Consider the following 144,179-nt stretch of genomic DNA (forward strand, 5'->3'; position numbering starts at 1 on the left):
TTTTATACTCGTATATACTGTGAGATTAGATAATTTTATACTCGTATATACTGTAAGATGAGATACTTTAATACTCGTAATTACTGTAAGATGAGATACTTTTATACTCGTATATACTGTAAGGTGAGATACTTTTATACTCGTATATACTGTGAGATGAGATACTTTTATACTCGTATATACTGTGAGATGAGATACTTTTATACTCGTATATACTGTAAGATGAGATACTTTTATACTCGTATATACTGTAAGATTAGATACTTTTATACTCGTAATTACTGTAAGATGAGATACTTTTATACTCGTAATTACTGTAAGATGAGATATTTTTATACTCGTATATACTGTAAGATGAGATACTTTTATACTCGTATATACTGTAAGATGAGATACTTTTATACTCGTAATTACTGTAAGATGAGATACTTTTATACTCGTATATACTGTAAGATGAGATACTTTTATACTCGTGTATACTGTAAGATGAGATACTTTTATACTCGTAATTACTGTAAGATGAGATACTTTTATACTCGTATATACTGTGAGATGAGATACTTTTATACTCGTAATTACTGTAAGATGAGATACTTTTATACTCGTATATACTGTGAGATGAGATACTGTTATACTCGTATATACTGTAAGATGAGATACTTTTATACTCGTATATACTGTAAGATGAGATACTTTTATACTCGTAATTACTGTAAGATGAGATACTTTTATACTCGTATATACTGTAAGATGAGATACTTTTATACTCGTATATACTGTAAGATTAGATACTTTTATACTCGTAATTACTGTAAGATGAGATACTTTTATACTCGTATATACTGTGAGATGAGATACTTTTATACTCGTATATACTGTAAGATGAGATACTTTTATACTCGTATATACTGTAAGATGAGATACTTTTATACTCGTATATACTGTAAGATGAGATACTTTTATACTCGTAATTACTGTAAGATGAGATACTTTTATACTCGTATATACTGTAAGATGAGATACTGTTATACTCGTATATACTGTAAGATGAGATACTTTTATACTCGTAATTACTGTAAGATGAGATACTTTTATACTGGTATATACTGTAAGAGATCAGATACTGTTATACTCGTATATACTGTAAGATGAGATACTGTTATACTTGTATATACTGTAAGGTGAGATACTTTTATACTCGTATATACTGTAAGATGAGATACTTTTATACTCGTATATACTGTAAGATGAGATACTTTTATACTCGTAATTACTGTAAGATGAGATACTTTTATACTCGTATATACTGTAAGGTGAGATACTTTTATACTCGTATATACTGTAAGATGAGATACTTTTATACTCGTAATTACTGTAAGATGAGATACTTTTATACTCGTATTTATTGTAAGATGAGATACTTTTATACTCGTGTATACTCTAAGATGAGATACTTTTATACTCGTATATACTGTAAGATGAGATACTTTTATACTCGTATTTATTGTAAGATGAGATACTTTTATACTCGTGTATACTCTAAGATGAGATACTTTTATACTCGTATATACTGTAAGATGAGATACTGTTATACTCGTATTTACTGTAAGATGAGATACTTTTATACTCGTATATACTGTAAGGTGAGATACTTTTATACTTGTATATAATGTAAGAGATGAGATACTTTTATACTCGTATATACTGTGAGATTAGATAATTTTATACTCGTATATACTGTAAGATGAGATACTTTAATACTCGTAATTACTGTAAGATGAGATACTTTTATACTCGTATATACTGTAAGGTGAGATACTTTTATACTCGTATATACTGTGAGATGAGATACTTTTATACTCGTATATACTGTGAGATGAGATACTTTTATACTCGTATATACTGTAAGATGAGATACTTTTATACTCGTATATACTGTAAGATTAGATACTTTTATACTCGTAATTACTGTAAGATGAGATACTTTTATACTCGTAATTACTGTAAGATGAGATATTTTTATACTCGTATATACTGTAAGATGAGATACTTTTATACTCGTATATACTGTAAGATGAGATACTTTTATACTCGTAATTACTGTAAGATGAGATACTTTTATACTCGTATATACTGTAAGATGAGATACTTTTATACTCGTGTATACTGTAAGATGAGATACTTTTATACTCGTAATTACTGTAAGATGAGATACTTTTATACTCGTATATACTGTGAGATGAGATACTTTTATACTCGTAATTACTGTAAGATGAGATACTTTTATACTCGTATATACTGTGAGATGAGATACTGTTATACTCGTATATACTGTAAGATGAGATACTTTTATACTCGTATATACTGTAAGATGAGATACTTTTATACTCGTAATTACTGTAAGATGAGATACTTTTATACTCGTATATACTGTGAGATGAGATACTGTTATACTCGTATATACTGTAAGATGAGATACTTTTATACTCGTATATACTGTAAGATGAGATACTTTTATACTCGTAATTACTGTAAGATGAGATACTTTTATACTTGTATATACTGTAAGGTGAGATACTTTTATACTCGTATATACTGTAAGATGAGATACTTTTATACTCGTAATTACTGTAAGATGAGATACTTTTATACTTGTATATACTGTAAGGTGAGATACTTTTATACTCGTAATTACTGTAAGATGAGATACTTTTATACTCGTAATTACTGTAAGATGAGATACTTTTATACTCGTATATACTGTAAGATGAGATACTTTTATACTCGTAATTACTGTAAGATGAGATACTTTTATACTCGTATATACTGTGAGATGAGATACTTTTATACTCGTATATACTGTAAGATGAGATACTTTTATACTCGTATATACTGTAAGATGAGATACTTTTATACTCATAATTACTGTAAGATGAGATACTTTTATACTCGTATATACTGTAAGATGAGATACTTTTATACTCGTATATACTGTAAGGTGAGATACTTTTATACTCGTATATACTGTAAGGTGAGATACTTTTATACTCGTATATACTGTAAGATGAGATACTTTTATACTCGTATATACTGTAAGATGAGATACTTTTATACTCGTATATACTGTAAGATGAGATACTTTTATACTCATAATTACTGTAAGATGAGATACTTTTATACTCGTATATACTGTAAGATGAGATACTTTTATACTCATAATTACTGTAAGATGAGATACTTTTATACTCGTATATACTGTAAGATGAGATACTTTTATACTCGTATATACTGTAAGGTGAGATACTTTTATACTCGTATATACTGTAAGATGAGATACTTTTATACTCATATATACTGTAAGATGAGATACTTTTATACTCGTATATACTGTAAGATGAGATACTTTTATACTCGTGTATACTGTAAGATGAGATACTTTTATACTCGTAATTACTGTAAGATGAGATACTTTTATACTCGTATATACTGTGAGATGAGATACTTTTATACTCGTAATTACTGTAAGATGAGATACTTTTATACTCGTATATACTGTGAGATGAGATACTGTTATACTCGTATATACTGTAAGATGAGATACTTTTATACTCGTATATACTGTAAGATGAGATACTTTTATACTCGTAATTACTGTAAGATGAGATACTTTTATACTCGTATATACTGTAAGATGAGATACTTTTATACTCGTATATACTGTAAGATTAGATACTTTTATACTCGTAATTACTGTAAGATGAGATACTTTTATACTCGTATATACTGTGAGATGAGATACTTTTATACTCGTATATACTGTAAGATGAGATACTTTTATACTCGTATATACTGTAAGATGAGATACTTTTATACTCGTATATACTGTAAGATGAGATACTTTTATACTCGTAATTACTGTAAGATGAGATACTTTTATACTCGTATATACTGTAAGATGAGATACTGTTATACTCGTATATACTGTAAGATGAGATACTTTTATACTCGTAATTACTGTAAGATGAGATACTTTTATACTGGTATATACTGTAAGAGATGAGATACTGTTATACTCGTATATACTGTAAGATGAGATACTTTTATACTCGTATATACTGTAAGATGAGATACTTTTATACTCGTAATTACTGTAAGATGAGATACTTTTATACTTGTATATACTGTAAGGTGAGATACTTTTATACTCGTATATACTGTAAGATGAGATACTTTTATACTCGTAATTACTGTAAGATGAGATACTTTTATACTTGTATATACTGTAAGGTGAGATACTTTTATACTCGTAATTACTGTAAGATGAGATACTTTTATACTCGTAATTACTGTAAGATGAGATACTTTTATACTCGTATATACTGTAAGATGAGATACTTTTATACTCGTAATTACTGTAAGATGAGATACTTTTATACTCGTATATACTGTGAGATGAGATACTTTTATACTCGTATATACTGTAAGATGAGATACTTTTATACTCGTATATACTGTAAGATGAGATACTTTTATACTCGTATATACTGTAAGGTGAGATACTTTTATACTCGTATATACTGTAAGGTGAGATACTTTTATACTCGTATATACTGTAAGATGAGATACTTTTATACTCGTATATACTGTAAGATGAGATACTTTTATACTCGTATATACTGTAAGATGAGATACTTTTATACTCATAATTACTGTAAGATGAGATACTTTTATACTCGTATATACTGTAAGATGAGATACTTTTATACTCATAATTACTGTAAGATGAGATACTTTTATACTCGTATATACTGTAAGATGAGATACTTTTATACTCGTATATACTGTAAGGTGAGATACTTTTATACTCGTATATACTGTAAGATGAGATACTTTTATACTCGTATATACTGTAAGATGAGATACTTTTATACTCGTATATACTGTAAGATGAGATACTTTTATACTCATAATTACTGTAAGATGAGATACTTTTATACTCGTATATACTGTAAGATGAGATACTTTTATACTCGTAATTACTGTAAGATGAGATACTTTTATACTCGTAATTACTGTAAGATGAGATACTTTTATACTCGTATATACTGTAAGATGAGATACTTTTATACTGGTATATACTGTATATACTATACTGTACTTTTATACTCGTTTCTCATGTTTGGTGTTTTGCATTAATGCTGAACAACGATTGAAGTTTAAAACTAATTGATTAAAAAGTTTAAGTTTTACCCTTTTAGGTCAACAAGTTACGTAAAAACGACCCGAATTCGGACAAATAAGATAAAAAAAACAATGATTCTTAACTTTACTGTAACTTTTAATTTGCTTTCAGGTCGTTTTAACTCGATATTTCACTTTTTTTTTTTCATCATCCCCTTCATTAACTTGTTAATATTCATCAGTTTTTCACATTTCAGAACAGGTGGGACGGAGAATCTTTTCCCGCTTTCTCACGTTTCCTTCCTTCCTCCCAACACTTAAAGACGTTCTGACATTAGATAAGAGGCCTTTATGCTCACTAAATATAAAATAAATAAAAAGTACACTAAATAAAGCGCTTTTTAAGCATTTGAGGTGCAACCCAAACTAATGATGAAGAAATTAAACAGAAAGGCAAGGCATCTTTATTTATACAGCACATTTCATACCACAGGCAACTCTGCACATAAAGACAAGGCATTTAGAAGAACAGCATAAAGCAGCATAAAAACAAGCAATTTAAAGAGAATAAAAAATAGAATAAAAATTAAAACACAGTTAAAAGCAATCAAAGAAGAGAGGAAAAAGAAAAATTTAAACTCAACCATAAGCACACGGAAAGAGAAACGTTTTTAACCTTGATTTAAAAGTGAGATAAAAATAAAATTAGCAATAAAATATCAATAACAGTAACAATAAAAGGAGCAAGCCAAGGTAATTAAACTCAACAACATCAAATTAAGATGAGTTATTTGGCTTTATGTTGGAAAAGCACATGTTTTGGTAAAAAGTTTGAGCCGAGAGGAGCCGAGCACCTCCTCACACTCAGAGTTTTAACGTTTTCACTTCAAATCTGACAGAAAAGTGGAAGAATTATAGCTTATTTTGGTCATAATCATTAGAAAACACGTCAAATCAGATAAAATAATGTTATATTTCCAATCCGTAATGCCCTCATGTGCAAAAATACATCTAAAAAAGTCAAACTTTTTAACTTACCATGTGCTCTTCCAACATAAAGCCAAATAATTCATCTCAATTTGATGTTGTTGAGTTTAATTCAGGATGTAGGTTCAACCATAGCAACAAAAACACCTCCCCACACTCAGAGTTTTAAGGTTTTCACTTTAAATCTGACAGAAAAGAGGAAGAATTATAACTTATTTTGGTGATAATCATCAGAAAACAGTTCAGATGAGAATAAATTACACAGTATTACATCATATTTCCAATCCAAAATGCGATTTATTTTTAAAAAAACATTCTAAAATAGACTGTGTCTCATCATTTGAACTGTAACGTGTTCTTCTAACCCAAAGCCAAAGAAATAATCTTTATTAATGTCCCATTCTTGACTTAAAAAGTCAAAAGTTTGGCTTTGTGTCGTCGCCTTGAGTTAACTTTGGCTTGTGTTGGGCAGCGTGCGCCTGAGATAAATCGTGTTTTCTCTCTTTATCTTCATTAAATCTGTTAATAAAAACCTCCAACTTTCACATTTCATGCTGCAGCTCGCTCCCAAACCAGCCGGGACAGAGCTGTGCAGCTCCTCTCTCCTCCTCAGACCTTATCTCGGACCCTCCTGGTCCCTGGTCCCGTCTCCCGGCCGCAGGTCGGCAGGTCAGCAGGTTCCCTCCGTCGGCCGACCCCAGGTTGCCGCTGCAGCTGATTGGCTGCCGGCTCAGTTCCTCCTGAGGAAATCACTCCTTTTATAGTTAACGGAGCCTCGCGCGGCCGCTTTTCCGGGTTCACGCGCACCCAGCATGTAGAGGAGGCGGCCCGCCGGGAGACACCTGGACCACCGCGGACACACCGGAGCGCGTGCACACGCCATCGATCCACCCACTTATCGATCAGCGATCAGCGAAGGTGAGGAGCCGGGGGAAGGGGGTTGTGTTCCGGGGAGCGGGGGCCGCTGGGCCCCGCAGGGCACCGCGGGGAGGAGTGGGTGAGCTCCGGGGTGGATCCGCTCAGATCGGACATGTCGGGTCCTGCAGCCTCAGGAAAACTTCAGGGTTCTGCTCTCAGGTCGCTTTGTTCAGACCTTTGGTGCCGGGCCTGAGCAGCACCGGAGCCGCCGGCAGCACCGGAGCCGCCGGCAGCACCGGAGCCGCCGGCAGGCCACTTCCGCTCAGCAGGCGTCAGCAGCCGGGGAGCTGGTTCCTGAGCAGCGTTCATTTTGGGAGGCGCTCCGCTGCGCTTCTGTGTTGATACCCCGGGAGGAGGGGGTCCACAAACCGATGCCCCGGCCCAGATAGGGACGAGTGTCCGGACCGCATCTGGCCCACATCTGGCCCTCAGGGACGTTGATCAGCACGATTCTTTCTGCCTGAAAACAGCCGCGGATCCTCCAGATGTGGCGCACATCTGACCCGCACAAACATCTGTCGGAACCGAGCCAGGTGTGCGCGCGCCATCTGGCACCACTCGCCTGGTTTTAATATAGTGGCTGATCGGTGTTCCTCATTAACTGGTGATAAAATGTTTCAGTTTTATGATGAAATTCCGACTTTAAAACACGATACGAGACACTAAATGTTGTTTTTTTACTGGACTTTATGTCTATGAGAGTCAAACCAGACTTTTTAAGTCATATTTAAGAAGATAAATAACATTAAAAGAAGATGAAAAGTGAAGATTATCTGATATAACTGAGATTTTATGACTTTTAACTGACTTTTAAGATGAAATTCTGACTTTAAAACACGATACGAGAGACTAAATGTTGTTTTTAACTGGACTTTATGTCCAAGAGAGTCAAACTAGACTTTTTGAGTCATATTTAAGAAGATAAATAACATTAAAAGAAGATGAAAAGTGAAGATTATCTGATAAAAATGAGATTTATAAGAACTTTTAATTGACTTTTAAGTTGAAATGATGAATCAAATGTTTGGTTTTAAGCCAAAAATGATTAAATATTGACACATTAAGGCTGAATTATAACTTTCATTTCAAATTTATAAGATAGTAATGACAATCAGTGGCATCAGTGTTAGAGAAAATGATCTTTTTATGTCACTTTTAAGAAGCTTTAACTGTAAATTTGAGAAGTTATTTGAGTTTTTAGGTCGATAGCAGGAGTTTAAATAAGAACTTTGAATGAGCTGAATGACGTGTGAAGTGATGGATTTAAGATCAGGAGCTTTAAAGCAAAGCATCATTACTTTAGAATCTAAATTCTTTTTTTTTTTAAGTATTGTTTGGGGCTTTTTATGCCTTTAATGATAGGACAGTTGGAGAGAGACAGGAAGCGGGGGGCAGAGAGAGGGGGAAGACATGCAGCAAAGGGCCGCTCGGTGCGGGAGTCGACCCGGGGCCAGCTGCAGCGAGGACTGTAGCCTCTGTACATGGGGCGCCTGCTCAGCCCACTACGCCACCGACCGCCCCCAGAATCTAAATTCTTAGCTGAAATCTGGGATTAAAGTCAGCATTAATGGGAGTTTGGGACTTTCAGAGTGACTTTAAACAGACTTTAAGCTGGAGACGGTTGGATTTTCTGTGGAATCCCACTGAATCTGTGAGCTGGATGCAGAGCAGCATTAAACCTGCTTCCCAGGCAGAGAGCAGAGCAAAGTTTGTGAAGAGAAACTGCTGAAGGATGAAAGTTAAGATTCAGCTCGAGCTGTCGGTTCTTTGGGTTCAGCAACCAGAACCAGAACCGGGATCTGAAGCATCAGCACTCAGTGAAAGCTGTTCCTGCTGAATCCCAGAGAGACAGATGAAGTTAATAAAAGTTTCTCTGAATTAAATGAGAAACCGAATCATAAAAATATTTAAAATGTAAATTAAATGAATATTTCTGCTTTAATTTTCAGCTTTATTCTTTAAACTTTGTGTTAATACACCAAATGATTTACTTTATGATTTAATTTATGATTTAATTGATTTATTTCTACGTTTATTCTTTTGTTTCTTTATTTAAACACAAAAACATGAAATAACACATTAAAATCATGAAAAAAGTTTTACAAAAACTTAAATCTGTAATTTATTCATTAGTTTGAACCTTTTTTTAACAGATATGAGCCCAAAAAAAATTATTTTTACCGACCGAAGTTCTTTAGTCTGACTCTGAGAAACATTTGAGCATTTCCTGATCTTTTCCTGATCTCTTCCTGATCTCTTCCTGATCTTTTCCTGATCTCTTCCTGATCTTTTCCTGATTTTTCCTGATCTTTTCCTAAACTTTTCCAAAACTTTCCTGATCTTTTCCTGATCTTTTCCTGATTTGCTGAACTTGTCGATGATTCTCTGAAGGAGTTTGGCCCAAAGCGGTGAGCCCCGACCCATCCTTGTTGGAGAGGCTGAACCTTTGGTGGATGTTGCTGTTATACCCAATCCTGTCAGCAGGTAACCTGCTAACGTAAGGTAACCAGGCAACCAGGTAACCTGCTAACGTAAGGTAACCAGGTAACCAGGTAACCTGCTGGTTGGAGAAGCTTCCAGAACGCTGTTCCTTTAGATTCTGGAAACTTTCTGTCTCTCTGGGACTCCAGAACAACTTTCACTGAGTGCTGCTGCAGCAGGTTCTCCGTTTGTTTCTACATACGTTTGGTTCTACGTTTGGTTCTCCGTTTGTTTCTACATACGTTTGGTTCTACGTACGTTTGGTTCTACGTACGTTTGGTTCTACGTACGTTTGGTTCTACGTACGTTTGGTTCTACATTTGGTTCTACGTACGTTTGGTTCTACGTACGTTTGGTTCTACGTTTGGTTCTACGTACGTTTGGTTCTACATACGTTTGGTTCTACGTACGTTTGGTTCTACGTTTGGTTCCACGTTTGGTTCTATGTTTGGTTCTGCGTTTGGTTCTACGTATGTTTGGTTCTACGTACGTTTGGTTCTACGTACGTTTGGTTCTACGTACGTTTGGTTCTACGTTTGGTTCCACGTTTGGTTCTATGTTTGGTTCTGCGTTTGGTTCTACGTACGTTTGGTTCTACGTACATTTGGTTCTACGTACATTTGGTTCTACGTTTGGTTCTGCGTTTGGTTCTACGTACGTTTGGTTCTACGTACGTTTGGTTCTACGTTTGGTTCTACGTACGTTTGGTTCTACGTACGTTTGGTTCTACGTACGTTTGGTTCTACGTACGTTTGGTTCTACGTATGTTTGGTTCTACGTTTGGTTCTGCGTTTGGTTCTACGTACGTTTGGTTCTACGTTTGGTTCTACGTACGTTTGGTTCTACGTATGTTTGGTTCTACGTTTGGTTCTACGTATGTTTGGTTCTACGTTTGGTTCTACGTTTGGTTCTACGTACGTTTGGTTCTACGTTTGGTTGTACGTACGTTTGGTTCTACGTTTGGTTCTACGTACGTTTGGTTCTACGTACGTTTGGTTCTATGTACGTTTGGTTCTACGTACGTTTGGTTCTACATTTGGTTCTATGTTTGGTTCTGCGTACGTTTGGTTCTACGTACGTTTGGTTCTACGTACGTTTGGTTCTACATTTGGTTCTACGTACGTTTGGTTCTACGTTTGGTTCTGCGTACGTTTGGTTCTACGTTTGGTTCTACGTACGTTTGGTTCTACGTTTGGTTCTACGTACATTTGGTTCTACGTTTGGTTCTGCGTTTGGTTCTACGTACGTTTGGTTCTACGTACGTTTGGTTCTACGTACGTTTGGTTCTACGTTTGGTTCTACGTACGTTTGGTTCTACGTACGTTTGGTTCTACGTATGTTTGGTTCTACGTTTGGTTCTACGTATGTTTGGTTCTACGTTTGGTTCTACGTTTGGTTCTACGTTTGGTTCTATGTTTGGTTCTACGTTTGGTTCTACGTACGTTTGGTTCTACGTTTGGTTCTATGTTTGGTTCTACGTACGTTTGGTTCTACGTTTGGTTCTACGTACGTTTGGTTCTACGTTTGGTTCTGCGTACGTTTGGTTCTACGTTTGGTTCTACTTTTGGTACTACGTACGTTTGGTTCTACGTACGTTTGGTTCTACGTACGTTTGGTTCTACGTACGTTTGGTTCTACGTTTGGTTCTACGTTTGGTTCCACGTTTGGTTCTACGTACATTTGGTTCTACGTACATTTGGTTCTACGTTTGGTTCTGCGTTTGGTTCTACGTACGTTTGGTTCTACGTTTGGTTCTACGTACGTTTGGTTCTACGTTTGGTTCTGCGTTTGGTTCTACGTACGTTTGGTTCTACGTTTGGTTCTACGTACGTTTGGTTCTACGTTTGGTTCTACGTTTGGTTCTACGTACGTTTGGTTCTACGTTTGGTTCTACGTACGTTTGGTTCTACGTTTGGTTCTACGTCTGGTTCTACGTACGTTTGGTTCTACGTTTGGTTCTACGTTTGGTTCTACGTACGTTTGGTTCTACGTTTGGTTCTACGTCTGGTTCTACGTACGTTTGGTTCTACGTTTGGTTCTATGTTTGGTTCTACTTTTGGTTCTACGTACGTTTGGTTCTACGTACGTTTGGTTCTACGTACGTTTGGTTCTACGTTTGGTTCTGCGTTTGGTTCTACGTACGTTTGGTTCTACTTTTGGTTCTACGTACGTTTGGCTCTACGTTTGGTTCTACGTCTGGTTCTACGTACGTTTGGTTCTACGTTTGGTTCTACGTTTGGTTCTACGTTTGGTTCCACGTTTGGTTCTATGTTTGGTTCTGCGTTTGGTTCTACGTACGTTTGGTTCTACGTACATTTGGTTCTACGTTTGGTTCTGCGTTTGGTTCTACGTACGTTTGGTTCTACGTACGTTTGGTTCTACGTACATTTGGTTCTACGTACGTTTGATTCTACGTTTGGTTCTACGTTTGGTTCTACGTACATTTGGTTCTACGTTTGGTTCTGCGTTTGGTTCTACGTACGTTTGGTTCTACGTACGTTTGGTTCTACGTACGTTTGGTTCTACGTACGTTTGGTTCTACGTTTGGTTCTACGTACGTTTGGTTCTACGTACGTTTGGTTCTACGTATGTTTGGTTCTACGTTTGGTTCTACGTATGTTTGGTTCTACGTTTGGTTCTACGTTTGGTTCTACGTTTGGTTCTATGTTTGGTTCTACGTTTGGTTCTACGTACGTTTGGTTCTACGTTTGGTTCTATGTTTGGTTCTACGTACGTTTGGTTCTACGTTTGGTTCTACGTACGTTTGGTTCTACGTACGTTTGGTTCTACGTTTGGTTCTACGTTTGGTTCTGCGTTTGGTTCTACGTACGTTTGGTTCTACGTACGTTTGGTTCTACGTTTGGTTCTACGTACGTTTGGTTCTACGTTTGGTTCTGCGTACGTTTGGTTCTACGTTTGGTTCTACTTTTGGTACTACGTACGTTTGGTTCTACGTACGTTTGGTTCTACGTACGTTTGGTTCTACGTACGTTTGGTTCTACGTTTGGTTCTACGTTTGGTTCCACGTTTGGTTCTACGTACATTTGGTTCTACGTACATTTGGTTCTACGTTTGGTTCTGCGTTTGGTTCTACGTACGTTTGGTTCTACGTTTGGTTCTACGTTTGGTTCTGCGTTTGGTTCTACGTACGTTTGGTTCTACGTTTGGTTCTACGTACGTTTGGTTCTACGTTTGGTTCTACGTACGTTTGGTTCTACGTTTGGTTCTACGTACGTTTGGTTCTACGTTTGGTTCTACGTCTGGTTCTACGTACGTTTGGTTCTACGTTTGGTTCTACGTTTGGTTCTACGTACGTTTGGTTCTACGTTTGGTTCTACGTCTGGTTCTACGTACGTTTGGTTCTACGTTTGGTTCTACGTTTGGTTCTACTTTTGGTTCTACGTACGTTTGGTTCTACGTACGTTTGGTTCTACGTTTGGTTCTGCGTTTGGTTCTACGTACGTTTGGTTCTACTTTTGGTTCTACGTACGTTTGGTTCTACGTTTGGTTCTGCGTTTAGTTCTAAGCAGAGATGTATAGTAACGAAGTAGAACTACTTCACTACTCTACTTAAGTACTAAAATGCTGTATCTACTCTACTGGAGTATTATTTTTTCTCCTACTTCCACTTTTACTTCAGTACATATTTTCAATGAGTTTAGTACTTTTACTCCGATACATTTTTTATGTGCTGCATCGTTACTCGTTATTATAAACGTGTTAGGAATCATTCCAAACCCCACAGTCGCTCTAGTTCAAGTCTAACGTCCCTTTTGGAGTTTATGGTTGCTATAACAACCGTTGCATCCAATTTTACTGTGGCGCGAAGTTATACATGACGTAGATCTAATGTGTGCAAACTGAAGGGTGAGAAGACCGCTCGTGCTGCTCTCTGCTCAGCCTCTTTCGCTCTGCTGCCTGCCTGCTTTGTTTGAACCAAAGAAGGAAGAACCAGAAACACCTTCAACTTCGAGTGATCGTGGTGGTGGCGGTGAGGAAGAAGAACACCCCTGGCCCTACTTACTAGTCTCTGTTTTCATTCGCCGGAGTGAAAGACAAATCATACAAAATACTTTTACTTTTACTTTCAGTACTTGAGTAGTAATTTTAAAAATAAACTACTTGCAATACTTAAGTACAAAACATGTTTAATACTTTAGTACTTCCACTTAAGTACGGTGCTTAAAGAGCACTTCTACTTCTACTCAAGTCTGAAGTCGCTAGTACTTTATACATGTAGGTTTCTAAGTTTGGTTCTACGTACGTTTGGTTTTACGTACGTTTGGTTCTACGATTCGGTTCAGATTCGCCAACGTTAGTCCGGAGCAGATCGAAAACGCGACATTCATTCATAGTTATTGCATGTTGGTAGTATTTCCTCCCTTTGGTGAAATATTCACTTTGCAAGTTGCCCTGTTGTCGTCTTTTTTAGGGATGTGGAACCAAACTTTCGAGCGTTTGTACCGCTTGGGCGCCATGTTTACTGTTGGCTGCTGGCTGTGCCGGACGGTGAAAGTGAACTGAACAAAGCGTACTTTAAACGACGGGCCCTGTTTCTGAGGTGCTGGCTGACGTTTAAAGTGCATTAAAAGCGTTTGGTTCTACGTACGTTTGGTTCTACGTACGTTTGGTTCTACGTATGTTTGGTTCTACGTTTGGTTCTGCGTTTGGTTCTACGTACGTTTGGTTCTACGTTTGGTTCTACGTACGTTTGGTTCTACGTATGTTTGGTTCTACGTTTGGTTCTACGTATGTTTGGTTCTACGTTTGGTTCTACGTTTGGTTCTACGTACGTTTGGTTCTACGTTTGGTTCTACGTACGTTTGGTTCTACGTTTGGTTCTACGTACGTTTGGTTCTACGTACGTTTGGTTCTATGTACGTTTGGTTCTACGTACGTTTGGTTCTACATTTGGTTCTATGTACGTTTGGTTCTACGTACGTTTGGTTCTACGTACGTTTGGTTCTACATTTGGTTCTACGTACGTTTGGTTCTACGTTTGGTTCTACGTTTGGTTCTACGTTTGGTTCTGCGTACGTTTGGTTCTACGTACGTTTGGTTCTACGTACGTTTGGTTCTACATTTGGTTCTACGTACGTTTGGTTCTACGTTTGGTTCTGCGTACGTTTGGTTCTACGTTTGGTTCTACGTACGTTTGGTTCTACGTACGTTTGGTTCTACGTTTGGTTCTACGTACGTTTGGTTCTACGTACGTTTGGTTCTACGTACGTTTGGTTCTACGTACGTTTGGTTCTACGTTTGGTTCCACGTTTGGTTCTATGTTTGGTTCTGCGTTTGGTTCTACGTACGTTTGGTTCTACGTACATTTGGTTCTACGTTTGGTTCTGCGTTTGGTTCTACGTGCGTTTGGTTCTACGTACGTTTGGTTCTACGTACGTTTGATTCTACGTTTGGTTCTACGTTTGGTTCTACGTACATTTGGTTCTACGTTTGGTTCTGCGTTTGGTTCTACGTACGTTTGGTTCTACGTACGTTTGGTTCTACGTACGTTTAGTTCTACGTACGTTTGGTTCTACGTTTGGTTCTACGTACGTTTGGTTCTACGTACGTTTGGTTCTACGTATGTTTGGTTCTACGTTTGGTTCTACGTATGTTTGGTTCTACGTTTGGTTCTACGTTTGGTTCTACGTACGTTTGGTTCTACGTTTGGTTCTACGTACGTTTGGTTCTACGTTTGGTTCTACGTACGTTTGGTTCTACGTACGTTTGGTTCTACGTTTGGTTCTACGTTTGGTTCTGCGTTTGGTTCTACGTACGTTTGGTTCTACGTACGTTTGGTTCTACGTTTGGTTCTACGTTTGGTTCTACGTACGTTTGGTTCTACGTACGTTTGGTTCTACGTTTGGTTCTACGTACGTTTGGTTCTACGTTTGGTTCTGCGTACGTTTGGTTCTACGTTTGGTTCTACTTTTGGTACTACGTACGTTTGGTTCTACGTACGTTTGGTTCTACGTACGTTTGGTTCTACGTACGTTTGGTTCTACGTTTGGTTCTACGTTTGGTTCCACGTTTGGTTCTACGTACATTTGGTTCTACGTACATTTGGTTCTACGTTTGGTTCTGCGTTTGGTTCTACGTACGTTTGGTTCTACGTTTGGTTCTACGTACGTTTGGTTCTACGTTTGGTTCTGCGTTTGGTTCTACGTACGTTTGGTTCTACGTTTGGTTCTACGTACGTTTGGTTCTACGTTTGGTTCTACGTTTGGTTCTACGTACGTTTGGTTCTACGTTTGGTTCTACGTACGTTTGGTTCTACGTTTGGTTCTACGTCTGGTTCTACGTACGTTTGGTTCTACGTTTGGTTCTACGTTTGGTTCTACGTACGTTTGGTTCTACGTTTGGTTCTACGTCTGGTTCTACGTACGTTTGGTTCTACGTTTGGTTCTATGTTTGGTTCTACTTTTGGTTCTACGTACGTTTGGTTCTACGTACGTTTGGTTCTACGTACGTTTGGTTCTACGTTTGGTTCTGCGTTTGGTTCTACGTACGTTTGGTTCTACTTTTGGTTCTACGTACGTTTGGCTCTACGTTTGGTTCTACGTCTGGTTCTACGTACGTTTGGTTCTACGTTTGGTTCTACGTTTGGTTCTACGTTTGGTTCCACGTTTGGTTCTATGTTTGGTTCTGCGTTTGGTTCTACGTACGTTTGGTTCTACGTACATTTGGTTCTACGTTTGGTTCTGCGTTTGGTTCTACGTACGTTTGGTTCTACGTACGTTTGGTTCTACGTACATTTGGTTCTACGTACGTTTGATTCTACGTTTGGTTCTACGTTTGGTTCTACGTACATTTGGTTCTACGTTTGGTTCTGCGTTTGGTTCTACGTACGTTTGGTTCTACGTACGTTTGGTTCTACGTACGTTTGGTTCTACGTACGTTTGGTTCTACGTTTGGTTCTACGTACGTTTGGTTCTACGTACGTTTGGTTCTACGTATGTTTGGTTCTACGTTTGGTTCTACGTATGTTTGGTTCTACGTTTGGTTCTACGTTTGGTTCTACGTTTGGTTCTATGTTTGGTTCTACGTTTGGTTCTACGTACGTTTGGTTCTACGTTTGGTTCTATGTTTGGTTCTACGTACGTTTGGTTCTACGTTTGGTTCTACGTACGTTTGGTTCTACGTACGTTTGGTTCTACGTTTGGTTCTACGTTTGGTTCTGCGTTTGGTTCTACGTACGTTTGGTTCTACGTACGTTTGGTTCTACGTTTGGTTCTACGTACGTTTGGTTCTACGTTTGGTTCTGCGTACGTTTGGTTCTACGTTTGGTTCTACTTTTGGTACTACGTACGTTTGGTTCTACGTACGTTTGGTTCTACGTACGTTTGGTTCTACGTACGTTTGGTTCTACGTTTGGTTCTACGTTTGGTTCCACGTTTGGTTCTACGTACATTTGGTTCTACGTACATTTGGTTCTACGTTTGGTTCTGCGTTTGGTTCTACGTACGTTTGGTTCTACGTTTGGTTCTACGTTTGGTTCTGCGTTTGGTTCTACGTACGTTTGGTTCTACGTTTGGTTCTACGTACGTTTGGTTCTACGTTTGGTTCTACGTACGTTTGGTTCTACGTTTGGTTCTACGTACGTTTGGTTCTACGTTTGGTTCTACGTCTGGTTCTACGTACGTTTGGTTCTACGTTTGGTTCTACGTTTGGTTCTACGTACGTTTGGTTCTACGTTTGGTTCTACGTCTGGTTCTACGTACGTTTGGTTCTACGTTTGGTTCTACGTTTGGTTCTACTTTTGGTTCTACGTACGTTTGGTTCTACGTACGTTTGGTTCTACGTTTGGTTCTGCGTTTGGTTCTACGTACGTTTGGTTCTACTTTTGGTTCTACGTACGTTTGGTTCTACGTTTGGTTCTGCGTTTAGTTCTAAGCAGAGATGTATAGTAACGAAGTAGAACTACTTCACTACTCTACTTAAGTACTAAAATGCTGTATCTACTCTACTGGAGTATTATTTTTTCTCCTACTTCCACTTTTACTTCAGTACATATTTTCAATGAGTTTAGTACTTTTACTCCGATACATTTTTTATGTGCTGCATCGTTACTCGTTATTATAAACGTGTTAGGAATCATTCCAAACCCCACAGTCGCTCTAGTTCAAGTCTAACGTCCCTTTTGGAGTTTATGGTTGCTATAACAACCGTTGCATCCAATTTTACTGTGGCGCGAAGTTATACATGACGTAGATCTAATGTGTGCAAACTGAAGGGTGAGAAGACCGCTCGTGCTGCTCTCTGCTCAGCCTCTTTCGCTCTGCTGCCTGCCTGCTTTGTTTGAACCAAAGAAGGAAGAACCAGAAACACCTTCAACTTCGAGTGATCGTGGTGGTGGCGGTGAGGAAGAAGAACACCCCTGGCCCTACTTACTAGTCTCTGTTTTCATTCGCCGGAGTGAAAGACAAATCATACAAAATACTTTTACTTTTACTTTCAGTACTTGAGTAGTAATTTTAAAAATAAACTACTTGCAATACTTAAGTACAAAACATGTTTAATACTTTAGTACTTCCACTTAAGTACGGTGCTTAAAGAGCACTTCTACTTCTACTCAAGTCTGAAGTCGCTAGTACTTTATACATGTAGGTTTCTAAGTTTGGTTCTACGTACGTTTGGTTTTACGTACGTTTGGTTCTACGATTCGGTTCAGATTCGCCAACGTTAGTCCGGAGCAGATCGAAAACGCGACATTCATTCATAGTTATTGCATGTTGGTAGTATTTCCTCCCTTTGGTGAAATATTCACTTTGCAAGTTGCCCTGTTGTCGTCTTTTTTAGGGATGTGGAACCAAACTTTCGAGCGTTTGTACCGCTTGGGCGCCATGTTTACTGTTGGCTGCTGGCTGTGCCGGACGGTGAAAGTGAACTGAACAAAGCGTACTTTAAACGACGGGCCCTGTTTCTGAGGTGCTGGCTGACGTTTAAAGTGCATTAAAAGCGTTTGGTTCTACGTACGTTTGGTTCTACGTACGTTTGGTTCTACGTACGTTTGGTTCTACGTACGTTTGGTTCTACGTACGTTTGGTTCTACGTTTGGTTCTGTGTACGTTTGGTTCTACGTTTGGTTCTACGTACGTTTGGTTCTACGTACGTTTGGTTCTACATTTGGTTCTACGTACGTTTGGTTCTACGTACGTTTGGTTCTACGTTTTGTTCTACGTACGTTTGGTTCTACGTACGTTTGGTTCTACGTACGTTTGGTTCTACGTACGTTTGGTTCTACGTTTGGTTCCACGTTTGGTTCTATGTTTGGTTCTGCGTTTGGTTCTACGTACGTTTGGTTCTACGTACGTTTGGTTCTACGTACGTTTGGTTCTACGTACGTTTGGTTCTACGTTTGGTTCCACGTTTGGTTCTATGTTTGGTTCTGCGTTTGGTTCTACGTACGTTTGGTTCTACGTACATTTGGTTCTACGTACATTTGGTTCTACGTTTGGTTCTGCGTTTGGTTCTACGTACGTTTGGTTCTACGTACGTTTGGTTCTACGTTTGGTTGTACGTACGTTTGGTTGTACGTACGTTTGGTTCTACGTTTGGTTCTACGTACGTTTGGTTCTACGTACGTTTGGTTCTACGTACGTTTGGTTCTACGTATGTTTGGTTCTACGTTTGGTTCTGCGTTTGGTTCTACGTACGTTTGGTTCTACGTTTGGTTCTACGTACGTTTGGTTCTACGTATGTTTGGTTCTACGTTTGGTTCTACGTATGTTTGGTTCTACGTTTGGTTCTACGTTTGGTTCTACGTACGTTTGGTTCTACGTTTGGTTCTACGTACGTTTGGTTCTACGTTTGGTTCTACGTACGTTTGGTTCTACGTACGTTTGGTTCTATGTACGTTTGGTTCTACGTACGTTTGGTTCTACATTTGGTTCTATGTACGTTTGGTTCTACGTACGTTTGGTTCTACGTACGTTTGGTTCTACATTTGGTTCTACGTACGTTTGGTTCTACGTTTGGTTCTACGTTTGGTTCTACGTTTGGTTCTGCGTACGTTTGGTTCTACGTACGTTTGGTTCTACGTACGTTTGGTTCTACATTTGGTTCTACGTACGTTTGGTTCTACGTTTGGTTCTGCGTACGTTTGGTTCTACGTTTGGTTCTACGTACGTTTGGTTCTACGTACGTTTGGTTCTACGTTTGGTTCTACGTACGTTTGGTTCTACGTACGTTTGGTTCTACGTACGTTTGGTTCTACGTACGTTTGGTTCTACGTTTGGTTCCACGTTTGGTTCTATGTTTGGTTCTGCGTTTGGTTCTACGTACGTTTGGTTCTACGTACATTTGGTTCTACGTTTGGTTCTGCGTTTGGTTCTACGTACGTTTGGTTCTACGTACGTTTGGTTCTACGTACGTTTGATTCTACGTTTGGTTCTACGTTTGGTTCTACGTACATTTGGTTCTACGTTTGGTTCTGCGTTTGGTTCTACGTACGTTTGGTTCTACGTACGTTTGGTTCTACGTACGTTTAGTTCTACGTACGTTTGGTTCTACGTTTGGTTCTACGTACGTTTGGTTCTACGTACGTTTGGTTCTACGTATGTTTGGTTCTACGTTTGGTTCTACGTATGTTTGGTTCTACGTTTGGTTCTACGTTTGGTTCTACGTACGTTTGGTTCTACGTTTGGTTCTACGTACGTTTGGTTCTACGTTTGGTTCTACGTACGTTTGGTTCTACGTACGTTTGGTTCTACGTTTGGTTCTACGTTTGGTTCTGCGTTTGGTTCTACGTACGTTTGGTTCTACGTACGTTTGGTTCTACGTTTGGTTCTACGTTTGGTTCTACGTACGTTTGGTTCTACGTACGTTTGGTTCTACGTTTGGTTCTACGTACGTTTGGTTCTACGTTTGGTTCTGCGTACGTTTGGTTCTACGTTTGGTTCTACTTTTGGTACTACGTACGTTTGGTTCTACGTACGTTTGGTTCTACGTACGTTTGGTTCTACGTACGTTTGGTTCTACGTTTGGTTCTACGTTTGGTTCCACGTTTGGTTCTACGTACATTTGGTTCTACGTACATTTGGTTCTACGTTTGGTTCTGCGTTTGGTTCTACGTACGTTTGGTTCTACGTTTGGTTCTACGTACGTTTGGTTCTACGTTTGGTTCTGCGTTTGGTTCTACGTACGTTTGGTTCTACGTTTGGTTCTACGTACGTTTGGTTCTACGTTTGGTTCTACGTTTGGTTCTACGTACGTTTGGTTCTACGTTTGGTTCTACGTACGTTTGGTTCTACGTTTGGTTCTACGTCTGGTTCTACGTACGTTTGGTTCTACGTTTGGTTCTACGTTTGGTTCTACGTACGTTTGGTTCTACGTTTGGTTCTACGTCTGGTTCTACGTACGTTTGGTTCTACGTTTGGTTCTATGTTTGGTTCTACTTTTGGTTCTACGTACGTTTGGTTCTACGTACGTTTGGTTCTACGTACGTTTGGTTCTACGTTTGGTTCTGCGTTTGGTTCTACGTACGTTTGGTTCTACTTTTGGTTCTACGTACGTTTGGCTCTACGTTTGGTTCTACGTCTGGTTCTACGTACGTTTGGTTCTACGTTTGGTTCTACGTTTGGTTCTACTTTTGGTTCTACGTACGTTTGGTTCTACGTTTGGTTCTGCGTTTGGTTCTACGTACGTTTGGTTCTACTTTTGGTTCTACGTACGTTTGGTTCTACGTTTGGTTCTACGTACGTTTGGTTCTACGTTTGGTTCTACTTTTGGTACTACGTACGTTTGGTTCTACGTTTGGTTCTACGTACGTTTGGTTCTACGTTTGGTACTACGTACGTTTGGTTCTACGTTTGGTTCTACGTACGTTTGGTTCTGCGTTTGGTTCTAAGCAGAGATGTATAGTAACGAAGTAGAACTACTTCACTACTCTACTTAAGTACTAAAATGCTGTATCTACTCTACTGGAGTATCATTTTTTCTCCTACTTCCACTTTTACTTCAGTACATATTTTCAATGAGTTTAGTACTTTTACTCCGATACATTTTTTATGTGCTGCATCGTTACTCGTTATTATAAACGTGTTAGGAATCATTCCAAACCCCACAGTCGCTCTAGTTCAAGTCTAACGTCCCTTTTGGAGTTTATGGTTGCTATAACAACCGTTGCATCCAATTTTACTGTGGCGCGAAGTTATACATGACGTAGATCTAATGTGTGCAAACTGAAGGGTGAGAAGACCGCTCGTGCTGCTCTCTGCTCGGCCTCTTTCGCTGTGCTGCCTGCCTGCTTTGTTTGAACCAAAGAAGGAAGAACCAGAAACACCTTCAACTTCGAGTGATCGTGGTGGTGGCGGTGAGGAAGAAGAACACCCCTGGCCCTACTTACTAGTCTCTGTTTTCATTCGCCGGAGTGAAAGACAAATCATACAAAATACTTTTACTTTTACTTTCAGTACTTGAGTAGTAATTTTAAAAATAAACTACTTGCAATACTTAAGTACAAAACATGTTTAATACTTTAGTACTTCCACTTAAGTACGGTGCTTAAAGAGCACTTCTACTTCTACTCAAGTCTGAAGTCGCTAGTACTTTATACATGTAGGTTTCTAAGTTTGGTTCTACGTACGTTTGGTTTTACGTACGTTTGGTTCTACGATTCGGTTCAGATTCGCCAACGTTAGTCCGGAGCAGATCGAAAACGCGACATTCATTCATAGTTATTGCATGTTGGTAGTATTTCCTCCCTTTGGTGAAATATTCACTTTGCAAGTTGCCCTGTTGTCGTCTTTTTTAGGGATGTGGAACCAAACTTTCGAGCGTTTGTACCGCTTGGGCGCCATGTTTACTGTTGGCTGCTGGCTGTGCCGGACGGTGAAAGTGAACTGAACAAAGCGTACTTTAAACGACGGGCCCTGTTTCTGAGGTGCTGGCTGACGTTTAAAGTGCATTAAAAGCATGAAATGAAGGGTTTCAGATGGCAGCTCTGCAGCTGGGTTACAGAAGCCATCTGCACCTTAACCTGCTGAAAGCTCGGCTGTTTCTGAGCCGACGAGTCGCAGAACGGGCCGGTTCGGCCTTACTTTCTGCTACCCGATCCAGGCTGAGTCGGCTCTACTTCCTCTCTTTTAAATTTAGGCCAAACTTTCAGAGACTTCATCACTTCCTCTTTCTTCTGCGCTGCTTCCAGCTGGAGCTGCAGCCGGCCGCTCTGCAGAGCAACTCTGGGTTTTCCAGTTTCCTCACAGTGTTCACAGCCAGCAGTGGTCCTGGCTAGATTTACGCGCTGGGCGAACCGCGGTACAAAAAGATACCACATGTAGCTTACAAAATGCCATGTCAGTGTATATTATAAGTTATTTAAGTTATTTAATTTAGCATATAGCTCATAACAATAAAAATAATCCACAGTCAGGACTTCTTGTTGAGTTGCAAACACAAACCAGACCAGGTTGCCTTTGGGTGAAATTAGCTGCATGACATGATGCCTCAATTCTGATTCTAGTTCAGCAAAACTAAAAATCAAATACAGTCGTGGCTAATAGCAACATGTTAGCAAGAGGCTAACAGATAGCCTACGTCACTGATAGAAATCTGCATCCCTTTATCTTCTGCCCGTTTCTCCTCTTCTTCTCTTCTTCTCTTTCTAAACTGGGCACCTGATGGCTTCTTTGGTCTTTCACCATGATGATGATCCATGATGACTCCACATTATTACCTTTGCTTTTCCCATTAACACCTTTCAAAGCCTCCTCTGAACACTGAAGTCACGGTTCAGCCCAGTTAGGGATAAGTACCCGCTGAGCTGCATCTTTATGGGACCAGCAGCTGGTCCAGGTGTGTTCGCAGATACCTTAGCTCAGCTTTAACACAACACGTTCAGTTAAAAACGCTTCTGTCTTTCTGCTGTTCTGGTTCGATATGAAGAGAATTCGTCTTTAAATGTAAAAATAACCAAAGAAAAGCAAAAACGTTTCTAAAAATAGAAAATCTGCTTTAATTTTCAGCCTTATTCTTTAAACTTTGTGTTAATACACCAAATGATTTACTTTATGATTTAATTTATCATTTAATTCATTTATTAATTCATTTATTAATTTATTTATTTCTATGATTATTCTTTTGTTTCTTTATTTAAACACAAAAACACGAGATAACACATTAAAATCATGAAAAAAGTTTAACAAAAGCTTAAATCTGTAATTTATTCATTAGTTCAAACCTTTTTTTTAACAGATATGAGTCCAAATAAATGATTTTTACAGACCAACTTCATTATATTTAGAACCAGAAGTAGAATCTGAAACATCAGCACTCAGTAAAATTCACTCAAATGTAAATTAAATGAATATTTCTGCTTTAATTTTAAACTTTATTCTTTAAACTTTGTGCGAATACCCCAAATAATTTACTTTACGATTTAATTTATCATTAATTAATTTATTAATGAATTTATTTCTACATTTATTCTTTTGTTTCTTTATTTAAACAACATTTATTTAACACAATATGTTTAGTTAAAAACACTTCTTTCTTTCTGCTGTTCTGGTTCGATATGAAGAGAATTCGTCTTTAAATGTAAAAATAACCAAAAAAAAGCAAAAAAGCTTCTAAAAATAGAAAATCTGTTATTTTCAAACATGGAACTCCGACAGAAAACCAGCTGCAACAGGTTTACTTTAAGTAAGAAGGTGAAAGTTCCCTCAGCAACATTTCCCTTTAGCTTTATCTTAAAGCTCCCAGGTGTTACGGCCGTCAGAACCCGGTTAAGCTGCAGTCACAGGAAACACACTTTTTAAAAAACCACAAAAACAAGTGTGAATCCGGCATGTTTCCATAGATGGTTTGAAAGTGAATGAACAGCTGTGTGGGGTCACCAGAGGGGGCGCTGTTTGCTATGTTAGTGACTGTAGTTCAGTAGAAGAAGAAGTTCCAACAGGAACAAACAGCAGCTGTGGTGGACATCTCTGGGAGGTTAAATTATATTTGGGAAGACGCCATCAGACCGCAAGGGGAAGGTCAGTCAGTGGGGTCACATGGCCCTGAAAGGATCGGATTATTGGCTAAATTACAATCAGACTGAGTTATTAAGTGCATGTAAACACCTTAATCTGACTAAGAACTGGATCGGATTGGATTATTGGCTAAATTCCAATCAGACTGAGTTATTAAGTGCATGTAGACACCTTAATCTGACTAAGAACTGGATCGGATTGGATTATTGGCTAAATTACAATCAGACTGAGTTATTAAGTGCATGTAGACACCTTAATCTGACTAAGAACTGGATCGGATCGGATTCAGACCCCGAGATAACTGGGTTGAAAGTCACTCTAAACCTGCTTGTAGACGCTGAAGCACGTGGTGAATCAGACTTTGCGTTCTGCGCATGCTCTAGATGTTTTCCCGGGGTCGTGACCCGGAAGTCAAAGGAGACGATATTCCTGTTGTTGTCGCCGTCAGAAAGAAACAAACAACGCGATGGAGAATGCTCCGTTGGGCATCGAGTTTGTGCAACAAGCAGCTCATCACAGAGCAAATGTAGAGGGACGGGGCCTGCTGGGGTCGGCCAGCTTTAAAGCTCCTTCACTTCCACAGCGAGTGTGGAGCTCTGAGAGTAAAAACAGATGTTTTGTGAAAATGGTTGATTGATTGTTCACCTCATCCTGACTGAAAGCGATTGATAAAAAGTGATCAGAAAGCTACTTTTCCATCAGCCTGTCCTGATGTCGCTCCGTCCAGCGATGAAGCCGACCTCTTATACAATCGCCCGCTCTGTCACTATCTGGACGACATTTCGCGGCGGCGTCCCGCCCCCTAAATGCTTCTTATTGGTTGAAATGAACACGCTGCTTCCTGTTGACAAGCTAGTTAGCAACAGGTCAGCATCACTCAGGGAATAATGGAGGAGGAGAAGCTGATCTTTACCGTGGAACAGCAGCCGATGGTTTATGACCCCAAACACCCATAAAAGATCTGAGCCGAAGGGAGCCGGAGAACTCGGTGTTTCAAGTGAACCAATAGAATCACTCCTGAAAAATTCGTCACGCTGCATGTCAGGACACCCTCGTGAAATTTCGTCGTCGTATCGCGTTACTTTCGCTCGCTTTCAGTCAGGATGGGGTGTCACAGTGAACGATGGCGACCGAGAGAGAAAGACTTGTTGGAGTCGGAGCTTGTTGATGTTGAAATGCAAATAATTTGGACCAAATGTTGACCGGCACACAGAAAACTCCACAGATGGGGACTCGAGTCACTGTGACTTGGACTTGAGTCGCTGTTTTGATGACTTGTGACTTGACTTGACAAAAAATAAAAGACTTGAGACTCGACTCGGACTTGGAAGTTAAAGACTCGGCACTTGACTTGACTTGAGACACGATGACTTGAATGACTTGAGTGTTTTTCAGTTCATGTTTTCAGTTTGAATATAAAATTTATAAATTAATTTAAATAATAACATCGATTACCCGGTAGGAGCGCAGGCCAATCAGCCATGCCCTCTCTACATACCTTAGTGTTTATTGGAGAGAATAAACTCATAAAAGCACAGTGCAAGACATGCGGCATCAACATCTCAGACAGCCAGACGACAACTTTCAACTTTGTTCGTCATTTGAAGATCCATTCTGACCAGTAAGTGCTGTCAAATTAGCTAATATTATCCTGTTAGCCTAGTCGGTAGTTAGCTAACGTTAGCTTGATATGATACGGGGTGGACAGGTTGGACACATTGGTCAATGATGTTTACTGACAGTTACTTATATCTTTGTGTTTTCACTTTATTAAGATCAGATTCTGCAGGTAAAACTGCAATAATAAGGTGAGTCGCCCAAGAAAAAATTACTTGGGACTTGCACATGTGTGACTTGGTCCCATCTTTGGTTAACTGTTTCAGAAATGGCGGTGTTGTTGTTCTGAGAGGAAGGAGCTAAACCGGAAAAGTGATTCCTGGAAATGATGTTGTTAGCCGACCAATCACAGCCCTTGCGGTCTCCGCGAGTCTCCATCTCCTCGACGGATAGATGGATAGGAATGTTGGCCGACGAACGCAAGAGACGGAGAGCATCCGTTGACGGAGAGGGCTCTCCGTAGGCGACCATAAATCAGGCTTTAGATGACTGGTTAAACAGCCTTTTAAAGCACAAAGCCTCCCTGTTCGAAGAGAGAAATCACAGCAGCACTTGTTCTAAAAGGAAAGTGGTTGAAATAAACCTTCAGCTTCAGTCACAAGCCCTACCTCTGTGACGGTTTCCATTTGAATTCCATTTAAATGGTCTTTTTCCCATTTGTCTCGGTACCTAACTTACCGCACTTACTCTAGCACTAGTTCTGCTCTTAGCTGTTTGGTTTTGGAAGGAAATGCACTTATGATTTCTTCCCACCGATGTGGAACACACGTATTCTAAGTCGCTTTGGATAAAAGCGTCTGAAGAAAGACCGTAATGTAATGAATTCATAGAAACATCAAGTTGCACCATCTCTGAACCATAATGCAGAAATAATTCGGCTATTAAAGGATAAGACCGTTTTTTTGACATTGGGCCCTTGATTTCACATTATAACATGATGTTCTACTCACCCCTGCTTGTTGTTGGTCATTTGGAGCTGTTCCGAAGATATTCGAGAGGCGTCTGGCTGCTCTTGAGATATTCGGCCATGAAACGGTTTCCTATGGGCAACGTTATACAGGCACAAACTATGCTGTTTATAATTTATTAATTACTGTACACTAGCACTGATAACGTGGAGGTGCGTCGCTTACTTAAAAAAATCCGGGTTACTAATTTTGAATTTTAGCCGAATGAATAAATAGGCAGCAGGTCTGTGGGCTGCCTGTGGCAGTAGCACGATGAGGACGTCAGTAACACCCACTTTACGACAAAAATTCAAAATTACAGTAACCCGGATTTTTTTAAGTAAGCGACGCACCTCCACGTTATCAGTGCTAGTGTAGAGTAATTAATAAATTATAAACAGCATAGTTTGTGCCTGTATAACGTTGCCTATAGGAAACCGTTTCATGGCCGAATATCTCAAGAGAGCAGCCAGACGCCTCTCGAATATCTTCGGAACAGCTCCAAATTACCAACAACAAGCAGGGGTGAGTGGAACATCATGTTATAATGTGAAATCAAGGGCCCAATGTCAAAAAAACGGTCTTATCCTTTAAAGGCTCTTCTCTTTAAAACTCTCTTTCACTTCCTGAATCTATAAATGGCCGACGGTATCTTAGTTTTCACAGCTCAGAGCTGTGAAAACTAAAGCTGGGCATACACTGTGCGATTTTTGGCCCGATGTCGACAAGATTTTCACTCGTGCGACTATTTTGGAGATCGGGCCGAGTTTTGGCTCAATCGTGCGTCTCGCATCGTGTAGTATACACAAGCCCTCCCGACCACCTCCCGATCGATCGGATGAAAATCAAACTTGTTTGAAATCCTGGTCGCCCCTCATCAGGCTCTCGCACAGTTGAAGCAGTTGCACGAGCCGATTGACCTCATCCTGTCACACTACGCATGCGCAAACATAGGTACGGAAGAGAAAATTGTCAACAGAAGAAGAAGAAGACAACAGAACAGCATGGCAGCGACCGGCGACCGAGTCCGACGTGTCGTGTAGTGTGAGCAGCCAGATCGCATCAGACCGTCGGGTCGTACAGTGTGAGAACAGGAATCGTGAGCTGTGACGTTTTAACCCCTGTGATTCACTCGTACAGTATGAGCAGCAGCTGAATACCGCGATTGAAAAAATCGCACAGTGTATGCCCAGCTTAACCGTGTGTAAACTTTGTGTAAACTGTGTGAAAACTGTGTGTTAACTGTGCGTAAACCGTGTGTTAACTGTGTGTAAACCGTGTGTAAACTTTGTTAAAACTAACTGTGTATAAACTGTGTTGGCAGCATGGGGAACCTGATCAAGGTGTTGACCAGAGACATCGACAACAACGCTGGAAACTTCTTCCTGGACTTTGAGAGTAAGAAACTGACACAGTCTTAAAGCTTCTGCAGAAAGTTCTGTCCACGTAGAAATGGCTGCATTATGTCACATTATACACACGAATGATGACCAGAGGTGGGTAGAGCAGCCAAAAAGTTACTTCAGAATAATATGACTCAAGTAAAAGTAAAAAGTATTCATCCAAATAATTACTTAAAGAGTAAAAAAGTGCTTGATAAAAAAAACTACTCGAGTACTGAGTAACTGTTGAGTAACGTCTGATTTATTTGTTAACACAAGCATTCAATCAGACAGACAAAAATACTAAATAATCATCTTTAGGCAAATTAGAGTTCATCAAATTGATAAAATAAATTAAAATGAATTAATTAATTACAAAATAGCTTAAATTAAAATAATCCAGGTAAATTCAAGAACTTCAATGAAAAATAAAAGAGACTTAGGAAATGTTTAAAACATATGTAACCCATATGTAACCTAAAAAACAAACATTCACCTATCCATGGGGGGCAAAACGAGTTTAGGAAACTTACCGCTACATGTTTCCTCAAGTTAGATGTTGAGTTTCTGCTGAAATGTGCGTTTGTTTTGGTTGACACAGAAGACACATAATGTAGCTGCTGTTTCTCACTCTTTGTAAGGTAAACATGCTTTCAGTATGAGGCCTCGTCTGCGTCTTCATTTCCCACCGTTGGTTCTGACATTTTTCATCTGTTTCTTTGTTTGTTTGCTACGACTGCTAATGCTAAAGCTAACCCGTCCCGCCGCTGAGATCGAGTACGGTCACGTGACCAGACTGCACGGCTGCGTCTGATTGGTGGAACACAGCCAGGTGGTAGAGCCTTTGGCGGAAGTCTCTCTCTCTGTCAGAATAAAACATTAAAATGAGGCGTACGCGGGGGATAAAAATAATGAGGCGTAGAATACCAAAGAGGTAAGAAGAAAAGTAACCAGCTCATTGTAGCCTAATGTAGCGGAGTAAGAGGACAGTTTCTGCTGCACACATCTACTCAAGGAAAAGGAAAAAGTATAGAGATTTAAAACTACTCCTAGAAGTATAATGTTTACCAAAACTTACTCAAGTAAATGTAACTCATTACTACCCACCTCTGACGATGACCCAGCAGAGGTGTGTGGTGCTGCGTTTCTCTGCAGGCTCGTCCTGTAAATGGAAGGATTCCTGCTGAGCATCCATGTTGAGACAAACCAACACGTTTGCTCCTTATCTCTAAAGTTTCCCTTCAGATTGTTTTGTAGTGAAGTCAGCGGCTCTCTGAGGTCGCACCTTCATTATTTTTGGATATTTTCAGGATTTTAAAAGGTTTAAACTAGGGCTGGGCAACGATTAAAATGTTTAATCTAATTAATCACATGATTTCCCTGATTAATCACGATTAATCGCATTTGTACGCAGAATCCAAAAATGAATCCAAAAGTAGCGTATAGCTTTTAGCATTTAGCTTTATTTTAAATGTGCTGCCATATGAATGAAAGTGCCATAACATTTGTTGTGCAAACACACTTTTAACATCAGCATCTTTCTGTAGTTTTTATGTAGAAGCCTCGCTCCACTGTCTGTTTCCTTGAATGACTTGCTGCTATCAGTTGTGTGTTTTGCCTTTAAGTGATATTTTAGACAGGAACTACTACGCTGAGAAGACAATTCAACTTGGCAGTGTTTACAGATGACTTTGGTTCTGTCGACTCCGCCGTCTGGAAGAACTTTAACATGAAAATGGCCGAGTAAAAGTTCCGTACCCTTCTCCATGTTTGGTGGATCCGCCGATTACTTTCTTTTCCTGTTCCACAGCAGCAGACTTTTACAAAATAAAAGCCTGTGAGCAACAGACTTTTACAAAATAAAAGCCTGTGAGCAACAGACTTTAACAAAATAAAAGCCTGTGAGCAACAGACTTTTACAAAATAAAAGCCTGTGAGCAACAGACTTTTACAAAATAAAAGCCTGTGAGCAACAGACTTTTACAAAATAAAAGCCTGTGAGCAACAGACTTTAACAAAATAAAAGCCTGTGAGCAACAGACTTTTACAAAATAATAACTGGATAATAACGAGTTAACTTGATAATAACTGGATGATAACGAGTTAACTCGCCCAGCCCGAGTTGGAACTCATGGCTGGGCGTGAAGCCAGACGAGCTGAAGCTCCTCGGACGCCTGTGATGATGCTGATAACTCCTGCTGACGCAGCAGCTCGGAGCTTCACCCTCGCTCGTTGTGTTTTCAGACGCGCAGCCTTCGCAGTCGGAGACGGCCGTGTGGGAGAAGGTGAACCAGGTGCTGACGGAGGCCCGGGTCATCCTGGACGACCTGCAGGCGTACAGAGGAGCAGGAGAGGAGATACGACAGGTGACGCTGAGCTGAACGCGCAGTTCAAAAGACTTTCCGTCACTGGTGGTAAAACTTAAAGCTGTTTATGATCCGTCCGTCCGGCTTTGAGGAGTCTGTGCGGTTTCCAGGTTTATCCCATCAGGCGTCAGGTCCTCCAGCAGGTGCATTCAAGTGTCCCGAAGCAGCACCAAAGGAGTTAAATCTGTTCTGACCACTTCCACATTTCTGTGGATTCAGGGCAGAGGAAGTCATCCTTTCTGAGAGAAACAACAGAATGATGCTGCGGAGCGTCTGAGGAGGCATTTGTTGATAATCACTGAAAAACAGCAGCCAATGAAAGGAGTTCTGCTCGTTATTTTTCTATATCTCAGCGCAGCTCGCTGAGCGCAGAGAAAGGTTAAACTTCCTGTCTGTTCCCGACTGTCGAGTCCACCTCGACTTTCCCTTTGAACAAAATTTTGCTTCCTTAAGAACTCAAACATTGCAGAAAAAGTCTACAAAAGTGAAAACTTTAGAGGAAAAGTTGCCAAATATGATGTCTAAACATCAGTGAACCTGTTCATCTGTCAGCGAACCATAAATGTGACAGATGTCAGCAGGAAGTTACGGGAACAGCCACAAGAGGGCAGTAAAAGCAGCCGTACTGAACTGCAGTCAGACTGCAGCTGTAATAAATAAAGGTGCAGTTCATGAAGGTTCAAGTGTTTTAAAACCTTTAACTGGATTATTGATCCAGTTACATCCTCTTCTGGCTGTTTTAGTGACAAAGCATCATCCTTTCCAGCGAGGATTTAAACTCTGGCTTCAATATATATATATATATATATATATATATATATATATATATATGTATATGTGTGTGCTTAGGTCCTTTTACTATTATGATGGGGACTGAAACTTATGGGGACTTTCCGTAAACATGACGAAGGCAGTTTTGTCTCCATGGGAACAAAATTTATTTTGAAGGTTCAGACTTAGTTCTAAGGTCAGGGACAGAATTTATTATAGTTAGATTTAGAGGGGGGGTTAGGGAACACACTGTGTCAACGGAGCGATCCCATTGGTCTATAGCCTGACGTGTGTGTGTGTGTGTGTGTGTGTGTGCGCAGGCCATCCAGAGTCCTGGTGAGGAGGGCGTTCAGGAAAAGGCCTGGGCCGCTGTGGTTCCTCTGGTCGGGAAACTCAAAACTTTCTACGAGTTCTCCCAGAAGCTGGGTAAGACTCACTCACTCAGTCCATCAAAAATATTATGAACGAGCTTTTATCAAGTTTACTAATTACTTTGCAGACAGAAAAACAGGAAGCATTAAAGCAGACAGATTGAACTCCAGCATTAGAAAGATGAAAAAGAGTAATCGTATCTATTCTGAATTATAACAGTTTAGCAATGATTCTGAAAGGTTTTTAAAATATAATCATATTATAATAATAATAATAATATTCCCAGCTCATTAATGCACGAGTAACTATGATAATCAAGCAGTCGCTACAAAGAGGGGGATGATACACAGCAGCTACATCCTTAAACCTGCATCCTAATCACTCAGTGGGGTCACATGGCACTGAAAGGATCGGATTATTGGCTAAATTCCAATCAGACTGAGTTATTAAGTGCATGTAGACACCTTAATCTGACTACGAACTGGATCGGATTATTGGCTAAATCACAATCAGACTGAGTTTTTAAGTGCATGTAGACACCTTAATCTGACTAAGAACTGGATCGGATGGGATTCAGACCCCGAGATAACTGGGTTGAAAGTCACTCTAAACCTGCTTGTAGACGCTGAAGCACGTGGTGAATCAGACTTTGCGTTCTGCGCATGCTCCAGATGTTTTCCCGGGGTCGTGACCCGGAAGTCAAAGGAGACGATATTCCTGTTGTTGTCGCCGTCAGAAACAAACAAACAACGCGATGGAGAATGCTCCGTTGGGCATCGAGTTTGTGCAACAAGCAGCTCATCACAGACCAAATGTAGAGGGACGTAGCTTCATCTGGCTCTGCGTTCTCCATCTTTCTCCAATGCCTGAGTTTGTTGTTGTTGTTGGTGGTGAAGAGGTCAACAGGAAGTGGCTCTATTAGCAACAGCTGGAATGGGTACAGCGCCACCTATCATACCGGGGTATGACACGCCTTGTGCCTCTGATCCCATTCATTCACCGCCATATATCCAAGGAGAATTACCCTTTAATAACTCAGTCTGATTGTAATTTAGCCAATAATCTGATCCTTTCAGAGCCATGTGACCCCACTGAGTGTAAATGCTCCAGAGGCTTTGATGCTGTATTAACATGAGGGGGATGCTCTTCCAGCCTCTTACCAGGCGGGTTGATGGGATCTTTTCTGCAGACATTATTGTCCTCACACACAGGCTGAAACTCCTCCAGAACAGTCTTTCTGCATTTCTCAGTTACTGACAGCTGTGTGTGCCCTCAGAGTCCAGCCTGCGCTGCCTGCTGGACATCCTCACCAGCTCCAGCTCCACTCCCACTCAGCACCTGGAGCAGAAGCAGGCGCTGGCTCGCCAGTTCGCCCACATCATGCACTTCACGCTGCGCTTCGACGAGCTCAAGGTCAGCCCACGGTTCCGTCCTCGCTGCTCCTCCACCTCGCTGCTCCATGCTCATCTTTCCTCTGTGATGTCTTTATTCCCCTTCAGATGACCAACCCCGCCATCCAGAACGACTTCAGCTACTACCGCCGGACCATCAGCCGCATGCGGATCAACAACCTGTCTGTAAGGCGCACGCACAAGCTCGAAAAGTGCACGTACACGTGTTTGCAAAGAGGAAAAGTTGTTAGAAGAAAGTAAAAAGCAGCTTTATCCCACAGAGCTCCACCTTTATTCGCTCTGATTCCATAGCAACCGTTTTATTTTCCAGTCCGACTCGGGCAGCGAGGTCAACAACGAGCTGGCCAATCGGATGTCTCTGTTCTACGCCAGCGCCACGCCCATGCTGAAGACGCTGAGCGATGCCACGTCGAAGTTCGTCTCAGATGTGAGTTTTATTTTCCAGTTTGGTGTCGGGGGAAGTTTTCAGATCCTTTACTTCAGCAAAAACACGAAAAACACAGAAAAGTCATGAAGTTTGATCAGGAAATCGTAAGTAAAAGTAAAAAAACTAAAAAACTGTTAGTTTAAAACGTACCTTTATGTTTTCATAGTAAGAAACTATTAGTTTAACACTGAATATATCTGTTTTTTATTATTATTGTTGTTGAAAAAGTAAGAAAGCAGCCTTTTTGCTGCATGTTACAGGTATGTTACATTATGGATGCAGTTAGACTTTCAGACTGTAGGGGGCAGCAGAATCAACGCCTTCTGCATGTCAGACACAGTCGGAGGATGGAAATAACATTTCTTATCTTGTTATAAATATAGACCAGGGTGCTTTGAATGAAACTTTATTGTCCCGGTGTTCAGAACCCAGATGTGCCGATTGAAAACACAACAGACTGTCTGAGCACGATGGCCTGCGTGTGCAAAGTGATGCTGGAAACACCGTGAGTCCCGCAGTGTCCGTGAACACATCACCACCCTCTGTACAGTCAGCTTGTAACCCTCATCATGTTTTTATGTGATCAGGGAGTATCGCAGCCGCTTCACCAGCGAGGAGACGGTGTTGTTCTGCCTCCGTGTGATGGTCGGCGTGATCATCCTCTACGACCACGTTCACCCGGCCGGAGCTTTCGTTAAGACCTCCAACATAGATGTGAGAAAAGCAACAGACACAGAAGCTCACGTTTCATGTCTGGGATGAATTATCTGCATGTTCTTTGTCTCTTTCAGATGAAAGGCTGCATCAGAGTGCTGAAGGAGCAGCCGCCCAGCAGCGTGGAGGGTTTACTCAACGCTCTCAGGTGAGCCGACGCCACAAACCGAGGCCGTTCCTCCGTCACCTGGTGTGGTGCGGCTCGTTTTTTGGTTTTCCTGAGTCGGTAATACAGCGAGGACACAAATTGGACATGGAATTGTCTCAGAGTCCTCCGACCAATACAAGAATTTAAGCCTTAAACACGACCCAGAACCCAGCAAGCCTTACAGGAGAAATCTGACTCATACAGTGCACAGTGAAAATGAGTACACCCCTGTTGAAAAGTAACATTTTGAACAATAATTTAATACACACACAAGTTATTCCCAAAATGTGCATAGAGTAAGTTTAATACAACATCTGTTCAGCTTACAACAGAAAAGAAAGGTCAATAATATAACTTAAATGACATATTTGTCCATTTTTGTGAAATTATGCTGGTGCAAAAGTGAGTACACCCCTATGTTAAAGTCCCTGAGAATGGGCCGTGTTGGCCCGAAATGTCATGAAATGAAAAGGCATTAAAAGGGAGGTCATCGTTGTGCGTTTCATCCTTGCCTTACATTGAAATTTTACATTTTGAGTCTGCACCAGGCTAAAAGAGACGTGTGTGAGATTTGACTGAAATCCTATGGAGAGTATCATGATCTGCTTCAGTAGTCACAGTACATGTTGACAAGCATGTTTCTTTTGGTGAAATTCAGCTTCCTACTGTTGATGGCATCCATACAGCCCCAAACCATGTCACTCCCACTACTATGCTTGACTTTCAGCATGGGGCACTTTTCTTTGTACAAATCACTTTTTACCACCACACAGGCTTGACACCATCGAAGCAAATTTGTTTATCATTGTCTCATCAGAGACAAACAAACTGAGGATATGGATTGCTGGAACCATGTCCTGTGATCTGATGACACCAAGATGAACAAATTTGCTTCGATGGTGTCAAGCCTGTGTGGTGGTAAAAAGTGATTTGTACAAAGAAAAGTGCCCCATGCTTAAAGTCAAGCATAGTAGTGGGAGTGACATGGTTTGGGGCTGTATGGATGCCATCAACAGTAGGAAGCTGAATTTCACCAAAAGAAACATGCTTGTCAACATGTACTGTGACTACTGAAGCAGATCATGATACTCTCCATAGGATTTCAGTCAAATCTCACACACGTCTCTTTTAGCCTGGTGCAGACTCAAAATGTAACATTTCAATGTAAGGCAAGGATGAAACGCACAACGATGACCTCCCTTTTAATGCCTTTTCATTTCATGACATTTCGGGCCAACACGGCCCATTCTCAGGGACTTTAACATAGGGGTGTACTCACCTTTGCACCAGCATCATTTCACAAAAATGGACAAATATGTAATTTAAGTTATATTATTGACCTTTCTTTTCTGTTGTAAGCTGAACAGATGTTGTATTAAACTTACTCTATGCACGTTTTGGGAATAACTTGTGTGTGTATTAAAATATTGTTCAAAATGTTACTTTTCAACAGGGGTGTACTCATTTTCACTGTGCACTGTACGAGTGTTTGCAGATCTGAGGGTTGGATGGGACACCGGGCTTTGGACTATGATGCTCGCAGCTTTTTGGTCACTGCGAGTCGCCATGGTTACTGAGACTCCACATGAGTAGCATCAGGAGTACAGGAAGTACGATATGCACTAAACTAACGTTACGAAACCGTTTCACTGTAACATTTACAGTGTTTGTACCTTCTTGGGCTTTGATAGGCTGTAGAGACTTTCTTTCTGGGAGAGTTTAGACCAAAACGTGGATAAATCAGAACTCCCTCAGTTGGGTTAGAAAGCTACCCTTCTTCCCCTTGAAGCCGGGAATATATTTGCTTTTAATTCTGGATAAGCGTGTTGGTCATGGCTGCTTCACATGTCCCGTGTTTGTTTGGAGCGTCGTTTGTGCACGTATTTGCAGCATGTTGGTGACCGATAGGGGCGGCGAAGAGTCAGATTTAACCAGATGTTGGGGCGGCAGCGGGAAAAATGATGGGAAGTTTGGAAGCCTTTAGAGAAAGTTGCATTTATCCCCATCTTTACGATGGAGTCAGAGTTACATGGAAATATGTGGAGCTGCTGTGTCATCACCAGGACAACCTCAAGAGTTTGAATTTCCTGGTTACGTAGAATAATAAAAACGTGGAAAACAAAATGGCGACCACCAGCCGTAAGCTCGTGGAATGAAGCCTGGAGACAAATAAAAGTCCTCTAACAGTAAACCTGTCCTTGGTCCCCGCAGGTACACGACCAGACATCTGAACGACGAGACTACCTCCAAGCAGATCAAAAACATGCTGCAGCAGAACTGAGAGCTTCTGCAGAACCCAAAGGGAACAATTCAGGGAGACAAAAGTGTTCTGGTCCGAATTTCACGACAACTACTGAACAATCCTTCAGCTTCTTTTTGTGGTTGTTTTTTTATTGTCATTTAGAAAATAAGATGTTTTTTGTTGCTGTTTTAAAGGAGCAGATAAAGGTCGCGCCCCGTTATCAGGATGCTGTCGGATCGATTTTTACAACCTTTGCTTCGTACTTTTTCTTTTTTTTTTGCTCGTTACAAATGTTCAAAATGTGGCACATAGTAGCACCTCTGCAGCTTAAAGGACTCTTTTTATCCCATTAAAGTAGGCGATTTAAAGTGATGGTGTAGGTACCAGATCGGCTCGGGTTCCGTCGTCGTCTGATTACGTCACACAATATGGCTGCACGCTAGCCTGGGAAATCCCATGCTGCTTTGCGCTCGATTTCATTCTCACTGCAAAGTCAGCCTGGAAACCACCGCCCTTATTTTTGCCAGAGTTTGGGAACCAATCACAGAACGGGGGGGCAGCAAGACGATGACGACGTCTATGCGCTACACCGAAGCTTGTAGAGCGTTAATCCAACATGACAGCGGACACAACGTTACCGTTCGATGCAGCCTTAGAAAGTGTTTCGGAGTAGATTCACCCTAGGGTCATTTGAACCGTGACATCCAGCCAAGTAGCCCACCCGAAGTTTTTCCGATATTGGCTGAACATCAGCTGAGTTACAGAGTTATCCCGAATAGCTTCGTACAAGCGCTAACGGACCCTGGCAGTATCTCCAAAATTACCACACTAAAATCACATGTCATGACACCAAACTTCTACAGTAGTACAAATATGGTCTGTACTCACAAAACGATGCATTTGGAAGTTTGATCATAGTCCAGGAGTTTATTATTATTATCAACACAAGCCTGATAGCTTCTCTGCAGCTAAAGCTGCGTCGACGTCACTTCAGAGAGCTGGGAGCTTCAAAGTAAGATGAGGGTTGATCTACTACTGTAGACAACAAAGCAAGGCTGCTCAATTTCTCCATTGATAAAATAAATTCACAACTCTACAACATAAAAATTCATGTAGAATATAGCATTTAGGCCTACTTTGTTGTTAATTTAAGTAGCTTAGAGCGCAAGTTTACTTTTATTTTCCTTTTTTTTCTTCTTCCTCGTCGAATTTCTGTCGTCATCTGGTATAAGTGTTACAATTGGCTATTAATCGCACGCAAAGCAGCATGGGAAGAACCTGACGTCATTTGATAGACATTCGTAGCGCCCAATAAACGGCTCTAGGCATTCGTAAACCACGCCTCAAATACGAGAAAATGCACACCTAGTTCCCAGACCACCATCTCATCGAGATTGTGGACGCGTCAGCCAGGCTAGCTGCACGCTGGAATGGGAGTACATTGTGATTGGCTGTAGTAGCCATAGTAACCGTAACTAGGCGCTGTGCGTCGGAGAGTTTTTTTTCTCGGTCTTTCGGTGATAGGCAGCAGCTATGGAGAGCTTTTATGAAGAAATTAAATATTTCCTCGAAAATAATATATATATAATAATATAATTGTATATATGTATATATATATATATATATATATATATATATTATTTTCGAGGAAATAATATATATGTGTGTGTGTATACATACATAAAGTCTAAGTAAATAAGACGAATACACAAACTGAAAAATTAGCTTAAAGAAATGGCATCTATCTCTCTGTCGAAGTCGAACGCAACGTAGTTTGTCCGAGCCAATCACAATGTACTCCCATTCCAGCGTGCAGCCATATTGTGTGACGACGTAATCAGACGACGACGGAACCCGAGCCGATCTGGTACCTACACCGGCATCGTCTCACCGACCCGGTTTCTGTTGGGAACGATACGAGATGATGAGAAAACGTGTGCAAACGCAGTCCTTTAAATGGAAAGTTCTCATTCCAGTGTCTTTTATCAGAATTGGCTTCAAAGATAAAACGTCTCAGTTCTCCGTGTGCGACGGATTTATGAGACACAAACTGACACGAGTGCAGCCGTCCGATCTTTAAATGCAGAGCTGCTGAGGTTAGTTTGGCTTCCTGAGTTAGAAACTCACCTGTTAGGGAGGAGGGGGGGTAATAAGTTTAGGAGTTTATTAAAGAATAATAATTCAGAGATAATTCAGCAGAACGATGTGCTGAGATACTCTGGATCAGTTCCCTGTAGGCCTGTGAGAATAAAGAGCTGGGACCACCTGTTGGAAATCGGCTGAAACTGACAGGAAACAACCGTTTCTTTAGTTAAAAGGGAACTGGGCTGCCTGGAATGATCTAAAACCTGAAAGATGATCAGAAGAAAAGCGGTCCTGGATGTGAATAATGTGGTACTGATTTAAGGGAACTCTCAGACCTGACTGGAAGCTTTTACGTCTGCTTTGTGTGTAAATGGTGCCGTTTCAGGGATTGTTTGGCATTAATTGTTAAGGTTGATGGACGTGTCCGGCAAATAAAGTTTTTACGTTTTTAATTAAAAAAAAGTATTGAACTCGATTTATTTAGAAAGAAACTCTGGGTTCTTTCTGAAAAGTTTTTCACATTGTTTATTTACACTGTATTAAAGATGTTTTTCATCAAAAGATAACACAATAGATCATGCTGACACACACACACACACACACGTATATATATATATATATATGTATATAACAAGGTATACACACACACACACACACACATATATATTAGGAGAAGTATGTGGTTTCGAACACAGCCATATGCTCAATTTTCCCTCTTTCAACCACGTAAGACAATATCCTATTCTGCCTATTTACTAAACTACCTTAGGCATTATAAATGGGTAAAATGTGGGTAGGCTAGTTTGAAAAGCCTCCCTCAATCAGGGGAATAACTTATCAGACCATATCAGGGACTCTTAATTTAAGATTTTTGACTTTTTATTTTGTAATATTCCCTCTTGCAGAAGTATTTATTGACTGTGCTGCAGTAAGATTAAAACATGTTCAGTACCTGGACTGACATATTGTTCATTATTTTGTTGCATACTGTGGTTTTTAGTAATATTGCCTCTTGTTAAAGGCTGACTTGATTATGTTTGATGAGCTACAGAAGGAGGAATTGAAAAGCTCAATGGCTGAACTCAAAAGTGTTTGTATTTGCTTGGACAGCCTGTAGCTCTGTTAAACCTGTTGAGGTTCGTGCACATGTGAATAAATGTTCTTATACATCCAGTACAGCCTCATTTTCTGTATACAGTAAGGCAGTGTTGGTGGTGGGGTTCTGGCTGGGGGCCTGGGCCCCCATACAGCTGTATGCCCAGCAACGCCCCTGCTTCAATCTCCATCTGAATCAACTGTAAAGGCGGCAGGTGGTGCAGGGTGCAGTGTGCTGTAGCAGCCGCTAGGTGGCAGCAGAGTTCAGGCTGAATCTGCTCTACTTCCAGATCTCTGACGGGCCAACCCAGCTGAGCTTTGGACCAGAAACTCGGTGCAACAGCTGAATTCCCCAAAGCTTCCAGGTGGTCGAGTGAATGAATAAAAATGTAATTATTCAGAAATTCTGGAATAAAATGGGTGCAGAAGATGAATTAACTATTTAATTTCCAGGGTTTTAGAAACCGTGCAGAGCGCTGTACACTCCTGATCTCCGCCCAGATGAGTGACACCCCCTACAAGTTCTGCAGGGCCTGATTCTGCAAAAAGAAGTCCATAAGGTCGTTAGCACTGTCCAGCTCTTGCCAGGAGGTGCTGCTCGGTCCCGAGCGGCGCCAGAAGTCCCCGACCAGCTCCCAGAAGGCTGCATAGTCCGCCGCGTCCATGGTTGGTGAAATCCTTCTAACGGTTATGGGGGTGGCAGGACACGGATGCGGACTCCAGAGGTGTAAAGCAAACTTGGTTTATTCAAAAACAAGGTTAAGAAAAGGCGCGGCTGAGCCGGGTGACAAAACTAAGCTGTGGGACAAAAAACAAAACAAAAGACTTGACATGACATGATTCATGAATGCATTAGCTTAGATGTGGCGTGGCATGAGGGGTGAAAAACAGAGAGGATTTCACAAACCTAATGAGGAAACCTGGAACCTAAACACTGAACTGGGAGTGATTGGTGAAAGAGTGCAGCTGGGGACGATGACTACAGGTGCTGTGAGTGAAACTAATGAGCAGAACATGGGGACTGAGGGAAAAACCAACTAAACATGAACTCAAAAATCAAGACATGAAACAATCTAAAACATAGAACTCAAAACATGACCCCCCCTCAAGGGATGGATCCCAGACAACCCAAAAAGAGGGTGGGAGGGAGGGGCTTAAAGCTGGGGGTCCTTGGGCTGTGGTTCTATGGGTTCTAGTTCTGTGGACGCTATGGGCGCTAGCTCTGTGGGCTCTGGCGTTAGCTTTAGCTCTCTGGGCTTTAGCTCTCTGGGGGCTAGCTCTGTGGGCTCTGGCGTTAGCTTTAGCTCTCTGGGGGCTAGCTCTGGCTCTGGTTCTATAGGCGCTAGCTCTGTGGGCTCTGCCGTTAGCTCTGGCTCTGGCTCTGGCTCTGGCTCTGGCTCTGGCTCTGGCTTTAGCTCTGGCTCTGGCTCTCTGGTCTATAGGCGCTAGCTCTGGCTCTCTGGGGGCTAGCTCTGTGGACGCAATGGGCGGTAGCTCTGTGGACTCATGACACATGAAACAACCTAAAACATAGAACTAAAAACTAGGAAAACCCCATGAACGTGACACCAAGTGCAGACTGAAGTGGGTTTATTCATTCAAACATCTGACCTTTCTATGATGGTGTTAACAGACGGCTGCAGCCTCAACAAGGTGACAAGTTTCAGCTTCAATGGACAAAAACATGTTGTAAACATGTTTTACTGAGTCTAAGTGAAGAAACATGGTTGTTTTAATCCAGCTTTAACAGCCTGAGTTGCTTTAGTCTGCTTGTCAGGAAGAGCCACATTCCAGCCAGGGTGGAGGGACGAAGCAAACTGAAGCTAGTCTGTAAACACACCAAACCACACAGTTTTTAAAACTATCTAACCCATTATCTTTATTTGATTAGCAGTTCTTTCTTCATGTTTTCCCCACGTATGCATGGGTTCTCTCCGGCTTCTTCCCACTAGGGGTGTAACGGTATGAAAATTTAACCTCACGGTTATAGTGACCAAAATTATCACGGTTTTCGGTATTGTCGCGGTATTTTTAAAAGTGTGTTCAATCTGTTCAGAAAGCACTGATAGGCCTACACAAGCTGAAAAAAAGTGCAACAGTGTCCGATAAGCATGCATGTCAGACCAGCTGGCGTCGGATCGCGGGGTTATGGGAATTGATGCAGAAATACGTTCGTTGACATGAGCACGCATTCTGATTCTGATTCAATACCGGCTTTTGAACTATTTCCGAATCTGATATTACTGTGGTCTGCCCCGAGTGGAGTCCTCCGCTATCATGCGTCTGCACAGTTTCAGACTGCGAATGTTGTTGTGTTTATTTTAAAAGAAATGCAGCGTTACAGAGCGAAATACAGGCTAACAGGGTGAAATACAGTCTTACAGGGCAAAACACAGGTGAATTTGGGCGATTTTGAATTATTTTTCCGTCTGAAAGTTACAATTCCGTTTCAAAGGGTACATTCCACGATTTCCATCTGTTTTCCGTTATCGCGGAAAATCGTTGGCTCTACACATGCAAAGAGATACTGTAGCCTACAACTGTATGATAAACGCAACTCAAATGTGCACCCGTCTAGCTCTGAGGCTAACGTTAAAGATGTGTCCCGATTAGCTCCACGCTAACACCACTGAACGAACATGTGCCGTAGGCATCTGTTTAGATTATTGACACGTTATTAAAAAGTTAGACAGACGGATCATTGCATTCTGCTTCAACCCGATGTCCCCACACCATGCATTTATTTATGCATTTGAGCTGAAACGTTAAAGTTAACTTACCTTGCATTGGCTATACAGTTGTGGGTGATGAGCAAGGAGATTTGACGTATTGCCACCTTTAGCGGAAACTTTTTTCCTGCATGTTCTGCAGACAGGATAACCATCTTCTATCAACTGTCCCCCGGCATTCTTATAAAAACCAAAATATGCCCATACTTCGGATCTAGTCCTCTTAGAGGGCTGATAAATGTCCTGACTGAGTGCTGTCATCTACACCTTCGGCCATGATTCCAACTTCAAGAAATGCACGTTGTAGGCTGCGCAGTGAGCATGCGCGACAAATTAAGAACTCGGATGAGGCTGGGAAGGATTAAACTCACGGTTTTCATACCGTGTTATTGACCGTGATATTAATGGTATTTGAAATGAACGCGGCAATTGTTATCGTCAACACTTTTTATCGTGGTTTACCGTCATAACGATAACCGATACAAGTGTTGGGGAAGATGATACTTAGATAAATTGATTGTGCAGTTCAGGATTTCATTTGTAGTTCATTTATATGTATTAAATAATAGAATTATCAATACAAATTTACACAGAGTAATTATTCCGTGAATTCATTTTTTTTTTAAAAAGAAAAACAAACATTTACATTTTCCCCTGGAGCCAAGGTGTGGCAAGGAGTGAGTGTGAGCGTGTGTCTCTGTGAGAGACTGGCAACCTGTCCAGGTGTACTCTGCCTCTCGCCCAATGACGCCTGGGATAGGCTCCACCCCCCCGCGGCCCTGAATGGGATTAAACGGGTTTGGAGGGTATTACTACTCATGTATTATATAAATTAAAGTAAAACAAAAGTTGTGTTCACAGTGATATACTGGGTGGGACAATTAACAGCTGTTGTTGTTGTTGTTGTTGTTGTTGTTGTTGTTGTTGTTGTTGTTGATGTTGTTGTTTTCCAGGTTTGGGAGGAGTCATGTGGTCAGCTGACATTTAAGAGTTAGAAGCAAACTTTGGTTAAAACCTCCAGGTTTGGGGTGGTATGTGGCGTAGTGGGTTAAGCAGGCGCCCCATGTACAGAGGCTATAGTCCTCGCTGCAGCTGGCCCCGGTTCAAGTCCCGCATCGGACGTCCCTGTGCTGCATGTTGCTGCATGTCTCTCCCCCCTGCTTCCTGTCTCTCTCCATTGTCTTACCCAATAAAGGCACAAAAAGCCCCAAAAAATACTTTAAAAATAACAAAACTCCAGGTTTAAGTTCACAGATACTGAGCAGGGTGTGTTTACGGTTTGTTCGTCTAATCTATCATCGCAGCCGCTGGAATTTGATCGGTCTTGTTTTTCCAAACGTCCCACCCTTTATAAGAAACCGTCTGACTGCCTTCTGTACAGCCTTCAGTCGATGAACAGGCGTTTATCTGAGAGAATTAAAAGACTGAAACCGTGTAAAGCCCTCAGAGGATCCCTCAGCTACTGTAAGTAACTCATCATATTTGCTTTATTTTAAGTCTCGGGACAACATATCAGCCGTTCAGATATTTCTATCACTTTTATTTTATTTTATTTTATTTTTCTTAAACTGTCCCCGTAAATGGATCTAAATGATCTTTTAGAAACTTCTCTTTGGAATGGAGGTGGATGATTTCAAAGTTACGACAAAGAAAATGCTCTTCCTGTTCTTCTCATTTTAACAATAACAGGGTTTGCAGGGGTGGAGCAGTGATTTTAAATGTGGGGGGGTGTTCCAGGGGGAGCACATGAGCGCCACATCAAGCTCATAGACACGACGCTGAAATTGGCATCCGATTCGCAAATTAAATGGATGGGCATAAAGGGCCATTTCACTGCATTTTTGCATTTTGTTCGCCCTAAACTGGGTCCTGTATGGAAGCTACAATAGTTAGACTGCTCAAATCTGGGTGGAATTATTCTAAAGAGGGTTCAGAGTCTTTAAAACACATTGTATGTTGGTGCACTATGACGGAGGGCAAACCGTTAATATAATACATCCATGGGGCAAACGGGTTTACCTTTGGAAAATGTGGGGGGGATGAAATCATCTTGCTGTAAAAGTGAGGGTGTCGAAACACCCCCATCCCCCACGGGTGCGACGCCCATGAGGGTTTGTATTATCCGTACACAGACTTTAAGGAATACCCTGCTGTATTCACATTTTAATGCAAACAATACTGTGTTTAAATTTAACACCATTTAGAATTAGCAAGATATGTATAATATAATAATATGTATCTGTTAGATCAAGGAGCAGATTTAATAAAGTTTCAGGGAGAAAGATATTATTAATATTTAGGTTGTAATCCATGAAAGATGCGTATTTGTAACAAACTCCAGAAGAAATATGAGCTAAGTCTGCTGTAGTGAGGAAACTAAACCAAATTTATTTGCTTTAACTCGGTTAGGAGCAGCAGATCCTGTAAGTTTATGCAACTTGTGTTTGCATGTGTTGTTATTTGTTAGTCTGTCAGGTCAAACAACATGCAGAATCATTTTCTGAGAGAGTCTTTAGTTACTTTATAAGAAAGAGAGATACTGCTGTGAAGGGAAAGAATGGCATTCATGATGTGCGTGTCAGGTTGTAAATGATCCGAGTCACTTCCTGGTTGTCTCAATGTCTTGTGTTGGCAAGTAACCAACTTTAAAAAAGTGTTGTAAGATGATGTATTTCAGATCAAACCGTGACAGGATGCTCTTTAAACCAAGTTAAACTACATTTCTTTTTGATTGTTGGGCTTGTCCAGTTCAGACTGAGTGATGGACCCTGGTGGTACGATGGAGATAGCGACGCTCGGCCGGCCTTTCGCCCTTGGCATGCTGTACGACTGCCGCAAAGACTCACTCGTCCCTGGTAAGAAGTCCCACACAAATTCAATCGGTGCATCAGAACCATTTATGTCTGAGAGGAAGTCCTTAAGTTTTACAGTTGCATTTGAAAGTTTGCAAATAATTAAAAAAATTCGATATTACTGTATTACTGTCTTTAATGTCGGGTGTGTTTCCAGAGCCACTAAAAACAGCTGTGATCAAACCTCTGCTGAAAAAGGACAATCTTGACAAGACACAAATGAACAACTACAGGCCTATCTCAAATCTCCCATTTTTAAGTAAGATCATTGAAAAAGCGGTTTTTCAACAGCTTAATTAATTTTTAAAACAAAATAACTGCTATGACACCTTCCAGTCAGGTTTTAGACGGCACCACAGCACTGAGACTGCTCTGACCAAACTGTTTAATTACATATGTCTGAATACAGATGCTGGAAAAATGTCAGTCTTAGTTTTACTGGATCTCAGTGCTGCATTTGATTGACCATATTCAGCAATATGTTACTCAAACGACTGGAGAACTGGGCGGGTCTTTCCGGAACTGTACTAAATTGGTTCAAAACATACTTAGAGAACAGGAAGTACTTTGTGTCAAAAGGTAACTTTACATCTGAGCACACAAGAGTCACATGTGGAGTTCCCCAAGCTTCCATCCTGGGACCTCTTCTGTTTAACATCTACATGCTCCCACTGGCACAGATTATAAAAAACAACAGAATAAATTACCATAGCTATGCAGATGACACGCAGATATATATTTCTATGCCACCAGGAGACCGAGGCCCTGTACAGGCTCGTGGTAAATGCATTGAGGAGATTAATGACTGGATGTGCCACAACTTTCTCCAGCTAAACAAAAACAAAACAAACAAAAAAAAAGAGGTAATTGTCTTTGGAGCCAAAGAGAAACGATTACAGGTCACCACAGAACTTCAATCTATACACCTAGAAACTACCAACCAGGCCAGAAATCTGGGTGTAGTGATGGACTCAGACCTAAATTTGGAAAAACACATTAAGGCAGTAACAAAGTCAGCCTACTATCACCTTAAGAATATATCAAGGTTAAAGGATCTGATGTGTCAGCAGGACCTGGAAAAACTAGTCCATGCATTCATCTTCAGTAGGCTTGATTACTGTAACAGCATCTTTACAGGTCTACCTAAAAAGTCCGTTAGACACCTGCAGCTTATTCAGAACTCTGCTGCTCGAGTCCTCACTGAGACCAAAGAACTGGACCCCATCAGTCCAGCTCTGAGGTCTTTACACCGGCTGCCTGTCCATCAGAGGATAGACTTTAAAGTTCTGATGCTGTTCTATAAAGCTCTGAATGGTCCAGGACCAGAATGCATCAGTGACCTCCTGACCCAGTATGAACCCTCCAGAACCCTCAGCTCATCTGGATCCGGTCTTCTATCAGTTCCCAGAGTCAGAACCAGACATGGAGAAGCTGCATTCAGCTTCTATGCTCCACATGTCTGGAACAAACTCCCAGAAAGCCTCAGATCAGCTGGAACACTCAGTGTGTTTAAGTCCAGGTTGAAGACACACCTATTTTCAGCTGCGTTTGAATAAAGCTCAAAACTTAATCACATTTTAACTCCTGATTTTATCTATTGTTCTTATTTCTTTCTTTTTTGTTTAAATTTTAAATCATGCTTTTTATTTCTCTGTAAAGCACTTTGAATTGCCTTGTAGTTGAATTGTGCTGTACAAATAAACTTGCCTTGCCTATGGATATGAGTTTTTTTGAGATCCTCAGCAAATGGGAAGTCGATGTTTATCAAGCTGGAAGAGATTCTGATACCATCTCTAAAAAGTTGGACAAAAATCCAGTCATCATCAACTTTATTTCCAGACTCAGGGTCCATTTTCAAAAATCAAAACACAGTACATAGACAATACATAAAGACAAACAGAAACACACTTATAAAAGACACTTGTAACAGTGTTTCCACATGTATGACTGGTATCGCACCGCACTAAGCGCAGGATTTGACAGTAGCATAATAATTTGATTCCATGAACCATCCAATCTACAGATGAAACTATACATTAAAATCCTCAACAATGCATGGAATGTGTTGACCCCTACACCACAAAACAATTCGCTTGCACTGCTCCACCTGGGCTTCTTAAGCAGAATGCGCAGCCCATCATTATATGCGACTTGAAGTTTCTGCAGGCTACCCTTTTTATACTTAGCCCACAGGGGGGCAGTATACAGGGGGGTGCAGTATGCCTTGAACAGGCTAATTTTAACACTATCAGTGCACCAGTGAAACTTTCTTACCAGCATGTTAGCTTGTGCATATAACATGCGGCGCTGCCTGAAGATGTCATCATCATCACACATTTTATCAGTAATTATATGTCCCAAATACTTTGTTTTGTTATTTCCAGGTAAAGCCTGCCCCGCCAAATAAAAAGAAGGAAAAGTGAGATCCTTGTCCCCCTTACTTTTACATATAAGCACAACACTTTTCTTGCAGTTGTATTTAACATCAAAAGTCAATCCATAATTGGAACAAACATGTAGCATTTCTTGCAGCCCAGTACTGCTGGGGGAGAAGATGACTAGATCATCGGCATACATGAGATGGTTTAGCAGTGCATTCCCAACCATGCATCCTGTCCTACAGGGCCTCAGTTGCTCAGACAGGTCATTCATATAAATATCAAAAAGAGCGGGAGAGAGTAATCCACCCTGTCTGACCCCATTTCCCACCTCAAATGGTGTAGAGAGCACCTCCCCCCATTTGACCTGCATGGTCTGGTTGGCATACCAGTATGACAGGATCCTAATTATACTGTTGGGGACACCCCTCTGTCTGAGTTTTAAAAAGAATTTACAATGATTTATTCTGTCAAATGCCTCAGACGCATCAATAAAACAAATTAAAATGGAGGAATTCTGTGTTCTGTACATCTCCACCATCTCCTTAAGAGCAAAAATACATTGATCAGTGCCATGCTTCGGCTTAAAGCCAAACTGATTATCTGTAGTGCTAATAGAGCTATCAAGTCTATCAACCAAAATTATTTCCAGGACCTTGGATAACACACTGGCTAGTGCAATAGGCCTATAGTTATCCAAGCTCCCCACCTTGCCCGCCTTGTCCTTAATAACAGGCACCAGTGTAACAGACAACATAGTATGAGGCAAAATACCATGAATCATAAGCCCTGTAAAGCATATTGCTAGAAGAGTTGCAGCTCTTGGGCTAGCAAGCTTGAGGTGCTCAACAGTGATCATATCCTGACCACTAGCTTTGTTATCAGCTAGCTGTGTGATAGCGTGCTGGACCTCCCTACATGTAATTCCCACAGTGTCACTATTAGCAATATTGTCAACCATGTATACATCACTTTTAACACAGTTAAACAGTTCAGAGTAGTGTTGCTTCCACAACTCCACTATATTGCTGGCCCCAGACACCCCTTCAATGGAACATGGCAGTGGTGTATTGACCCGGTTTATATTCTTCACCTCCTTCCAGAAACCATTGACGTCTTTACCAAGAAGTTTCTCAGCCATAGCGTCTGCTCTCATTGCTTGCTCATGCTTACTGATATATCGAATTGCATATTTATACCTCGCATTAGTATACTTTTTGTGGTCCAAGGGCGGCCCGTGTCTGGGCCTACCTGCCAGAACCCAGGCCTTGTATGCATTTTTGGCTTCTGCATGAAATGCACTCACATACTTATTCCACCCTGGCTTACTGTTCTGTCTTTTATTAGAACAAGTAAAGAAAGGCCTACTGGCTTCATACAGTGCTCTAGTAATGGAATTATACATACTACACAAGTCTTCTCTATGTGAGCTATCATTACAGTTTACATTATAACACAGGATTGCTACTCCCAAGAGGTAATTAGTGACCCCAATGGCTGGTACATTATTGTTGTTGGACGGCTCTTTGCCAACCCGGTAATTCTGGTGAACTTGTATGCACCAAACTGCAGTACGACAGTAACTTTTTCGAAAAACTATTCCTGACAATACCAAAAATTGATAATGGATATCTCATAATAGGAGGAGACTTTAACCTCGTACTGGATGTCAACCTTGACAGGTCATCAACCAACCCCCACAATCTTACCAGGTCAGCAGGAGTTGTGAAAGACTTTATGGGTCAGTGTGGCCTTTCAGATATCTGGAGGTTTAATTTTCCCCACGCCAGAGCTTATTCCTTCTTTTCAAACGCGCATCACACTTACACCCGTATAGATTATTTTTTACTTGACAACAGGCTGTTACCCAAGGTTAGAATGTGTTCAAATACTAGTATTGTAATATCAGATAATGGCGCCATCTCCTTTGATTTGGACCTCCCAAACCGCCCTCCCTCCAATAGGATTTGGAGGCTCAACCCCCTACTGCTATCAGATGAGAAATTTGTAGAATTCATTTCATCCCAAATTGACTTTTTTTCTGGAGACAAATACGTCCCCAGAGATTACACATGCGACACTATGGGAGACTCTTAAAGTATACATTCGAGGACAAATCATAAGCCCTTTTTCCATCAGATTCTGTAGCGAATTAAAAGTTATATCGCATTACTTTGTTGCGATATAAGATGCGTTCGGTTGGTTTTCCATCAAACAGGACGATTCTAGCGAAATAAAATGACATCACCGGAACGTGCTGATGCGCATTATTCTGACTCGACCAGATGATTTTCCATTACAAAAGTGGCGAATTGTAGCGAATTAGAATGCTCGGTAGCGGGAGTTTAATTGCTCGCGCTGTTATTGTCAGCCTCCTGTTATAACAGTTGCTATAACTTTCAAGGCTACGTACCTTTTCACCACCGGCTTTCGTTTTATTTATTAGGCTAGTTACTTATTTAGAGTTATGGACCGTAGGATAGGACTAAACATGCTGCTAGTGCTGCTATGTCAGCTTATAATAGCCGTCAGAAATTTAAGAAGGAGGATGAGAGCGAGGCGTGAATTAATTATGCTGCTTCAGGACCTCCCGAATTGTGTTTAAAAAAAGCAGAGTCTCTGCTCTCGACCAGTTGTTTCTTTTATCATCGGACATTGTTGTTACTAGTTGTTGCTGCTGTTTTGATACCGACAGGATAGGTGAAATGGGGCGGCTGAGCGGCTCAACAACAACATTCGAATCCTCGCGCTTTACCAATACCATCTGCGCATGCGTGGCTAGTCTGAATCGCATTAACCTTTTCCATCACTTCTGTAGCGATACAACTCAGCCCTGAACCACCTATTTCGAGCGAATTGATTTAATGCGACAAAACAGGCGTTCTAGCGATTTAACCATTTTTCCATCACATGTATCGCACTAACTTCTTGATGCGCATCAAATTAAAGCGAATCATGTCGTTGATGGAAAAAGGGCTATAGCCTTCGCCTCCACACGTATAAAAGAAAAAAAATCCAGATTACAAAATATCTCTCAACAAATATCAGATATTGACTTAAAATATGCTCAAAGCCCCACCCCAGACCTTTATAAAGACCACCTAAGATTAAAAACTGAACTTGACCTGTTAACCACTGATGAAGCAACACGTCTCATTATGAAGGCTCGGCACAACACTTACGAGTTCGGGGACAAAGCGAGTAGACTACTAGCTATGCAAGCTCGTCAGGCAGCTGCCTCTCGCTCAATTACAAAGATTCAGTCAAATACGGGTGAGATACTGACAGACCATGGTGACATAATTAACACGTTCTTGCAATTCTACTCCGACCTTTACACCTCGGAATGCAGTAGTGACTACGATCTCCCTCGTAATTTCTTTGAAAATCTGACTCTCCCTGCTGTGTCTGAGGACCAAAATTCCAAACTGGGTGCGGACATCCCAATTTCCGAAATTGTTACGGCTATAAAATCCATGCAAAATGACAAATCACCTGGCCCTGACGGGTTTACATGTGAATTTTATAAAAAGTTTTCCCTGCAATTAGCACCAACACTCCAAGCAATGTTTAAAGAAGCATTCTCACTAGGGACTCTCCCTATGACGCTTAGACAAGCCTCAATCTCCCTACTTGCAAAAAAAGATAAAGATCCGCTTTTATGTTCATCATATCGACCAATCTCATTGCTAAATGTCGACTTTAAAGTATTATCTAAGGTCTTAGCTAGGCGCCTTGAGAGTGCAATTCCCAATATTATCTCGCCCGATCAAACAGGATTTATCCAGGGCCGACACTCATATTCTAATTTGAGAAAGCTATTTAATATAATCCACTCGGCTCGGTCAAAATTCAATTCAATTCAATTCAATTAAAAAATACTTTATTTATCCCAGAGGGAAATTAAATGTTGATGTAGCTCAATTAAATCAAGGAGTTATTATAGATGCTGATGGCTGTGGGCAGGAAAGATTTCCTGTAGCGGTCCGTTTTGCATCCAAACTGAAGAAGCCTTTGACTGAAGAGACTCTGTTTTCTGATAACAGTCTCATGGAGAGGATGTTCAGGGTTGTCCATAATTCTCTTGATTTTATGCAAAATCCTTCTTTGCATTATTGTCTCCAGAGGTTCCACAGTCGTCCCCAGAACAGAACCAGCCTTCCTTATCAGGTTGTTGAGTCTTTTTAGGTCCCTGGTTCTGATGCTGCTGCCTGTAGCGTTGACACGTTATTAATTAATATTTACCTCGAAAATAGCTGGGCACCACCTCTTTTACTTTAATTTGTTACGTTACAGTCCAAAGAGGAAGACTGTTTAAAATCTTGCAATCCTAGTATGTTATTTTAAGAATCAGTCTCATTCTGAGTCGTGCGTCCTATTTGGATTGGTAACCGGCTTTAGTAACTGTCTGTGCCACTTAAAAAAGGTAAATACAAACATTTATTCAACATTGCACAGGTATATAGGGGTATAAACAATTGATAAAGAGACAGAAATTAGAATTATTGGGGAAACCAAAAAAGGGTAATAGGGGAGAAAGGAGCAGGCCATTAACAGGGTTACCTATCAAAAATGTGACTAAATCTGGTTCATAACACGGATATTGTGCCAACAGTCTTCTGCCCGCGCAGGTCTGTTCATTCGTCGCTTCCAGAGAAAGTTTTCACTTTATCCACGGTTTCAAAAGATCTCAAACCAGCACCTTACTTTGTCGTAGAGTATCGTGGTTATTTACAAGGTGAGCGTCAGTCCTTGGAGGCCACGTTTCCTTGGTTACCAGCGGCTGGGCGTCGTTGTTGGAGACCACGTTTCCTTGGTTACCAGCGGCTGGGCGTCGTTGTTGGAGACCACGTTTCCTTGGTGACCGGCTGGGTGACGTTTAGTCGGCTGTTCTTCTTGGGCCGGGCGGTGTGATTTAGCAAACACTCGCGTGTATCGGACCAGACTTTATATAAAAAAAGGAAGTCTAAAAAAAATGGGAATTAATAGTTACGGAGTAAAATAGAGAGAGGACAGAAGAGTTGAGCTAAGAGCAAGCGATAAGACAAGAGAGAGCTCAAAAATTGTAAGCATAAGCTTAGGGGACAAAGGGAGTGGTCAAGGCTTGGAGGACCACAGGGAGGTCCCAGAGTTGCGGATTTTGAGAGTAAGCAGTAAGAGCGAGCTAAGAGGGGGAAGATGGTAGATATGAGAGAGAGAATCTCTGGTGCGCTCGGGTTTTAAACTCGAGGTCACATGTCAGCTTTCGTCCAATCAGAGTTCAGCTGGCTTTTGACCCAAGGGAAAAAGGGGGGTTGACCATGCTGAATTCATGAGACAAAAAGGGGGATTCTGCTCCTTTCTTATACCGTATTTAACCCATATGACAGTGATTTTAGACAATATAATGTTCTTAACAGACAATAATGTCACATAAAAGCAGGCATAAACACAAATATGAGCATGAAACACTTATTAGCATACAATACTTCATATTATCATGACAAAAATGGTAATGACAACTTTGCTTGCTGTTAATTTAGAATGATCTGCAGCTGTTTGAGTAATACCTGTGGAATTAAACCCTTTAGGTTTTGCATTCACATAATGAGAACATTAAACATCCGTAGTTAAAATTGTCCATGGTTGTTTAGGCTGACATATTGAAAAGTGTCCGTTTTCTGTGTCCACTGGGGGGCGCTGTGGCTCCACAAAAGGGATTGTTATTAAATCCAAATCTTCATAGTTTGGAAAATACTCCATGTAAGAGAATGGCGAATGTTTCAAAATGATCTGTAGATTTATGCAGTTCCGATTTTAACAGTTTTATTCCAGGAGAAAGTGAGGATTATGGTGAAAGTTCTACTTTCTAGAAAATAGAGAGTTGAACATTCCTTTGTAACAGCAGGACATTTGAGGCTACATCTGCTCTCTTATCAGGAGGTGTCCTACATAATTTATTATTCGTAGCTGGTCTGGGGGAGAGAAGACTCGGAAACAAAGAACCCCATTTAGTTGGTCTCACATCTGGCTCCGTTATCTCCTTTGAGCTGATCCGTTGAGAGGGTCGTAAAGAGGGTACGTTTCTTGATGTCAAGAAAGGTTGGATCTTTATGTAAACATCTCTGTGCTCTGTCTTTCCTGAGAGCACGCTACATATCCCCCACTTGATTTGGAGGTGTCCTGGGGAGATCTCGGAATCACGGAGGAGTAATCCCAGTGGTCTCAGGTCCAAGAGGCTAAGGTGTTCTCTGAGGTGGTTGTGTTGGCTTTTCCTATCTTGTAGTACTATTTTACTGTAAGACTTATGGAATTAGAAAAACATATAAAAAGATATAACGAATTTAACTACGGTTTCTTAAGGGACTATAGTCGTAGCCTGAAACTAATGTCTAACCTATCTTCTAGCTAATTCTTTATAAAAGGGTAAATGGACTAAGTAACAAAGAAAAAAATCCAAAAGGGGCAGAGGTGACAGAAAAGTTGGCTTAGAGTTATACTTCATTCGCTAGTTCGTGGACTGCAGGGGAATATATGACTCGGGGTTCTTCCGATTCTGTCTCCTCATCAAAAGTCACTAGATCGGTGGTGTTTTTGTCCTGATCTGGCTTCTTACGTTTGTTACGTCTCGTGGTCCATTTGAGTAGGTTAATTTGGCCCTGGAGGGCGTTAGCGCGTCGAGAATATAGGTACGCGATTCCGAAGGTGAGGAGGTAGCCTAGGGCAACCATAGTCGCGGTTACTGTGTCGGGGCCTGACCATGAGTAGGATATAGTTGGTCGGGGAGGTTTGTTGCTGGAGGCTATTTCTTTCAGCACGTTCTCTATGGGACTGACGTCAATGGTTTTAAAACCTTCAAATTGGAGTTGAGTGACCGTGTCTGCCTCAAGCTCCAGGGATTGCTTTGAGTAGAAATCGGAGATTTCTATTTCCCCGTCGTATTGGTCAGGATTAAGGTGGTAAAGGGCCAGGTCTCCTATGTGAAGGATTGCGCCTTCAGGAACTGTGACCCACAATGTGCGGTTTGGTAGTTCCATTTTGGTAGACGTGTCGTGTTGATCGTAACTAATAGTGGCGGTCTTCGCTGGAGTGTTAACCAACCAGCGACTTCCCACAGTTTCTGCTTGGGTGTTAGTTACTTGGTATTTTGGTGTGAGAGTTGTTTGGCACTGGGAGTCTTCGGTGAGAAGTTTAAGTCCACAGAGGCCCCCAGTGTCGTCTCTAACGAATGGTTTGCTGGGGCAGAGATAATGAATGTCTCTGGTAAGGGTGCACATTTTTAAATTGGGCGCGAGGTAGAGATCTGGAGAACTATCGTGGTACGCTACCACTGTTGGTGTGTGCACTTTAACGTGGGTTTCACCTTTCCAGATTCCTACGTTGATGACGTCTTTTAGTCGGTAGATGTTGTCGAGGGTAACTATGGGAAGATTAATGAGGAAGGCTATTTCGCGTCCTTCGGGATTTACGTGAATGGGGACTGCGCTGCCTAGTGTATAAGCTAGATGTGCTTGCAAGGGGTTAACAATTTCTCTAGTGGCCGTGGACAGAATGTCCTGTACTACGGCTAGCGACACTAGGTACGGAGGGATTTTTCCCATAGCTAGAGTATCAACGGAGGAGCTAACATCTCTTATCAGATCAGACATGAGCATAGTTACCAGCTGTGTGTGAGCATAATCAACCTTTAAAACTCCCAGCAGTGTGTCTTCTGCTGCGACTGTCTTCATCAGGGTTTCACTATGGGAGTTCAAAACCAAGACCGTGCCTTCCACAGTTTTGGTCACCGTGCTGAGCTGTCCTCTCTGCAAGTCTAGTTGCTGTTGGATGCCCGGGATTTCACCCTGCAACTCACCCATATGACGCTTTATCGCGGCAATGTTTACGGCATTCACGGCTGACGCCCCCAAACTGAATAGGGAGCCGACGGCGGATGCGGCTGCCAGTAGTCCCCCAATGAAGCGTTTCTCCCTTCTGTTCGCCCCACTCAGTTCTGATTGAGTGATGGTGAACTTCTGGAGTTGTTGCAACATATGGGTGATGTCTACCTCCGCATGAGTGATGACTTCTCTCTTCCACCGAGCGCCGGCCCACGAAGTCAGTTTGGCGGAGCTAGGCACGTTCCTCGTGCACAGCACACTAGGACTGAACCGGACATACACCTTCTGGGTGTGTAGCCGGCAGTTGGTGATCAGGAGTCCGGGTTGTTCCATTAGAACAATTCCAGAGTCTGGTCCGGGTTCAACGATCTCAGTCCAAGTGGGAATAGTTGCCAGTCCCATCGTCGCAAGTATGAGCCAGAGTGTCATCATCCTGGTGAAAAACAGTGATGGATATTAGGGCTTATTTCAAATTGATACACTTTTGGTTGGACGGAGGTTAGAGTTGGCTAGTTCACCCCCACTTGCAGTTAGTGTGTTAGTAGCTTTTATTAGACAGGCAGTCGGATCGGGAAGACGGACTTTAGTTTGAACTATTCCGGTTTTGCCTATTTTGATTTTCGTTCCTTGCTAATAATATTGTTTAGGAGGGAGCTCTGTGTTCTTTTGTTTTATTGTTTTGTTAAGGCTTTTGCTCCCCCCCTTGTGGATCTCGGTTTTATGGGTTTGCTGAGACCTGATTGTCCTCAGCGGGTCCCCTAAAGCTTTTATGTGGCCTAATTTGGTTTCTGTGGACCCATTTGGACTTGGCTTCTTTCTGTCCTTGGCTGATTTTTATCTGATACACCACTGGTGACAGTTTTTCGGTGATCAGGTGGGGTCCTGTCCATCGAGGAAGGAACTTTTTGGCCAGCTTTCCAACCTTGTGACTCGTCTGTTCACCGGTTTTGGTGAAGTTGTAGTACCAGACCTTGTCCCCCACTTGGAGTTCCTCCTGTGAGGCTTTTTGGTCATAATAGCTCTTTCTTCCCTCGACCGATTTTTCCAGATGTTTCTGAGCGAATGCAAAGGTTACCTGTAGGTGTCTGCTGAGGTCCTTCATGTACTGGTGAGTGGTGTACGCTGTTGCTACACTGGCTTCACCTGGTTGGTAGAGCAGATGCAGTGGCATTGTCATCTGTCTGCCTGTCATCATTTCAAACGGGGAGATTCCCGTTGCTTCGTGTGGTGTTGCTCTGATGGCCATTAAGACCAACGGTAATTTTACATCCCAATCTCGTTGGTTGGATGCAACGTACTTCTTGAGTATGTTCACCACAGTTCGGTTGGCTCGCTCTACTTGACCTGAGGCTTGCGGGTGATAACTGATGTGAAAGTTTACTTTCACACCCAGAGCTTGCCACAACTGTTGCATGACTTCTGCCGTGAAGTGTGTTCCTCTGTCTGAGTTGACACGACTCGGAAGGCCGAATCTTGAGAACACATGGTTCATGAGCAGGTAGGCGGTAGTTTCAGCTGTATCGTTTGCAGCTGGTAGGCATTCTACCCATTTGGTGAATGCACATGTAACCGTGAGGAAGTATTTGTTGCCTCTGGTTGATTTGGTGAGAGGTCCCACCCAGTCAATTTGGAGGTCTGACCATGGGAATGAGATGCCTCTCCTCTGCAACGGAGCCCGGTGTATCGGGTTTGTTGGCTGAAACTGGCAACACACAAGGCATCCTTTGATGTAGTCGGCTACATCTTTTCTCATTTTTGGCCAGTATGCCACTTGTTTTAACGCGCTGTATGTTGCTTTGACACCTTTGTGTCCAGCCGCGGGAAGGTCGTGTGCGTGCACAAGCATCACCCCCCTTTGGTTTCGAGGGACCACGAACGCAGGTGAAGAGAGTGCGTCGGAAACATGAACTAAGACACCTTTGACCAACCGCAGGGCTGATCGAGTGGCAAAGAGTTTCCTTAAATCAGGAATGTTATTGAGGTCAGACTCAGAGGGTGTGTTTGAGCCGTCAGACACGAACAACACCATTTTATTGATGGCAGGGTCGAGCGATTGAAGGGTGACCAGGTCAGTGTCGGTGAACGCTGGTTCCACTGACACTGATCCATCGTTAGATGTCTGGGCGGGAGGGTTCGTTTTGGAACGCGTCACCACACAGACCTGTGGTTCGGAGGAGTCCGCGGTGGCTGCGGTTAGCCACGAGGGATCCAGTGACCAGGGGATGCCATGCATCGCTCCCTGTTTTGCCAAGGAATCAGTTAAATCGTTCAGTTCTTTGTCTTGCCCCGGTACACGTGAGTGGCCTCTGACCTTTTTCCAGTAGATCTGCATGTTGTTGGACTCAATGGCGTGGTTACATGCCAGGAACAATTCTTTATTTTTCACAGGTTTTCTGCTGGAAGTCAGGAAACCATTGCGTTTCCACGTGGCAAGGTGGTAAGAGAAACTGAGACGGGCGTAGTTTGAATCAGTACAAATCAATAAGTCTTTCACACCTTTTTCTGCAGCGAGTTGTACCGTGATCAGGACACCTGCCACTTCTGCGTATTGGGACGACTGTGAACCAAGCTGGAAGCTTTGAGGTTCATAGGGTTTGTTTTGGAGCCAAACGACGCCTGCACCTGCTCGTGTAACCGTGTCGTGATGGAAAGAGCACCCATCTACATACGCAGTAGTCATGTTTTTACACACATTTTCATCGTAGTAGTGGTGGTGGGGGTTGGTTACAGGTGAGGGTTTGTCTGTAATTGCACAGAGTGGGGGTGTATCTGCAGTGCAGTTCTGACATGCAGCAAGATCGGTGCCGAGAGGGCTCTTTTTGTTCTGCGCGTAGCGGACTTCTAAGTCGAAACTTTGCAGAGCCATTAGCCATGAGGCCACACGGGCATTTGTTACAACTCCATCCCTTATACGTTGGCTGTTAAGGAACGTGGTAGGTTGGTGTTGTGTTTCTACAATGACCTTTTGGCCTCCAAGGTAGTTGGAGAAATGTTTAACTGCCCAAACTGTGGCAAGCAGAGCTTTTTCACAGTCAGAATATTTCAGCTCGGGTATAGCTAGCGTTTTACTGGCGTACGCCACTACTCTCTTATCCTGGTCGTATTTCTGATACAGACCAGCGCTTAAACAGTGAGTTGAGAAGCCCACTTCGAGGTGGAATGGTTTGTCGCAGTTAGGGTAGTTTAAACATGGTGCTGTGCACAGTTTTTCTTTTAAGGTGGACATGGCCTTTTGTTGTGGCCCAGCCCAGATAAAAGGTGTGTCCTTTTTAAGTAGTTCAGTTAGAGGTTTTGCTATGTCGGCATAGCTCTCAATGAACTGTCGAGAGTAGTTGCAGACTCCTAAGAAGCTGCGGAGCTCAGAGACGTTTGAGGGAACTTTGATGTTACTGATGCCCTGGATGCGGTTAACTTGTGGCTCGACACCACTTGGTCCTACTAGGAGACCGACGTAGTCTACTTTGGTTTTGCACCACTGACATTTTGAGAGTGATATTTTTGCACCCGCAGTGGTGAGTTGACCCAGGACATGGTCGATTTCCTGAATGTGTGCATCCAGGTTGGGGCTAAGGAGAAGGATGTCATCGACGTAGATGAGGTTACCTCGTTCGCCGGCATCAGGACATGCTTTGTTCAGAAATATGTTGAATTCAGCAGGTGAGTTGGCGTAGCCAAAAGGACACCTGGTGAATGTATATTGACGGTTAGCGAACGTGAATGCCAACTTGTGTTGGTCCTCAGCGTGTACTGGAATGGTCCAGAAACCCGACGCCACGTCTAGAGTGGAGAAGTATTTGGCATTTTTAACGCGAGGAAGTTCTTGTTCAAGCTGAGTCATTGGCCATCTCGAGAGAGGGACCTGTTGGTTGAGTTTTCGATAGTCGATCGTGAGTCTCCATTTTCCATTGGGTTTCACGACCGGCCAGAGCGGTGCCGAGTAAGTGCTGTTACAAGGCCGAATGATCCCGTTTTTCAACAGGTCGTCTATTATTTCTTGTATAGGCTCCTGTGATGCTAGAGGAATCTTATACTGACGCACAAAAGTTGGCGGTGCGTCTGGTGGAGTAGGAATGCGCATTGAGTGGATTGTGGTTAACCCACAATCCGAAGAATCAAGTGAGAAAAAATCCTGATATTTGAGAAGGGTTTGGCGTAGCTTGTCGCGTTCCTCGTCATTAACGAGAGCGTTAGCTTGCGTTACCACTTCTTCGATTCGATCAGCAACGTTAGGGGATGGCCCTGTTGTTACTTTTTCCTGTGCGTCGGGAGAATCTGGGGTTGATGTAACCGCCAAGACGTCAACCGTGTGAAGTGTCATTTGTTCATCATGACTAAGATCAATGCGACTGACTGAGTTCTGGTCGAGAGTCACGACCGAAAAGAGTGCGATCGCCCTTGAAGGCTTTGTGTAGACAACGTGGGTTGTCTGATGTTTTGGGAAGAGTGGAGTTGGGATTTGTCCCAGTATTGGGATACCCAGCTCAAAGTCATGGAAGTCGGTACTGATAAGCCAGCCCATTGGCGTGCCTTTTGGGATCAGTATGGCTTCCTCGCCGATGTTGTTGATCAGCAAGAATGTGGTCCTAGAATTTAGGCCCAAAAGAGGAGTTGCTTCCAGGGACAGTCCAAGTTCGAAGAACAGTGGCGAAGGTTGAAACAGAGCTTGTGAGTGGTTAAGACTCTGGCCTGGTTGCATGCATATCCGGAGAGGGACATTCGCCGTGCGTGCTGGTATTGTGGCATGTTGGAAGTTAGTTACTTGGCATACCTCTGGAATTGTCTGTCCTGACTTCAGGTTGTCTGCGTCAGGCAGATAAGAAGAATCACGCACGGTTGTTAGTGACCACAGAATGTTATTTACTGTGTCAATTTGGACTCCTAGTCTCACCAGTATATCGCCTCCTACATACACTGAGTGTGGAAGGTCGGGAATAACCAGAAAAGTGTGAATCAACATTCTGTTATTCCACTTTAATGTGAGAGCACAAACACCCATGGCAGTGAGTGTTGTGGTTGGTGTAGGATCTAATGGGAAACGGAAGGTCTTCTTCACCATCCGGAGATTGGCGTTTTCTCGTGCCAGTGACTCATATAGATCTTTACTGATTGCGGATTTATCAGCCCATAAAGCTATAATCACATCATCTATCTGCGACTTTTGCAGTTCAAGACCTCCGAGCACCTGTGGACAGTACTCGTCCTGCGTGGCTGACGGTTGTAATGCACACAGGAAAGTGTCTCGCTGTGTCGCGAGCTGCGTCACCAGGTTGTCAGGGTCGGCCTGAGCGGCTGGACTGCTGTGGACAACCTCATCGTGTGTTACGGTTTCGGACGGCTCGAGTAAAGTTATCTGTTGGACAGAGTTATGCTTTTCACTTTCAAGGACATAGCAGCTAAAATCTTCATTGTACGGAAAAGTAATCGTCAGAGGTTCTCGCACTTGTGCCCACACTTTCAATCGTTTGAAATCGAGTAAAGGCTCGAAACGGTTCAGAAGATCTTTTCCGACAAGCAAAGGAATGGACTCAAGCGATGACACATACACGGGATGAATCAGAGTCATTGGTCCAATTGACAGTTGTATCAGAGATACTGCTGACAGCGTAGTGTTATTAGAGGCGTACGGGCGCACCTCCAGAGAGCAAGGTTGGAGTTTTAACTCTTTATTGCCGTGGTTTGCTGCCTTACGAAGTCTGTTAAAAAGAGATAGAGACATTAAAGTTATATCCGCGGCGGTGTCGAGGAGAGCTTCATGTCTCAGCACATTTTCCAAGGTTAGTGAGATGTAAAACTTGCGTGCGACTCCCTTTTCAGAGAGGTTGCACAGAAATTGGTGTACAGGTGGTTCAACTTGTATCAGAGAGGCATCCTGGTCAGAGGAGATCTCTTTTTGATCCAGCTGCACAACTAAGACTGCGCTAGGTGGGAGAGGATCTTTTGCCTCTTCTTCTGTGCTGTTCACAGGAGTTTGTGACTCTGTTTGAGCCTGTTGTGGGTCCAGCTCAGATTCTGGAGTTGGCTCGGCTACTCGTTCTGGCTGTGAAAGGGAATCAGCTGGCAGGGCCAGGTTCTGTGTCACAGTGGTTATAGACAGAAGATCAGACTTTTTGTTAACTTTCTTTTCTTTCATTTCTTGCAACAAACGTTTAATATTGTCTATCTCATCCTGGCTGAGACCAAAGGCTTCTTTTTCCTTTTCAGATCTCATGCCTGGAGAGTCTTTGTTGCTCCTTTTGTGTGAATCATTCGATTCCTGTTGGGATAATTTGGACCATTCCGTGCGTGGATGTGTGTCCCGAGGCCTATTTTTATAGTCACTCTGGTTCTCCCGAGCTGGGTATTTGGGAAACCGGTTTGGGAAGAACTTTCCTCTGTGAGGGTTAAAAGGAGGTTCGTTGTGTTCTGCACGTGAGTAAGATCGCTCTTTTCTGGGCCAGTGAGGTTTCGAGTAGCCGTCTCTCGGATGAGACGGTTGAGTCTGTGATGTCTTGTGACTCTCACTAGACCGCTGTGGGCGGGTGTCGTGACCAGGTGCCTTACCCCTTTGGGCTCCTTCGAGCTCCATAGGTGGGTGTTCGGCGTTCAGCGTCAGAACAGTGTTATGCTCTGGCTGTTTAGCTTGTCTGTGTTTCTGGAAACCTAAAGTGGCCCACTCACGGAGCTGCACAATTGTGGCTGTTCGCGGATTAGCCATGACCCCCAAGTGGTGACTAGTAACGGGATGGAGATTTTGGATGAAGAGCGTTTTGAAATTTATATCTTCCTCCATTCCCTTGTCGTTGCGTGAGCCAAAATAAGCTTTGAGGAGACGGTAATAGTACTGCTGAGGCAGCTCACTACGTCCCTGTTTAACCATCATGGCGGTACTTAGACCAGACTGAGACAGCTCATCTGAAAATTCCCTCTCCATCGTTTGACAGAGAAGTGCATAATCATTTTGGATGTAATCAAGCTGACGTTCGATGAATCTACTTACTTCACGGCTGGACGTGATTTTAATCAAGTAGATTTTGTCCGTAATGGATGCGTTTGGAAATCGACGCAAATAGAAGTCAATATCATTTAAGTAAGCTCGGGTGTCGTGCGGCCCCCCAGGAGTGGGTTCGAACCTTGGCACGTTGCGAGCGATTTTGTCTAATTCTCGGTCAGAAGGTCCCAACGGTGTGTGGTTTCCCGGAGCAAGGACCGACTGATCCAGTCTGGTTGGTTCTGGGGACTCACCGTGGGCTCTGAAAGGATTTGGGGTAGCTGGCCCTGTTGGGGGAAAGAACGACTCCCCCTGGGCTCCCTTACAGCTAAAACGGCCTTCCTTTTCTGGTTGAGAGGTATCATGCATTTTCAGTTTGCGTTCAGCCTCCAAGGACTGACGTAAATCTCTTTTTGCATTTATCAACTCTCCTGTTAGGCGTTCGTTTTGCTGATACGCTTCATTGATTTTGTCTTTAGCTTCGCCGAGGTGTTCCTGCAAAAGCTGTATCTGTTTTTGTTTAGCACTGAGATGCGTCTCATAGGATGCGACTTCAGTGTTCAAATCCTGCACTGTCTGCAGGGCATCGTGGAGAGGTTGTTGCGAGTCCTTATGGGCTTTATCAACCTCTTCCAGTTTAGCTTGGTTAGCCAGCAACTCTTGTTGGCACTGCTGGAGCGATTCCCCAAGCTCCCCGTTTATCCCTTTTAGTTGATTCATATCTCTGTCTGATTGTTCAACCTGGGTTGTTAATTTCTCTATTTGGTCAGCGGCCTGGCTTGCTGTCCTTTCAGAGACTTCTAATTTATGTTGGAGGAATTTCTTTTCCTCCTGTAATTGCGTTATCGCTTGCGACCGAGTTTTGAGTTTTTCAGCGGCTTGCTCCACCACCTTATGGGCATGTTTGAATCGCGCGGAGAAGACGACAGCTAAGCTCCCCAATAACTTTGTTAAAGTTTTGTCTTTGGGCGTCTTCGCTTCCACTCCTGCAATAAGTTCTGACACTATTGCCCCGAGCTCGTTGGGGTCAGTGCCTGTTATTTTGTTGACATAACCTGGAATTAGCTCTTCAGTCAAATCCATCAGGGTGTTTTCCATTGCTTCGAATGGATCGTCCTGACTGGACGTGTCAGAAGTCATGTTGATTTGTCGAGAAAAGTTTTGTTAATCTATTTGTTTAGGCGTAACCGTGGTAAGCAGTTAGGCAAGTTATAGACTAAGTTTAGCGTGTCTGGAAGAAGGGAAGGAAAGTAAGAAAAAGAAAAGGAAAAAAAAAAATAAAAAAAAAAATTCTTTCAATTTAAAATTAATAAAAAAAAAAAATAAAATAAAATAATTAAAAATTAAAATTAAAATCAATGATCAAAAAAAAAAAAAAAAATTTTTAAAAGTTTTATCGCTTAAAATTATTTAATTCCAAATTGCTTTTGAAATTAAACTTAAAACAAAATTAACTAACAACAAGATGGAAATAATCAAACAAAAGAAAATTCAGAAAGAAGTATTCCTTAATAAAATTTATCTTACTTGATTAAGCCAAATTATTGATAAGTTCTTTCCTTCTTCCAAGTGTCGTTCCTTTTCTAATGATGTTAATTTTGGGGTTGCTGATTGGGGTGTCGCAATTTAGGAGTTGTGGATATAATCCACCGTTTTAGGTTGACTCTCTTTTAACCTTAAAAATCAGTTACTGTTGAGTTTTCTGATTTTAAATTTCCTATTTATTTAAGAATCGTTTTTCTCTTAAACCCTTAAACAAGTTATGCAAACAGTCATTGTTAGTACAGGAATTAGTTGTGAACCACGTGATTGCTTTTCAATTCAATCACTTCACCACAAGTTACAATGGCGCTGGTCAGATTTGTTAGTCAAACACCATTTCCCAGAATTCCTTCACTTTGTTGTAATTAACCAAGCTACCAGCAGATGACGCTGAGGCTCGTTCTTGTGTTATGTGCAGCGGACTTCCAGGGGAAGAGTGAGAAAGTGCTGACGTCAGATGTTGACGACTTTGGCACCTCCCACTCAGGAAGTGTCAGTGCTGTGTGGCTCTCAGCCCACAGCAAATTTTTAGCTTAGCAGACTCACGCCAAGCTTTTAAACAACATTCATGTCACAAGCAAAGAGAAACACGGCGGTTTCTAACACAGCTTTTATCAACAGCTTTGCAGAAAAGGCAGCATTTGCGAGACGTGGCAGTCTCCAACTTTCCACCTTAAACTTTTAAGGGGCTTCTAAGCACTTCAGCGTTTCTGCCGACGTGCTGACTCAATTGGGCTCGTTCTTCTACGAACACCGAGTTAAAACAGACTTGCCTTTAGGCACTTCAACTCTTCAAAATTGACTATAACTACCCTCTCTTCGGGAAGTGATAATACACACGCCGTATAGACGTTACTTTCACCGGCCACGGGAGGTTTCGCCGTAGGCCTGTCAAATCTCCTGACTGTTTGTAAACAAACCAGCCGCAAAAACTCAGGTAGCTACTTCTGGTTTTTTGCACGGAGTCCTGAGTTCAGTAGACAACACCGGAATTTCGCGGATAATTATCTCTGTTTCTCAGAGCGGTTAGATCAAATGATGGATACTCGCACCATTAATCCCCACTTGGCCATATATATAATTGAGCGTTTTTTTTAACACGCTCTTGCATGCAAAATTACTTAAGGCGGAAGCACACTCAGGCAGCGCTGACGTGTTCCGTTTCTGTGTTTTTGTAATACTTTCTTACTACAAAAACAATTCAAACAACAAGTTTATGCGTCCATAAAGTCTGTTATTCGGCTCTATATCTTTGCTTTCGTTAACTCTTAACTGCAGGAAACAAACAGTTTGTAGAACAATGCTCACACACACAGGCAGTTTTGCTAAGCGCGGCTACTTCACAAATCGCCTCGGACGGACGGCACCAAAATATATGTAGCGTTGACACGTTATTAATTAATATTTACCTCGAAAATAGCTGGGCACCACCTCTTTTACTTTAATTTGTTACGTTACAGTCCAAAGAGGAAGACTGTTTAAAATCTTGCAATCCTAGTATGTTATTTTAAGAATCAGTCTCATTCTGAGTCGTGCGTCCTATTTGGATTGGTAACCGGCTTTAGTAACTGTCTGTGACACTTAAAAAAGGTAAATACAAACATTTATTCAACATTGCACAGGTATATAGGGGTATAAACAATTGATAAAGAGACAGAAATTAGAATTATTGGGGAAACCAAAAAAGGGTAATAGGGGAGAAAGGAGCAGGCCATTAACAGGGTTACCTATCAAAAATGTGACTAAATCTGGTTCATAACACGGATATTGTGCCAACAGTCTTCTGCCCGCGCAGGTCTGTTCATTCGTCGCTTCCAGAGAAAGTTTTCACTTTATCCACGGTTTCAAAAGATCTCAAACCAGCACCTTACTTTGTCGTAGAGTATCGTGGTTATTTACAAGGTGAGCGTCAGTCCTTGGAGGCCACGTTTCCTTGGTTACCAGCGGCTGGGCGTCGTTGTTGGAGACCACGTTTCCTTGGTTACCAGCGGCTGGGCGTCGTTGTTGGAGACCACGTTTCCTTGGTGACCGGCTGGGTGACGTTTAGTCGGCTGTTCTTCTTGGGCCGGGCGGTGTGATTTAGCAAACACTCGCGTGTATCGGACCAGACTTTATATAAAAAAAGGAAGTCTAAAAAAAATGGGAATTAATAGTTACGGAGTAAAATAGAGAGAGGACAGAAGAGTTGAGCTAAGAGCAAGCGATAAGACAAGAGAGAGCTCAAAAATTGTAAGCATAAGCTTAGGGGACAAAGGGAGTGGTCAAGGCTTGGAGGACCACAGGGAGGTCCCAGAGTTGCGGATTTTGAGAGTAAGCAGTAAGAGCGAGCTAAGAGGGGGAAGATGGTAGATATGAGAGAGAGAATCTCTGGTGCGCTCGGGTTTTAAACTCGAGGTCACATGTCAGCTTTCGTCCAATCAGAGTTCAGCTGGCTTTTGACCCAAGGGAAAAAGGGGGGTTGACCATGCTGAATTCATGAGACAAAAAGGGGGATTCTGCTCCTTTCTTATACCGTATTTAACCCATATGACAGTGATTTTAGACAATATAATGTTCTTAACAGACAATAATGTCACATAAAAGCAGGCATAAACACAAATATGAGCATGAAACACTTATTAGCATACAATACTTCATATTATCATGACAAAAATGGTAATGACAACTTTGCTTGCTGTTAATTTAGAATGATCTGCAGCTGTTTGAGTAATACCTGTGGAATTAAACCCTTTAGGTTTTGCATTCACATAATGAGAACATTAAACATCCGTAGTTAAAATTGTCCATGGTTGTTTAGGCTGACATATTGAAAAGTGTCCGTTTTCTGTGTCCACTGGGGGGCGCTGTGGCTCCACAAAAGGGATTGTTATTAAATCCAAATCTTCATAGTTTGGAAAATACTCCATGTAAGAGAATGGCGAATGTTTCAAAATGATCTGTAGATTTATGCAGTTCCGATTTTAACAGTTTTATTCCAGGAGAAAGTGAGGATTATGGTGAAAGTTCTACTTTCTAGAAAATAGAGAGTTGAACATTCCTTTGTAACAGCAGGACATTTGAGGCTACATCTGCTCTCTTATCAGGAGGTGTCCTACATAATTTATTATTCGTAGCTGGTCTGGGGGAGAGAAGACTCGGAAACAAAGAACCCCATTTAGTTGGTCTCACATCTGGCTCCGTTATCTCCTTTGAGCTGATCCGTTGAGAGGGTCGTAAAGAGGGTACGTTTCTTGATGTCAAGAAAGGTTGGATCTTTATGTAAACATCTCTGTGCTCTGTCTTTCCTGAGAGCACGCTACATGCCCCAACAGATGACGCCAGAGGAAATGACGCTCTCAACAACAGACTTGTAGAAGATCTGCAACATCTTGTTGCAAACCTTGAAGGACCTTCCTCAAGAAGTACAGTCTGCTCTGTCCTTTCTTGTAGATTGCTTCACTGTTGTGTCTCCAGTCCAGTCTGTTGTCCACATGAACACCAAGGTATTTATATTCCTCAACCACCTCCACTTCTTCTCCCATGATGGAAACAGGGGTTGATCTGACCTTGTTTCTCCTGAAATCTACAATCATCTCCTTTGTTTTGTTAACATTCAAGATGAGATGATTGTTCCCACACCATGCCACAAAGCGGTCCACCAGCTCTCTGTACTCAGCTTCTTGTCCATCTCTGATACACCCGACAACTGCAGAGTCATCTGAATATTTCTGTAGATGACAGGAGTCTGACTTGTACTGGAAGTCTGAAGTGTACAGAGTGAAAAGGAATGGTGAGAGTACAGTCCCCTGTGGTGCTCCTGTGCTGCTGATCACCTGGTTAGACACACAATTCTTCAGTCTGACAAACTGTGGTCTGTTTGTCAGATAGTCATTAATCCAGGTGATTGTTGAGGCCTCTACCTGAGTCTTCTGGAGTTTCAGACTAAGCAGATCAGGCTGGATTGTGTTAAATGCACTGGAGAAATCAAAGAACATGATCCTCACAGTGCTGCCTGCTTTGTCCAGATGACAGTGGGTTTGTTGAAGCAGGTGTATGATAGCGTCTTCAACTCCAACTCCATGGCGATAAGCAAACTGCAGGGGGTCCTGATATGTGCTGGTTTGCTTACACAGGTGGGTCAACAGGAGTCTCTCCAGGACCTTCATGATGTGGGATGTCAGTGCAACAGGTCTGTAGTCATTGATATCTGAAGGGTGAGTTTTCTTTGGTACCGGAACCAGACAGGATGTCTTCCACAACAGTGGTACCTTCTCTTGGGTCAAGCTAAGGTTGAAAAGGTGTTGCAGAATCCCACAGAGCTGCTCTGCACAGGCCTTCAGGACTCGGGGGCTGACACCATCTGGACCTGCAGCCTTGTTCCGGTTCAGTCTCTCCAACTGCCTCTTCACCTGACTTCTAGAAACAGAAAAGTGGGAGGGGGAGGCAAAGGGGACAGCAGCATCTCCTGATTGGGTTGATGACAAACTAGTGGAAGCAGAAGAATCCATGACTGAGGTGGAGGTGGAGATGTTACAGGAAAGCTGTGGGTCAGAGGAGGGTGGGATGTCTCTTTGGCTGGGAAGAGGAGGGGAGGATGGTGAGCTTGTTCCTGAACTGAACCTGTTGAAGAATGTGTTCAGCTCATTTGCTCTGTCCAGACTTCCATCCATCCGATCCTCCCTCTGCTTGAGGCCTGTGATCTTCTTCATTCCTGACCACACATCTCTGATATTGTTCCTCTGCAGTTTACTCTCAAGCTTCTTTCTATACACCTCCTTGCTCTCTCTGATCTTGACTTTGAGCTGCTTCTGTATACTCCTCAGTAACTCCCTGTCTCGCTCCCTAAAGGCTCTTTTTTTCCTGTTCAATAGTTCCTTTAGCTCACTGGTGATCCAGGGTTTGTTATTAGGGAAGCATCTCACTGTTCTGGTGGGGATGGTGTTGTCCACACAGAAGTTTATATAGTCAGTCACACACTCAGTCATGGCATTAATGTCCTCTCCATGTGGCTTACAAAGAGAAATCCAATCGGTTGCATCAAAACAACCCTGTAAGGCTTCTTCAGCTTCATGTGACCACTTTCTAACAGTCCTTTTTGTGACAGGTAGTCTCTGGACAAGGGGTTTATATGCTGAACAGAGAAAAACAAGGTTGTGATCTGATTTACCCAGGGGAGGTCTTGATTTGGAAATGTATGAATCCTTGACATTTGTGTAAAACAAATCCAATGTCTTGTTGATGACATTGATTAAAATCACCAGATATTGCCACAAAAGAATTGGGGTGTTGAGTCTGTATCTTAGCAACAACGGAACTGATGACATCACATGCAGTGTCGGCAACAGCTGAGGGTGGAATGTAAACAACCACCAAAACAACACTGGTGAACTCTCTTGGCAAATAATATGGACGAAAACTTACTGCCAATAGTTCAATGTCAGGACTGCAGATCCGACTCTTCACAGTAACATGTCCTGGGTGACACCATCTGTTGTTGACAAGCACTGCCAATCCACCCCCTTTCCTTTTCCTGCTACTCTTTAAATCTCGATCTGCTCGTACAGTCAGGAAGCCCGGCAGAGAGACGCTGGAGTCGGGTATATGATCCTGTAGCCATGTCTCAGTAAAACACATAATGCTACATTCCCGATATTCTTGCTGAGTCCTTGTCAAGGCTAGAAGTTCATCCAACTTGTTAGCTAACGATCTTACATTTCCCATGATGACGGATGGCAGAGATGGTTTGAACTTCTTCTTTGTTTCTCTCCTCTTTGCTCCTGCTCTGCATCCACGACGCCTCCTTTTCAATTCCAGTGGGATTTCTGGCTTCAGTTGTCGAATTATTTCTGCTTTTCCAATGTTATTCAGCTGCTCCCTGTTGTAAACCACCTTGTTGCTATGGTGATGCATCATGACAAAAGAGTAAAATATACAAAAGTATTGGGAAAAATTAATCCAGCTGCACAGCATCCAAGGCAGGAAGGAACAGTTGTCCAAAAAAATGCAATTTCTTCCAAGAAATAACAGGAATGAAATTTAGAAAAAAAGAAAAATCTCAATGTGAGGTACAGAGCTACTCCAACATGCTGCCACCCTCAGCAACGCATTCTAGAACACAATCCTGAGGGAGTAATTTCACTCGACGCAGAAAAAGCTTTTGACCGTGTCGAATGGAACCACTTATTTTTCACCCTTCGCAGATTTGGTTTTAAAGAAGAGTTCGTCGCCTGGGTCAAATTGCTTTACTCCTCCCCTCTAGCATCGGTAATTTCTAATAATATACAGTCTGCTTATTTTCCTCTTGGAAGGGGGACAAGACAGGGGTGTCCTCTGTCCCCCCTCCTTTTTGCAATTTCAATTGAACCTCTAGCAATAGCACTGCGACTCTGCAGGAGTTTCAAAGGCATACGGCGGGACGGCTTAGAATTCAAAGTATCTTTATACGCCGATGACTTACTTCTATACGTCTCTGAACCAGCCTCATCACTTCCCTCCATTCTAGACATTCTGAAACAATTTGGAAGATTCTCAGGATACAAGTTGAATTTGCAAAAGAGTGAAATGTTTTCCTTAAAAGCTGAAACAGATGCTCCTCTCTCTAGCCCTCCCCCCTTTAAAATGACCCAAAATGGCTTTAAATACTTGGGAATTAAGATTACCCGCACTTTATCTACTACTTTTACAAAGAATTTCACTGCTCTCCTTAACAGTTGTAAACAGGAAATGAATAGATGGACCTCTCTACCACTATCAATAGCTGGACGTGTTAACCTTGTCAAAATGATAGTATTGCCTAAATTTCTATATCTCTTCCAAAACATCCCGATTTTGATTAAAAAATCTTTCTTTAAAATGCTTGATAAAATCATTATCTCTTTCATATGGGGTAGTAAACCCAGTCGTATTAGCAAGATCCACCTCCAAAGACCAAAACACTCAGGAGGGCTAGCATTGCCAAACTTCCTTTTTTATTATTGGGTATGCCACTTTCAAAAATTAATCTACTGGCTTGAAGAAGAACCAATCACAAGAAGGGCGGACTGGGTGCAATTGGAACTCTCATCATACCGATATCACTTAGGTTCAGTAATTTGCGCAGCCTTGCCCCTCATCTGTAATAATTTGACTTCAAATACAATAGTTAACCATTCTATAAAAATTTGGGCTCAATTTAGAAAACATTTTGGAATACAAGGCCCTTCTATCCTCTCCCCTATTAAGTTGAACCACATGTTTACTCCCTCTTTTACAGACCCTACATTTACCCAATGGTTCGATAAAGGGATCAAATTAATCTGTAACTTATACATAGAGGATACATTTGCATCTTTCTCGCAAATATCCCAAGCCTACAATCTACCTAAAAACGATTTCTTCCGTTATTTACAGGTTAGAAGCTTCGTACAAAAGACGTTCCACTCATTTCCAAATAAACCCATAAAATCCCATACAGACTGTATTCTAGGACTGAAATCAGACAGTAGAGGACTGATCGCCCAGATCTATGACCTCATTCAGAAAATTGACCCACACTCGACGGAAAACCTAAGGAAGGCCTGGGATTCTGACCTTGGAGTAGTTTTCAGCGATGATCAGTGGAAGTCCGTCTTAAATCTGATACATACATCATCTACATCTGCTAAACACGGCCTAATCCAACTGAAAGTCGTACACAGAGTTCACTTTACCAAGGCTAGGTTGGCAAAGATTTATCCAAACCTTGACCCATTATGCCCTCAATGTAGGTGTTAGGATTTGATGTTTTTGGGGTGAGTGAGCGATCTGGCTGCAGAGAGGATCTTCACTGGAGAGTGAGCCAGTTCTGAGTGGTTGCACACCTGAGGCCAATCCATCATCAAGCTGGCTGGTGCTTAAAAGAAGAAGGAAGATCACCTTGCGCCGCCGGATGATTAACCCAGACGAACAATCCGAGAGCCCAGTTCGCCTCAACCTTCCCTCAAAGACGCAACGAGCAAACAGCTGTCACATACCTCCTTCCTCTGCCTGCCCACTCTCCAGTGCGACGCCTCCAGCAGACTTTATCCTCCCGGACCCCTCTCTCAGCCCTCCCTGGAACACCAAGGGAACCTTCTGCAGACCCTCCACATCTGTCTTCCACCCCGTCCACGTCTCCCCCTTTCAACAACCAAGTAAGCTTATCCTTCAGTCATCTGCTAAGGACCCATCTACAACCACTAATCCGTCTGCTTCCCTTCCTCAGACTTCACCACCATTTAACATCCCTTGTCCTGTTTTCTGGATCCCTGTTGTCCCAGCAATAAAAGCATTCAAATCTACTGGTTTTCCGTGTTGATTCTGCATGTGGGTCCGAAAACTTAAAGGCAACATGACAGAATCATCCGGCCAGTCAGACCCAGCAGAGTTTCCGTCAGGTCCTTGCTCTAAGCAAGAGTTACTCCAGCATCATGATCAATTACTCCAATCCTTGGTCGCACAGCAAAGGCGTTCAGATGAGAGGATGGACCAACTCACGGGAATGTTCCAGGAGCTGCTTAAAAGAACCGCTCCTGCGGGCCCCCCTCCCTCTACAGCTGGCGCAACGGCCAGTCCTTTAACTTTAACTCCACCTGCAACTTCTCATTTTCATTTTGCGCAGTCTCCCACTCCTGAACCCTATGCAGGTGAAATTGGGAAATGTCGTGGATTCCTCTTACAATGCTCACTTGTATTTAGTCGATCCTCCCATTCTTTCCTGTATGATAAGGACAAGATTTCATTTGTGATCGGATTTTTGAGGGGTCGAGCCCTGCAGTGGGCAGAAGCAAGATTTGGTGAAGGTGTACAAATCCAGATTCCTTTTGATCAGTTTATTTCTGAGTTCAAAGAAACTTTTGGTTATACTGATTCTGTTTCTGACTTCTCCCGTATTATGTGGAACCTAAAACAAGGTAACCAGCCCGTAGCAGACTTTGCCATTGAGTTCCGTACCCTAGCGGCTTCTTCTGCTTGGAATTCAGAAGCTTTAAAGGGTGCCTTTTTTCAAGCCTTGGATGAACGAATAAAAGATGAACTTGCTCGTGGGGAGGAGCCCAAAACATTAGAGGAGTTGATTACCCTGGCCATTCGTGTAGATAACCGATTTCGGGAGAGAACTCGAGCAAGACAACGAAGATTCTTACCCTTCTCCCCAACTCGCCTCCCAAATCGTTCAATAACCCCTGATTCCTCCAAACTAGATCCTGAGGAGCCGATGCAGATTGGCCATACCCGGTTGTCGCCGGAGGAACGACAGCGTCGGATGAAGAGTGGGGTCTGCTTGTACTGTGGTGAGAATGGTCACTTTATTTCCTCCTGTCCAAAACAGCTAAAAGGGAGGGCCCACCGGTAAGGAAGGGACGAGTGGGCAGTCTTAAGAACAACAAACCCTTCCGCATGACTTTACCCTGCTCTCTTTTATTAAGCCAACCATTTCCCTCTTTTGCTCTTATTGATTCTGGCTGTGAGCAGAGTCTTATGGATAAAACACTGGCCAAACAGTTACTCCTTCCTGTGGTACATCTCCCCGAACCACTTCATGTTTCAGCTCTAGATGGCAGTCCTCTTCATGTAATCACTCACAGAACCGAACCGGTTAAACTTCTTGTGTCTGGCAATCATGTTGAGGAAACAATTTTCTTCCTGTTTTCTTCACCTCAATCACCCATTGTTTTGGGGTATTCTTGGCTTACCCTTCATAATCCTCACCTAAACTGGAGAGACAATAGAGTGGAGACTTGGAGTGATCACTGTATGTCCAATTGTCTACAGTCGGCTGTGTCCTCTGTTCTAAATTCTCAGGGAAAAGAAGCCCCAGTTGATCTCTCCCTAGTCCCTTCCGAGTATCATGACCTCCATCGAGTTTTTAGCAAGTCTAAAGCACTCTCACTTCCGCCCCACCGTCCCTATGACTGTGTCATCAATCTGCTCCCTGGTGCCCCTCTGCCTACAAGCAGATTGTATAACTTGTCCAAACCTGAGGGAGAGAGCATGGAGAAGTATATTAATGAATCTTTAGCTGCTGGAATTATTCGCACCTCCACTTCACCTGTAGGGGCTGGTTTCTTCTTTGTCGGGAAGAAGGATGGAACATTAAGGCCTTGTATAGATTACAGGGGCCTTAACCAAATTTCTGTTAAAAACAAGTATCCCCTTCCCCTTCTCTCTGCAGCTTTTGAACCGGTTCATGGATCCCATTACTTCACCAAATTGGACCTCCGCAACGCCTACCATCTAGTTAGGATCCGGAGAGGTGATGAATGGAAAACAGCATTCAAGACCCCGCTGGGCCACTTTGAGTATTTGGTGATGCCCTTCGGCCTCACTAATGCCCCCGCTGTTTTCCAGTCCCTAGTCAATGATGTTCTCAGAGATTTGTTGAATCAGTTCGTCTTTGTTTATCTTGACGACATTCTGATTTTCTCCAGGACCCTAACTGAACACAAGAGCCATGTGCGACAGGTTCTCCAACGGCTTTTGGAGAACCAACTCTTTGTTAAGGCTGAAAAATGTGAATTTCATGCCACCTCCATCACGTTTCTAGGACACATTCTCGAGAGTGGGCAGGTGAAGACGGATCCTGAGAAGATTCAAGCCGTTCTCAATTGGCCGACTCCCTCAACACGTAAGCAGTTACAACATTTTTTAGGATTTGCCAATTTCTACCGCAGATTCATTAAAAACTACAGCCAGACTGCTCAACCACTCACTAGCCTCACCTCTTCCAAAAGATTGTTCATTTGGTCACCTGAAGCTGAGAGGGCCTTTTCGGAGCTCAAGAAAAGGTTTGCCAATGCTCCGATTCTGACTCAACCAGACCCAGAAAGACAATTTGTTCTCGAGGTGGATGCATCTGAAGTGGGAGTGGGTGCAGTTCTTTCCCAGATCTCCCCCGATGATAATAAACTTCATCCTTGTGCCTTTTTTTCCTGTCGTTTGTCCCAAGCCGAACAAAACTATGATGTGGGAGATAGAGAGCTCTTAACCATTAAAATGGCTTTTGAAGAGTGGCGCCACTGGTTGGAGGGGGCCGAACACCCTGTTATTATATGGACTGACCATAAAAATCTGTCCTATCTTCAAGAAGCAAAACGTCTGAACCCTAGGCAGTCACGCTGGTCACTGTTCTTTTCACGTTTCAACTTTGTCATCTCTTACCGCCCCGGCTCTAAAAACACCAAACCAGATGCATTGTCAAGACAATTTTCCAGTGACCAGGAACCCACTGTTGCCACCATTATTCAACCTTCCTGCGTTTTGGGGGCCTTATCGTGGGAGATAAAGGATCTAGTTTTGGACGCCCAACGATCTGAACCAGATCCTGGCACCGGACCCCCTAACCGGATTTATGTTCCCGTTTCCATTAGATCCCGCCTCATTCACTGGGCCCACACAGCAAGATTCTCCTGCCATCCGGGAATTAGTCGTACCCTTGCACTTCTCAGGCGAAACTTCTGGTGGCCCACCATATATAGAGATGTTAAGAATTATATCATAGCCTGTCCAATCTGTGCCCGCAACAAATCTAGTCATCAACCTCCCAGTGGCCTTCTTCAACCGTTGCCTATTCCGAAGCGCCCCTGGTCACATATCGCGTTAGACTTTGTTACTGGCCTGCCGCCATCTAAGGGTTTCACCACAATACTCACCATTATTGACCGGTTCTCCAAGGCCTGTCATCTCATCCCTCTTCGTCGACTCCCGTCTTCCTTCGAGACAGCTCAGCTTCTAACAAAGCATGTTTTTCGCCTCCACGGAATCCCTTGTGAAGTCTTATCAGACAGAGGCCCGCAGTTTATATCTCGGGTCTGGAAGGAGTTTTGCACATCCTTAGGGGCTAAGGCAGTTCTCAGTTCTGGATTCCATCCCCAAACTAATGGGCAAGCTGAACGTATGAACCAGGAGCTTGAGACATCCCTCCGCTGCCTCTGCTCATCACACCCATCTTCATGGAGTCTTCAGCTGCCTTGGGTAGAATATGCACACAATTGTCACACTTCTTCTGCCACTGGTCTGTCTCCATTTGAATCCTCCCTAGGATACCAACCTCCCCTGTTTCCATCTGACGAGCAAAACATTGCTGTGACCTCCGTCAAACACCACATTCGACGATGCAGACGGATTTGGGACCAGACTGTTTCTGCCCTAAATCGATCAGTGGAAGTAAACCGACGCCTGGCCGACCGCAAAAGGGTCCCTGCTCCTCAGTACTCACCTGGAGAGAGGGTTTGGCTTTCTACTCGTGACATCAACCTAAAGGCTTCCAATCGCAAACTGTCTCCCAAATTTATTGGTCCTTTTGAGATCTTAACTGTCCTCAGTCGCACTTCTGTCCGTCTCAAGCTTCCTGACCATTTGAAGATTCATCCCGTGTTTCATGTTTCCCTGATCAAACCTGTCTTGTCCAGTCCATTTTGTCCTCCTCCCAAACCCCCTCCACCCACCCGGACCATTGACGGCCACCCAGCCTTCACCATTCGGAGGATTTTAGATGCTCGTCGCCGGGGGACGTGGTTTCCAGTATCTGGTTGATTGGGAGGGTTATGGGCCTGAAGAACGTTCCTGGATTCCACGTTCCTTTATTTTAGACCCTGTAATTGTTCGGGACTTTTGGGCTTCTCGCCCTTCTTCTTCTGGCCCGCCAGGTGGCGGTCCTTGAGGGGGGGGTAATGTTAGGATTTGATGTTTTTGGGGTGAGTGAGCGATCTGGCTGCAGAGAGGATCTTCACTGGAGAGTGAGCCAGTTCTGAGTGGTTGCACACCTGAGGCCAATCCATCATCAAGCTGGCTGGTGCTTAAAAGAAGAAGGAAGATCACCTTGCGCCGCCGGATGATTAACCCAGACGAACAATCCGAGAGCCCAGTCTGTCCTCAACCTTCCCTTAAAGACGCAACGAGCAAACAGCTGTCACATACCTCCTTCCTCTGCCTGCCCACTCTCCAGTGCGACGCCTCCAGCAGACTTTATCCTCCCGGACCCCTCTCTCAGCCCTCCCTGGAACACCAAGGGAACCTTCTGCAGACCCTCCACATCTGTCTTCCACCCCGTCCACGTCTCCCCCTTTCAACAACCAAGTAAGCTTATCCTTCAGTCATCTGCTAAGGACCCATCTACAACCACTAATCCGTCTGCTTCCCTTCCTCAGACTTCACCACCATTTAACATCCCTTGTCCTGTTTTCTGGATCCCTGTTGTCCCAGCAATAAAAGCATTCAAATCTACTGGTTTTCCGTGTTGATTCTGCATGTGGGTCCGAAAACTTAAAGGCAACATGACAGTAGGGGTCAACCTGTAAATTTAATGCACATGTTCTGGCTATGTCCGAACCTTTCTACCTTTTGGACAAGTATTTTTAAAGCCCTCAGTGAGATGTTTGGAACCCGATTAGATCCTGACCCGATTTGTGCCCTCTTTGGTGTAACATCTGAGGAATCTAGAGCTGCCCTACCGACTAAAGCTTGTGTTGTCATAGCTTTCACTACACTTCTTGCAAGACGCTTGATTCTTTTCAAATGGAAGCAACACACACCTCCATCGTTTTCTCACTGGGTCAAAGATACCATGTACTTCTTAAAGTTAGAAAAAATCAAGTACACACTTAAATGATCTTCCCAATCATTTCTCAAGGGATGGAGGCCCTTTCTTGATTATTATGACTCCTTACAAGAACCCCTTGATAATGAGTAGACTTGAACATATACATGACCTTTTGCATTGGTGGAACTTCCCCCTTTTATTATTTCAAGTTTGTATGTACTTATTTCCTTTTTTTTTTTTTTTTTTTCCTCCTGGTTGTCTTCTTTTATTTTTCTAGTTTTCATTTGGTTGCTTAAGTAAATTGAGTGTGTTTAGGAACCTGTAGCCCTATGGGTGGGGGGTGGCGGTTGGGAGGTTGGGGGGGTGGGAGGGTGGGGTAAGAAGGACAGGGTGAACTCAAATGTAACTGATGAACATTGTACCCTGTGTTTTAGAAATGACTGTAAATGGATAGAACATGTACATGTGCTGTATTCTTGTGGGTAAAAATTTCCAGAAAATCAATAAAACATATTTACAAAAAAAAAAGAACACAGGATTGCATCCCTGGATAAGAATGTGTGCTTTTAAAAAATATCAGTTTTCTCAGAGTACAAAAACACATCTTCTCTTGTGAGCTTAGTCCAGTCCAGCCTAGCATGAGAAACACTGTTCGCTTCTGGTGACAACTCTGGGAGATTATCACAGTCCAGTACCATAACCAGAGGGATATGATCAGTCATTATAACCTCATACACAATCTCCATAGATGTTATTGCAGTATGTGCATCAGCCGTGCTTATGCAGTGGTCAAGCCATGATGTTGAATGCCAGGCCTCACTAATGTAGGAATAACTTCCTGCAGGAAGGAGTTCATGGCTGGACATTACAAGATTATTGTCATTACAAAATTGTCTTATATGCTTGGCAAATAGGGAGCCTTGATCTGATATGTCAGCGTTCATATCTCCAACTATAAACACACTTGTGGATGAACTGACAGAAATAAAAGAATTAATAAAAGCAAGCCTATTTAAATATTCATCCTCGTTTTGCTGTGACTCATATGGTGTGTACACATTAAGGATGAAAAACAGTCAGATTATCTAACCATAGATATCCCTCCAGGTGCAGATGTGTAATAGTTTGGGAGGCAAAAGAACTAAGGATCACTTCTCGATAACTAAAGGCTTCTCTTTAAATTTCTATTCTAAGTGTGCATTTGCTAATCGTTTGTGTCATGCCTGATAATGCAGAGGTAGCATGAAAGTCCACTGCTTATGTCTGAGTCAACAACAGAGGTAAAACATGATATGTATGTAAGGGCAAGCCGACATCCCGATGCACGCCTCCCTAATCAGTGATGTTGTTTTCAAACCTACAACCTAATATCAAACCTGCTCAGTCTAGAAGTATCTCAATAAGTAGAGGGAAATTAAGTGATAGAAAGCTTGTAATAGATGAAGAAAACATTCCAATTATTAGGGAAAAGCCAGTAAAGAGTTTAGGCAGGTGGTACCAGGCAGACATGAATGATGGAGAGCGGGCAGTGCAGTTTGGGAAAGATGTTGCTGAGGGACTGGATGGACTAGATAAATCAGAGCTTCCAGGAAAGTTGAAGCTGTGGTGTCTGTAGTTTGGATGGTTTCCTAGGTTGATGTGGCCACTGGCTGTGTATGAGATTCCATTATGTGTTGCAGAAAAAATGGAAAGATTAGTTAGTTTATACATTTGGAAATGGCTAGGTGTTCCTAGATGCTTAAGTACCGTGGCACTGTATGGGAAAGGCATACTCCAGCTCCCAGTATCTAGTCTAGTAGAGGAGTTTAAATGTACTAAAGTTAGGACAGAGCTCCTGTTAGCTGGGAGTAAAGATGTGGTAGTTAGTAAGGTGGTTGCAAACCCAACCAAGGGGAGGAAGTGGAAACCAAGAATGGCAGCTCAGGAGGCAGAAGCAACTCTTAGACATGCAGAGATTGTGGGTAATGTACAAATAGGCTGGGGAGGTTTGAGGCTTGGCCCAGGCAAACCGGTGTGGAGTAGAGCAGGTCCCAAGGAGAAGAGAAAGCTAGTTGTTGAGCAGGTTCGTAGACAGGAGGAAATGTTAAGGGGTGCAAAGGCAGTGGCTCAGGCTAAGCAGGGACGCTGGTTGACTTGGGAAGGTGTAGAGAAGAAAAAACTTAGTTGGAAAGAGCTGTGGGGTATGGAGGAAAGGAGTATTAGATTTTTGATAGGGGCAACATATGATGTATTGCCAACTCCCCAGAACCTAAAACTCTGGGTAAATGGAGACCCGTTATGTTCGTTATGTTCAGGTACTGCAACTCTAAGGCGTATTTTGTCAGGTTGTAAGGTTAGTCTGTCACAAGGCCGGTATACATGGCGACATGACCAAGTATTAAGAAGCTTAGCTGCAGGTATTGAAGATAAACGAAGGCAGGTAAACTTAGGAGGCTCCAAGGTGAAGAGAGTTGCAATTCAGTTTATTCAAGAGGGGGAGAAAGTTAATAAGACGATAAGGAGGCACGGCAGCTTGGAGGATACTTGTGATTGGGAGATGCAGGTAGATTTAGGAAATAAGCTTGTTGTTCCCCAGGAGATAGCCTCTACAAATTTAAGGCCTGATATAGTCTTGTGGTTTAGGAGTAGAATGAGAGTCTGTTTCATAGAGCTGACTGTTCCTTGGGATGAATTAGTAGCAGAAGCATATGAAAGGAAAAAGCTTAGATATGTGGAGTTGGGGGCAGAAGCAGAGCAGCGAGATTGGAAAGTTAGAATCTGTCCAGTGGAAGTAGGATGTAGAGGATTTGTTGCAAAGTCTGTTGTCTCATTGTTGAGGGAGCTGGGTGTAAGTGGACAGAGTGTGAGGAAAATAGTGAAGGAAGTGTCATATGAGGCAGTGAAGTCCAGTCAGTGGATTTGGATTAGAAGAAGCAATAGCAGCTGGGGGCCCAGCAGGGGCAGCACTTAGGGTAGACAGACTTTTGGAAAAAGCAAAGAAGAAATCCAGGATATTTAAGTGGAGGGTGTGGCCCATGTGAGCCTTTTGAAACCAGGCGGCCATTTTGGGTGAGTTGGCTTTGAGTGAGTTGTATGGCTTTGTTTTTGCTGGCATTTTTAGTGATTATAGGACTGTTTATGTGAGTTTGTCTGCTGAATCTGCTAGTGTGTCTTGTCCTGCATCCACCTCTAGCACCCTCTATACTTTCATTACCCCCTACCCTAACCAGGGTTTGCATCTCCACCCCGCTATGACTGGTGTACAGTTGGTCAGAGGCTGGGGCAACTTGTGGCTGTGAAAAAAAAAGAAAAAGAAAAAAGATGGTTGTTGTGGTGTGAGGAGCAGTGATGGCTGGCATTAGGGGGGTGACTCTGGGACGCCAGTGATCACTCTCTAGCCTCCTGGAGGTGTCGTGGGCCCAACTAGACGAAACACTGATGAAAGGAGGTTCCCACCTGATGACCCCAATGACATGTTGGTCAGCACTGCTCACTGATCTATATTATAGGGATTATAGGGGATTATTCACTGAGTCTGGTCCATTTATCTTTAGCACAAGTTTCTTGTGTTTACCTAGTCTGGCTGACGCGTCCACAATCTCGATGAGATGGTGGTCTGGGAACTAGGTGTGCATTTTCTCGTATTTGAGGCGTGGTTTACGAATGCCTAGAGCCGTTTATTGGGCGCTACGAATGTCTATCAAATGGCGTCTGGTTCTTCCCATGCTGCTTTGCGCACGATTCATAGCCAATTGTATCACTTATACCAGATGACGACAGAGATTCGACTAGGAAGAAGAAAAAAAAAAGTAAAATAAAAGTGAACTTGCGCCCTAAGCTACTTAAAACACTTTCTAAGGCTGCATCGAACGGTAACGTTGTGTCCGCTGCCATGTTGGATTAACACTCTACAAGCTTCGGTGAAGCGCATAGACGTCGTCATCGTCTTGCTGCCCCCCCCGTTCTGTGATTGGTTCCCAAACTCAGGCAAAAATAAGGGCGGTGGTTTCCAGGCTGACTTTGCAGTGAGAATGAAATCGCGCGCAAAGCAGCATGGGAATTCCCAGGCTAGTGTTTACCTTGAATTCAGTCAGTTGACATCGGAGGTTTAACAAGGACACACATGGGTGCTCTGTGGTCTAGTGGTAAGGAGTGCTGGATGGAGGCCTTTTGGGCCTTATTGTCCCATTGTTCAGTTGAAGCAGCTGACAGGGCTGCAGTGTGGGTGGTTACAGAAGATATTTATGTTACTCTATCTCAAACGATCGCACTTTAAAACCAAGAACACTTGAGTAAACAAGAATTAGAACAAAAGAAAACAGGAAAGTGGAGTTAGAGAACTAGACTTTTTCCCTAGAGTTTACTCCCACAGGAGACGATTCACTCGGTCTGCAGTGTGTCCACATAACGATGAAGGATCAGCTTGACTTGTTTGAAGGTACCAAAATAATAAATCAGAATGTATTGAATATGTTTTACTATCTACAATGGAAGTAGGTAGTTTCTGGCATCTATCAAATGCTTTATACATATACAGGGGCCAACGGTCAACAATATTAACCACTTACCCTATATTCCTGTACATCCCCATCTCCAAGGTCACAAAACACATGAGAACAGGATGGTCAAAGTCCCATAAGCCCCTCAGCAGCTCCACGAGATCCACTGTTAAGCAGTCTGGATGAAGACCACACTGCTCCTCCTGAAACTGTTGTCGGTCAAAGCCTCTTTTCCAAAAGCCTAGAGTGAACTTGTTTGGGGATACAGCCCTACAGCATCCAGAGCCTTTAACAGCTCAGGAGAGATCTCGTCCACCTCGAGCACCCTACCGCTAGGATGCTTTTTAACTAGGATAGTGTAGTGGTAAGATGTGGGTGACCTGGGTTCAAATCCCCCGCCTGGAATTTGGCTTGACATTCCACAATTTGGCTGTTTGGATTCGCCATTGAGACGCACCAGCAAAGACTTAAAGGCAGGCGGAAAAATTAAGAGTCTGACTGACCCAAACAATTTTGTTATCTCAATCTGGCTCCCCTGTGCTGGCCTTGGCTGCCAGCTGCAAACTTTTTCTCCTGGTTGTTATGTAAACAGACGCTCTGCCCCATGTGCCCCCCCCCCCCCTTCCTGAGGACTCCTGTGGAAACTGTTTAGGCTGGTTGAAAAACTTTCCATCGCATTATCAAGGACAATGGCCTCTGAGTGTTTCATGGATTTACTTGCACACACTCACACGCACACACACACACACACACATGCTCATTGATTAACATACGCAATTCCCACACCTCCTCACCGGTCCCAATGCTTGATGTTGTGTGTATGTTTTGCTTTTTGTTTTTTGTGCTGCGTTTTTTTTTTGCAATCTCAAACTGTATCCTGGTAAGGGTAAAGGGTGAAATATGATTTTTCTCCTCCTCTCACCTAATGTGGTATTTATCCTGTCTGGCAGCGCTCATCACTGAGCTGCATGGCCACGGTCACCCGTCTCCCTTGTTTTTTTTTTTATATCATCTGTCTGGATGGGGCGTACTGGAACTTACTTTTCATTATGCTATACTTGTATATGTGTAATGACAATAAAATTGAATCTCATCTCATCTCATATCATGAAAGGTAATATTAGGGGTCCTTAGGCAAGACCCCCTTACACTACCCACCTACCGGTGTAAGTTGATTTGTATAAAAGGGTCTGCCAAATACATAAACAAACATAAACATAAACTGGCTTGGACTGAAAAATCTACCTCATAAAACATTTCAACAATGCTAACATTTAATTTTTTGCTGTAAAGGGCAATGCAATCATACTCAATTAGAAAAAGAAGTCGATGCCAAGATTTCTTACTAAATTAGGTTTATATAAGCGTTTGTTTTGAACTTAATATTTTGTTTTCTTCATCTTTTCAGGAATGACTCTGTGGGACCGCGATGACCTGATGAAACATATACGAGACAGAGCACAGAACTATAATGATTTTCAAATAGTCGCTTCTGAATCAATTGAGGACAAATCGTCTGCACTAAATGTTGCTGCACCCCTGAAGGCAAGTTTCCTGTGTGGACTGGTTGAGGTTGGAGGATCTGCCAAATATCTGAATGACAACAAGAACTCTAAAAACCAGGCCAGGGTAACTCTGAGCTACAAGACAACTACAAATACCCAGGAGCTGTCAATGGATCATCTTGGAAGAGTGAAGCATCCACATGTCTTTGAAAAAGGATTAGCAACACATGTAGTCACAGCTATTCTTTACGGGGCACAGGCTTTCTTTGTGTTCGACCGTGAAGTTTCTGAAAGAGAAAATCATCAAGATGTTGGCGGAAATTTGAAGATTATAATAAAAAAAATCCCACTCCTTGCTGTTGAGGGTGAAGGATCCCTAGAGTTGAAGGATGAGGAAGAAGAGAAAGTTGAAAAATTATCCTGCAGATTCTTTGGAGACTTCTGCCTTCAGAAAACTCCAACAACCTTCCAGGATGCCATACAGGTTTATCAAAGCCTGCCAAAGTTACTGGGAACAAGGGGAGAAAACGCCGTACCAGTGAAGGTCTGGATGTTGCCTCTGACAAGCTTAGACTTTTCTGCTGCTAAACTGGTCCGTCAGATCAGTGTTCGGTTAGTTCAGGAAGCACAGCGGGTCCTGGAGGACTTCAGTGAGCTGGAAATCAGGTGCAATGACGCCCTGAAAACCCCCGCTGTGCAACAGTTCCCACAGATTGGTGAAAAACTTCAACTTTTTAAAGAAATGTGCTCCGAGTTCAAGATGGACTTTCAACAAAATCTGGCAAAAAAGCTTCCATCGATCCGAGGAGGAGGAGAAGAAGAAGCTGTGCTGGCAGAGATCCTGAAGAAGAGACTTTCTTCACCTTTCAACAACAGAAACCTGAAACAGTGGATGGACTGTAAAGAGAGAGAAATCTACAGCCTGGTGTCTTTTACAGAGAAGATGACAGGTACAAAGATCCTCCCATCTCAGATTGATCTGTACAAAGAAGTTCTGAGTGTAGAACATGCTGTGTGCTTTGTCTTCACCTCACTGGGCGAGGATGAGCCGTACCTCTCAGCTTTATCAAAGTACCTGAAAGGAACCGAACCGGGAGATCCTCAAGATCCACAGAGTCCCGATGTAGAGAAGGAACAGTGGTACGCCTCAAAGGAAGTGATGGATGCAATGAGAACCAAAGCCAAGCTCTTCAGTGATTTTGCAGAAGCCAACAAGGAGAACAAGAACATAAAGTTCCTGACAGCGGGTTTAACAGATGAAACACACAAAGGTTCAACCATCTACCTTTATAAAGACGGCTTCACTGTCAGTGAGAACTTTGAGCCTCCTTCAAAGCCTGAAAGTGTGACAGCAGCTAAAATAAGACATGACAGGGTGACTCTGAAGATTTCTCCTCCCAGATATGGAGCAGAGAACATCACCTCCTACTCTGTTGAGTTCTGTGTCAGTGGAGAGGATGGATGGAAACAGAAGGAGGGGAAAGAAGCTGGAGAAGTCACAGTGAGCGGCCTGAGGCCAAACACAGAGTATGTGTTCAGATGCAGAGCAGTGACCCCGCTGGGTGTTGGACCTGCCTTTGTAGTCAGCGACCCCATCAAAACGTCCCCCTGCAGCCCTCCTGGAAGTCTTCAAGTTGAATCAAACTCATGTGAGATATCAGTTAGCTGGAAGAAACCCGCTGAGGTTGGACAGGATGTTCAGATTATAGGGTACATTGTGGAGTTCGCAGAGACAGACGGTGAGGTGAAAGCAGAAGATCTCCAGTGGAAACAGATGACGACAACAGATGAGAAGGCGATCATTTCAGAGCTTCAGTCAGAGACGGAATATGCAGTCAGGGTCAGATGTGACTGTGGTGAAGCTGGCAGAAGCAGGGAAAGCGTCAGGGTTCATGTCTGCACAACCACACATCCCGCAGAACTCCTCAGATCCAGATGTGAAGAGATGAAATCTAGATCTCCTTCAGTTTACAAGCTGCCTCTGACAGAAGAAGACATGAACACTGAAGGCTGCCGGAGGTTTAACTTTGGCAAAGAAAGCTCCAGAAAGAATCGCACATTAGTTCTTTTTGGAGCAGCCGGATCAGGAAAGTCCACTCTGATCAATGGGATGATCAACTACATAGTTGGTGTAGAGTGGGAGCACAGCTTCAGGTTCAGATTAGTTGATGAGGATCAGTCGAGATCTCAGGCTCACAGCCAGACTTCTGAAGTTACTGTGTACAAAATCAATCACCAGGAGGGTTTCAGAATAGATTACTCACTGATCATTGTTGACACTCCAGGCTTTGGAGACACCAGAGGCATAGAAAGAGACAGAGAGATCACCGAGCAGCTGCGTAATCTCTTCTCTGCTCAGCTCGGTGTCTCTGAGATCGATGCTGTGTGTTTTGTAGCTCAGGCTTCTTCAGCACGACTTACACCAACACAGAAATATGTGTTTGATTCAGTGCTCTCAATCTTTGACAAAGATGTAGCAGAAAACATCAGGATTCTGGTGACGTTTGCAGACGGCCAGCGACCACCAGTTCTAGAGGCGATCAGAGAGTCTGGTGTACCGTGTCCTAAAGGAAAAGATGGAGTTCCAGCTCACTTCAAATTCAACAATTCAGCATTGTTTGCAGATAACGGATCAGCTGCAGCAGGCAGCATGAGTGAGGATGATGATGATGGAAACTTTGATGAGATGTTTTGGAACATGGGGACAAAAAATATGAAGAGATTTTTTGCTGCTCTAAATCTCATGGAAACCAAAATCTCATGGAAACCAATGACAAAGGAGGTCCTGAGAGAGAGAAAACAGCTGGAGTTCTCAGTTGAGGGTTTGCAGGAGCAGGTCAGACTTGGTTTAGCCAAGCTTGAAGAGATAAAAGAGACAAGTGAAAAACTCAAAGAACATAAAGCAGAGATCAGCAGAAATGAGAACTTTGCGTTTGAAGTCAGTGTCACGAAGCCCTTTCAACAGGATATCTCAGGTACTGGATATTACAGCACTAACTGTCAGAACTGTAATTTTACTTGTCACTATCCCTGTGGTATACCAAATGATGCTGAGAAAATATGGTGTGCTGCCATGAAAAATGGAATCTGCACTGAGTGCCCAAAAGAATGTATCTTGAATGTACATTTTAATCAAAAGTACAGATGGGAATATAAAGAGGTGAAAAAAAAACTAACAAAAAAAGATCTAGAGGAAAAGTACAAGAAAGCCAGCGGGGAGAAGATGACTGTGCAGCAAGTGATGGGAAAGCTGGAGGCTGAATATGATGATTTTCAGATTGAAGGGGTGAACCTGATGGAGATATCTGCTGAGTGTCTGAACAGACTTCAGGAGATAGCACTGAGGCCAAATCCTCTCTCTACTCCAGAGTACATCGACCTGCTGATTGAAGAGGAGAAATCAGAGGCCAAACCAGGCTGGAACAAACGAGTTGAGTCACTGATGAAGATGAAAGAAAAAGCAGAGTTCATGATGAAAGTAGAGAAAGGAGAGAGTCTTTTACAGCGTTCATAAATGGGCCTCCAGCAATGTAACCCAACAGAGAGGAAGAAGAAAGCTATCAACAGTGATGTTAGAACCAAGAGAAGACCCAAAGTGATACAAACCAACGCTGAAGCAGAGACAGATACCAACCAAGACCAAAGCCAGATCAACCCAGGGAACACAGACCAAGATGAGACAGGAGCCGTCACAAACCAAAACAAAGCAAAAAGTAACCAAGACCAAAGCCAGATCAACCCAGGGAACACAGACCAAGATGAGACAGAAGCCGTCACTGACCAAAACAAAGCTAAAAGTAACCAAGACCAAAGCCAGATCAACCCAGTGAACACAGACCAAGATGAGACAGAAGCCGTCACAAACCAAAACAAAGCAAAAAGTAACCAAGACCAAAGCCAGATCAACCCAGTGAACACAGACCAAGATGAGACAGAAGCCGTCACTGACCAAAACAAAGCTAAAAGTAACCAAGACCAAAGCCAGATCAACCCAGGGAACACAGACCAAGATGAGACAGGAGCCGTCACAGACCAAAACAAAGCAAAAAGTAACCAAGACCAAAGCCAGATCAACCCAGGGAACACAGACCAAGATGAGACAGGAGCCGTCACAGACCAAAACAAAGCAAAAAGTAACCAAGACCAAAGCCAGATCAACCCAGTGAACACAGACCAAGATGAGACAGAAGCCGTCACAGACCAAAACAAAGCAAAAAGTAACCAAGACCAAAGCCAGATCAACCCAGGGAACACAGACCAAGACGAAGCAAAAACTGACTCAGACAAAGATTAGTGAGATACCAACCAAGATTAATCCAGAATTGGATGAAATCTAAACTGAGATTAAGACTTTCTTTGAGGGTTTGTTTCTCCTTAAAGTCACATTCAGCTTTAAGGTAACTGACTCACCAACATGTCATCCACCAGTTTCTCTGCATGTAGCAGCATTCAGCTGCATTCAGTTATAGATCCAGCTGGAACTGAACCGCTTCTCTTCTGTTTGGGACTCTGGTTGAATAGAGTGAATTTTATTGGATATTTGGCTCTTTGATCAAAGCAGGAATCTGATCTCTGTTGGAACAGTCAAAGCAAATGAGTAAATTCATGATATATCGTATACCGCAGGGACTGTTTAATGACCATGTTTTGAAGACTGGTTTCCCTGCAGAGACCAAAGAATTATGTTGTTTTTTTATTACTTTATTTCTACATCACACCTAAGAATGTATAAAAAGGAACACGAGGTGATTTAAACACATTTTTGTATTTTTTATAATTATTATTATTATTTGTTATGCCTTTAATGATAGGACAGTTGGAGGGGGCAGAGAGAGGGGGAAGACATGCAGCAAAGGGCTGCTCGGTGCGGGGGGCAGCCCTTTGCTGTACATGGGGCGGCTGCTTAACCCACTACGCCACCGACCGCCCCGATTTAAAGACATTTTTAACATTTTTAACCTTCATTATAAACCTTTAACTTTAATTTTATTGTCTCTTTTGGAATTGTAATCTTTGAACTCTTATAAACTCTCCTCATATCCTTTATCCTTATTAGAAAAGCAGCAGGATGATGTCACACCATAAAAAGTGTGTAAATTTAGTGTTGTTTGCTGAAATAATCGATATTAAATATTATATTGAAATTCCCTTTGTGTTTTCTTCTGATGTGTTTTGATGGTCAATCGTAGAGTTCTGCAGCTCAGATTTTTCTTTGAAATCTTCAGCTAAACACCAGCCCTGCCAGCATCCGCTCTATATGCAGCCATTTACTTCTTCCATGGTGCAAAAGAAGAGAAAGAATTAACTCACACACGCATCCATCCCCCAACTCCGCTGGGGTGTGGCGCAGCGGGCACATCTGGGGGCCAGCAGCCCCCCAGCCACCACAGACCCCGAACCAGCAGGACAACCCCTCCTCCTGAACCCCCCCCCCCCCCCGCCCCAGGCAGCAACCAGGCAACAGGGGTGTGGGAAGACCCCTCCCCTCGCCCCTCTGGCTCTTTGATATTTTCTAATAGTGAGCATTTGAAATTGAGGGGCAGGCAACCTTGTGGAACTGGGAGCGCGGCCCTCCGGGCAGCCTACATACCCAAAGAGCCCCGCCCACCAGATACCACTCAGTTCTACCACCCCCCAAGACCTAAAGTGTGTGTGTCTAATGAGTAGTGATGTCTAAGGTGAAATTAAAACAGGGGCGGGGGGCTGCAGCCCTCAAAACCCTAGGTGTGTGAATGTGTGCTGTGTACAGCAGCCAGAAGGTAGAGGGGTATGGGGATCACCCCCGTTTCCTGGTGCCTGCCACAGGGCAAGAGGGCCCGATTTTCACCTGAGGTCCGTTTCACAAAGCAGGTTAAGTGAAAACTCTGAGTTTATTAACCCTGAAATGAGGGAAACTGAGTTTTCTGTTTCACAAAGAGAGGTAACTTAACCTCTCGGTCAGTTACCGTAGTAACAGACTCTATGAACCTAACCTGGCGAGTTCTTCTACTTCTAGAAGTCCATTAGGCACAGTAGGAGGCGACTTTTTCCACCAACATGTCCTTTTGACAACGATCCCGAGGATGAAGGAGCAGCATTACTGCGCAGAGAATTAAATATTCGTCGGGAGATGGTTATCAGATGTTTTAGCATTTACAGACAATTATCTTTTTGAGCGGCACCATCAGAATTTTTTTGGGACAAAAGTAAAAAAGATATAAAAGACAAATAAATATTTGTATGAATAGGCTTAAAAAAAGATATATATTGGCCTATTATATTTTATAAAGACACTCGTGTCTTGGGGGTGGACTCCCTCAGCCGCTGGCCTTCCGTTAGAGGTGGGGGTGCTGGCCACCACCCGTTTTACGGGCATCTGCCTTATTTCCTTTTTTTTCATCTATCTTTTTATTGAGGACAAGGTACAGAAAGACAGTTATAGAAGAAGATAATACTTTCAGTTTTTTTCATAGAACACATACAAATACAAATTCCCCCCACCCACCGAACCCACCCTACAACATCCAGTGTATCCCAATCCCAAATGAGATTAAGTAAATAAATAAAAGTTATGATATTGACAGGTAAAGATATCCTTCAACAGGTATGAATAATTAAACAAAGATAAAAAGAAAAAGAAAGTGGAGGCAGCTAATTTGAAAGTAAAGCTTGAGAATAAATGAGGAGTTCGTTAATGAAAGACATTATTGGGTTCCAGGTGGAGTAGAAGAGGTCTTTCGACCATCTAAGTGTGTATTGGATCTTTTCGAGACTCAGATGAAGCATAAGGTCACTCCCCCATAAGGAGGTGCTGGGTGGTTTGGGGGCTTTCCAGTGCAGCAAAATCCTTCAGCGGGCAAGTAGAGTGGAAAATGCTATTATGTCCTTGTGTTTTTTATAATCTGCTGGTCAGCTGACGCTATACCAAAGATGGCAGAGTAAGCGTTAGGTTGCAAATTTAAGGATAGTGCCTGTGTGAGAGTTCTGAAGACTGTTGACCAGAACATGTGTGTTAATGTTGCCGGGGCAACATGACCTCTGCTACAATTCTCATCTACATCGGGATAAATTTTGGCCAGCCTAGACTTGGAGAGGTGGGTACGATGCAAGACTTTAAACTGAATTACACCTAGCCGAGCACATGAAGTAGTTCCATTAACTCTCTTCAGAGCTTCACTCCAGGATTCCTCAGGTATCACATTCCCAAGCTCCTCCTCCCATTTCCCTTTAATTTCATTGAGAGAGGTGTCTCCGAGAGATGATATGTTGGCAGAGATTCTCGAAATGAAGCCTTATAGATGGGAGGGAATTTGGAGGATGTCATCCATAGCAGTGGGTTGAGGTGCATTGGTGAAGTTTGAATCTATATTTAACATAAAATGTCGGACCTGGAAATATCGGAAACGATTTGAGCCGGGGAGGGTGAATTTTTGAGAGAAATGACTAAAGGTAGAGAAGACACCCTCGCTGTAGAGATCTTTAAATTTGGAGAGGCCAAGTCTTTTCCAAAGGGCGAAGGTATTGTCTAATCTTGGCGAGACAAAAAGATGATTGTCACAGATGGGGCCAGATGAGAGAAATCTGTTAGACCGAAGTGTTTTTGAAATTGTGACCAAATTTGTAAAGTATTGATAACAGCAGGGTTAGAGGTATAGGGTGAAGTAGACAGAGGGAGCCTCGAAGTAACCAAGGCGGGGAGGGATGTCAGAATGCACGACTCATTTTAGATTTCGCACCACGACAGTTTTGGAACGTGAAAACCAGTATATGATTTTCTGAATACAGTGGACACCGCTTATAGTGGTCACGGATATCAACCGCTTATATAGATCAAAAGGCTTGGGACAGAATCATTTCTATACAAATGCTGTTTAAATAATTTGTTTATAGTAATCAAGAAATCCGCTCAGGTGGTCCTAGGTGCTCTGTTCATGCTCAAAAGATCCATATTTTTGTAAAAACGTGAAAGTTTAAGTGCATATTAATTAGGGCAGGACAACGACTAAAATCTTTAATCTAATTAATTTCCCTGATTAATCACGATTAATCGCATTTGTACGCAATAAAACAGGGGTGGTCTGTGGCATCTCTCTCTGCCCCCTGCTTCCTGTCTCTCTGAACTTCCCTATCCATTAAAGGCACAAAAGCCCCCCAAAAATATTTTTATAATTTTTTTGTAAAATTTTTCTTGAAAAAAATTAAAAAATAAAACCTGCGTTAATGCGCAATAAAATATTTATTGCCGTTAAATAATTACCGAGTTAACTCGTCCAGCCCTAACACTAATACAGCTGAATTCGCACTCACGTAGCCCAAACTCATAAAAGTGGTTATTAAAACTATAATTTGTGGGATGTGTATAACCTGTGGTGCCCTTGTTTTTCCTTACTTTTATCTTGTATTGTGGTTCTGCAGGGGCGGGTGTAGTGAACATCTGATAACCCCTGTCCATATCTGGAGCTGTAAGCACTAGCAGCTACTAACACAATTGGTGGCTTAATAGGTACTGATTGTAGTATAGAGAACGGCCTACATAGCTTCTTGTTCGCCTGGTGCGGCTTGGGACTAGGTCCCAAAGAACTAGCTCAACACCTATGTTCTTGAGTTCAAGAGAGTTTCCCATGGCTCTGTTTGTTCTGATCCCAGTGTTCCCCTTGGGATCTAGGTATGTTAGGAAAAGTGACGAGAAGCGAATCATTCCTAAACACAGACTCACCAATATCACAGTGCTTAGTATTAATATTATGGTTTTATCATACAGCTGTTGATCACTTGACTACGGTATGTCCCCCCCCCCCCCCACCCCTCCTTTTTTTTTTTTTTTTTTTTGTACACCTCTACAACCTTCCCCACTCCCAATGTAACCACACAGAATTTTGAATGGGGTTACTAAAGGTAATAAGTTATAACGTTAAAGGACTTCACAGCCCTCTTAAGAGGAAAAAGATCCTGCGTGAGCTGAAACAATCTCAGTGTCAAATAGCATTTTTACAAGAAACACATTTATCTGACGCGGAGCACGAAAAATTAAAGAAATCATGGGCTGATAAAGTGTACTTCTCTTCTCATCCGTCGGGGAGAAAAAAGGGTGTATCTATCTTGATCCATAAACAAGTCAATTTCAGTTTAGTCTCAGTTCATAAGGATGCAGAGGGGAGATTTATTTTGTTAAATGGTTCCATTGATGGTATAGATGTGTCCTTTATGAATGTATACGCTCCAAATGAAGACAACCCAGATTTCATTAGAAAAGTCTTCAGCGTGATAACACAGCATAGTTCTGAGATCCTGTTGGTGGGTGGAGATTTTAATTATGTTATGTCACAATTCATTTATAAACAACCAGTCTCTACTACTCCGTCCTCTCGAATGAGTAAAACATTAAAATATCAATGCTCAGAATTGGGATTTGTCGATGTATGGAGAGGCATATACCCCAATTGTAGAGACTTTACATTTTATTCGCATAGACATGCATCCTATTCTAGAATTGACTATTTTTTCACCCCCAGAGCTGAACTGTATAGAATAACTGATTTGAAGATTTTACCAATGACAATCTCGGACCACTCGCCTATTGAACTCTTATGGAACATAGGACATAAGTCCACATCTAAAAATGGCGGTTAAATGCATCTCTCCTTAATGACAAAGAGTTCATCAACTTTATCACAACAGAACTTAAGTTCTACCTGGACACCAACTCCTCCCCAGAAATTTCACCAATTATACTATGGGACTGTGCAAAGGCTTACCTTAGGGGTCGTATTATCTCTTTCGCAAGTGCCAAAAAGAAAAAGAGGGATGCTAGACAACAGGAACTAGAACAAACAATTCTAAAATTGGAACAACAACACAAGCAAAGCTCGAATCCTACACTCCTAACAAATCTTAGAGATGCACGAAGGGAATATAACAGTCTGATTACTGAGAAAATTGAAGGCAATTTAAGGTTCACCAGTCAGAAGTATTATGAACATGGAAATAGAGCTAGTCGACTATTGGCTTTCAGACAGAGAAAACAACGGTCGTCGAATATAGTGCAGGAGCTAAAAAGTAATAACTCGCTTAACCCCATTACAAAACCAGATAAAATAGCTGAATGTTTTGCAGGATTTTATAAATCATTGTATGAAAATACTGACACCTGATCTGATGCTAATACCTTATCATCCTTTCTGGAAAATATAAAATTAACTGAATTATCAGAGACAATGTCAAAAGATGTGGATGGACCGATTAAGGAGGGGGAGATTAAAGAGATAATCGCATCCTTGAAAAATAATAAAAGTCCAGGACCAGATGGTTATATTAATGAATTCTATAAAACCTTTAAAGATATATTGTCGCCCCTTCTATTAAAAGCATATCATCATGCTCTACAGTCTGGAACATTGGCACCGTCTTGGAGAGAAGCGACTGTAGTAGTAATACACAAGGAAGGTAAAGACCCCACTGAATGCCAATCATACAGGCCCATGTCTTTATTGAATGGCGATATACGTATTCTGACAGCCATTTTAGCAAAGAGGTTGAATAAAATTATTGCACAAATTATAAATCCAGACCAAACAGGTTTTATCACAGGGAGATATTATGGTGACAATCTTCGTAGATTATTAAACATAATGAGCTATTCTAAATCTAAAGGAGAGGAGACGCTGTTATTATCACTGGACGCTTATAAAGCATTCGACCGGGTGTCCTGGCTGTACCTATTCCAGACCCTCAAGCGGTTCAGATTTGGTTCAGATTTTATAAAATGGATACAAATACTCTACTCATGTCCACTGGCCTCAGTCAAAGTTAATGGTCAGATATCAGCAAGTTTTGCATTAGAGCGGGGTTGCAGACAAGGATGCCCTCTCTCACCTTTGTTATTTAACATCAGTATAGAACCACTAGCCCAGCTCATCAGGGATGATTGTAATATTAAAGGCATCTCTATTAATGGGGAAGAGCATAAACTATCATTGTATGCCGATGATGTAATGATGTTTTTAAACATTTAAAAATGTTTGATAAAAGAAAGAAATAAAGAAAGAAAGATTGTAGTTGTGGGGTTTGGTGACACATGCAGAGCAGATTGGAACATCTTTAGCTTCACATTTCAAACTTTTCATCATTCGAACTGTGAATGAATCCAAAATGGCTGCTCGTGATGGTTTGATCAGTTCTCCAGATACAAAGAAAACATCCGGTGGAGACTTAAAGTGTTAAAAAGGGATGAATTGAACTTAACTTTCTCTATATTGCAGCTTTCCTATACGGGCACGTGGATCAAAGTTGACACAATAATCACATAAATTGAGACATAAATAAATACAAAGTCAGTTCAAACTGTGAAAGAAGCTAGTTAAGAATTAATCTGTAAGTAATTAAAATCCATAAAAAGGTCAGAAGTAAATTAGAGCAGAAAACAGTCATGCATGACCAGATGTGTATCAGGATCTCTGATTAAGGGATCTGCATTAGTTGCTGTAAATCAGAGGCAGAGATTAGCATCCAAACCCAAAGTGGGAGCTGCTTCCAGGCCTGATAGCTGGAAGCTCTGCCTCGACTCCTGGAAACTCCTGGAAACTCCTGGAAACTCCTGGAAACTCCTGGGATCACCAGTCCTTTTTATGTGGGTGCACAGTCTCACATTCTTGGCCTGCTCAGATTTTAATGTAGTGATTTCTCATCTTCACGTTCTCCTGGAAGTAAATCACGCGCCTGGCATCACGCTGCATGTAGAGCTGAAACAAAGCATCAGCACACATCATGTGATGCACATCAGCTCACAATAACAGCACGTTTCTCCTTCATTTTGGTATTCTTTTAAACACTCTTCAGCATTTTTATTCTTTTCTTTCTTTTTTGCTTTTATGTGCTTTTAAACCATCTCTGCTTACATGTTTTTAGTGCTTTAAATGTGCTTTATAAACTAATTAGATTAGATTTCACCAACGTGCCTGCAGTGGACGCTTCAGCCTGCAGGGGGCGCTGTTCCCTCAGGGGAGTAATGAAGGTTTATCTAAAGTTTATCTTATCTGGGCTGGAGCTACTGAATGCACTCTTATCTTTACGGTTAGTGAAGATTAAAGATTATAAACTGATGTGAGAGTGTTTCAGGTGTCAGAGGAGACAGGATGGAGGGGGGGGGGGGTCTCATCTGTAAAAATGTGGCAGCAGGACACAACAGCCTCACATCCTGCTGATGAGAATTACCCAACAGTTTAACTCATAAAAACATAGCTGCGGTCTCACCGACAGCAACAACATCTGCAGACTGAAACATCTGCTTAAATACAGATGTGTGCACGTGGATTGTTTAAATAAACCTCCTGACATGCAAACTATGGCCGCATTCCCACTGTAGGAACCTTCTGCAGTTTGGCACGTCCTGTTTAGTTCCTAGTTTTGCCATGTTTTTAGTTCCCGTTTAGTTCCTAGTTTTGCCATGTTTTAGTTCCTGTTTAGTTCCTAGTTTTGCCATGTTTTTAGTTCCCGTTTAGTTCCTAGTTTTGCCATGTTTTAGTTCCTGTTTAGTTCCTAGTTTTGCCATGTTTTAGTTCCTGTTTAGTTCCTAGTTTTGCCATGTTTTTAGTTCCCGTTTAGTTCCTAGTTTTGCCATGTTTTTAGTTCCTGTTTAGTTCTTAGTTTTGGCATGTTTTAGTTCCTGTTTAGTTCTTAGTTTTGCCATGTTTTTAGTTCCCGTTTAGTTCCTAGTTTTGCCATGTTTTAGTTCCTGTTTAGTTCCTAGTTTTGCCATGTTTTTAGTTCCCGTTTAGTTCCTAGTTTTGCCATGTTTTTATTCCCGTTTAGTTCCTAGTTTTGCCATGTTTTTAGTTCCCGTTTAGTTCCTAGTTTTGCCATGTTTTAGTTCCTGTTTAGTTTTTAGTTTTGCCATGTTTTTAGTTCCCATTTAGTTCCTAGTTTTGCCATGTTTTTAGTTCCCGTTTAGTTCCTAGTTTTGCCATGTTTTAGTTCCTGTTTAGTTTTTAGTTTTGCCATGTTTTAGTTCCTGTTTAGTTCCTAGTTTTGCCATGTTTTTAGCTCCTGTTTAGTTCCTAGTTTTGCCATGTTTTTAGCTCCCGTTTAGTTCCTAGTTTTGCCATGTTTTTAGTTCCCGTTTAGTTCCTAGTTTTGCCATGTTTTTAGCTCCTGTTTAGTTCCTAGTTTTGCCATGTTTTTAGTTCCCGTTTAGTTCCTAGTTTTGCCATGTTTTTAGTTCCCGTTTAGTTCCTAGTTTTGCCATGTTTTTAGCTCCTGTTTAGTTCCTAGTTTTGCCATGCTTTAGTTCCCGTTTAGTTCCTAGTTTTGCCATGTTTTTAGCTCCTGTTTAGTTCCTAGTTTTTCCATGTTTTTAGCTCCTGTTTAGTTCCTAGTTTTTCCATGTTTTTAGCTCCTGTTTAGTTCCTAGTTTTGCCATGTTTTTAGTTCCTGTTTAGTTCCTAGTTTTGCCATGTTTTAGTTCCCGTTTAGTTCCTAGTTTTGCCATGTTTTTAGTTCCTGTTTAGTTCCTAGTTTTGCCATGTTTTAGTTCCCGTTTAGTTCCTAGTTTTGCCATGTTTTTAGCTCCTGTTTAGTTCCTAGTTTTTCCATGTTTTTAGCTCCTGTTTAGTTCCTAGTTTTTCCATGTTTTTAGCTCCTGTTTAGTTCCTAGTTTTGCCATGTTTTTAGTTCCCGTTTAGTTCCTAGTTTTGCCATGTTTTTAGTTCCCGTTTAGTTCCTAGTTTTGCCATGTTTTTAGTTCCCGTTTAGTTCCTAGTTTTGCCATGTTTTTAGTTCCTGTTTAGTTCTTAGTTTTGCCATGTTTTTAGTTCCTGTTTAGTTCCTAGTTTTGCCATGTTTTAGTTCCTGTTTAGTTCTTAGTTTTGCCATGTTTTTAGCTCCCGTTTAGTTCCTAGTTTTGCCATGTTTTTAGTTCCCGTTTAGTTCCTAGTTTTGCCATGTTTTTAGTTCCCGTTTAGTTCCTAGTTTTGCCATGTTTTAGTTCCTGTTTAGTTCTTAGTTTTGCCATGTTTTTAGTTCCTGTTCCTTGGTAGTTGGTAGCTCCGCCCCTTGGTGGCCTCCCCGCTCTCCATGTTAGCTTCTTGGAGGTGTTTTTCTTCTTCTCTCCTTACTTTTACCGGGTTTTGTTTTGTTCTGTTTTGTTGTTGAATGTGGCGCTAAAGTAATACATCAGTCCCTATCAGGTCCGACTCATGTGGGAATGCAGACTGAAACAGTTCCCCTGGAGAAGGGCAGTTATCAGAACGGCTCTGTCCGAACACAACTTATGTCACCTTTAATCAAACATAAGCTCTGCATGTGTGGGGTACCAGCTGGAGGAGCATGTAATGCAATGATTGATCTGCTCAGCGCTGATTCTCTGTTGCTGCAGCTAAAGAAACATCTGCTTTAATAAAGAAACATCTGCTTTAATAAAGAAACATCTGCTTTAATAAAGAAACATCTGCTTTAATAAAGAAACATTTGCTTTAATAAAGAAACATCTGCTTTAATGAGAACTGTCCTCATGAACCTGCAGGATGCAACACCAACACAGGAGGAAGACTGGTGGAGAAACAGACTTTACTTTGTGGGTCCAAAGAACAAAACCATCCAGGAGAAATCACGCAGGAAGTCAAAGCCCAGCAGCCGAGGCAGAGAAACGCAGAGAGTTCCTGCCAGAGACGGGACCAAGACATGTGCAAGTCCCAAGTATTTTTTTCTTGGTCAAGTCAAGTCAGCTCACCTTATTATTGCAGTTTTACCTGCAGAATCTGATCTTAATAAAGTGAAAACACAAAGGTATAAGTAACTGTCAGTAAACATCATTGGCCAATGTGTCCAACCTGTCCACCCCGTATCATATCAAGCTAACGTTAGCTAACTACCGACTAGGCTAACAGGATAATATTAGCTAATTTGACGAGCACTTACTGGTCAGAATGGATCTTCAGATGGTGAACAAAGTTGGAAGTTGTCGTCTGGCTGTCTGAGATGTTGATGCCGCATGTCTTGCACTGAGCTGTTCGTCTTTTGCCGTCAAAATGGTGATTATGAAAGCCGAAGACAACGACTCGGTTGATCCTGCGCTCCTACCGGGTAATCCATATAATTTTTTTAATTATTAATTTTATATTCAAACTGAAAACATGAACTGAATAACATTCAAGTCAAGTGCCGAGTCTTTAACTTCCAAGTCCGAGTCGAGTCTCGAGTCTTTTATTTTTTGTCAAGTCAAAAAACAAGTCATCAAAACAGCGACTCGAGTCCCCATCTCTGGTTCCTGCAGATGTTCCTGCAAATGTTCCTGCAGATGTTCCTGCAGATGTTCCTGCAGATGTATGCTGGGTGATGCACTTACAGAACAAATGGAACCGAAAAGATTCGACTGGAAACAACAAGAAGAACCGAATGATGATGAATGTAATAATGACGAGAAGTCTTTCCAGCAGGAGGCTGACAGCACATCCACCTGAAAACACGTTTGCTTTTAAACTTTGAAGGTTACGTGCAAAACCTCCATTAAACTTTTTATTTCCACAAGGTCGGCATGAAGCACTTTAAGGAAATATCCAGCACATAAAGGTGCCGTGCACAGCTGGTTACACTGGATGAGCAGGTTTCTTCCTCCCTAACGTCAGATTCCATCCATCTTCTGCTGGGGGGTTCAAAGCCTGCATCTCTGATGGTATGAGGGGGAGGGGGGGGGGGCATTAGAGCCTCTGGAAGTGTAACCCTGCACATCTGGAAAGGCTCCATCACTGCTGCAGGAGTAAGCAGGTTTAAGAGCAACATCTGCTCCCATCCAGATGACGTCTTCAGACAAAGTTAAACCAGCAGGAGAGTCCGGCTGCTGCACCGACCCGCCTGCAGTCCAGATGTTTCCTCATCTGGAAACATGTCAGATTCAGCAAAGAAGACCCAGGAATCCTCCATCAGAGAGGAATGGGTTAAACATTCCTCTGCCAGCAGCTGGTCTCCTCGGTTCCAGATGTTTACAGATGTCGTTAAAAGAAGAATGATTTGAATGAGCTGATATTTTTTTAACCATGATATGTGAATAAAATACTGGAAAATCATTCCATTCTGTTTTTTATTTACATTTCACACAGATTATTAACAGTTTGGGAATTAAAGGTAAAAATGATTAAAATCATCCTAAAATGTCTCAAACTCCTAACCTGAACGCATTAATGTCTCATATTTTAGCTTCTCATTCATTCTGCTCATTTTTTCACGACTCTTGTCTTCTAAATGCTTTCTGGGTCAGCGTACGGTGGCCTGCAGGGACACAAACGGCAGCTGTGAGATAAAGTCAAACTTTAGGTCAGATACTATTATCACTTGAAACAGGATTTCCTTCAGCTGCAGCAGGTAATAATAGAGCTTGTGTGGTCGCTGCTATCAGAAAGGCAGAAGATAAAACTGCCACAGGTGGATCGACTCTCACTGCTTCCTGTCAGCTGCTTCTCTTTGCTGTCAGATTCCTCTGAAGATGCTCGGGTACGAGGGCTGAAAGTGAGGGAGAAACTCTGAAAGAGCTTCAGGAAGCTGCAGAACTGCTGATCAGGACACTTTAAAGGTCAAAGGAACTCTGGATCAGAACATTTGAGCTGTGCTGTTGGAGGTTTTTTTTTGAGTCTGAGTTTTGGCGTTCTGCTTGTAGATCGGTGTCATGTTATTCTAACAAAGACCTGAAGACACAAACGTCTTTATTCTCTTTTTATTTTCAGAAAATCCTCTGAAAGATGCCACATTTTGTAAAAGTGTGTTGCTCACAGGCTTTTATTTTGTAAAAGTATGTTGCTCACAGGCTTTTATTCTGTAAAAGTCTGTCGCTCACAGGCTTTTATTTTGTAAAAGTCTGTCGCTCACAGGCTTTTATTTTGTAAAAGTATGTTGCTCACAGGCTTTTATTCTGTAAAAGTCTGTCGCTCACAGGCTTTTATTTTGTAAAAGTCTGTCGCTCACAGGCTTTTATTTTGTAAAAGTCTGTCGCTCACAGGCTTTTATTTTGTAAAAGTTTGTTGCTCACAGGCTTTTATTTTGTAAAAGTCTGTTGCTCACAGGCTTTTATTTTGTAAAGGTCTGTTGCTCACAGGCATTTATTTTGTAAAAGTCTGTTGCTCACAGGCTTTTATTTTGTAAAGGTCTGTTGCTCACAGGCTTTTATTTTGTAAAAGTCTGTTGCTCACAGGCTTTTATTTTGTAAAGGTCTGTTGCTCACAGGCTTTTATTTTGTAAAAGTCTGCTGCTCACAGGCTTTTATTTTGTAAAAGTCTGCTGCTCACAGGCTTTTATTTTGTAAAGGTCTGTTGCTCACAGGCTTTTATTTTGTAAAAGTCTGCTGCTCACAGGCTTTTATTTTGTAAAAGTCTGTTGCTCATAGGCTTTTATTTTGTAAAGGTCTGTTGCTCACAGGCTTTTATTCTGTAAAGGTCTGCTGCTCACAGGCTTTTATTTTGTAAAATATGTTAATCACAGGCTTTTATTTTGTAAAATATGTTGCTCACAGGCTTTTATTCTGTAAGTCTGTCGCTCACAGGCTTTTATTTTGTAAAAGTCTGTCGCTCACAGGCTTTTATTTTGTAAAAGTCTGCTGCTCACAGGCTTTTATTTTGTAAAAGTCTGTTGCTCACAGGCTTTTATTTTGGTAAAAGTCTGTTGCTCACAGGCTTTTATTTTGTAAAAGTCTGCTGCTCACAGGCTTTTATTTTGTAAAAGTCTGTTGCTCATAGGCTTTTATTTTGTAAAGGTCTGTTGCTCACAGGCTTTTATTCTGTAAAAGTCTGCTGCTCACAGGCTTTTATTTTGGTAAAAGTCTGTTGCTCACAGGCTTTTATTTTGTAAAAGTCTGCTGCTCACAGGCTTTTATTTTGTAAAAGTCTGTTGCTCATAGGCTTTTATTTTGTAAAGGTCTGCTGCTCACAGGCTTTTATTTTGTAAAATATGTTGCTCACAGGCTTTTATTCTGTAAGTCTGTCGCTCACAGGCTTTTATTTTGTAAAAGTCTGTCGCTCACAGGCTTTTATTTTGTAAAAGTCTGTTGCTCACAGGCTTTTATTTTGTAAAAGTCTGCTGCTCACAGGCTTTTATTTTGGTAAAAGTCTGTTGCTCACAGGCTTTTATTTTGTAAAAGTCTGCTGCTCACAGGCTTTTATTTTGTAAAAGTCTGTTGCTCACAGGCTTTTATTTTGTAAAAGTCTGTTGCTCACAGGCTTTTATTCTGTAAAAGTCTGTTGCTCACAGGCTTTTATTTTGTAAAAGTCTGCTGCTCACAGGCTTTTATTTTGTAAAAGTCTGTTGCTCACAGGCTTTTATTTTGTAAAAGTCTGTTGCTCACATGCTTTTATTTTGTAAAAGTCTGTCGCTCAAAGGCTTTTATTTTGTAAAAGTCTGTTGCTCACAGGCTTTTATTCTGTAAAAGTCTGTTGCTCACAGGCTTTTATTTTGTAAAAGTCTGCTGCTGTCTGCTGTGGAACTGGAAAAGAAAGTAATCGGCGGATCCACCAAACATGGAGAAGGGTACGGAACTTTTACTCGGCCATTTTCATTTTAAAGTTCTTCCAGACGGCGGAGTCGACAGAACCAAAGTCATCTGTAAACACTGCCAAGTTGAATTGTCTTCTCAGCGTAGTAGTTCCAGTCTAAAATATCACTTAAAGGCAAAACACACAACTGATAGCAGCAAGTCATTCAAGGAAACAGACAGTGGAGCGAGGCTTCTACATAAAAACTACAGAAAGATGCTGATGTTAAAAGTGTGTTTGCACAACAAATGTTATGGCACTTTCATTCATATGGCAGCACATTTAAAATAAAGCTAAATGCTAAAAGCTATACGCTACTTTTGGATTCATTTTTGGATTCTGCGTACAAATGCGATTAATCGTGATTAATCAGGGAAATCATGTGATTAATCAGATTAAAGACTTTAATCGTTGCCCAGCCCTAATAAACATATAAAACTAGCATAAAAGCATCCACCCCCACATTCATTGGCTGTTTCTTTTCCAGGTTACCTTCACCTGCCTGTATTCCTGTTTTAAAGTGTTACGTCAGACACACCTGCTGCCCATATAAGGAGCTTCCTTCCTCCCGGTCGGATGGGTCGGTGCTGCAGGGAAACAGGAAGCCTCTCCTCTGTTTGGGGGGGGGGGGGGGGGGGGGGGGGGGCTTATCAGCGGGCAGTTTAAAGCGTTATCAGCTCAGCAGTCTGAGCCGTCAGGTGTTGTCTCTGAGTTAAACGGCAGCTGCCTGATTAGATTACACAGAAACTCATTTGGCTGTTTTCTTTTGGTGTTAACGTCCTGCTGCCTCATTCCTTCCATCACCTGTCAGCTCAGTGCTGCCTCACTGTAATACTGCCAGGAACAGGATAACAGGGCCAACAGCTCCCTGTGTGAGATGCTGCAGGAGTCAGGGCTGCATGAGACCCTTTGGCAGGGTGGCTGGGCTGCGGCTTCCCTATAAAACGCTGCTCCATGATGCTTTGGGTTTCTTTTTGCAGCGGAAGGAAGTGGTGATGAGTCAGTCTGAGGTTTGAAAAACACGTGGAACAATCAGTGCAGGTCCAACCCAACCATGCCTTCTGCTGTCTCTCTTCTTTCTGGCTTTCAGGATCTCAAATAGAGTACGGTAAAAATCTAGATGACCTCACAAAGTCCTGATCAGCTTCAGTTCTTTATGTTTTATATAGAAACAGGAAGCAGCTGATTCACTGAAACATGAACAAACATGAACATAAACCCAGAATCTGAGGCAGAACCAGAGTTAGTTCAGTTCTGAGCAGCTTTAAAGTGAATATCTGCAGATGTTTCCATGGTAACAGCTGCAGATATTCACTGAAACATGTTCCAACATGAACATAAACCCAGAATCTGAGGCAGAACCAGAGTTAGTTCAGTTCTGAGCAGCTTTAAAGTGAATATCTGCAGATGTTTCCATGGTAACAGCTGTAGAGATTCACTGAAACATGTTCCAACATGAACATAAACCCAGAATCTGAGGCAGAACCAGAGTTAGTTCAGTTCTGAGCAGCTTTAAAGTGAATCTCTGCAGATGTTTCCATGGTAACAGCTGCAGAGATTCACTGAAACATGTTCCAACATGAACATAAACCCAGAATCTGAGGCAGAACCAGAGTTAGTTCAGTTCTGAGCAGCTTTAAAGGGATAGTTCGCCTCTTTGGACATGAAGCTGTGTAACATCCCATATCAGCAACATCATTTCTGAACATCTTCTTACCCCCTGCTGCGTCCTGTGAGCAGAGTTCCAGCCTCGTTTTGGTGTTGATGAAGGTAGTCCGGCTAGTTGGCCTTCGTATCACTGCGTAATACGAAGGTATTGCTATTTGCACCAAGCGATTGTGAGGTCTGACTTTTTCCTGGAGAACCATTTTGTGATGCAAATGTATCACTCTGTTGAACGCATATTGTTCTGAGAAGCAAAACGCTTTATTTTTTAAACCCCAGCCAACTAGCCGGACTACCTTCATCAACACCAAAACGAGGCTGGAACTCGGGAACAAAGTGCCTAAAGATCCAGTTTAAAACGGCTTCTTTGCTAAGTTGTCTGTTAGGTTATTGATCAGGACTCTGTTTTATTTTGTTTTATTTTGTGTATATTTGTTTTATTTAGTGTTTTTTCTGTTTTATTTAAAGTGCCTAAAGATCCAGTTTAAAATGGCTTCTTTGCTAAGTTGTCTGTTCTGTGTGGACCCAACTCTGGTTCATCCCTTGAGTTAGGAGCCTTTTTCCTGCCTGAATGCTTCATAGCTCAGAGTTAAGTGGCTTTGTTCATAATAATAACTTCTGAGCCTTTATGACAACATGGGACACTGAAGTGACTTCAGTGCATGTTCGCTCTCACAGCAGCTGCTCTCCTCTGAGCTGTGAAAATGAGTCAGAACCCACAGCAGGTGAAGCTTCTCAGAAAAATTCTGAGGTGTGTTTGATGTTCAGGAAACGTCACAGTATTTTTAGGTTACGTCTTCCTGACAGGCTTCAGCTTCTACAAGAAGACTGCCTCGCTGTCTCTTTGTTGTTACCTCGTTTCTCTTATGGGCAGAAACCTGACTTCAGTGTTCTGTGACTGCTTCTAAAATCCTCACGCAAACATCACATCAGTAATAATAATAATAATAATCAATTTAATTTGTACCGCACTTTTCATAGCAAAATCTCAAAGTGCTTACACAGTTGAACTAAAATCAAAAAATAAAATCAACATCATAAAATCATAAAATCATAAAATCATGTGGAGGCAAAGTAGGCTTGCTTAAATAAAAAAGTCTTCAAGCCTCTTTTAAAATCAGTCAGTGATTGTGGAGCTCTCAGGCAATCCGGGAGGGAGTTCCAAAGACGGGGGGCAGCCACAGCAAAAGCCCGGTCTCCCATGGTCCTTAATCTGGAGCGAGGAAGGTGGAGTAGGTTGCGTTCATGTGATCGTAGGGATCTGGAGGGTGAGTGTGGGGTGAGAAGGTCCTTCAGATAATCCGGTGAGGTTCCGTATAAACACTGATGGGTGATGAGAGCGATTTTGTATTGAATTCTGAAGGTGATAGGAAGCCAGTGGAGATCATGCAGAATAGGTGTAATATGGGCCGATTTACGGGCCCTCAGAAGGATCCTGGCTGCGCTGTTTTGGATAAATTGGAGCTTCTGAAGATGTTTTTTATGTATTCCAACAAACAGAGAGTTGCAATAGTCAAGCCTGGAGGAGACAAAGGCATGGACGAGGGTCTCAGCATCAGAAAAGGAAAGAAAATTTTGGAGATGTTGCGAAGATGAAAAAAACGGATTTTAAACAGATGCTTAATGTGGTTTTCAAGTGTAAGATGGGAATCCAATCTAACTCCAAGATTTGTAACTGTGTTGGAAAGGGGGATGTTTTGTCCAGCAAAGAAAACAGTCGTCAAAGTTGAAGATTGAACCTCAGTGTAAAATAGCTGTTCAGTAAATAGGCAATGCAAGGCAATTTTATTTATAGAGCACAATAAGGTAATTCAAAGTGCTTTACAGCTACATAAAATCACAAGAAGGAAATAAAATCATTAAAAAACAAACAAAAAAAACAATTGAATAATCATTAATCAATTAATTAAAAAAATAATTTTAAATTAAATTTAAAATTAATTTTAAATACATCGGTTAAAGGTGGATATGCAGTGGATAAAATTCCCCTTTCAGTACTTCAGAGGATATATCAGCCTTAGAGTTAGGGTGAGGAGTTGGTCCAGGACACACTGTCCTGATCATGGAGCTCCACAGGGATCCATCTTAGTACCAACACTTTCCATGCATCGCTGAAGCAAAACTGTCAGGATACACAGCAGGAAACTACGTTATTATCCAGATGATGCCCGGCTATTCGTCTCTGAAGCCGAGTGAAACAAAAGCATCGGTTGAATTACCAACAGAGGCAGAGCCTTCAGTTATCAGGCCCCTCTCTGTGGGACCAGCTGCCAGTTTGGGAGGCAGAGCCTTCAGTTATCAGGCCCCTCTCTGTGGAACCAGCTGCCAGTTTGGGAGGCAGAGCCTTCAGTTATCAGGCCCCTCTCTGTGGAACCAGCTGCCAGTTTAGGGGGCAGAGCCTTCAGTTATCAGGCCCCTCTCTGTGGAACCAGCTGCCAATTTGGGAGGCAGAGCCTTCAGTTATCAGGCCCCTCTCTGTGGAACCAGCTGCCAGTTTGGGAGGCAGAGCCTTCAGTTATCAGGCCCCGCTCTGAGGAACCAGCTGCCAATTTGGGAGGCAGAGCCTTCGGTTATCAGGCCTCTCTGTGGAACCAGCTGCCAGTTTGGGAGGCAGAGCCTTCGGTTATCAGGCCCCTCTCTGTGGAACCAGCTGCCAGTTTGGGAGGCAGAGCCTTCGGTTATCAGGCCTCTCTGTGGAACCAGCTGCCAGTTTGGGAGGCAGAGCCTTCAGTTATCAGGCCCCTCTCTGTGGAACCAGCTGCCAGTTTGGGAGGCAGAGCCTTCAGTTATCAGGCCCCTCTCTGTGGAACTAGCTGCCAGTTTGGGAGGCAGAGCCTTCAGTTATCAGGCCCCTCTCTGTGGAACCAGCTGCCAGTTTGGGAGGCAGAGCCTTCAGTTATCAGGCCCCTCTCTGTGGAACCAGCTGCCAGTTTGGGAGGCAGAGCCTTCGGTTATCAGGCCTCTCTGTGGAACCAGCTGCCAGTTTGGGAGGCAGAGCCTTCGGTTATCAGGCCTCTCTGTGGAACCAGCTGCCAGTTTAGGGGGCAGAGCCTTCAGTTATCAGGCCCCTCTCTGTGGAACCAGCTGCCAATTTGGGAGGCAGAGCCTTTGGTTATCAGGCCTCTCTGTGGAACCAGCTGCCAGTTTGGGAGGCAGAGCCTTCGGTTATCAGGCCTCTCTGTGGAACCAGCTGCCAGTTTGGGAGGCAGAGCCTTCAGTTATCAGGCCCCTCTCTGTGGAACCAGCTGCCAGTTTGGGAGGCAGAGCCTTCAGTTATCAGGCCCCTCTCTGTGGAACCAGCTGCCAGTTTGGGAGGCAGAGCCTTCAGTTATCAGGCCCCTCTCTGTGGAACCAGCTGCCAGTTTGGGAGGCAGAGCCTTCGGTTATCAGGCCTCTCTGTGGAACCAGCTGCCAGTTTGGGAGGCAGAGCCTTCAGTTATCAGGCCCCTCTCTGTGGAACCAGCTGCCAGTTTGGGAGGCAGAGCCTTCAGTCATCAGGCCCCTCTCTGTGGAACCAGCAGCCAGTTTGGGAGGCAGAGCCTTCAGTTATCAGGCCCCTCTCTGTGGAACCATCTGCCAGTTTGGGAGGCAGAGCCTTCAGTTATCAGGCCCCTCTCTGTGGAACCAGCTGCCAGTTTGGGAGGCAGAGCCTTCAGTTATCAGGCCCCTCTCTGTGGAACCAGCTGCCAGTTTGGGAGGCAGAGCCTTCAGTTATCAGGCCCCTCTCTGTGGAACCAGCTGCCAGTTTGGGAGGCAGAGCCTTCAGTTATCAGGCCCCTCTCTGTGGAACCAGCTGCCAGTTTGGGAGGCAGAGCCTTCAGTTATCAGGCCCCTCTCTGTGGAACCAGCTGCCAGTTTGGGAGGCAGAGCCTTCGGTTATCAGGCCTCTCTGTGGAACCAGCTGCCAGTTTGGGAGGCAGAGCCTTCAGTTATCAGGCCCCTCTCTGTGGAACCAGCTGCCAGTTTGGGAGGCAGAGCCTTCAGTCATCAGGCCCCTCTCTGTGGAACCAGCAGCCAGTTTGGGAGGCAGAGCCTTCAGTTATCAGGCCCCTCTCTGTGGAACCATCTGCCAGTTTGGGAGGCAGAGCCTTCAGTTATCAGGCCCCTCTCTGTGGAACCAGCTGCCAGTTTGGGAGGCAGAGCCTTCAGTTATCAGGCCCCTCTCTGTGGAACCAGCTGCCAGTTTGGGAGGCAGAGCCTTCAGTTATCAGGCCCCTCTCTGTGGAACCAGCTGCCAGTTTAGGGGGCAGAGCCTTCAGTTATCAGGCCCCTCTTTGTGGAACCAGCTGCCAATTTGGGAGGCAGAGCCTTCGGTTATCAGGCCCCTCTCTGTGGAACCAGCTGCCAGTTTGGGAGGCAGAGCCTTCGGTTATCAGGCCCCTCTCTGTGGAACCAGCTGCCAGTTTGGGAGGCAGAGCCTTCAGTTATCAGGCCCCTCTCTGTGGAACCAGCTGCCAGTTTGGGAGGCAGAGCCTTCAGTTATCAGGCCCCTCTCTGTGGAACCAGCTGCCAGTTTGGGAGGCAGAGCCTTCAGTTATCAGGCCCCTCTCTGTGGAACTAGCTGCCAGTTTGGGAGGCAGAGCCTTCAGTTATCAGGCCCCTCTCTGTGGAACCAGCTGCCAGTTTGGGAGGCAGAGCCTTCGGTTATCAGGCCCCTCTCTGTGGAACCAGCTGCCAGTTTGGGAGGCAGAGCCTTCGGTTATCAGGCCTCTCTGTGGAACCAGCTGCCAGTTTGGGAGGCAGAGCCTTCGGTTATCAGGCCTCTCTGTGGAACCAGCTGCCAGTTTAGGGGGCAGAGCCTTCAGTTATCAGGCCCCTCTCTGTGGAACCAGCTGCCAATTTGGGAGGCAGAGCCTTTGGTTATCAGGCCTCTCTGTGGAACCAGCTGCCAGTTTGGGAGGCAGAGCCTTCGGTTATCAGGCCTCTTTGTGGAACCAGCTGCCAGTTTGGGAGGCAGAGCCTTCAGTTATCAGGCCCCTCTCTGTGGAACCAGCTGCCAGTTTGGGAGGCAGAGCCTTCAGTTATCAGGCCCCTCTCTTTGGAACCAGCTGCCAGTTTGGGAGGCAGAGCCTTCAGTTATCAGGCCCCTCTCTGTGGAACCAGCTGCCAGTTTGGGAGGCAGAGCCTTCGGTTATCAGGCCTCTCTGTGGAACCAGCTGCCAGTTTGGGAGGCAGAGCCTTCAGTCATCAGGCCCCTCTCTGTGGAACCAGCAGCCAGTTTGGGAGGCAGAGCCTTCAGTTATCAGGCCCCTCTCTGTGGAACCATCTGCCAGTTTGGGAGGCAGAGCCTTCAGTTATCAGGCCCCTCTCTGTGGAACCAGCTGCCAGTTTGGGAGGCAGAGCCTTCAGTTATCAGGCCCCTCTCTGTGGAACCAGCTGCCAGTTTGGGAGGCAGAGCCTTCAGTTATCAGGCCCCTCTCTGTGGAACCAGCTGCCAGTTTGGGAGGCAGAGCCTTCAGTTATCAGGCCCCTCTCTGTGGAACCAGCTGCCAGTTTGGGAGGCAGAGCCTTCAGTTATCAGGCCCCTCTCTGTGGAACCAGCTGCCAGTTTGGGAGGCAGAGCCTTCGGTTATCAGGCCTCTCTGTGGAACCAGCTGCCAGTTTGGGAGGCAGAGCCTTCAGTTATCAGGCCCCTCTCTGTGGAACCAGCTGCCAGTTTGGGAGGCAGAGCCTTCAGTTATCAGTTATTAAAACTTTCCTTTCTGATAAAGCTTATGGTTAGGGATGGCTCAGGTGACTCTGAAACATCCCATAGTTCTGCTGCTATAGGCCCAGACTGCTGGGGGAGCTCCCATGATGCATCTCTGCTCTCTTTGCTCCCTGTGTACGCATTCATATGCGATTAGACGTGTTGTTGCTTGTCGTGCATCACTGCTGGCTGCAGACCAAACTGACCCTCTGAGGTACCTCAGCAGCTTGAACAGTTATACCAACAGGTGAGGACCTGAATGCAACTTGATTTCTTGGTTAAAAGATTTTGCTGTGAATCAGGGAAAAAACTAAAATTCAGTTTTAAACATGTGATGTTCGGTATTTTTTGGATGAATTGTTTTGCGTATGTGTAATTTCCCTCCAGATTATTATGAGAATGATCTTTTTTACAACTGAAAGCGCGACTTAGAACCAGTTGTATGGGAATGCACACGCAGTTATTTTTGTTTGGAACCCAACCCCAGCCGCTAGGTTCAGATTTCTGACCTGCAGACAGGATGTTTACTGCGTGTGCACCCACCGTAAGAGGTGTGCACGTTACGCTGCTCATTTTCAGTCTTCTTGTAAAACTGATCTGAAACTGGGAACTCCCACCAGCAGACAGAAAGCATTGGTGGGATCAGTGCACTTGGAGCCTGTTTCTCTCTGATTAAAGAAACAAACTTTTGACTCTTTATTGAAACATCGACACCAAACGTCACTTTGCAGCTGCAGCTCGGTTTGGCTTTTCCAGAACTTGTCATCTGAAACTCTGATGAGCAGAAAAGAGCGACAGAGCGCGACGAGCTGAGGGAGGTGAAGGGGAGACACCGATGACTCACATGCTGATTTTCCAAATTTAACAACACGTTTCTGTCTTCGGCCACAGATTCTTTTTCTGATTGTTGCCTCGAAGGGAAATTCCCCCTCAGATCTCAGAAATCCTCCGTCAGCAGGCACCTGAGTGGGAGCTGCTCTTTGTTATGGGACTATTTCTTACCTTTTTATTTTGCTTTTGGTCGGCATCTCGGGTTTTTTATGCAGAAGGTGCTTACTGGAAGGTAATGAATGCATTTTAGCTGTGTGCAAAGCGCAGCTGGAAATGAATAAAAGATTTAAAAACAGAGCCAACATGTTGTATTTTCATCCTGATCTGCAGCTGATGATAAACTCCTGTTGTTAACAGGATTAACAGCAGCTGTTGCTAGATTAAAGGGACGATCCGAACGTCTTCTCTGCAGTGAGAGTGGAAAAAACTGATCCAACAAATCACCTTTAACCCTTTAAGCTGAGACCCAACAGCTTTGATATGTGTCCATCTGCAGCTGCATCTTTGCATCTTTGCTGCTGCTTCAAACACTGCTGACTGAAAAACAGCTTTTAACCAAACGTTGGTTCTTTGGGTGCTCGGTGTGTCTAATTAATGCTGAACTGAAGCTTTTACTGAATCTTCTGAAGGATTTCCTGTTCGGATCGAAGAATCAGAACTTCCTCTCGGCACCTTTTTTCTGAGCTTTCAGTCACATCACTGAATGTGTTCCTGTTCTGAAATCCATACGATCTTGAGCCCCCCCCCCCTGCAGGCCTCAGGAGGTGTTAAGGCTGATTTAAGGCCTCAGTATGCTTCTCCGTCGCTATCCGTCTACTATTCTAATATACTCGTACTCGTTAAAGTTAACCGATACCAATTTATTGCATGAAGACCGCGATCAGAAGGTGGCTGTTGTTACTTTTGTTGTATTTTTTTAGATTGGCGGCTCGGGGAGATGTCGAGCTAATCAGGAACGGTGTGGTTAGGCTGGTGAGACCGAAACCTGTCTTCCAATTCATTACATTTTTTTGTGGTAGAAGTATCGGCAAGTACTCAGATCCAAGTATGGGTATCGTATCGGTTTGTAAAAAAGTGGTATCGCTGCATCCCTCATTTTCAGAGATGGGGACTCAAGTCACTGTGACTTGGACTCGAGTCGCTGTTTTGATGACTTGTGACTTGACTTGACAAAAAATAAAACACTCAAGACTCGACTCGGACTTGGAAGTTAAAGACTCGGCACTTGACTTGAGACACGATGACTTGAATGACTTGAGTGTTATTCAGTTCATGTTTTCAGTTTGAATATAAAATTAATAAATTAATTAAAAAAATAACTAGTGGTGGGCATAGATTAATTTTTTTAATCTAGATTAATCTCACTGAAATCTTGAAATTAATCTAGATTAATCTAGATTCAAATGGCTCATTCAGAATATGCGTGCTACCCAAGTAATGACTAAAAATCAGTCTTTGAGATCGGGTTTCTTAATACAGGGGGTGCATTAAACCAGGGGCTCATTTCCTGTTTCCAAAACCCATCACTGATTGCTTGAGAAAGCTGTTCTACTTTGATATTTGGTGAAGAAAAAAAAACATGCTCAATAAAATGTACTTGTGTTAAACGGGTTATTCAGTTAAACATGGAAATTAGTACGGTAAGCCTACAAGGTTTACATCAGTAGCTTTTTGTTAATCAGTCCAAGCGCTACTTTTCCTTCTTCCACCAGTCACTTAAGCTGGGCATACACTGTGCGATTTTTTTCAATCGCGGTATTCAGCTGCTGCTCATACTGTACGAGTGAATCGCAAGGGTTAAAACGTCACAGCTCACGATTCCTGTTCTCACACTGTACGACCCGATGGTCTGATACGATCTGGCTGCTCACACTACACGACACGTCGGACTCGGTCGCTGCCATGCTGTTCTGTTGTCTTCTTCTTCTTCTGTTGACAATTTTCTCTTCCGTACCTATGTTCGTGCATGCGTAGTGTGACAGGTTGAGGTAAATCGGCTCGTGCAACTGCTTCAACTGTGCGAGAGCCTCACGAGGGGCGACCAGGATTTCAAACAAGTTTGATTTTCATCCGATCGATCGGGAGGTGGTCGGGAGGGCTTAATCGTTTGTCGCACGAGTGAAAATCTTGTCGACATCGGGCCAAAAATCGCACAGTGTATGCCCAGCTTTAGGCAGACCAGCTTATTCACATGCATGGCTCCAACAGTTTCTCTAGCTTCGCCAACTTCTCATATTCAGCACTTGTTGGGAGGGCCAGATGGTGCTGCTGTTGCGTTGTGTGCAGTCCGTCTCTGTTGCGTTGTGTGCAGTGCGTCTCTGTTGCGCCACACGCGCTTGATCATCTCGAGGGTGGAATTCCACCGTGTTGGAACATCTTGCACGAGCGGCTCCTGAACTTGCCCAAGGGAGGTTTGCTGGACTTTCAGCTCGTCTGCGTTGGCCGGACTGCGTTTGAAATGTCCCACCATCTCGCAGTGACATTACAATCGCTCTCTGTACAACATGTGCAACACACGGCAGATGCTCGAAGGGCAGTATCCTCCCTGCGGCCACCATATTAGGAGCGCTGTCTGTTCCAACAGAGCAGATTTTGTCAACTATCCCCGACCTCCATAAACTGCCTAGCACAGGCTTCTGCAAAGTGGCGTTCTTCTGTTTTCATCACACCTAACGGCAGACAAAGTACATCGGCCTACACCCGAGCTAAAATATCAAGGTAAAAGTCAGCACAGTTTGCTTACCTATTTTGACCCAGTTCCCAACCCAATTTTGAGAATAGATTAACGGCGATATTTTTTATATCACCCGATAAGACTCTCAAATTATCGCAGCACGTTAACGCCGATAACGGCCCACCACTAAAAATAACACAGATTACCCGGTAGGAGCGCAGGCTGAGAATGGCGTCATGATGGGATCGCTACCCTAGGGTTGCCACCTGTGTCTGACAAAAATCCTGGACATTTTGACCATCGAATCGACCTTTATGTTTGTAAGCAACGGCTTCTTTCGCACATCTAACCCAAGATAAAAACCGTCATTCTAAGCGACAATTGTATAGCTAAAATGAGTAAGAATGACAATTTCTAGTTATTTGTTTAGTGAATTGCTTTATTTAATAGCAGACCTTTATTATTTTGTTATATTTTCAACAGTTTTTAGTTGTGGACACCTGGGGGGCACACACTCTCCGTCTCCACCTTACCATTTCTAATGAACCTCCAGGTGCGTGCCCCCACCACCACCCATGCTATGCTACGTCATTTTTGTAGAGCCAATAAGGCCGTGTATTATGGACGTAGGCACGCTTCAATTACACTGAAACACACATTTTGCGCATCATGTACAAAAATGCGGGACATTCAGTGTCCAGGATTTTTATTTTTATTTTCCTGGACAATCAGGAAAATCCTGGACAGGTGGCAACCCTACCCTACCCTGTCCATCAGCCATGCCCTCTCTGCATACCTTAGTGTTTATGGGAGAGAATAAACTCATATCAGATATGCATCAACATGTCAGCGGGACCGAGAGTCGTTGTCTTCGGCTTTCATAATCACCATTTTGACGGCAAAAGACGAACAGCTCAGTGCAAGACATGCGGCATCAACATCTCAGACAGCCAGACGACAACTTCCGACTTTGTTCGTCATCTGAGGATCCATTCTGACCAGTAAGTGCTCGTCAAATTAGCTAATATTATCCTGTTAGCCTAGTCGGTAGTTAGCTAACGTTAGCTTGATATGATACGGGGTGGACAAGTTGGACACATTGGCCAATGATGTTTACTGACAGTTACTTATATCTTTGTGTTTTCACTTTATTAAGATCAGATTCTGCAGGTAAAACTGCAATAATAAGGTGAGTTGACCAAGAAAAAATTACCTGGGACTTTAGAGCTAAGACTTGAGACTGACTTGAGACTTGAAAGCTAAGACTTGGGACTTACTTGAGACTTGAAAGCTAAGACATGTTTATTTCTTTCCCATTAACAAAAGCACAGCAACAGAAAGACCCGGCGGTGGAAACAGGCTGTGGCTGGTGGTCTGCTGACAGGAACGGTTTCACTTTCCGCTCAGCGTGGGGAGCAGCTCCACCCTCTGGAAAACCCTGCTGCACAGACAGAGAGGCAGTGGGTGGTGTTGGGGGGGCATCACGGCGTCCCATGGGAGCGCAGCAGGAGGGGTGGGGGGAGTACAGCGCCAACAAGGTTCTGTTTTACTATCAGAGATGTTTGAAAAACCCAACATCCCTATGTGTGAGTGAGCAGGTTAGAGTCAGCAGCTGCTGATATGGTTGATCAGACCTGCTAAAAATAAAGCTGTGAGGTGAACGGAGGCGTGCGTCATGTGACAGAGCAGGTGCAGGAAAACTGAGAGGTTGGTGATAAAACACCAGCGGAGGTGGGCCGCGGGACCACCTGGGCTGAGCTATAAGCTGAAGAAAAGGGGGTCGCAGCCCCCAATGTTGTCCACTGTCTGCAGAAACTTCTGAATACTGAAAACTCGCACATGAACTCAAACTCAGGCGGAACTTTCTGTGCGTTCAGAGCTGCTTAATGTGGCCAATCAGAGGGCTCCTCCTGCGTTAAAAGTTGAGCTGGAGTCAGAGGCTTTCTGCTGTTAAAGGGACAGTTCGCCTCTTTTGACATGAAGCTGTATGACATCCCATATCAGCAACATCATGTATGAACATCTTCTTACCCCCTGCTGCGTCCTGTGAGCAGAGTTCCAGCCTCGTTTTGGTGTTGATGAAGGTAGTCCGGCTAGTTGGCTGGGGTTTAAAAAATAAAGCGTTTTGCTTCTCAGAACAATATGCGTTCAACAGAGTAATACGTTTGCATCACAAAATGGTTCTCCAGGAAAAAGTCAGACCTCACAATCTCTTGGCCCTATTTTTGCCTCCCTTGATATCAATGCATCAAGCCACATAGCGATAGCTGCGCCTGTTACGGTGTTTGCTGCTCGGAAGCAGGGGACTGCTTGCTCTGCACTTCGGTCTGCACAGCAGGCAGTGATACAAATTTAATTTATTATTTAATAAATTATTTATAGTTTATTTATTATTTATTTAATATTTTTTATAATTTAATAAATAATATTACATTATTATTTAATAAGAATAAAATAATAATTATATTTATCATGATGATATTTTATTATAAGAAATATATTTTAAAATAATATATTTGATGAAATATTAAAAATATATCATATTTTTATCAAAATGAAAAAATATATAATATTTTATCAAATATATTTTAAAATAATATATTTTATTATATTAAAATAATCTAATATTTTATAAAATATTATATTTTTATAATATTTTATAAAATATTAGATATATTAAATATATTTTATACATGGCGCTAGCCGGAGAGAAAATAGGGCCAAGAGATTGTGAGGTCTGACTTTTTCCTGGAGAACCATTTTGTGATGCAAATGTATTACTCTGTTGAACGCATATTGTTCTGAGAAGCAAAACGCTTTATTTTTTAAACCCCAGCCAACTAGCCGGACTACCTTCATCAACACCAAAACGAGGCTGGAACTCTGCTCACAGGACGCAGCAGGGGGTAAGAAGATGTTCAGAAATGATGTTGCTGATATGGGATGTTACACAGCTTCATGTCCAAAGAGGCGAACTGTCCCTTTAAACTGCTGCGCTGCAGGAAAAACAAGCACCAGGTCAGTGAACCTGCTGCATGGATGCCAGTTAAATGATTACCAGCGTCGTTTGATCCGGCTTCCTCTGCTCAGAAACTGCTGTTTGACCCGTCGGTTTGAAGTATTCAAATGAAAGCAAACACAAATAATTACCTGGGAAAGCCAGGAAGGAAATATCCACCCTTACATTTGCATTGTGGCTCCAGGGAACGCTGCTGTTTCAGGTGTTGGGATTTATAAAACCCTGATCTGATCCTGATGATGTTGAGCACATGAAGAAGAAGTTTCCTTGAACAGGTTATTACTAGGGCTGGGCAACGATTAAACACTTTAATCTAATTAATCCCATGATTTCCCTGATTAATCACGATTAATCGCATTTGTACGCAGAATCCAAAAATGAATCCAAAAGTAGTGTATAGCTTTTAGCATTTAGCTTTATTTTAAATGTGCTGCCATATGAATGAAAGTGCCATAACATTTGTTGTGCAAACACACTTTTAACATCAGCATCTTTCTGTAGTTTTTATGTAGAAGCCTCGCTCCACTGTCTGTTTCCTTGAATGACTTGCTGCTATCAGTTGTGTGTTTTGCCTTTAAGTGATATTTTAGACTGGAACTACTACGCTGAGAAGACAATTCAACTTGGCAGTGTTTACAGATGACTTTGGTTCTGTCGACTCCGCCGTCTGGAAGAACTTTAAAATGAAAATGGCCGAGTAAAAGTTCCGTACCCTTCTCCATGTTTGGTGGATCCGCCGATTACTTTCTTTTCTGGTTCCACAGCAGACAGCAGCAGACTTTTACAAAATAAAAGCCTGTGAGCAACAGACTTTTACAAAATAAAAGCCTGTGAGCAACAGACTTTTACAAAATAAAAGCCTGTGAGCAACAGACTTTTACAAAATAAAAGCCTGTGAGCAACAGACTTTTACAAAATAAATAATATAACCTGCGTTAATGCGTGATAAAATATTTATCGGCATTAAATAATTAACGAGTTAACTCGATTATTAACGAGTTAACTCGCCCCGCCCTAATTATTATGGACATGAATTATAAGAAAAAAAAGCATGTGCAGTTAATTGAGCCCCTCATCTTTAAAAAAACACACATGAATAAGTTGCAGATGGGATTCTTAACACACAAACACACTGAGAGAAACACCAAATAAAACCACATGTGGCTCCGCTGTTTGCTCCCGTAAAGAAGAACATTAACTGATCACTCAGTGAAGGAATCCCGAGTCCTTTACCCGACTCTGGACCAAAAATCACAGCACAACATTGTTACTCTATTCCACTCAGATCCATTTGATGTATTTAGCTCACAGTTCAAATAAAGACAATCCTAAACCTGTAAAATCAAAACGAGCAAAGTCCAAATGACTCCACCCACAGATTGCTCTTGGATTCAGTCCCCTGCTTTCAGAATGCGTCATTTCTGAAAAGGGCCATTTATGTCCCCTTCTAAAATGATCCCCAAAATACCATATGTTAATATTTTTTTCCACTTTTTTTTTCAGTAATCTTTTCTTCCACTTCAGTTCTGATCATAACCACCAAGTTTTCAATTATTTTCCAAAAATGAACCCTTTAAATACCAGTGTATATGAGGTAAACACCAATTTCTATTAAAACACACACACACAAACTGCTGTATTTTCAATGTATGCATTGCAAAGTGAAATATTCTAGGGGGGATTATTAGGTCTGGGATATGTCATTGATGAGCTACAACATCAGTTTTTACAGATTTTTAGTTTTTCTGCAGTGGCAGATTACAGAAACGGCTCCCATAGACATCCATTATAATGAATACAGCATTAGTCTATGGCACACACACACACACACACACACAGTTCAGGATTATTTGGGGTTTTCGGTGCTCAGCCTCGCTGACCGCTGGCTCCCTGAGCGCTGTGCTGAGGAGGAGAACATTTTCCACCTCTTCGGCACATGTGACACTGCAGTGTGTGTTGCAGTGAAGGCCAATGTTGAGGAGCACCACAGGTCTGTGGCTCGCCTGCAGATGGACTGGGGGAAGCTCAGGCTAATTCCTTCTAATGGTCCCAACCCTGGTGAGTTTTCATTTGAGCAGATCTTCATTCCAATACTTGTAATACATTTGCATCACAAAAGCGTTCTCCAGGAAAAAGTCAGAGCTCACAATCTCTTGGCCCTATTTTCTCTCCCTTCGTATCACTGCCTGCTGCTGCCTGCCGCGTCTGTTACGCTGTTTGCTGCTCGGTCTGCACAGCAGGCAGTGATACGAAGGGAGAGAAAATAGGGCCAAGCGATTGTGAGGTCTGACTTTTTCCTGGAGAACCATTTTGTGATGCAAATGTATTACTCTGTTGAACGCATATTGTTCTGAGAAGCAAAACGCTTTATTTTTTAAACCCCAGCCAACTAGCCGGACTACCTTCATCAGCACCAAAACGAGGCTGGAACTCTGCTCACAGGACGCAGCAGGGGGTAAGAAGATGTTCAGAAATGATGTTGCTGATATGGGATGTTACACAGCTTCATGCCAAAAGAGGCGAACTATCCCTTTAAGTTGCTGTTATGCGAATAACAGACGTCCAGAAACCGGCCTCCTGCTGTTTCCTTCAACACATAGGACCACATACAGCGGCCGCTGTATTAAAACAACACATTAACTCAGTGATGGCTCCTTTAACCTGGAATCACCCCCCAAAGCAAAGATTAACAGCTCCTACGGGTCTGAGTCACACGATCAGTTAACGATTAGAAAATAAACGTCAGAGCGACACATTCCATTCCACTTGGTAAAGCCATCAGCTCATGAATCAGCGAAGAACTCTGGAGTCGTGCTCAGATGAAGTAAAGATCAAACAGGCCGAGCAGATTCAGTGTTTCTCATTTATTTAGGCTTCAATGGTTTCAGACACAGAGAGAAATCAGGGTTAAGCATCCATTTCCAGGTGATTATCTGGTGTGTGTTGGCTGGTGGTGAACCCTGGTTGGACTGAAACCAAAGAACTGGACTGTTTGAACAGGAATGTTTGAAATAAGCTGCGGAGTGACTCTACAGGGACGGAGACAGGAAGCCCATCAGTCATCGCTGGACCAGCTGCAGGCTCTGGGCATGACTCAGCCGTCTGGACTGCTGCGGTGAATCCACTCTTTTTATGGCAAGAGGAAGGAAGATGCTGTCCAACTTCCTTAAAGATGAAATCACTGCTGAACGCCGCCTCCTTCTGAAGTGGAAACCCAGAACAGCTCCTTCCAGCACACAATGGATCAAACTGTGTCATTTGTGTCATTTTTAAAAGTAGAGAAAATGAGATTTTCAAGTAGAAGCAACTTGAGCAAATTTTACGGTAAATGGCAAATACTTATGGACTTTTTTGCGACAATATAACCCCCTTCTTTCTTCTTTTATTTATTTTTTCTATTATTTATGTAATTTCTCTGTTATGTTTATGCGGACAGTTTAATCATCTTAAACAGACTATGTCATAAATCCTTTTTCATTGTATAGTCTTTTTTTTTCTGCAATCGTTTGTTCTTGAAACATAAAAATATAATCTAAATCTAAGGGTGCATACCAACATGTTTAATGACCACAACATTGTATATGTACGTGCCTCTGTTACTCTGGTATACACATCAATAAAAAATATTAAACAGAAAAGGTCTGATGACGGGTCAGCTGCTCAGCTCCTGTTTGATCTGAACTTTGACCCGTTTTCGTCCCGACTTCAGAGGGAACACGATGACCATGGAAAGAGATATCTGACTAAAGCTCTGATTAATCAGATTAAGGGGAGAACATGCTCTGTGAAAACAACTGTTCTGTTGATCAAACCCATCTGAGCCCAGATGTGCCGGTAACAGGAGGCTGGAGGGAACATTGCAGAGATGGGACCAAGTCACACATGTGCAAGTCCCAAGTCATTTTTTCTTGGTCAAATCAAAGTCACCTTATTATTGCAGTTTTACCTGCAGAATCTGATCTTAATAAAGTGAAAACACAAAGATATAAGTAACTGTCAGTAAACATCATTGGCCAATGTGTCCAACCTGTCCACCCCGTATCATATCAAGCTAACGTTAGCTAACTACCGGCTAGGCTAACAGGATAATATTAGCTAATTTGAAGCACTTACTGGTCAGAATGGATCTTCAAATGACGAACAAAGTTGGAAGTTATGCTTAAAACTCAAGTCATTCAAGTCATCGTGTCTCAAGTCAAGTGCCGAGTCTTTAACTTCCAAGTCTGAGTCGAGTCTCAAGTCTTTTATTTTATGTCAAGTCACAAGTCATCAAAACAGCGACTCGAGTCGACTCGAGTCCCCATCTGTGGAACATCGAGCTGTTCGATGCTGGTTTTCAGGAACATTTTACAGCTCAGAAGAACACAGCGTACACTCAGAGAACCTCCAACAGGAACTTTTTATTTTCACGCCTTCGCAGCGCTTCCTCTTTGAATCACTTCAACAAGGGAAATATAAAAATAAACTATTTCACAATAGAACAACGTTAAAACACAGGCAACGTTTTACTGATGAGCATCAGAGGAAGTTTCAGTCTGTTTGAAATGAAGACGTTTGGACGATGAAAACTGAATAAATACACGTTGTGATCTCAGATCTGCAGGTCTGATAGTCCTGATCCTGGTCCGGGTTTAGTTCTGATCCTGGTCAGGGTTTAGTCCTGATCCAGGTCAGGGTTTAGTCCTGATCCTGGTCAGGGTTCAGACCTGATCCTGGTCAGGGTTTAGTCCTGATCCAGGTCAGGGTTTAGTCCTGATCCTGGTCAGGGTTTAGTCCTGATCCTGGTCAGGGTACAGACCTGATCCTGGTCAGGGTTCAGACCTGATCCTGGTCAGGGTTTAGTCCTGATCCAGGTCAGGGTTCAGACCTGATCCTGGTCAGGGTTTAGTCCTGATCCTGGTCAGGGTTTAGTCCTGATCCTGGTCAGGGTACAGACCTGATCCTGGTCAGGGTTTAGTCCTGATCCAGGTCAGGGTTCAGACCTGATCCTGGTCAGGGTTTAGTCCTGATCAGGGTTCAGTTCTGATCCTGGTCAGGGTTTAGTCCTGATCCAGGTCAGGGTTCAGACCTGATCCAGGTCAGGGTTTAGTCCTGATCCTGGTCAGGGTTTAGTCCTGATCCAGGTCAGGGTTTAGTCCTGATCCAGGTCAGGGTTTAGTCCTGATCCTGGTCAGGGTTCAGTCCTGATCCTGGTCAGGGTTTAGTCCTGATCCAGGTCAGGGTTCAGTTCTGATCCTGGTCAGGGTTGCGTCCTGATCCAGGTCAGGGTTTAGTCCTGATCCAGGTCAGGGTTTAGTCCTGATCCTGAGGTTCTGATCCTGGTCAGGGTTTAGTCCTGATCCAGGTCAGGGTTTAGTCCTGAGCTGCTGCAGGCGGCGGCTCAGCTCTCGGCTCCTCTTCTTTAGCTCCGCCTCCTCCGCCCGCAGCCTCCTCTCGTCCTCTCCGACCTCCCGGATGAACTCGGCCGCCTTCCTCAGGATCGCCACCTTGGCCGCCTTGTGGTTGTGGGCCACCGCCGGGACCTGGTCCCTCAGGGCCAGGAAGCTCGCCCTCAGCTCGTTCCGCCGCTGCCTCTCCAGCACGTTGTGAGTTCTGCGTTTGTCGCCGTCCTCGCCGTCCGAGCGCCGGCCACCGCTGCGCCTCGGCGCCGGGCTCTCCGCCCTCACCCGCTTCCCTGCGGGCCGCTGGGCGGCGTAGTTGTGCTGATGGATGCTGATGTGGGAGCGCTTCAGGACCAGGGGGACGCCGTCGGACCGCCGGCACGTCCTCCGTCTGTCAACTGTCACCACATCGATCTCATCGTCCTCACTGTCTTCTGCTTCTTCTTCTTCTTCTTCTTCTTCTTCTTCTTCTGGGGAAACAGAGAGAACATGGTGGTGTAAATGCAGGGAGCAAAGCTTCTGCTCAGGAACAGCAGCTCAGTAACCATGCCAACAGAGACTGATGGACGTGTAAAAGGCCCGACTCCAACCACTGATTCATCCGGCTCGAAGGAGAGATCACGGGGCGGCCGTGGCTCAGTGGTTGGAGTCGGTCGTCCAATAACCGGAAGGTTGGCGGTTCGAGTGTGGGAAACTCTCGCCACTCAAGAAAAGCTGGACAGCTGGAGGGGTGTCAGTTCCACCTCCTTGAGCAAGGCAATGTACCCCCCATGCTCCCCCCGGGCGCTGTGATTGGCTGCCCACCGCTCCAGGCTGGCATCTGTCTCTATGAGCGTGTCAACAGGTGCCGACCTGGATGGGTTAAAAGCTGAGGACAAGTTTCATGTGTGTGCATGACCAATAAATCTGATCTGCTCTTAATCAGAGATATGTTCTTAAGCTGATAAAAGGCTGATTTGATATGATTGTTGAAGGTCAGGTCTGAGTCTATCAGCACGCCGAGGTTCCGGACTTGGTCTTTAGTTTCTAGAGACTCGAGGTGTTTACTGACAGCAAACCTCTTCTCTTTGTTGCCAAACACAATGAGTAACCCAGTTTTTTCTTGATTTAACTGAAGGAAATGTTGGTTCATCCACTTTTTGACTTGCTCTAAGCAGTCGCACAATGACTCTATAGGACTGCAGTCATCCGGAGACAGTGCCAGATATATCTGTGTGTCATCTGCATAGCTGAAGATCTGCTTCCTACCTGATTCACTGCTGCTGAGCGGCGGCGAGTCCAGACTCGGTTCTGATCCCAGACTCGGTTCAGATCCCAGACTAAGTTCTGATCCCAGACTCGGTTCTGATCCCAGACTCGGTTCAGATCCCAGACTAAGTTCTGATCCCAGACTCGGCTCTGATCCCAGACTCGGTTCTGATCCCACCTTCTGGCTCCTGGTCAGCGGGAACACCACAGAGGGGTCGACGCAGTCTGCCGCTGCAGCGTGAAGGTCCTGCAGGTACTCTGCGTTCACCTGAGACCGCCCAGGACCAGGACCAGGACCAGGACCAGGACCAGGACCAGATGATCCGTCTGCGGTGCTGGAGTCCCGGTGGGCCTGCAGCGAGGCCAGCCTCTCGGACACCACCCTCTCCAGCTCGGTGGCAGCTGCGAAGCTGCTGCTCCACATGCAGTCCTGGATGATGAAGGACTGCAGGAAGGCTGCAGAGCTGCTGCAGTCCTCGTCCAGCAGGCCGTACACCGCCTCCAGGTGGTCTTCCGCGGACAGCCGGCCGTACGGCGCCTCCAGGTGGCCATCACACGAGCGGCTGGGGGACGTGGGGGGCGTCGGCAGGAGCTCGAACTTCTTCCAGATGTCCTCATCCGGACCCGGGGGCAGCTGGCTGTGGGGAGGAGGGTGGAAGTCCTCCTCCTCACCGTCCAGGAAGAAGGGCTGGATGGTGTCGTAGTCATAATCGTAGTTGGTGCTGGACATGGCCAACGGCATTCTGGCTGCCTGAGGAGGACAGGAACACGAGTTAAATCTGAGTTTAAATAACGTCTGTTATTCGCATAACAGGCCTTAAAGAGACAGTTCGCCTCTTTTGACATGAAGCTGTATGACATCCCATGTCAGCAACATCATTTCTGAACATCTTCTTACCCCCTGCTGCGTCCTGTGAGCAGAGTTCCAGCCTCGTTTTGGTGTTGACGAAGGTAGTCCGGCTAGTTGGCTGGGGTTTAAAAAATAAAGCGTTTTGCTTCTCAGAACAATATGCGTTCAACAGAGTAATACATTTGCATCACAAAATGGTTCTCCAGGAAAAAGTCAGACCTCACAATCTCTTGGCCCTATTTTCTCTCCCTTCGTATCACTGCCTGCTGTGCAGACCGAGCAGCAAACAGCGTAACAGGCGCGGCTGTCGGCAGGCGGCAGCAGGCAGTGATACGAAGGGAGAGAAAATAGGGCCAAGAGATTGTGAGGTCTGACTTTTTCCTGGAGAACCATTTTGTGATGCAAATGTATTACTCTGTTGAACGCATATTGTTCTGAGAAGCAAAACGCTTTATTTTTTAAACCCCAGCCAACTAGCCGGACTACCTTCATCAACACCAAAACGAGGCTGGAACTCTGCTCACAGGACGCAGCAGGGGGTAAGAAGATGTTCAGAAATGATGTTGCTGATATGGGATGTTACACAGCTTCATGTAGAAAGAGGCGAACTGTCCCTTTAAGCTGTCAAAGTCTTCAGCATCATAAAAACCCATTCCATCTGATTCTGACTCACTGAACAGGCTCTTCTTTTAAAAAACCTGATGAATTAATCAATAAAGGGCTCATTTAATCAGGCTCCATCAGGTGGGAGGGGCTGAAAGTAAGTGCGACACGTGGATTAACCAAATACTGACAGCAACCCGGGTCCATGCAACAGCTTCCTAAAGTAAGAAACAGTGACTTTAATCTTCTTTTGTTTCTATGAAATATCCAAACAGAGCCGACACTGAACTTATTAAAGCTGTTAAACTGTGAGTAACAAAGTGTTTCCCCTCTCAGCTGAGGTGCTCAGCAGAAACTCATCTAACCTCAGAGCTAAACCTAAAATAAAGTTTCACTTTGAACTGATTAGAAGAAAGTCCGCAGAAACCTTTTATCTGCTGTTAAAACTCACCGTGAGGAGCAAAATGAACAGAAATGTAGAGAAAACGGAGTAAAATCCAAATGTTCCAGGAGGTGAAAGTTAAATCTTTATCCAGCAGAACTCGTCCTCAGTCAATCTGGGATCAATAGCTGTGATCAACAGTCCTGAGATGCCCGCAGCCGGTGGATGCTCCGCGGTCTGACTCACTGCATCCAGCGCTGCGCACACATTTAATACCAGGCTGCTTTTCTCCTTCCGCACACGTCACAGCCCCCCCACCCCCACCAAATACCATCTGTGTGCTAAACAAAACAGAGTTGTAGGTCTCTCTGAGCCTGTGGAAAATACAACTGATTGCGTTTCTGTCTGGAAAAGTTTGGTTCTGGTCAGTTTTTGCGCCGAATCGAGCAGCGAGATGCTTAAAATGCGGGAACTGTTTCCTCCCGCGGATGTAGGGAGGCAGAGGGGTTAAAAGGGTGGTCCGCGCTGACTGTAAATGATGCAAAGGAAAGAAGTTCCGGGAAATCAGCCGTGATGAAGTCATGAAAACAACAACAACACAGATAATAAACGGAGGAAACAACGACAAACACGTGCATTAAAAAGCCCAGCTTTGATTTAAACAACCGAGTTTCAATGAGAAATTAAATAAGACGTGATAAATAATAAAAATAATGTCTGACAAATTCAATCTAAGACAGAGATTATAGAATAAATACATGTTGATAGTTTCCATAAAGCAAGATCTTTAATGAAAATATTAACTGATCACACAACATTTATTATAAACAAATTTATTCAAAAATATTTAAATTAATTAGAAAAAAGGCCTAGAATACAGAAAATAAATTAAAAACTGAAGAACAAAACAGATAAAAAAACAACTGAAAAACAAGTTACAAACAGGAGCGGATCCATTAATAACCTGTTAATAAACTGTAAATATTACATGTTCATAAGATATTAATAATCTGTAAATATTACCTGTTAATGGAAACCTTCTGAACTCTTTCAGATAAAACTCAGTGTCCCACATCATCAGTCACCCTGATCAGGACGCCTGAAGTCTAAAATCACAGATTTAAGTGCAGTAACATTTCCATCATTTCCTTTATTATTTCCATTAATAAACAACCAAACTAGGCTTGTATGTGAATTAAAACACTTACCTGTATGAAGTGACTTTATACTCAAACACAAAAATAGAATATCAACAATACATGAAGGTGTTTCTGAAGTTTCCATTTCAGGCTCAGATGTAAGACCCCCCTCTGCTGCCCTCTAGTGGTGAAGTTAGGAAACTGCGTCCAACTGAAGGCGTGATTGTTGACTTTCTTTGAGTCTATATTTAGATTTATTAAGTTTAATTAATTAATAGTAGTTTAATTAAGTTTTCTGCACACGATCATGTCTGCTTTATGCATGTAATACAACTCACAACAGGTTTAGCAGTAAAATGTCTGATGTTATGCCTTTACTGGTGGAGATAGAGCCCTTATTCTGGTGAACTTTAGTGGTTAAAGCCCCATAATGCTTCACTGCATCAGGAAGTAATGGTTAAAAACAGCACTGCGACTGTAACGGTTCATACTTTTTGGAAGGAATGTTGTTTTGATTCCCACAAACAGTATGCTTCAATTTACTTTAAATAGGTTTTTATCTCTATATTTCAACTTCTCTGTATTTAACGGAAAATATTCCATTTTTTTAACATCTTAAGTTTCTAATAAATGATAAAGCGCTTATTAGAAAGTAAAGATAATAATTCAAGCCCAGGAATTCTGTACACCCACAAGTGACTAAGCAGATGTACAGTAGGAACCAACACATAGGCTATAATTTAAGGTAGTATTGAATGAACTATCAGAACTTATCTAAGGTGTTCTGAGAGGATCTATTTAAAGGTAAAGGTGTCCATGGAGCTTAAAGCCTGTATACCATCATATTATTGTACCACAGACGCCTCCAGGTGCTTTTTACTATGAAGTGATGTTTCACTGTGACTGTGAGACATTTTGAAAGCAGCACGTCTTAAAGAAGCCAAACAGAAATGTGTTCATGACAAATGAATCCATGAGGAAGTTTAGTTTTCCTCTAACGATTGAGTGGTTGTGATAAGTTTCTCTAGATGAAAGCATCTGTTCTATGAAGGCAATGAGAAACTCACACAGCAAACAAGTGGACCAGTGGACTGATGCCATGAAGAGGACATGTCACCAAACTGGTGCTCAGTCAACTATTTTTATTATTTATTTATTTTAAATCAGCATGTGGTAGTGTGAACTCCTCAGATAGGTAATCACAAGAATAAGGCTTCTCATGTGCGTCTCCTCATGTTAAGCCACCATTCTGACTAAATCTTTTCCCGCATGTTTTACAAACACAAGGACGACAGCTTCAGTTCCCTTTGTGGAAGTGTCGGCCTGGTTATAAGATGTCAGATTAGTATTTAATTAGTTGCAGTGAGGAAGTTTATCATCAAACAACTAACTTAGTTTAACTGCTGGTTATCATAAACTCAGTAATGTTGAAGATACATTTAAAGACTTTCTACATCCTAAACATAATCTCTTTCCAACAGTATGAACGACGCACACATTTTCAGCTAAATGATGTCCTCTGCCATCTAAATCATTCACATTTGTATGTACATCACATCAGAATGAATGAATAGAATCCTTGGACAACAAGCAACACTTTGCAGCCCTTTTTCTGGGGAAGAAAGGGGATTTACAGTCCCCTCCAAAAGTATTGGAACAGCAAGGCAAATTCCCTTGTTTTTGTTGTTCACTGAAGACATTTGGGTTTAAGATCAAAAGATGAGAATGAGACAAGAGTTCAGAATGTCAGCTTTTATTTCCTGGTATTTACATCCAGATGCGTTAAACAACTTAGGATATATATCACCATTTGTATTACACCACAGCATTTTTAGGTGAGCAAAAGTAAAGGAACAAATAATCTTAAAGTAAATAACATTTAATATTTGGTGGCATAACCCTTGATTGCAATAACTGCCTCAAGCCTGCGACCCATCGACATCACCAAACTGTTGCATTCTTCATTTGTGATGCTATTCCAGGCTTTTACCGCAGCTTCTTTCAGTTCTTGTTTGTTTCGGGGGGTTTCCCCCTTCAGTCTCCTCTTCAGGAGGTGAAATGCTCTATCGGGTTAAGGTCAGGTGATTGACTTGGCCAGTCTAAAACCTTCCACTTTTTCCCCCTGATAAAGGCCTTTGTTTTATTGGCAGTGTGCTTTGATATGTTTTAATCTTTCTTATTCTAATTATTCAATGTTTTTACCTTGGTGTTTTAAGTTTTTTAATTCTCTTTTTTTTTAATGTTTATTCTTCCTATTCTTTTTTAATGTAAAGCACATTGAATTGCACTTGTGTCTGAAATGCGCTATATAAATAAACTTGACTTTGGGTCATTGTCCTGCTGCATGATAAAATTCCTCCCGATTAGTTTGGATGCATTTCTCCGTAAATTGGCAGACAAAATGTTTCTGTACACTTCGGAATTCATTCTGCTGCTACCATCATCAGTTACATCATCAATAAATATTAATGAGCCTGTTCCAGAAGCCGCCATGCATGCCCAAGCCATGACATTACCTCCACCTGGATGGGTTAAAAGCGGAGGACAAATTTGGTGTGTATGCATGTATACATGACAATAAAGCGGATCTTAATCTTAATCTTAATCTTAATCCATGCTTCACAGATGAGCTTGTATGCTTCGGATCATAAGCAGTTCCTTTCTTTCTCCACACTTTGGCCTTTCCATCACTTTGGTAGAGATTAATCTTGGTCTCATCAGTCCATAAGATTGTGTTCCAGAACTTTTGCGGCTCATCTCTGTACTTCTTTGCAAATTTCAATCTGGCCTTCCGATTCTTACTGCTGATGAGTGGTTTGCATCTTGTTGTATGGCCTCTATATTTCTGCTCTCGGAGTCTTCTTCGAACAGTGGATTGTGATACCTTCACCCCTGCACTGTGGAGGTCGTTGGTGATGTCACTTACTGATGTTTTGGGGTTTTTCTGTACAGCTCTCACAATATTTCTGTCATCAACTTCTGTTGTTTTCCTTGGCCGACCTGTTCGACGTCTGTTGCTCAGTACACCAGTAGTTTCTTTCTTTTTCAGGACATTCCAAATTGTTGTGCTTGCTATGCCCACTGTTTGTCCAATGGCTCTGATTGATTTTCCTTCTTTTCTCAGCTTCAAAATGGCTTGCTTTTCTCCCATAGACAGCTCTCTGGTCTTCATGTTGGTTTATCCTCTTTAACAAGAAATTCAGTCTTTATAGGTTTAAACATGCAGAGCTATTTAATGTTTGAACAATCAACCTTAAAGGCAACACCTGGTCAACAAGAAACACCTGTCAGTCACATGTTCCAATAGTTTTGCTCACTTGAAAAATGTGTGGGTTCAAACAAAGGGTGGTATGTCCTGAGTTGTTTAACACATCTAGATGTAAATACCAGGAAATAAAAGCTGACATTCTGAACTCTTGTCTCACACTCATCTTTTTGATCTTAAACCCAAATGTCTTCAGTGAACAACAAAAACAACGGAATTTGCCTTGCTGTTCCAATACTTTTGGAGGGGACTGTAAGTGACTTTGAACGTGGCGTGGTTGTTGGTGCCAGACGGGCTGAAAACCATCTCTGAACGCACAACACGTGGAAGGCAGAAGAAGCTGCGCTGCAGCAGCAGGAGACCACAGCGGGTGCTGCTCCTGTCAGCAGGAAACTGAGGCTCACTGGGACCGGGCAGTAGAAGATTGGAAAAACGCTGCCTGGTCTGACGAGTCTCGATTTCAGTCGCAGTCGAATTAGTGGCGGGACTGAAAAATGACATTTCCGCTGGTTCCGCTGACGGGTTCAATTCATTTTTGGGTAGATGCAGCCACCGGGTTACTGAAAACCCGGTGAACTGAAATTTACACCCTCTTTTTACCCTTTTTAGGCAAAATGAGCTTTGCAAGCGCGTGGCGCTAATTGTTGCAGAAGGGATGCTCCAAATAAAGAGGCAGCTGGCATGATGCAGGGAAATAAGTTGGAAATCACCACAGAGGTAGCTGGGGACATGTACAAGAATGTGGTGGAGTTTGCAGAAAACAACTTGAATTTATTTTTTTATGAATTTTTTAATCTGGCCATTTAAATCTTTTATATAATGTTGACAATAACAGCAGAATGTATAATGACACATTCATTGTTAATGGTGCAGTATTATATTTAAAAAAGAGAGAAATATCACATAAGTAAGCTGCACTTAACCATGTTTGACAATTGGTTATGCTTTTCTAAGTCATATTTTCCAAAACTTTAATAAACACTTGACTTGGATTTATATGCTGACATTTTAATTACATTCTGTAGAATGAAAATTGAATGAATCTTATCATTAAGCGCTTATGTGTTTACTTATCTCATAGAATCCTGGAACAATAATAGGAAAATAAATAAATAATGGTTAAGGTGTATTATTAACTGGCAAATGTTTTGCTTTGAAGGTTTCACAATGTAACTTCCCCAGTTTGACACTTTAACTAGTTCAGTGTTGCCATCTGGTGGACGAAAGAGATATTGCCTAAAATTGATATCTGATATCTGAATTTATAGGCACAAACAAGTTAGGGAAATGGTCTTGCTACCTAGACAAATATACCTCAGTCCTATGAACTTTTATGGTACTTATGGACATAACAGGGGAAATTGCACTACCTAAAAAAAAGGGTCATCGAATGTCCTCACGCAATGACATTAAAGGCGTTCTGATCCAATCCTCTTCTGTACATGCCCAAGACTTCCCAGGCTTTTGGCATATTTTCTCTTTCAAAGTTCCTCTGTAATTCTAATCAGTTTATTATTAGGGATAATTAAATAGTACCGTTCAATTCAAGCTGTTTTTATTACTTATTCATTATGTAGCCGAGAAACGATAAGACAGCTCACGAATGGAACTCGCCTCTTCATGTCTTTGCTTCTTTGACAAAGTGAAGCACCAGGGCCGGACCAAGCCTTTATGGGGCCTTAAGCAGAATTTCATTTGGGGCCCCCCTATCATCACCTCAGCTCCAGATGCCTCATTATTCCACAGGCTACACTCTTATGTGTGTAACGGACCCACAATCATTAGCATTATTTGTAATCATCTTACATTATACAGGTGTCATTCTTGTTTTTAACCTTAAAGGGATAGCAAACTCATAAATATGGTTTAATTAACTTCTACATAAAGAGTGATGTATAAGTATGGCTCATTAATTTAACTATTTGAAAGTAACATCAGCAGGCTGGAGACTGCATTTATAGTAAACACGTTAAATAGTTTAATTTCTTTCAGATGTGCAATGGTGTGCAAAATGTTCAAAATCCAAATACAAAATAGAATCAAATGACATTCACATTATCTTACAGAAAAATAAAGTTGTAATCAAAATGAAATACTTAAATAATAAATACAATACTTAAATCATTTTGCCCAACGGTGGCAGCAGCCAACAGGAGGCATAAATTAATCTAGTATTAGTATTTTGTCAAAATTAAAAGAAAAATTTTCTGGTGTAATACAATTTTGTTTAAATTATTCAATATTATTTTAATTTCATGTATATATTTACTTTTTTATCACAACGTCTTGGTGCTCTCTGGGGCCCCCTTGTGGCGTGGGGGCCCTAAGCGACCGCGTAGTTGGCATATGCCTTGGGCCGGCTCTGTGAAGCACATCACAGGAACTTATCACGACATCTGAATATTTCATCAGCTGTGGGATTCTCATTGAATTTCAGGCTCCCTATAATAATAATAATAATAATAATAACCCTAATATAATGATCAAACCTTCTGCCCGTGTTTGGCAGATTAGGACTCCTCCCCCATGTGGATGGTCATGTGGACCTTCAGGGCGGCCCTGTAAACGAAAGCCGTGCTGCACAGTTTGCAGGAATACGGCTTCTCACTGGTGTGGCTTCTCATGTGGACCAGTAAGCTGTCCCTCCGTTTGAAACCTTTCCTACATCCTTTACAGGAGTAGCACTTCTCACTGGTGTGGGTTCTGAGATGCCTCTTCATCAGGGACTGAAAGGTAAAGGCTTTCCCACAGATGTCGCACTTGACGGATCTTTTCCCCGTGTCAGTATCACAGAGACTCTCTGATGTGGGACAGCTGTTCATGTTGTGTCTGTCCGGCCTTTCCTTTGGCTTCGGTTGTGCGTCTCCAGCTGCTTCGGGGTCTTGCTGTTTGCTGGGGGAAAGCAGCAGCTCGCCAGTTGTTTCTGCTTCGCTGTGGTTCGTTTCTTGATAAGTGGAAGTCGCTGACACTGAATCAGTCTCCTGCTTCAGTACAAGCTGCTCTCCCTCCTGTGTGGGAAAGAGTTCCTCCGGTTCCTCCGGTTCCTCCGGTTCCTCCGGTTCCTCTTTAATCTTCGGAGTCTTCGGTTCTTCCTGGTTCCAGAGCCGCTGCTTCCTGATACGCGTCTGTGGGAGGTCTGTGTGGAAAAAGGACAAATTCTTTGGTAATTGGGATTAATTCACAAAAGATGCTACACGATACGAGGAGAGGAAACTGACATTATGTAATCAAATCAAATCAAATTTATTTATATAGCACATTTCATGTACAGAACAGTTCAAAGAGCTTTACATAAAATAAAAGCATTGCAGGAGGGAGTGGAAGAAGCATTAAAATACATAAAAGAATATAAAGAGAAACAAATAAAATCATTTAAATGAATTTAAAAACAAGCAACAGTCCAGATAAGTTCAAAGATATCGTGCAGATTTCATGCATAGACACATGAGAACAGAAATGTTTTTAACCTGGATTTAAAAATGTCTCCATTTGGTGAAAGTTTAATCTCCACTGGCAGTTTGTTCCACTTGTTTGCAGCATAACAGCTAAATGCTGCTTCTCCATGTTTAGTCTGGACTCTGGACTGGACCAGCTGACCTGAGTCCTTGGATCTAAGAGCTCTGCTGGCTTTATATTCTCTGAACAGATCACAGATTGTAAACCATCAGCAGGCTTTTAAAATCTATCCTGTGACTGACTGGAAGCCAGAGTAAAGATTTTAAAGCTGCTGTGATGTGTTCAGATCTCTTAGTCCGGGTTAAAACTCCAGCAGCAGCGTTCTGGATGAGCTGCAGATGTTTAATGCTCTTTGTGGGAAGTCCAGTTAAAAGAGCGTTACAGTGATGTGTAATTTAATATGTAACTAAAGTCTTATTTCTGTTCCTGTTCATCATCTGTTTTTGATCACTGAATCCAAAACACAGACAGGCATCTGTACACCCTTTACTCTGGTTTAGGTTTACACTCGAAGCTCCGTTCGACTGTCAGCAGAAACAGCTGCAACACGAGCTCCAGAGCAGAAATAAACTTTCAGTTGTGAAAAGATGGATACATTCTGTTGTAGCCAGAGCAGCTGATGCTGAACAATAAGAGCCAACACACCGGATGAAGCCACAGATTATCCGTGGGAAGTTTAGATGAACTGATCACCTTATGATCAGTACAACCTGCAACCTCTGAGTTCATCTGTCTGGGAGAAGACTCAACTGTAAAGGTAAAGAATCTGATTCCATTACATTCAGCCACCATCCCATTTAAGAGCAGCAGCAGGTTCAGATTAACTCTGACTGGAACAAATGAGAATTCTGCCAACCAAACAAGAGGGATGCTTTGCCTGAATTCTGAGCGCAGTGAGAGCCACAAACGAACTATAGTAGATGCTTTGGTTTCCAGCTGACCCAGTTCTACCAGCAGGAGCTGCGTCGCTCATTACTCTTTGTTACAGGCGTCAGAACCAGCCCGTGTGCAGCAGCAGGAGTCCCAGCACTTCTTTTTATCATTTTATCTGACCACAAAGCTGTCCTCATGCTGCAGCTTATGACTCTGAGTGTCCTGCTAATGAACTAAAGCAGCACATGTAAGACCAGTTTAGTGTTACATACCTATTCTGTGTAACTTTAATTCAGGAATCCTGATGATCTTCATCAGCCTGCGTTGACGGTTGATCTCTTCCTCAGATTGGACGACAGCGTCTCTACAAACCTTTATTTCTATGCATTTGGGCTCACGCTGAGCCACCGCATCAGTCTCCTGTTTCAGTACGAGCGGCCCTCCCTGCTGACCGGGGCCGAGCGGCTCCGGTTCCTCTTTGATTTGTAGAGGCTCAGATTCCTCCTGCTCCAGACTTGGACTGATGTCCTGCTCACAGGGCCGCCGGCCAGCAAACACCAAAACCTCCTTCCAGACATGTGGCTGTCGAGGGTCTGGTGGGGACAAAAGGATGCGGGAAAAGAGCTCAAATCTGAGGGAATATATTGTAGTTACAACCATTTGCAAACCTACACTGCGTCATTATGTGGAAAACTCTCGGGTGACAATCTCCCACTTCTTAATTCTTAAGCACTCAGCCTCCACATGTCAACCCACAGGTAAACCCCACCTTCCACCCCCTCATAACAAAGCCAACACCGTCTGCTTTAAGCACCATTGTTGGGCCTGTGGCTAGTGATGGCAAAATGAGGCTTTTTGAAGCATTGTGTCATAAAGTGGTTAACTACCCGAAGCTTCATTCAGTTCCCTTGGGTGACATCTACTGGCAGCAGCGATTGTTGCACCATATGAAGCCCTGCGAATGTGATGCATATAATAACACGATAATAACACTTATGTGTGTATGTGTGTTGTACATATGGGTTTGTAGTACCTCATTAAAGATTGAGTAATTTACCCATGAAATAATAATTTAAAAACAATGTGAAAAGTTCTGGTTTGTCATTCATATTTTCTTTGGGAGTGTGCTTGGTGTAATAAAGAGGGTGCTTGTGTTACTTCAGGTGTTTTTATTAAAGAAAAGTAGTTTTTGCACAGTAGAAGAACTCAAACGGTTTCTTTTTTGTTTTTAGGCAATTTCTCCAGCTTTGGAAAATCCTCTGTCACAGGGAACAGAGGAGGCTGGTGTGACCAGGAACTGTTTGGGTCGACATATTCCCACACTTTAGAACGCTTCCTCGATGGTTGCTCCATGAGAGAATAATACAAAACTCCGAATATCAAAAAACGAGAGCTGTTCGTAATGTATAATACGTGTAGAACCGGGACATGAACCGGGGCTTCGGCCATCTTGAAAACACTGAATCGCACAAATGTTCAAAGCTCCGCCCATCAGCTGGAAGCAGTCAGCTGACTCGGCCTGAATGAAGCAGTGAAGTCATTCAAACGTCATCAGTGACATCACATGAAGCTGCTTCACTATAACTACCCTGTCGAGTTTGAAGCGTGCTTCGGAGCTTCGGTGCTGGAGGTAACATCACTACCTGTGGCCCTCAGGGGCCTTCGATCAAGCCCTGCTTAAGCTCTGGAAATTAAGGCCCTGTTAGGGTTCTTCTAGAACAAACTGATGTGAAAAAACCAGGGGCCTTCCTCCAAAGCCATCCATAGTAAGGATGGGTGAAAGTGGGCATGTGAGTGGACACCAGGGCCAACAGCTCCTCAGCTGTCACTTCCAGGGCCTGAGTCTTGTTAGATCGGGGCTCATTGTGGCTTAGGGCCCGGGGATTTGGCCAGAGGGGCTTAACTCTGGTGTGGGGCCATGTCAAAGTGGGAGGTGGTGTTTGTCAGCAAGCTGAGACGGAGATAACCGGTTCATTTAAGAGTGTCTTTTGGTTATTTTTAGTTAGAAAGGCTTCTGACATGTCTGTTATCATATTTGTATTTCATTCAGCAGTGGATCTTCTTATTTGCTATGATTTGCATCCATCTACCCAAAAACAGCTGGAGCTTTACCATCAGCAGTGCTTTACACCTGACCAAACTTCCACGTGCTTTTTGAATGTAGGGCACCTTTACGCTTACTTTGATGGCAGCTGCAGCACATATTCACAGTTATTGGCACTTTATGCAAACAGCAGCTCAACATTTGGTGGCTGTGGTGGGAATTTACACGTCTGAGTTCTTTCTTTTTGTGTAGATCACAAAGTCACACCATTAAAGTTTCACGTACCTATAACGAGGAATTTCCTCTCAGGGTCCTGCAGACTGAGCTGACCAGCAGCTTCTTCTTTGTTCTGAACATTTTCTCTGAATACTTCATCACTTTCAGACTTAAGCTGAACCACCGTGTCAGTCTCCTCTTTCACAACAAGCCGATTTCCCTCCTGACAGACGGAGAGTTCCTCCTGTTCTTCTTTTATCTGTGGTGGTTCTGGTGCCTCCTGGTTCTGCTTACAGACCTGCAGGTCGGCAGGAACCTCCTCCTTACAGACACGTTGCTGTGGCAGGTCTGAGAGAACACAAGGGAAAAGGGTTATCAAGATGATGGCAGAAAACAACCCATTTATGCTAATAATGGAGGTTTAAACCATTTAGAGGACTCTGCAGAACCAGAACCTCACTCAAAGTGGGAAATTTAAAGTTGTTCTGCTCTTACAAATCATAGGACAGCTCCATTTATTCAGACTGTCGTACTGAAAACCCCAAAATGTAACTAAGCTAACAGTGGGTACCGGTGCAAACCCAGCTATGAGACACGGTGTGCTGAGTAGCTCGAAGGAACATTTGGTTGGTTAATTACAGGATCCTGATTATCAAACGTTTGCTTGCAACTTCCTGCTCGTTTGAGCTGCTCTTTACTGACTGAGCAGGTCGTTTTTGAGCCACGAACGGTTTCAGAGTCCACGCTGTAACGTGACCTCGCTTCTCTAGAAATTATTCATAGATATAAATGAAAGAATTGTAAACAAATTAATGTTTGTAGGTCATCGTTGCTTCCATTTCAAGATTCAAGATTCAAAGGTTTATTATCATATGTGCAGTTAGAAACGTGTTTCCCTGTACAATGAAATTCTTTGCTTTGTTGCCCGCACTGGATGTCCAAATATAATAAAAGATAAGATAAAACAAGCATGCAACAACAATATTATAACAGGATTCTTAAATAAAATAGAAATATAAAAATATAGAAATATAGCCTGTGTACATAAATGTGCATTAGTGCGCTACATTAGCTGTCTTACTATCTAACATAGTTTTAGCTCAGTTAGCAGTGCATGTGGAGGCTGCATCCATTGAAAACTTTTATATTTTCATGCATTTACAGACTTTAGAGACAGAACGGTCTCAAAGGTTGAACATCGTTTAATAGCCTGCAGACTGGGACAACAACAGGCTTCATAATGCTTTGATCTAAATGGACATTTCTGTGAGAATAATTTCCTGATCTACACAGTTTGGTCTTGATGCAGTCTCAGCTTTCATAAGACAATAATTAACGAGAGGGACTTCTTTCAACCTTATTCACAGCTCTGGATTTAAGAGAAAAACTGCTTTCATAAAAATGATTTTTTTTAAAAAGCAGGTGGTCTATGAGCTCACTGAAAAGAAATGTGATTTTATTTTTTTAAATTAAAACCACAAAACTGCCAAAGTTTGAAGGAAGCAAACAAAACCGAGACATAAACATAGATTATCACCAACAAATCAATTAAATTAAACTGAAAACAAGTGGTAGAATACAGGAGAGGAGCCTTTGACCTCTGCTAAATACCCAAATATAACATTTATGAGAAAACACAATTTAGAGATCACTTAATATTTTAGGTATCACCACTTAGCTGAGTTTCACTCACCTGTTGTGTGTAAATGCATTTCAGGCTTCCAGGTGACGGTCCTCATAGCGGAAGGTCGTTTCTTCAAAGTCTGGAGTTTCCTACAGTTCTTGTCTCACTGGTAAAAACCCCTCAAAAAACCAACTAAATACATTGTTAAGTCAACTATTAAAACACTGACCTAAAATACAACAACCCAACCACCATATCCCTGCATCCAGCTCAATAAAGCCGACACAATCAGAGCTTTGTTTACTTCCGGCGGAAATCTTCTTCTGTGGTTTAATTACCGGTTCGCCAACCAGCTTAAAGGAGCAGTTACTGCCACCTACTGGACTATATGTATGAGGCAGGAGAAAGGAGAAAGAAGTATGCTTCTTTCTTTAAAACCCTGGTCACAAAAATCAGTTGGCCTTGAGACATAAACAAATTAGATCAATTAAATCAAATACAACATTCTAATAACAAAACAGTAAATTAATGCTTTTATACTGTACACGGCTTGCTTGTTTTTTGTGTTTCAGTGCCTTATTAAAATCAATCATCTCATTAATGAATATTAAGAACAGCGGTTTGATATTTAAGAAACGACATCTGTGGATATGTTGCTTGGCTATAAAAGCCGTTGGTCAATAACTCCCTGTCCATCGTTATAACACCAAATATAATATAATTAAATTCTAATATGGGAGCTTGACAGTCTTCTTCAGATAATTTTAAAGCATCAATCAAAAAGTGTTTGTGTAATTACAACCCCAAAACAGATGTTTTTTAAAACCTGCAGGACAGGGGCCGTCGCAGAGTTGGACATCCCTGCTTTAGATGGTCAGAGATAGGCAGATAGCATGTAGTTACCCTTCTTAATGATTTAATAAAGAGTTTATTCACACCATTTAAACTTTATTCTCAACACACTATGACTTTATTCTTAAAATGATGTGAAAGTAAAAAAATAAAACACCCTCTTGTATTTTTCTTCTTACTGACTACGGTGCTGCAGTAACTGGTTTGTTCAACTTGAGCTAGCATAAAAACATGGTGGTGCAATATGTTAGTCTGCATGGACGAAGAACCATCTTTTAGCATGAAGGGTTATTAAATACTTTGTTCACAAAGTTCAAAAGGGAATTTCATTCAATTTAAAAAGGGAAGTTGTATTTAGGGCTGCCCTAGACTATATTTTTATTTGGTTGAGCTGCAGTAACAATTTTACTCTCGCATGCACAGAGGAATTGGATTGTTTTCCAGACCCAAGCATCATTTTTCTTTTAAGAAAACAGAAATTAAGCAACTTATTGAACCAATATTAATTACTTTCTCTATATGACAGTACCACTCTGCTTTAAGCACAGAGAGCATTGGTGCATCATATAATGATCTTAAAGGCGCTTTGCAGCTAATTAAGAAACAAGAACCCAGAAAGAAGAGGACAAGAAAGTGAAAGTGAGCAAGAGGAAATTTAAGATATTCTGATGCTTTTAATTTAGTAAAAGTAGATAAAAGTATACATATATGCAGGTTTATGGTAAAACACAGACATCCAGCCAACACCACAATTAACCAACCGATGAAAATTTAGCCAATTTTAGCATAACATTTTTATCGATGGCTAAAGCTTAGTGACTATTGGGAGGACACCTTAGTCAAATCTTAACTTTCCAAAACATCCTCAAGAATACAACATCCTTGGTGTGTGACCTCTCATGTGAACAATTAAATGGCTCCTTTGACTAAAATTCTTTCCACAAGTTCGACATGAAAAAGGCTTCTCACCTGTGTGGATTCTCATGTGGCTCAATAGATTACCCTTTTGAGTGAAACGTTTCCCACATGCTTTACAAGCATATGGCCTAACACCTGTGTGAATTCTGTTGTGGATAGTCAAATGGCGATGATGAGCAAAACTTTTCCCGCATATTTTGCAAGAATGCAACTTCTCACCTGTATGAGTTTTCATGTGGCTCAATAGATTACCTTTTAAAGTAAAACTTTTCCCACATGTTTCACAAGAATGCAACTTCTCACCTGTGTGGATTCTCATGTGGCTAAATAGATTACCTTTTTGAGTGAAACTTTTCCCGCATGTTTTGCAAGCATATGGCCTAACACCTGTGTGAATTCTGTTGTGGATAGTCAAATGGTGATCATGAGTGAAACTTTTCCCGCATATTTTGCAAGAATGCAACTTCTCACCTGTGTGGATTCTTATGTGGCTCAATAGATTACCTTTTTGAGTGAAACTTTTCCCACATGTTTCACAAGAATGCAACTTCTCACCTGTGTGAGTTCCCATGTGGCTCAATAGATTACCTTTTTGAGTGAAACTTTTCCCACATATTTTACAAGAATGCAACTTCTCACCGGTGTGAGTTCCCATGTGGCTCAATAGATTACCTTTTAGAGTGAAACTTTTCCCACATGTTTTACAAGCATATGGCCTAACACCTGTGTGAATTCTGTTGTGGACAGTCAAATGGCGATGATGAGCAAAACTTTTCCCGCATATTTTGCAAGAATGCAACTTCTCACCTGTATGAGTTTTCATGTGGCTCAATAGATTACCTTTTAAAGTAAAACTTTTCCCACATGTTTCACAAGAATGCAACTTCTCACCTGTGTGGATTCTAATGTGGCTCAATAGATTACCTTTTAGAGTAAAACTTTTCCCACATGTTTCACAAGAATGCAACTTCTCACCTGTGTGAGTTTTCATGTGGCTCAATAGATTACCTTTTCGAGTGAAACTTTTCCCACATGTTTTACAAGAATGCATCTTCTCACCTGTGTGAGTTTTCATGTGGCTCAATAGATTACCTTTTCGAGTGAAACTTTTCCCGCATGTTTTACAAGCATGCAACTTCTCACCTGTGTGAGTTCTCATGTGGCTCAATAGATTAAATTTTTGAGTGAAACTTTTCCCACATGTTTTACAAGCATATGGCCTAACACCTGTGTGGATTCTGTTGTGGATAGTCAAATGGTGATCATAAGTGAAACTTTTCCCACATGTTTCACATGTATAAGGCTTCACACCTGTGTGGTTCCTGCGATGTTTCTCCATACTGAACTTATCACCAAAAGCTTTTCCACAATCTTCACATTTCATAGACTTTCCACATGCGTCAGCACCGAACTGACTCTCTGACATAGGAGAGTTGTCAACACTGTAACTGTGACTTCTATTTCTGGGTTGTCTTCTCCTTGGCTTTAACTCTAAATCTCGCATTGGTCCAGAGTCTGGATGCTTTTTTCCTTCTGGATTTTGACTTTCAAATAATGGAGAGATAGGAGAGTAAATGTGGTCGCAGTTTAGTTCTGGTTCACCGAAGTCCCTTTCTTCATGAGGTGAAGTCACCATAACAAATTCCTCCTTCAGTAGAAGCTGCTCTCCCTCCTGCCAGGGGCAGAGTTCCTGCTGTTCTTCTTTAATCTTTGGAAGCTCTGGCTCCTGCTTCAGACTGCACTTCCTCCTCTGGTTATAGTGATATCTATCAGTGACAACTTCTTCTTCTTCTTCTTCTTCTTCTTCTTCTTCCTTAAAGACATGTTGCTGTGGGAGGTCTAGGACGACAAAGGAACAGAACCAATAGGGTATTAAACAGATGACGGGAAAACCCTTTTGAGACTATTTAGTTTTAACCAGAACCAGGTACTACGACACAAGCATTTTGCTCATATATTTAAATGAGATATCAAGTTCAAATTAGAGGTCGCTCGAGCATTTATAAATGATAAGTAGCGCAAATAAGCAGAAATCTGATCAATCAGTCCATATCCCTTACCTCCCTCCATCACTGTTAGAAATGTTGGAACAGACATTATACACACACATTCATTAGCCCAGTAGCATGCTCGCTAAGCAGTTGTTGTGTTGTCCTGTGGTTTAAGGTCATCGGTATCTACAGTTGTATTATATGAGATTGCTGCTGCTTGTGTTTTTTTGTTTGTGTGTTTGTTTGCTTGTCTGCTTACAGGTGCTCCTGGTGCCTCTAAGGCTGGATTCCCCACAAAAGCTATGGATTGTCTTCAGTTTTGTTTTCACAGGTGTAACAGCTGGTTGTCTGATTTTTCATTGTTTTCTATTTTTGTCTCTTCATGTTTCTGTTCCTTTTTTTTTCTCCTTCTTCGCTCTCCCTCTCTCTCTGTCCCCCGGTCCGGTTCGGCACCATCACATGTTGAATATTGTAACAAAAATAAATAGATAAATAAGGAGTTGATGGGCGTCAAGGGGAGCTTTACATTCATTAAGCTTCCCTTGGCATAGCAAATGTGTTTGGCATAAAAGGTATTCAGATTACAATTCTGCTGCCATAATGCTGGACAGGACAAGGGGTTCAAAATGGGGCTCAACATGAATAATATGAAATTAGAACCAATAAACCTATAAAAACAGTGCCTCTAAAAACAAATGTGTTTAAACCTTATATCACACAGGAAATCATATATTCTTTGTATTTAAAAAATATCTAAAATATAAACAAACATAGAAATGTATGCATCAACACACTCATTAAAAGGTGTTCCAGTCTTTGTTTCTTCCTTTAATGACACTTTTTAGTGCTTTGGGAACTGAGGATACCGACTGTTACCCATCACAGTGTTCCTTACCTATTCTGTGTAAGATTATTCGGGGTTTCCAGGTGATATCCAGCAGTCCGCGCTGACGGTCCATCTCCTCCTCGTACTGGACGATGGTTTTCTCAAACTCTGAGAATATTTCTTCAGCAGCAGCAGTTAGTCGCTGGCTGATAAACTCTCTCAGATGCTGAACTGAAGACATTGTTGCTGCTCATACTCAGATATTCAGCTCAGACAGCACAACCAGTAACATTTTTTTGTGTGAGCCCATGCAGAAGCTAAGCTAACTGCTAGCTGTTCGTGTAGCAGCACGGTGTTACTTCCGCTGGGTGTCGCACTGAAAGGTTCCGACGGTGAGCGTGAGATAGCTTTCAGTTCCACCTTCTATTCTCTTTAGAAATCGATTTAGAAAGCGATTTCACAAAATGAACAGTTACTTTATAGAAATAGAAATCTTTGTGGTCATTGTAATTGTTTGAAAATGTGGCGTGAGGGGATGGTCGTCTTCAAACAGCCTATGATACAGGAAAATAACTCTGCTGACACTGACTTGGTCGAACACAGAAACCTTTTATTGCCAACCAGGTCCGTATCAGAATGACAGAATGAAGCATCAAATCTTTGTTCCAGAACCATCCAGTGATGAACTTTTGTGTTTCTTTGTGATGCCTTTTGGTATTCTGCCTTGCATCCTCACACTATCACTGTTCATACTGTCATACTTTAATACTGTAAATTAACATTAGGGCTGGGCAACGATTAAAATTTTTTAATCTAATTAATCACATGATTTCCCTGATTAATCGGATTTGTACGCAAAATCCAAAAATGAATCCAAAAGTAGCGTATAGCTTTTAGCTTTATTTTAAATGTGCTGCCATATGAATGAAAGTGCCATAACATTTGTTGTGCAAACACACTTTTAACATCAGCATCTTTCTGTAGTTTTTATGTAGAAGCCTCGCTCCACTGTCTGTTTCCTTGAATGACTTGCTGCTATCAGTTGTGTGTTTTGCCTTTAAGTGATATTTTAGACTGGAACTACTACGCTGAGAAGACAATTCAACTTGGCAGTGTTTACAGATGACTTTGGTTCTGTCCACTCCGCCGTCTGGAAGAACTTTAAAATGAAAATGGCCGAGTAAAAGTTCCGTACCCTTCTCCATGTTTGGTGGATCCGCCGATTACTTTCTTTTCCTGTTCCGCAGCAGACAGCAGCAGACTTTTACAAAATAAAAGCCTGTGAGCAACAGACTTTTACAAAATAAAAGCCTGTGAGCAACAGACTTTTACAAAATAAAAGCTGCATTAATGCGCGATAAAATATTTATCGGCATTAAATAATTAAGACGTTAACACGATAATAACGAGTTAACTCGCCCAGCCCTAATTAACATTATTACTATTAGTGAGTAAACATATTTACTTCGCATTTAGGAGGAAACAGTCTGACGTGAGTTAAGGAGAACTTTTATAAAACAATTGTTCATTTTATCAACACAGACGTAAATATAGCAGGACATATGAAATGAAATAAATTATTGTGAAAGAAGAGAATGGAGGTGGAAATGACAGCTGAGGGAGAGGGAAAATAAAGGTAACTGAGGACATCTAGTGGCAGTGAAAGGTAACACAGAAAAACTAAATCAAACCCAGGAATAAAGGAATAAAGTTCTTACAACAAGACCACAGTGACTTCACAAAAGGTGTCAAAACCAAAGTCTGAAATCTCAAGCTCAAATGCTCTGGACTGCATATGATCCATATTCAGACAAACTGAACACATTCCAGTGCAATCTGATGCAGGAAGAGTTTGAAAGTCGGACCAGAAAAAGATGATCTCTGACCTGCAGGGTCGTATATCTGACTCTGAATATTTGGGATCCTTCTCTGTTTCCTGAGAAATGTGCATCATCCAAGTCTTCTTCCTCCAAGACCTTTAACTCCTTTCAGGAAGTAAATTTCTCTCTTAGCTCAGAGCTGATTACAGCTCAAGTGCGAGAGATCAATAAGATTAATTAAAACAAGATTCATTCAGTCTAAAATTTGGTCTAATTTGATTCTAAGCAGGTGAATTAAAAGCTAATTGCTGCTGTTTTCTATCATCTTCAGCATCATTCAAGTGTTCAGAAGTATTTACAGGTGTAATGTGAGACTGAATATGTTTAC

At 42.5% G+C, this 144,179-nt stretch overlaps 5 protein-coding genes across 8 annotated transcripts; 2 read left to right on the top strand and 3 right to left on the bottom strand.

Moving 5' to 3' along the window:
• Window positions 1–6,916: 6,916 nt before the first annotated feature.
• On the top strand, window positions 6,917–37,936 carry LOC142398549 (CYFIP-related Rac1 interactor B-like). 2 transcript variants are annotated; one of them, XM_075482590.1, is made up of 11 exons: window positions 6,917–7,086; window positions 28,428–28,501; window positions 30,730–30,851; window positions 31,943–32,048; window positions 33,271–33,407; window positions 33,494–33,571; window positions 33,717–33,833; window positions 34,259–34,338; window positions 34,421–34,547; window positions 34,625–34,695; window positions 36,907–37,934. In XM_075482590.1, the coding sequence occupies exons 2-11, from the start codon at window positions 28,429–28,431 to the stop codon at window positions 36,974–36,976; spliced, it is 981 nt and encodes a 326-aa protein (XP_075338705.1). In that variant the 5' UTR covers window positions 6,917–7,086; window position 28,428; the 3' UTR covers window positions 36,977–37,934. The 2 variants fall into 2 exon arrangements, with proteins under 2 accessions (XP_075338705.1, XP_075338706.1); XM_075482591.1 differs by lacking the exon at window positions 6,917–7,086 and adding an exon at window positions 7,170–7,619 and having other exon boundaries at window positions 36,907–37,936.
• Window positions 37,937–44,208: 6,272 nt separating this feature from the next.
• Window positions 44,209–88,184, top strand: LOC142398492 (uncharacterized). The gene is made up of 3 exons (XM_075482504.1): window positions 44,209–44,310; window positions 45,595–45,701; window positions 83,844–88,184. The coding sequence occupies exons 2-3, from the start codon at window positions 45,608–45,610 to the stop codon at window positions 87,452–87,454; spliced, it is 3,705 nt and encodes a 1,234-aa protein (XP_075338619.1). The 5' UTR covers window positions 44,209–44,310; window positions 45,595–45,607; the 3' UTR covers window positions 87,455–88,184.
• Window positions 88,185–121,621: 33,437 nt separating this feature from the next.
• Window positions 121,622–125,014, bottom strand: LOC142398531 (transcriptional regulator Myc-2-like). 3 transcript variants are annotated; one of them, XM_075482571.1, is made up of 3 exons: window positions 124,837–125,014; window positions 122,933–123,679; window positions 121,622–122,154 (listed from the first exon to the last, which is right to left on the bottom strand). In XM_075482571.1, exons 2-3 carry the CDS (start codon window positions 123,672–123,674, stop codon window positions 121,649–121,651), a joined length of 1,248 nt encoding a protein of 415 aa, XP_075338686.1. In that variant the 5' UTR covers window positions 123,675–123,679; window positions 124,837–125,014; the 3' UTR covers window positions 121,622–121,648. The 3 variants fall into 3 exon arrangements, with proteins under 3 accessions (XP_075338686.1, XP_075338687.1, XP_075338685.1); XM_075482572.1 differs by having other exon boundaries at window positions 121,622–122,151; window positions 122,933–123,683; XM_075482570.1 differs by having other exon boundaries at window positions 122,933–123,683.
• A 5,293-nt stretch (window positions 125,015–130,307) lies between these two features.
• LOC142398529 (uncharacterized) lies at window positions 130,308–137,686 on the bottom strand. The gene is made up of 4 exons (XM_075482568.1): window positions 137,454–137,686; window positions 135,830–136,108; window positions 133,773–134,093; window positions 130,308–132,307 (listed from the first exon to the last, which is right to left on the bottom strand). Exons 1-4 carry the CDS (start codon window positions 137,497–137,499, stop codon window positions 131,682–131,684), a joined length of 1,272 nt encoding a protein of 423 aa, XP_075338683.1. The 5' UTR covers window positions 137,500–137,686; the 3' UTR covers window positions 130,308–131,681.
• Window positions 137,687–138,905: 1,219 nt separating this feature from the next.
• On the bottom strand, window positions 138,906–142,334 carry LOC142398499 (uncharacterized). Its single transcript, XM_075482534.1, has 2 exons — window positions 142,041–142,334; window positions 138,906–140,993 (listed from the first exon to the last, which is right to left on the bottom strand). The coding sequence occupies exons 1-2, from the start codon at window positions 142,210–142,212 to the stop codon at window positions 139,102–139,104; spliced, it is 2,064 nt and encodes a 687-aa protein (XP_075338649.1). The 5' UTR covers window positions 142,213–142,334; the 3' UTR covers window positions 138,906–139,101.
• Between the last annotated feature and the right edge of the window lie 1,845 nt (window positions 142,335–144,179).

This window comes from Odontesthes bonariensis, chromosome 14, assembly GCF_027942865.1.
Source record: "Odontesthes bonariensis isolate fOdoBon6 chromosome 14, fOdoBon6.hap1, whole genome shotgun sequence".
NCBI lineage: Eukaryota > Metazoa > Chordata > Actinopteri > Atheriniformes > Atherinopsidae > Odontesthes > Odontesthes bonariensis.

Coding starts and splice junctions, on each gene's coding strand:
- LOC142398531 (XM_075482571.1), bottom strand. CDS start 123,674: ATGCCGTTGGCCATGTCCAGCACCAACTACGATTATGACTACGACACC. Junction 122,155..122,932: donor GCTCAGCAGCAGTGAATCAG/GTAGGAAGCAGA, acceptor CTGTTTCCCCAG/AAGAAGAAGAAGAAGAAGAA.
- LOC142398549 (XM_075482590.1), top strand. CDS start 28,429: ATGGGGAACCTGATCAAGGTGTTGACCAGAGACATCGACAACAACGCT. Junction 28,502..30,729: donor CTTCTTCCTGGACTTTGAGA/GTAAGAAACTGA, acceptor TTGTGTTTTCAG/ACGCGCAGCCTTCGCAGTCG. Junction 33,408..33,493: donor TGCGCTTCGACGAGCTCAAG/GTCAGCCCACGG, acceptor ATTCCCCTTCAG/ATGACCAACCCCGCCATCCA.
- LOC142398499 (XM_075482534.1), bottom strand. CDS start 142,212: ATGTCTTCAGTTCAGCATCTGAGAGAGTTTATCAGCCAGCGACTAACT. Junction 140,994..142,040: donor AATAATCTTACACAGAATAG/GTAAGGAACACT, acceptor TTGTCGTCCTAG/ACCTCCCACAGCAACATGTC.
- LOC142398529 (XM_075482568.1), bottom strand. CDS start 137,499: ATGAGGACCGTCACCTGGAAGCCTGAAATGCATTTACACACAACAG. Junction 136,109..137,453: donor AATGCATTTACACACAACAG/GTGAGTGAAACT, acceptor GTGTTCTCTCAG/ACCTGCCACAGCAACGTGTC. Junction 132,308..133,772: donor ATTAAAGTTACACAGAATAG/GTATGTAACACT, acceptor TTTTCCACACAG/ACCTCCCACAGACGCGTATC.
- LOC142398492 (XM_075482504.1), top strand. CDS start 45,608: ATGGACCCTGGTGGTACGATGGAGATAGCGACGCTCGGCCGGCCTTTC. Junction 45,702..83,843: donor CAAAGACTCACTCGTCCCTG/GTAAGAAGTCCC, acceptor TCATCTTTTCAG/GAATGACTCTGTGGGACCGC.